The 144,179-nt window shown below is 42.0% G+C and overlaps 1 protein-coding gene across 1 annotated transcript; it reads left to right on the top strand.

Annotated features, from left to right (window-relative positions):
* Positions 1 to 22,758: 22,758 nt before the first annotated feature.
* Positions 22,759 to 61,082, top strand: LOC134442127 (tripartite motif-containing protein 29-like). The gene is made up of 11 exons (XM_063192421.1): positions 22,759 to 23,029; positions 36,679 to 36,798; positions 37,433 to 37,546; positions 42,750 to 42,863; positions 43,091 to 43,204; positions 43,634 to 43,747; positions 45,985 to 46,098; positions 46,326 to 46,439; positions 46,850 to 46,963; positions 60,610 to 60,871; positions 61,062 to 61,082. Exons 2-11 carry the CDS (start codon positions 36,737 to 36,739, stop codon positions 61,080 to 61,082), a joined length of 1,143 nt encoding a protein of 380 aa, XP_063048491.1. The 5' UTR covers positions 22,759 to 23,029; positions 36,679 to 36,736.
* The last annotated feature ends 83,097 nt before the right edge of the window (positions 61,083 to 144,179 follow it).

Here is a 144,179-nt window from a genome sequence, read left to right as displayed (position 1 = left end):
ACTTTCGGAGAACAATTAGTATGCTTGCCTACAGCCTCTGCTTGCTGGCAAGCATACTAAATTAACCCCTTTGGGCAGCGCCTATGTTATAACCTTACGGTCGCCAAAATTGTAATGGCTATGTCTTAATCTGTTACTTACAGCTCTCGGTAATGTTATAGCAATGTTGTTATGATGTAGTTGAGTATTTTCAGCAAATAGTGAATACAGTAGGGTCACCGGCGACCCCATCTGCAATAAGAGGCTACGTTGCTTGTCACACGAAAAATGATCAAGACTTTATTTCAATTTAAATGTGTCTCCTACATAAATACTGTGTAGCTCTCTACCCTTCTTGTGTAGGTTGTTGTCTGATGAAGCAGAGAGAGCCTGTGTGTATCTGACTTCAGTTCTGGATGAAAACCCCTTACTGCTGACAAAGCTGGACCTGGAATGGAAGATATCAGGAGACTCAGAAGTGAAGCAGCTCTGTGCTCTACTGTGGGATTCGCACTGCAGGATCAAGACACTCTGGTTAGTTTATTTTTCCTGTTGATTCATGAAGTAGGTAGTTACCAACAGGAAATAATGGTTGTGTTATGTTGGTGTCGGCCAAATGGCCATGTTTAAAACCATTAAGTAAGTAAAGGTTCGAAAATACCCAGTTCACAGAAGACAAGACAAGAGGCTAAAAATATATAATTTTATTTTACTAATAGTTAAAACTAAATTGTCCTCTAAAAGCAGACTTCTTGGAAGAGAGTTCTTTAAGGAAGCTGTGGTAGTCTTCATCCCTTAATGGCAGCTCCCACGGAAGAAAGCCAATGTCCCAAACCCAAATCCTGTTTGGGAGTCCGAGCTCAGGTGTTCCTTTGGCCAAGGGGGGTCTCCGGGTGCGTCCGTTGCTTTCACCGGCTCACCTCGGCAGCAAAGAACAAGTGTCATAATCATTAACAAGGTACAGGAGGATTCTTACGTCTGGTTCGTAGCGGTTGGCAGCGTGGTTCAGCTCCAGGTCACTCCAAATCCTCCAGTCCTGGTCACGGTCTACAGCCAGCGCTGTAGACGGGCTAGATGGGGGGGGGGGGGGGGGGGGGGGGGGGGGGTGGGTGGGTCAGGCAACACAGAAGACACGGTGAGAATGAGGAGTACACTTTCCTTTGGCGAAGGCCTGTGAGCATCGGCCAACGTTGTCCTGTTCATTCGTTTGGTTCGTTGCAGTTCGGTTCTGTTCAGTCCGTTCCGTCCGGTTTGGTTTGGTTCGTTCGTTCGTTCGTTCGTTCGTTCGTTCGTTCGCCAGGCGTTCCACCAGCACCCACCATCTCCTCTCCTGGCCTGCTGCTGCCTCTGGTCTGCTGCCAAGAGTCTCTGAATTTATACTCCTCCCCATAATCTTTCCAGCGCACCGATTGGCTAGACAATAATTGTTCAGGCAGCTGTCCATATCAAAGCAATTAAAAAGTCAATTAGGTGCACATGGTAAAACATAGCAAACAATTATGTGATCACAGCAAACCAAGTAAAACATGCACTATAAAATCATTGCACATCTAAAACACGCTATATTAAAAAGCAGAGCAAACAAATAAAAAGATAAAATCCCCAGATGTCTGACATTAGCATATACAGTATGTGACTTGGCATGGTAACTGGCCTTGGTGTACAGCAGTGTTTCCCAACCTTTTTTGTCTTGCGTACCCCTTACACCTTTTAGTTGTACCATGAATACCCCCTTTTTTATGTTCTACATTGCTTTCTCTGTCCTGATGTGACTGCTCCATACATTTGTTATAATAATAAAAAATTTCCAAGTACCCCCTGCAGTGTGCTCGCGTTCCCCTAGTGGTACACGTACCCCTGGTTGGGAAACACTGGTGTACAGCATGTATTTGGCATGGTAGCTGGCCTTGGTGTACAGCATGTGTTTGGCATGGTAGCTGGCCTTGGTGTACAGCATGTATTTGGCATGGTAGCTGGCCTTGGTGTACAGCATGTATTTGGCATGGTAGCTGGCCTTGGTGTACAGCATGTATTTGGCATGGTAGCTGGCCTTGGTGTACAGTAAGCACGCAGCCTATTTGTCATGGTAGCTATTTTTTTTTTTGCTGCTTAAAATGTCAAAGACACGAAAGAATAGCTAAATGGGATTTTCATCCTTGTTCTGTGATATTACTTTGGTTGTGATGTTATTTTTGCTGAAGATGCTACTAGCCTACTATCAAATATCTTTAGGCCCGTTTCCACCAAGCAGTACAGTACGGTGCAGTTCGATTCGCCATTGTGTGCGTTTCCATGATAAAACTTCCCAAACCGTACCAAATAAAGGGTACCAAACCGTACTGGAAAATGTTACCCTTCAGGAGGGGTACCAGTTTATGGTACGGTTAGACAATTATCTGCATTTGTCCCTAAATATAAACATTGCTCCCGCGATGAACTTCAAAATAGCAACGGACATAACTGACAGGCTGATATGGCCTGCATATCTGCCTTTCTTTTGATTAGCCTATTAATTTTAAAATGGAGAAAACAAATTCTGGACAAACGTCTGAAATTCAGGATAATGAGGGAAGAGTACAGCTCTCAACAGGGAAGAGGCAATCCAATGGAAGTTGGGTGGATTAAAAAAAAGAAATGTCCCTCCTGGAATTTTGATTTATTTTGCGATGAAATTGCTGCCCCAATTTCTAATAAGACACATACCATTAAAAACGAGACATTTGGGAGCTTTGAAAGTCTTTGAGTGGCTTACTAAATAGATGGGAATAACACATAGTCTACCAAGCTAGTGGCTAGCCAACCTGTCGTCAATAACAGAGCTAGGTATCCAGCCTTGTATTATATGCCTGCCCCAAATTCTAATACGATCCATGTAATTAAAAACGAGACATTTGGGAGCTTTGAAAGTCTTTAAGTAGCTTACTAAATAGATGGGAATGACACCTAGTCTACTGAGCTAGCGGCTAGCCAACCTGTCGTCAATTACACAGAGCTAGGTATCCAGCCGTGTATTAGATTAGTTATGGGTATACAGCTAGCTAGCTAACACCGAACATGCCATGTTGACAACAATCATAAACATAACCATTTAACAAGCCCCAAATTGCTCAACATTTCGCTGGTTGATCAAGGAGGGCCACGTGGTTGAAAACGAGGCATTTTTGAACTGTGTAAGTGAAAACACGATTTATTAGGAAACATGTTTGTGGCTGTGGTGATCACACGCATTCACTGCTACGACGGCTTGGAGTTGCCGCTTCACCTACAAAGGGGCGTGTCGCGTGTACGTTCTGAAAGACAGCTGTGACGTTACACAGAAGTGTGTGGGGATTGGTTGTTCCACCATCCTGTTGCGTGCCGTTGAGTGCCAAGGCATTTTGATAGACAACCGTTTATCCCGCCCACACTCTCTCCGAGCTCACCCAGACCCCTGTACAGCTTTTTGCTGTACGGGTCTGGCTCTCCAGGCTAGCACTTTTCACCAATTACTTTAACTGTTGCACAACTAAACTACATTCAGCGTCTTTTTCATGGCTTTTCAAGTCTATGATGGTGAAATTAAAGCATGGTAGCCTAGATCCACCTTCTTTTGGTCTCGTCTCAGAAAGCGGGGAAGTAAGCAACAGACTGGTTGCCTAGCAACTCACACGCAACTTCCACAGCAGCTGGAGCAGCGCAGAAAAAGGGATTCGCCTGTGAATCTACCAGAGGTTACGCCAAGTTTGGTGTAATAAGCAGTCATGTGTGTAACACTAATATGAAAACAAAAAAACCCTCCATTGCTGTCGCAACAACCAAACTTAACAACTGCTCGCTGTCTGTTCGATGTGCCAGCCGAGCGCTGGCTGTCACGCGCCTCTTGCTGATTAGGTAGGCTTATATTCCCTTTTGCGGTGGAGACACAACTGTACCGAACCGCACCATAAGCATTCCGTACCAAACAGGCAGATACTGAACCGTACTGTACCGTACTGATTGGTGGAAACGTAGATTTCGTGACCTAGGCCAGTGATGAATGTTAATCCAGTTCTTCACAACGTAGGCTATTTAGGGATGTGCTCATTTCTCTTACACGAGATGGATTTTTTTGCAACAAGAGCCCTTAACAACTCTGACCCCACAGTGGATAGGGGAGACATGTTTTCAACCACATACCTGGCGATTATTTTGTTGAGCTGACTTGTGTCTTGAGAAATCAGGTTGGGCTTGCCTGTCTCCCTCTTCGCTACAGCTGTGAAACTAGCTGCACGGGGGTGCACAATGCGTGGGGTGGTGCTTAGTGAAATTAGAGTCGCTCGTTACAGACATAACTTGTTTCCACTTTCCAGGGCACGGTATACTTTGGATATAATCATTATTGCATTTGACTGCAACTAGCGTGAAATGATTCCGGTATTTACCGTTAGAACATGCAACCTCGCGGCTTTACTACCGTCGTATCTTCTGTAGGCTACTTTATGCGCTCCCTGCTCTGTGTGTAGAATGACTTGTATTTACGTGCGTGGGAGCAAGATAGCCGACACTCCGCCCACAACACTTTTTTAGCAAGTCATGTTCAGCTATTTTGTTCTCATACATGCAAAGGCTGAATGTGAGCATATTTAAAGCCGGCATGGTAATGATTTTTGCGGTGTTGCCATTTGCTCCTTGATTTTGTCAGCAGCCAGTGCACACTGGCGCTGCAATTCATAAAATTGTAGTGTGAAATGTTACCTCCCGAGTAACGGCAACGGTGCTACAGTTAATTAAGTAATTATTCCGTTACTCAAAATGAGGCTCCGTTAGTAACGCCGTTATACTCTAACGCCGTTACTCCCAGCACTGCCCCCTATCCCCGGCTCCTGTGTTCTTAGCTTAGGGTCAGGGTTTGGATTATGCAATAATGACATGTTAGGGTTAGGGATGGGGTTTGGACTATGCACATTAACCGTCTACTCTGGTGACGAGGTGAGATGACAGCTGCCAATCACCACACGGGAAGATGAAACTGGTGTTCTATTCATGACGGTATCACTAATATACAGATGGATGAGAGCCCAATATGATATACTGTAGGTGGATGAGAGCCTGTATTGGTACAGATGGATGAGAGCCTATAGGTGGATGAGAGCCTGTATTGGTACAGATGGATGAGAGTTTATATTGGTACAGATGGATGAGAGTTTATATTGGTACAGATGGATGAGAGTTTATATTGGTACAGATGGATGAGAGTCTATATTGGCTGGTTATTACAGATGGATGAGAGTCTATATTGGCTGGTTATTACAGATGGATGAGAGTCTATATTGGCTGGTTATTACAGATGGATGAGAGTCTGTATTGGCTGGTTATTATAAATGGATGAGAGTCTATATTGGCTGGTTATTACAGATGGATGAGAGTCTATATTGGCTGGTTATTACAGATGGATGAGAGTCTATATTGGCTGGTTATTACAGATGGATGAGAGTCTATATTGGCTGGCTATTACAGATGGATGAGAGTCTATATTGGCTGGTTATTACTGATAGATGAGAGTTTATATTGACTGGTTATTGTGGATCACTGCAGTGTGTCCAGCTGCATTATTACAATCATTCATCTCATTACTACATAGTAACGGATACAGAAAGTGAAGTGTGTGGGAGGGGGGGTGGTGGTGGAGCCATGAGGTAAACATAGAGGACAGGTGAGACTACTTTATGTTGACACGTGTGTGTGTGTGTGTGTGTGTGTGTGTGTGTGTGTGTGTGTGTGTGTGTGTGTGCCCCCTTGTCTGCTTGTCTGCTTGGTGTATGACAGGGGGGTCATACACTGGACACGTTTGACAGTGCTTGTGTAAGCTAATGAGGATTCTGCTGTGTGTGTGTGTGAGAGTGTGGTGGAGCCATGAGGTAAATATTGTGGACAGGTGAGGTCTGTGAAAACAGCGACTACTTAATGGTGTGTGTGCGTGCGTGTGTGTGTGTGTGTGTGTGTGTGTGTGTCAGAGTGATGACTGAGAGAGAGCCATCACTGAAATATGTGAAACATCCACAAACAAAGGAGTGTGTGTGTGTGTGTGTGTGTGTGTGTGTGTGTGTGTGTGTGTGTGTGTGTGTGTGTGTGTGTGTGTGTGTGTGTGTGTGTGTGTGTGTGTGTGTGTGTGTGTGTGTGTGTGTGTGTGTGTGAGATGCACGGCCGTAAAGTATACCCCCGCAGCCCCCGCGGTGCAGAGAACAGCGTGCGTCTTTTCCCTCAAACGCAGCTCTGTCATAACATCGTAGCCTAGCCCTAATGAGACCACACGCTGGTTTTTATGGGGTGGAGACTCAAGAACAAGTCAGCAACACATTTTGCAGTATTCAGAAAAAGAGAAACTACCAACCGGTGCGTTGCTGCACAGCTGATTCGGCGACGTCTTCTGCCTCGTAATATCCTCACGTTTCTTCATAAACGTGCGATTCAAAGGTTACTCAAAATAATTCTAACCTACTGAATCTTTATCTCTTATACTTTCCCAAGAGTCCCAAACCCTACACTCCTTTCACCTTTTTCCTTGATACTGGAAAGTTGTCTGTGTTTGCAACACGGCCGGTGTGGAGAGTCTGTTCTCTCGCGTCACGTTGCAGATCAGTAAAAAGCGTCTTGAAATTACTACATTCATTACAAATCGCAAACTTACAGCTGTCACGCAAACTTAGAGCTGTTGGAGAGGCATTCAAATGTGTGAACTCAGGTTTGCTACACGGTGAATGTATTTGATGAGTGAGAAAGTAACTTCACTAATAGCCTAGCCTACTATGTATTGATTGATTGATTTAGCCTATGTACAGTGGTGCTCATATGTTTACATACCCCAGCAGAATAAACGCTTTCTCTGCGATTTCTCACAAAATATGAAGGATTACACAAAACCTTTTTTTTCACTCATGGCTAGTGACTGGCTTAAGATATTTATTAGCAATATTCTGTGTTTACTCTTTCAAAAGCATGATCACAACCCAAACTACCCAAATGACCCTGTTCAAAAGTTTACATACCCTAGTTTCTGATGCTGAATATGGCCCTGTTTAACATCAGGGACCGCTCTAAATTATTTGTGGTAGTTGTGGATAAGGCTCTTAATGTTCTCAGATGACAAAACAGCACATTCTTCCTGGCAGAATGGTTGTTTCCTATAATATCTTTGGGTGTCTTGCTGGAACCTCACATTTGAGGTTTCCCCTGAGTGGCTCAATGATGTTGAGATCAGGAGAGTGAGATGGTCGCTCAAAAACCTTCATTTTATTCTTTCTGAAGCTAATGACGGGTTGATTTGGCTTTCTGTGTCGAAATATTGTCATGTTGGCACCATTGAAATTTCAATTCAGAAATGCAATATGAGGAGTTTGGTTGGAATCAAGCCAATGGGCAAGGGAATCATTGCATTGCAATGATCATTGCAAGGGAAATTGTTCAGGAGGCATAGGACAACCAAAAAATAACTTCAGGTGAAATATAGGACAACATGAATTTTTTTTTTAAAACTGTACAGGAAAGAGGCACTTGAGGAAAGATGGGCTGTTGGGGGTTGCCAGGAGAAAGCCATTACTACAAAAATGCAAACATGTTATTTTGCATATGATACACCACATAGCACAGTGAGAAGCATCAAAATGCCTGTGACAAAGTCATTTGGAAAAATGAGATCAATATGGAACTTTTTTAGGCCACTATTAACAGTACCATTTTGAGAACAGTCAATGGAGCCTATGATGAAAGTTACACCATACCCTTCTGTGAAACATGGTCATGGACCACTGATTTCATGGGGACATTTGAGTTACAAATACATTATACTTTTGATCCATACTCGCAGAATGATGAATACATTGCCCTGTGAAAAATACTGGAGGAAACTTGACACACATCAGCCTTGAAACTGCACATGGTCCATTGTTTGGACATGCCAACATGACAATATTTCAACACAGAAAGCCAAATCAACCCGTCACTAGCTTCAGAAAGAATAAAATGAAGTTTTTGAGCGACCGTCTCACTCTCCTGATCTCAACATCATTGAGCCATTCAGTGGAAAGACACCCAAAGATATTACAGGAAACAACCATTCTGCCAGGAAGAATGTGCTGTTTTGTCATCTGAGAACATTAAGAGCCTTATCCACAACTACCACAAACAATTTAGAGCGGTCCCTGATGTTAAACAGGGCCATATTCAGCATTAGAAACTAGAGTATGTAAACTTTTGAACAGGGTCATTTGGGTAGTTTGGGTTGTGATCATGCTTTAGAAAGAGTAAACACAGAATATTGCTAATAAATATCTTAAGCTAGTCACTAGCAATAAGTGAAAAAAAAGGTTTTGTGTAATCCTTCATATTTTGTGAGAAATCGCGAAGAAAGCGTTTATTCTGCTGGGGTATGTAAACATATGAGCACAACTGTATTTATGATTGCAGTGTTGGTTTTTATATTCTTGAATAGGCCTGTGTGTGTGTGTGTGTGTGTGTATAGCCTAGACATAGCCTATATATATTTATATAGTATAATATCTATACATAGACCTTTATATACATATATACCTATAATATATAATATATTATTAGGCCTACATTATATTATGATAATAAAATAATATACAGTATACTATACATGGGTAATATGTAGCCTAGTGGGCACCAGGACACTCTGCCCTGAAAGAAATGGACCCGGGTGGGGGGGGGGGGGGGGGCACTCTAGTGTCTTGCAGGGGGGGCCCAAGTGTTTGTGTGACGCCACTGGTGAGATGTGAGGATGTGTGTGTATGTATGTGTGTGTGAGAGAGAAAGGTGAGGATGTGTCTGTGTGTGTGTGAGAGAGAGAGAGGTGAGAATTTGTGTGTGTGTGTGTGTGTGTGTGTGTGTGTGTGTGTGTGTGTGTGTGTGTGTGTGTGTGTGTGTGTGTGTGTGTGTGTGTGTGTGTGTGTGTGTGTGTGTGTGTGTGTGATGAGCAGTTACTCTTCTGCATTACTCAGTCCTCACCCCCCCCTCTCTGCCCCCCCCCCATCTCTCTCTCTCTCAATCTCTCTTTCCTCCCCCCATCTCTCTATCTCTCTACCCCCCCTCCCCCCATCTCTCTCTCTCTCTCTCTCTCTTCTCTCTCTCTCTCTCTCTCTCTCTCTCTCTCTCTCTCTCTCTCTCTCTCTCTCTCTCTCTCTCTCTCTCTCTCTCTCTCCAGGCTTGGTGACTGCAGTATAACAGCAGAGGGCTGTGCTGCGCTGGTTTCAGCTCTATCATCAAACCCATCACACCTGACAGTGCTGCATCTGAGTAATAATGAACTACTAGGAGACTCTGGTGTGCAGCAGATCTCTACTCTACTCAGGAATCCAGACTGTAAACTACAGACACTGTGGTAAGTAAAGAGACAAAGAGTGTGTGATGCAGTGTGTGTGTGTGTGTGTGTGTGTGTGTGTGTGTGTGTGTGTGTGTGTGTGTGTGTGTGTGTGTGTGTGTGTGTGTGTGTGTGTGTAATTCAGACTGTAAATTACTCTCTCTCTCTCTCTCTCTCTCTCTCTCTCTCTCTCTCTCTCTCTCTCTCTCTCTCTCTCTCTCTCTCTCTCTCTCTCCAGGCTTGGTGACTGCAGTATAACAGCAGAGGGCTGTGCTGCGCTGGTCTCAGCTCTATCATCAAACCCTTCATCACACCTGGCAGAGCTGAACCTGCAGTATAATAATCTAGGAGCCTCTGGTGTGAAGCAGATCAAAGCTCTACTCAGTAGACCAGGCTGTAAACTAAAGATAAGATACTGAACAGAAACAGTTTGGCCTTTAGCTGCAGAATGTGACAGGAGTGGATGTGGAGATGGTGGAGGTGTGTACTGCACCCTGTGTGTGTGTGTGTGTGTGTGTGTGTGTGTGTGTGTGTGTGTGTGTGTGTGTGTGTGCGTGCGTGCGTGCGTGCGTGCGTGCGTGCGTGCGTGCGTGCGTGCGTGCGTGCGTGCGTGCGTGCGTGCGTGCGTGCGTGCGTGCGTGCGTGCGTGCGTGCGTGCGTGCGTGCGTGCTTTAACATCCCATATCAAGACTCAGCCCTCTGAACAGCCCTTTACAGCCAAATATACTTTATTTGACTTTAGTTATATCCCTATTGTATATGTCTCCTTTATACTGTATTCATTGTATTGTATCCAGTAATACGTATCAGAGAATTTATAATTACATGATAACAAATCCGATTTTAATATGTTTAACATCTGTGTGAATATGCATTATGCAATGATTTTTAGTGTGGCCGTGTATCCAGATTGTAAGATGACTTTGCATATCAAGACTCAGCCCTCTGAACAGCCCTTTACACTCAAATGCTACTTTATTTTATTGCTCTTATATCCTTATTGTGTATGTCTCCTTTATACTGTATTCATTGTAATGTATGTGTAGAGCATTTATAATTACATTACAACAAATAAGATTTTAATATGTGTAACATCTGTGTGAATGTCTATTATGAGAAGAGTTTTAGTGGTCGTGTATCCAGATTGAAGATGACTTTGCTGTAAGCACAGACTGTGCTGTGTTTAAATATGGAGTGTAAATATCATTAAAACATTATTAAACACAACATGCTTGTTGATATATGTGGTATTCCGTTATTGACATTACAATAGTGCAAACAGAGCCTACAGCCCCCCGGGGGTGTTAGGGAGTTACAAAGACAGCTGAGGGGGGCACTCAGTTGTCAATAGGGGGCATTAGTCTATTATATATTCTTTAAACTTTTAATGCTAATATTTTACCCATCAGACATACTGTATGAAGAAGGTGGGAGTACAGACATGCATTCCTGTGTTGTAATACTCAACATGAGTTTTTGTGAGATCCCACACACCTCTAAGGCTTCTTTTTGCAGCAGGTGCTATATGTGGTATTCCGTTAATGACATTACATACAGATTCTCGGGTGTAAAGAATACAGGCGGGGGGTGGGGGGGGGGGGGGGGGATCCCACACACCTCTAAGGCTTCTTTTGCAGCAGGTGCAGCTTTTCAGGGAACTTCAGTCATCACTTTTTAAAAACAAGAGCGCGACACTGCTTCTACACGGTTGACCACTTTTATTTTTCTTGGTGCTGAGGTTTCGGCACTTAGGCCTTCATCAGAGTGGGTGGGAATACAGACACGCACATCTTACAACAACTACTTTATTGTAATACTCAAAATGAGAACTCGTATTACTATAGAGGATATAAGGACTTTTATATTGAATTGTTCTGTTGAATTGAAATTCTCTAGTAAGTTCTGCCCAATGTGATGTGGGCATTTCTGGGGCCCCTGAGACTTTTGTCACCCTAGGTGACTGCCTTGTCTGCCTGTATGCATAGCACCGGCCCTGCATTGTATGATGACAGAATAGTAGATCATGAGCCTTAGGAAGTCCCATATTGTACACCAGGCATCTGTGACATCTCTATATGTCTACTTTACTAGGTAACACTTTACAATAAAGGTACATGAATAATACGATATTAACTTTGCCAACTAACTTGACATCATCTTCAAGCTTCATGCAACACTAAAAACCATCCCATATATTGGGAATAGTGCAATTCATTGTTATTAAATAATCCTGCACACACAAACTCCATTTGAATCTTAAGTCTTCTTAAGGTCCTCCAATGTATCAACTCTCTCATCTTTCTCACCTCTCTCTCTCTATCTCTCTCTCTATGTGTGTGCATGGGGTGATAAAATATTGTCACAAGGTAGGCAATGCTGCTTGATCTCTGATCAGTCATTACAGTCCATCTCCAGCAGGGGGCCTTCTCTCACCACACAAGTCATATGAGAGATATGGTGCTTGGGAATGTGCAATTTTTTGTAAAGTGAATGCATGAAAGCGTGTGTTTGTGTGTGAGAGGAAGAATTATCTCACTTGGAGGTTAGCGCTATAGTAAACAACATCACAGTCCACAAAGTATGGCTTTTATTTACAGGCCTGCACAGAAAGCATAAATAGGCCTATGTGAGAGCAACATACTAAACTACAGACACTTTCACTGGCACTTCAAAATTCCCCAACTCCCTAAAAGTCAGAGATGGAATATCACTGTAGCGGCTTTCCATTCATCGGTCATGATGCTGATTGGAGGAACATTTGCTTTCCACACATCGGTCATGATGTTGATTGGAGGAACATTAGCCCCCCTACAGCTGTCATGATGCTGATTGGAGGAACATTAGTCCCCCTACAGCTGTCATGATGCTGATTGGAGGAACATTAGCTCCCCTACAGCTGTCATGATGCTGATTGGAGGAACATTAGCTCCCCTACAGCTGTCATGATGCTGATTGGAGGAACATTAGCTCCCCTACAGCTGTCATGATGCTGATTGGAGGAACATTTGCTTCCCTGCGAGCACTAGGCTGCAATCTCATAGCAAACGCTTCCTCTGTTGTACAGTGAGTCCAATATGTATTTGATCCCTTGCTGATTTTGTTGGTTTGCCTACTAACAAAGACATGATCAGTCAATAAATGTTATGATAATATGTATTCTAATATGGAGAGACAGAATATCAAAAAGAAAATCCAGAAATTAACTGAAGAGAATATATATTAATTTATTTCCATTTCATCGAGCAAAATAAGTATTTGATCCCCTGCCAACTGATTACAGTTCCGGGCCCACAGACCAGATGGCCACTTCCGATCAACTTGTCATCTGAATTAAAGACACCTGTACATACTATCATGCATAAAAGACACGTTGAATCAGCAGAATCAGTCCATAGTATGAGTGAATCAGTCACACTCCAACCTCACCAGCATGGGAAAGACCAAAGAGTGGTCAAATGATATCAGGGACACGATTTTAGACCTGAACAAAGATTAAATGGGCTGCAAAGCCACAAGAAAGAGACTGAGTATTAATGACCCAGCTGTTGATGCATTTCTGCCAAAATGTGAGGAATACAAAATTACTATACATCAGCCTGTCTGGTGTTCTATAGAAGATTTGACCTTTTGTAGGGATTTGATAATCATGAGAACAGAAAGAAATCACCCTAGAGCTGTACGGGATGAACTGGGCAATGATATCAAAGCTACTGGGACCAAAATCACTGAGAAAACTACTGGTAGCACTTAATGCCACAGAGGTTTAAAATACTGTACTGCACACATGGTACCTCTACTTCAGAAGGAACCTGTGCAGTCCCACTTGAGGTTTGCCAAGGGACATCAGACTGGTTTAGGATATGATAAGGAGGTGCTGTAGTCAGATGAAACCAAAATCAAGCTGTTTGGCATTATCACAATTCAATGTGTTTTGAGAAAGAGCACTGCTGTCTATGATCCCAAGAACACCCTCCTCACCATCATGCATGAAAGTGGTATCATTATGGTTTGAGGGTGTTTGTCTGGCCAAGGCACAGGACAACTTCACATCGTCAACGAATGGATGGAGGGAGACATGTAATGTGCAATCCTGAGTGCAAACGTCCTTCCCTCCACCACTACACTGAAGGGTGGGCCATTTTTGGATCTCCCAACATGACAATAATACACAACATACAGTCAAAGAAACGAAGGAGTGGCTCAATAAGAAGCATATTAAAGTCGTGAAGTGGCATAGACAGTCTCCAAATATTAACCCTATAGTAATTCTATGGAGAGAACTGAACCTCCCATTTACCAAGCTACAGCCACAAACTATTAATGTTTTAGAGATAATGTGCAAAGAAAAATGGGCAAAAATATGTTCTACTATATGCACAAACATTGTCATCAACTAAAAGAAGCATCTGACCTCAGTGCTAGACAACTAGGACTTTGCCACAAAGCTCTTTCTCTTCTTTTGCTAGAGGGGTCAAATACTTATTTGCCTAAATTAAATACAAATAAATTAAAATATATTATTTTAAGTTATTCTCTGGAATTTCTTTTTGATATTCTGTCTCTCCATGTTTGAATACATATTATCATAAATGTATAGACTGATCATGTCTTTATTAGTGGGCAAACCGGCAAAATCAGCAAGGGATCAAATACATATTGGACTCACTGTACATGTTGGCCTTGTGTGTATGTATGCTGCTGTTATGTCATTATTTGTTATTTCTCTTTTATTAAAACATTTACATACAACGATATAATTAAATTTTTCCTTCTTCACTTAATTACATGTATTTTCAAACTGTGCTGCGACTGTGGATTTCATTTTTTCCTCATTGTTTTAACTTTTGGTCAGCTGATTAAAAGTCTACTTCAGTTAAATTGTTGATTTCAATAAATTTCAGTAAGAGAACCTCCTGTGAACTCTCCTGTTTTGCATTGTCAAGCCACCTGCAATGATGGATCCTCTCTTCCGTTGAGCCATTGTGTGACTAACAGTACACCACACACACACACACACACACACACACACACACACACACACACACACACACACACACACACACACACACACACACACACACACACACACACACACACACACACACACACACATGCTGCATGAATATATGATAGGCCTTCCTCCAACAGCAGAATATAATACATGTGCATGCCAGGCCTTCCTCCAACAGCAGAATATAATACATGTACATGCCAGGCCTTCCTCCAACAGCAGAATATAATACAGGAACATGCCAGGCCTTCCTCCAACAGCAGAATATAATACATGTGCATGCCAGAATATAGTAAATACATACTGCTCAGAAAAATACAGTATATCACGAAAGTGAATACACCCCTCACAGTTTTGCAGATTTTTGAGTATATCTTTTCATAGGAAAGCATTGCAGAAATTTCACTTTGACACAATGATTAGTGACCTTTTAACAACATATTTAACCACTTAAATTTCTTGTTCACTCAGAAAAGAACAAAATACAGCCATTAATGTTTGAACATGTACTCACAAAAGTGAGTACACCCCAGATTAAAATCCGGTAGAGAAGGGGCTGTGCTGGCTCGAATTGTCTCGAAATGAAACGAAATGAAAAGGGATGAAAAGGGAGGTCATCAGTGTGCGTTTCAACCTTTCTTTGCATTGAACTTTTACATTTTGAGTCTGCATCTGGCTTAAATAGATTGGTGTGAGATTTGAATGCAATCCTATGGAGAATATCATGATCTGCTTCAGTAGTCACAGTGCATGATGACATGCATGTTTCTTTTAGGTGTAATTCAGATTGCCAATGTTGACAGCATTCATGCATCCCCAAACCATATCAATCCCACTACCATGCTTGGCTATTGAGAGGATACACCTTTTTTGTAAAACTCACTTGTTTACCAACACACATGCTTGACACCATCTAAAGCAAATTTGTTTGTCTTGGTCTCAAGAGAGATGAAGATTTAGATGGTGTCAAGCATGTGTGTTGGTAAACAAGTGAGTTTTACAAAAAAGGTGTATCCTCTCAATAGCCAAGCATGGTAGTGGGATTTATATGGTTTGGGGATGCATGAATGCTGTCAACATTGGCAATCTGAAATACACCTAAAAGAAACATGCATGTCATCATGCACTGTGACTACTGAAGCAGATCATGATATTCTCCATAGGATTGCATTCAAATCTCACACCAATCTATTTAAGCCAGATGCAGACTCAAAATGTAAAAGTTCAATGCAAAGAAAGGTTGAAACGCACACTGATGACCTCCCTTTTCATTTCGTTTCATTTCGAGACGATTCGAGCCAGCACAGCCCCTTCTCTACCGGATTTTAATCTGGGGTGTACTCACTTTTGTGAGTACATGTTCAAACATTAATGGCTGTATTTTGTTTTTTTCTGAGTGAACAAGAACTTTAAGCGGTTAAATATGTTGTTAAAAGGTCACTAATCATTGTGTCAAAGTGAAATTTCTGTAATAATTTCCTATGAAAAGATATACTCAAAAATCTGCAAAACTGTGAGGGGTGTATTCACTTTCGTGATATACTGTAGATGGTAGCAGCTGACGGTGGACAGCTCTTTACTGCATAAGGAGAAAAGCTGGAGGTCACAAGGAAACACTTCCCCTGTCATGTGTAACGGAGGCTAACTAGCAGAGTTGGCCTGCAACGTTAGTAAACCTCCCTCCCGAAGTCTCATACAGTGTCAAAGCTGTTAGGCTACGCCGGGAATGGCCCGGTATCATACTGTGCCTCCCATTTCCGAACCGAGTTGACGAGGTCGCAGGTTCGCGCCCCGAGGGGGACGAACAGCTGCAGGAAGACCTCCGTCACACATGACAGGCCTTGAACAGAATATAATTGGCTTTCCAACCACTCCAACATGATCTCCAAAAATTCCGTGCTCCTGGACACGGATGTTAAGGACACGAAATCCGTGTCCAAGAGCACGGATTTTGCCAAAATTCCGTGCTCCTGGACACGGAATTGTTTTCCGTGCTCCTAGAGACAGAATTGTTTTCTGTGATGGACACACAGACGTGCTCTCTCTATACTCCCACAGCGCTATGTTTCCACGGTCTTTGACCTCAGTCAAATATTTTTTCTCCAAAAAACATTTCTTACTGACAGGTTAGGGTTAGGGATTGTTTTGGTCTGGGCACAGCTAGTATTCTTTCATTCATTATATGAATTTAATAGCCTATCAACCAACTGGAAAAGGTATTTCTCAAAAATATGTCTTTAATGACAGGTTAAGGTTAGGGAATGTTTTGGTCAGGGTACAACTTAAATTGCTATAGCATTATTTTGCTTAGGATTAGCATTTGGTATGTATTTTCTAATGATAGAATTAACACAGTGCTGTGGGAATATAGAAAGCAGTTCCGTGTGCCCATCACGGAAAACAATTCCGTGTCCAGGAGCACGGAATTTTGGCAAAATCCGTGCTCCTGGACACGGATTTTGTGTCCTTAACATCCGTGTCTAGGAGCACGGAATTTTTGGAGATCAGGCTGAACCACTCCAACACCAACACACACAGGCGAAGACACTACCCCTATAATAAATTAGCTGTTACCTGAATAACAATGACCAAGGCATAATGTATTACTAAAGGCCCTGTGTGCTGTCATAGTGGTGTAGTACTATGGTAGTAATGTATTACTGAAGGCCCTGTGTACTGTCATAGTGGTGTAGTACAATGGTAGTAATGTATTACTAAAGGCCCTGTGCACTGTCATAGTGGTGTAGTACTATGGTAGTAAAGGTCTTGTGTACTGTCATAGTGGTGTAGTACTGGTAGTAATGTATTACTAAAGGCCTGGTGTGCTGTCATAGTGGTGTAGTACTATGGTAGTAATGTATTACTAAAGGCCCTGTGTACTGTCATAGTGGTGTAGTACTATGGTAGTAATGTATTACTAAATGTCTGGTGTGCTGTCATAGTGGTGTAGTACTATGGTAGTCTTTTGCGAAAGTAGCCTAGTTTCTAGATTTATCATGCAGCCGAGGCAGAACCCATATCCGCGCATATTCTTGTGATGAGAAGGTATGGAGCACACTACACAATAAAGTGGTGTAGGCTACTGTAGTGCTATGTGCGGACTATGATAACATTGATTGTCATCATAACTGACATAATTTTGTAAGCTGGTAAACGTTGGTTAAAAAAAGTGTTGCAATGAAAGACCATTAAAATCGTCCACTATTAGGTTGTGGATATCCGTGAAATATGCTAAACATAGGTAGCGGTGGCTAAGATTTTGTGAGGTGGTGCCTCGTTGCGACGCACAATACTTTCACTTTCGCCAGTGTTAAGGGGCTCTCTGTTGACCACTTCATGCAAGGTGAGTCAGTGAGAATCACAAAAGAGGTGACAAGAAAACGGAAAAGGGAGTCAAAATACAGATGGAATACAATGCGTAATCAACCTAGGCCTACTGTGGAAACCATGCCATTTCTTTGCAAACGTATCAGAAAAAATCAGAGCAGCCTACAAATGATGAGGACATAGTGCTAAATAGGGGTTGTTACTACTACGCTACCATCAGGACAGTCAAAATTATATACAGTTGAGGACGATATTACTAGCCCCCCTCCTGAAATTAGACATATCTCTTCATTGATCATTGAGAATGATCATTATTAATAAATGTATGTTATTCTGGAAACGAATACACCATGGAGATAGTATCCAATAAGTTAAATTTGGACTTTTCCATTTTCACAATGAGTTTAAACAAAAAAGTGTAAAAATGGCAAGGACAAAATTATTAGCCCCCTTATCATTAATAGTCAATACAGTGCCATTTATGAACAAAAATTGACACCAGGCACTTTGATTAGTTGTTAACTATGTTGGCACATGTCCTACCAGGGATTTTGGCCCATTTTTTTTCATTGCAAATACTTAAGCTGGTCCAAATTGCATGGATGTTGAGGATGGGCATTCATTTTCAGCACTCTTCAAATACTATCTAAAGGATTGAGGTCTGAACCACTCCATGACCATGGTTTTAGTATCCTTGAAGAACATTTTAACTATTTTGGATGCAAGTTTTGGGTTATTATCTTATTGAAAGATCCAGTGAAGATCTTAGCTCCCTCTATGAGCATATTTTTGCAAGGTCACTTTCCACATTCTATCATAATTTTCAGTTTTTATGGTGCCGTACACCCAAACAAGGTTTCCTGTGGCTGAGGCTGCCACAGAATGATGCATCCACCACCATGTTTAATTGTGGAAACCATCTTATAACGATTCAAGGCCTATCCCTTTCTTCACCGGACAGAAGCAGAATCCATGCATCAAAGCAGGTGCAATTGAATATCATCAGATGAAAGCAGAGACGTTCAAAACTCATTTTTGACTTTCAAATGTTCACAGGCAAAGCTCAATAACACTCTGATATGCACTGCCTTTAGTAAAGGGGTTCTTCTGTGATGATGGCCCCAAACCCCAATATGATGATAAGCCCCAACAACTGTCTTTCTTGGGGGGAAAATAACCTCCAGGTGAGGCCAGGTCAATAACAATCATCTAGGCAGGTGTCCAATGCTTCTTTGGTCTAATGAGGCTAAGCAGTTTCCACAGTTTCACATAGTGGTGGGGCATCAAGTTTAGTGTGTTATTCAGCCTCAGACACAGGGAGTCTGGGTCTGAATCTGGATTGCTGGGTCTTCCAACAACATTGTAACCCAAAGCATACATTTAGATTAGTTCAGAGGTTCTTCAAGGACACTAAAATCATGATATTGGAATCACCCGCTCATAATCCAGTCCTCAATCCCACTGAGAGTCTGTGGTTAATGTCTATGTTCAGCATCCATGCGATTTGGACCAGCTAGAACACTTTGCAGTGAAGAAATGGGGCAAAATCCCTAGTGGGGCATGTGCCAACCTAGGTAGCAACTTATCAGAGCCTGTTGTCAGTTTTGGTTCATAAATGGCGCCATATTGACTATTAATGATCAGGGGGCTAATAATTTGGTCCTTGTCATTTTTGCCCTTTTTTGTTTAAACTCATCATAACAATAGAAAAATCAATATTCAACTCATTGAACATTTTCTCCATCAGTGTATTTGTTTCCAGAATAACAGAAACGGTTAATAATGTTCATTCTTACTGAGAAATCAAGAGAAATGTCCAATTTCAGGAGGGGGGCTAATAATATCGTCCTCAACTGTATCTGCCTGGCAGCGTTTAGAAGCTGTGACTCAAGGGAATGAAACATGTTTCTGCCTTGGAATAGCGAACAGCAGGCAAATCTCGGCTGAAAATTATATTACGGCGAGTCACCATTACATTGACAGTCGAGGTTCGCCCATATGCAGGGGATGTTATCCATATTTTGGTGATGTTGTAATTGTGATGCGAGAATGTGGGCTCTCCAACTTCTCACTTAGCCTACTGATTTTAATGATTGGAAACTGTGTGGAGGTTGGACGCATGGCCGTAGTTACATTTGAGGTTACCGAGGTCCGGACCTCGCTCATTTCGTCCGAGATTTTTTTTTTTTTAACGCCAAATATGCCCAAATTAATCAAACACACAAAACTCAAAACCTCTGTGAAACGTGCTTTGAAAATAGTGATTAGTGGTCTATGAGTTCTATTTTGCCTTTGTGTTCTGTTTGTGCAAGTGATTCATTAATAGAGAGATAGCAGCCTACACAGTAACGCACCATCAGGAACGTGGCCATTAAGCCTGCCCACGCTGCGCTTGGGCGCTGAGACGTCTCCTATAAAGCCAAGCATTTTAAAACAGTGGCCCAATAGGTGGATGTCTTTCACAACTTTGTGAAACCGTTTTAACTGAGTCATTATTTGAAAGAACCAGCCATTGGGTTCTACTTGTAAATCGGAAGGTCTGTAATAAGCGACAGAAAAGGACATAAAAGGAAGTCACCAGAGCGTCTTCAGATGTGGATATTTACCTGCTTATTTGGTCAAGTGACAAGATTAACGTTTCGAGTTGTCACGACTTCTTCAGAGTCAATCACAGTAAAATGTCCTCATCTGAAGATGTTCTGGTGTCCTCTGTTTGCACTACTAGGCTTATATTTTTTCCCATGCAATGAACAAGCGCGCCTTGCGCGCGAGTGGTGCGAGTCGTGGAAGAGAACGCAATTCAGACATCAAACAAGCTTGCTTGAGACACAGGTCGCCAACATGGATGCACAGTTTTAAAACAGTAGCATAGGCATATGCATAAGGAGTTATGAGTAGGCTATCGTCTTTGACAACGTTGGCATTTGATAACTAAGTCACCATCTGTCATAAGCCGTCATTTGGTTTTAGATAGGCTAGTGGAAAAAAGACAGACTGACGCCATCAGCTGCATAAAATAACCAATAAACATTCAAACTTAAGCTCAGCTAAAAGCAGGCTGTCAGATCAAAATAATTTGATTGTAAATTGGAGGGGTTATTATTGCCTGTGTTGATAGACTTTCGTCTTTCGCTTTTGCGTGTACAGAAATACTACTAAAAAATAATAATAATAACAAGCGTGCAGGCGATGCGAGGAAAAGAATGTTCAGCTGACAAGACGTTAGTTTTACATAGGCATATAACAGGCAGCAGGCTCCACAACAACCACGCCACAGTCCTAACTTGTTGCCTATGTCAACTTCAAGAAATCATTTGGTAAGTGAAAATAGGCTACTGTTTTTTTGTTTTTGCTGTACTACCGTTAAAATAGTATCCAAATGAAGAAACATATTCGTGTAGCTCGTGGGACTGTCTACCGACTTCAACGGATATTTTGACTCATTTGGCCACTTTGTCATTAGCCTATGCCCATAGCCTACTTTAAGATGGTAGATTAATAATCATATTGACTTTATTGTATTAGGTCAGTGTTTCTCAACTTTTTTTATGCGAGGCACCCCTTGAATTCATTAAAAAAATGAAGGCACCCCAAACTAACAAGCCGTAACAGGGCATCGCATCCTATAGTAGACTAACACATTTGGAGACATCACACAACCTAGGCTAGCCTACGTTTGAAGTTGCAGCTTTCTGCGACCTAATATTGTGCGTAAATGGCAGATGAAAGATTCCAGACTAAGTATTCATTTTTAAATTCAGACAAATATGTATTATAGCCTGACATCATTTATTTATCAGCCACGTTTCCGTGGCACCCCAGGGTGCAGCACCCTGGTTGAGAAACACTGGATTAGGCTATGGGTTTAAATTGGAGGGACCTTTAGATATGAATGTGTTTAAAGTTTCATGTTAATTTTGATATACCCATTCCACAGAAAACGAGTCACAGAGAGCAGGGCAAACATGTCCAAGAGATTAAAACAAAACACCATGGATGCATATAAATATATGTATTATACATAAACATGTAGGCCTATAAAAATGTACTTTTTTAAAAAATATATTTTTAAAAATTAAAAAAATTCCGCGCATTTTGGACCTCGTTTAACCCAGCTTGCTGGCTACGGCCATGGTTGGACGTTACTTTGCTATCGTTATTGGAACATACTGGCTCGGAATGAGCAGGAGTGACTTTGGTGCCCGCGCGGTTTCTACTGACCATTTACAGGGAGCGCGCACCTTGTAGCGAGATTCCCATCATCGGCATGACTTTGGCCAGGGGATGTTTTAATTGTTATTTTTATGTGTGTGATGTTATGTTTATGCTTGTGAAGGAGATGTCAGATTTTAAAAAACTCACGATGAATATTTATCTGTTGGGCTACCGATTGGAACTGTGATTTGCGGAGCGCACACTCTGTCCCGATTCCGAACAATATTCAGGGATTTTTCCAAGTAACCGATGATGAACGTTTGCATTTCGGCATGTAGCAGGCAGAAGTGATCGAATGGTTTTCTGTCTACTAGCCCCTTCGTTTAAAAAAGTCAGAGACATGGCCTAGTGCGCACATGCCGTGTGGTTAGAGTTTGCTGTCACTTTACCACCATGCTATTATTGCGTTGTCTTGCTACGGCAGGTGCGTAGTGTAGCCAATGCATTCGAGCCTTTGCACAAATGAGAAGCACAACAGGCTACGGATAAAAGAAAGGGTTGGAATCGAATTCCCTAACTGTCCTTATAAACAATGGTGATGACATCAGAACTTGTTTTAAATGCAGGCCAGTAAAACGTTTTTTTAATGTTAGCTACAGGGGTTTTAGTTTCAATCAGACAAAAACCAGGACATTTCTATAATTTCATGAAATATCCCGGGACGCCCAGGACAGGTCGCAAAATCAGGACATGTCCCGGGAAATACGGACGTTTGGTCACCCTAGGCAAGACGTCATCATTTGTTGGTTGTAGTTCATAACATAGGCTACTTTCCAATATGCAGACTCTCGACCTCCACTTGTGCTTGTGGCCTCGCGTTTTGCTAACGCCCCGCCTCCATGGAGGAAACAAGTGGCCAAAGTTTCCCCGCTGTCCGCCTATAGCCACAACAAGTTTTGGGAGACTGTTCCTCATTCACCATTCCGATTGCAAATGGGAAATGACATTAGAATTGAATTTTTATAATACATTGAATTGAATTCAACTTCTGTCGTCATTGACGTCACCACGAGGCCATAAGGTGGCAAGGGAGCAAGTGAGGACGGGAGCTGGGAAGCATTCCAGAACTGTTCGAAATCGAAAGTATGAACAACAGCCTTTGCTGAAACACTGCAGTGCCGTTTGAGAAGAAGTTTGAGAAAAGAAGTTTGAGGAACAGTTAAGTAAGTATTTTTGCGATACGGGCATTTGAATCGGATGTATAGTCGAACTAAATGAACTAACCTACCTCCTTACAAGGCGAATGTGTTGAGCATTTATAGAATGTCTGATAAGCGATGTTACGTAAGGGATAGGCCTAGACTACAAGGCGCGCGGATAACGGGAAAAATATTTGTGGCCACGACGCCTTTCTCCTACAGAAAGTTGTAACATTGTCCCACCAGCCTTTATGGTTTTGGGCAGGTCTATTTTACCTAGTCATGGCATATATGTGTTTCTTTCAGAACAGATGCGATTTTGCTTAGGCCTAATTGGAGCGGAATTATTCTGTTGTCACGTCTTTTTTCCCGCACGCCTTGATCTTTCCAAGATTCCGTTCTGAGACGTTACCACACCCAATGCCGAATGCGCCTAGGCAAAACTTTACCATACACTACCGATAGACTCCAAAGTTGTCGTGCCACTATTTATTTCTGTGCACCTATTTTTTTCTTGTAGGCTACTTTCACAACTCGATGGAGTTGGTGCACTAAATGCTACAAAAAGCATAACACATTGTAAAGAAGAACGATGACAGTCACAGTAGGCTATATCCTACATCAGTCTTCCCTTATATCATGCCCAAACAGGAGGCAGCGTATGGACAGGAAGGCTTTAGCTTATTTTTTGTTTATTTTATTTTACTTTAGTAATTCAATTATTTATTTTGTTTTGGTAGGTGCTGCAGCCCTTCTAGCACGCTATCGCGCCCCCCCAGGGGTCCCCGGGCCCACTTTGAAAACGACTAGCCTAGAGCAGCTAGCGGCTACTCCTGAGGTGCCTAATGAGGAAAGCGCATAAGTGAAGAATGAGCTTATTAAGATCCATTTACATTTAGCACTCCCTAAATTTACACTTTTACTTTATTTAAAAAGTTTCACTTGCGTGCTCTTGCGCGCATGGGAGTGTTGAGTGTCGGGGTGTAGTAACCTTAATCTGGCCGTCAGACTGTCATTTCAAAAGTAAAAAATGTACCCTACTGTATATGTCCAACAATATCATATTAGCCTACGTCGGCCTAAATCCAAGTGTATTAGAGCTACAACGAATCAAAAATCAACGTGATTTTTTTCATAGAGAAGTCACATGGACTGGCAATTAGGATAATTAAGCGGGCTTGCAGAGCAAGGCCCGATTATAGTAATCTCTAAGTCCTGTTTAGTTATTATTAAGCAGGCTTGCAGAGCAAGGCCCGATTCTAGTAATCTGTAAGTCCTGTTCAGTTATTATTATTATATTACAACTTAAAATACCATGTATGTCATTTAGTATGTCCTCAAAACGCAGAGCTACAATACTTTCAAGATGGCTGAATCCAAGATGGCTGAATTGTTTGGCCCATAACTTCTGACTGGGTGAATGGATTTTTTCCAACATTTCTTTTAGCTTTGTTTTCTCAATAGTACTTTGTTTCATCTCTGCCCCAAAAGGCAAGCCCGCTTCCAGCATTTTCTGTGAGAATGCAACAGAGACGTGCGGTCATGGTAGGCAGGGTAGGCAGTGCCTACCCTGGGATAAATGTCTTAAAAATAAAAACTAACACGTGTTTAAAAAAAAAATTCTTCAGAGTTCACATACACAACAATAACATTGATTCAGCATAAATTATGAGCTGTTTAAAGTACAGTATACAGAGGACAACGATCAAAAACCTAAGTAATCGCACGAAGCAAAGCGCTCAGGCTTGGGCAGGTTGCCGTGGCAACGCGCAGTCCCGGCTGGTAGCAGAGACAGGCTGAAAGCAGAGCTTTCGAATGCCAGCCAGGCAGCCCGGTAAGGCTCGCTTTTCCTCTGCCTAGCCTGCCTTCAATGCTGTCAATGTAGTTGTCACATAGCTTGTCAATGGGACTAAAAGCAGAGCCTTTAGTTGGTGGCGGGAGTATGTGAGCCAATCACAGCGCCCAAAATGAAAAAATGTTACAATTCAGGTAGTAGCATAGCCTTTCTCTGGTAGTAGCCAATTTCTGCCCTACAGGCAGCTATGATAGCAACAACTAGCAAGGCAAGGCTTGTTCAAATCTCTAGCCGTATCGGAAAGAAAACATGGCAGTCTTTGGCTTTTTGTCTTTATTATTTAAAAAAATGCCGAGAAGTAGCAAGAAAGACGGTTCAAGTGACAGACAGCTGAGCCGTTTGCAATCGCTGCATTGTGGAAATATTCAACATCAGATGGGTAGCAGCTTCAAGTAGTTTGCACTGGGACAAAATGTCTTCATCATGTCAACCACCCAGTGTTTCCCACAGAAATTTTGGAAACTATGGGGGCAGCCGGGGTTTATTTTGTTTGGGGGGGGGGGGGGGGGGGGGGGGGGGGGGTTTCTCACACGGGCCTTTTTTTGTGTGTGGGGGCGGGGTGTATTCTTGCAGCGTAAATGCAAAACGGCAAAACAATGACTACAGTATGACATTGGCGCATGGAGAAACTGTAGGCCTGGGCCTGTATTTCAGCCATTTATATTTTGAGAAATAAGGCTACATAAGATTTTACCCATGACTTGTATAATAGTAGTACATTGTCATTGTCAAAAAATGCAGTACAGTGAATAATTTCTGTTTACAACACAGTTTCATTCGTCCCTCATGCAGGGGTCTGGGAAACAATAATAAAACAAAATAGGAGCAGAGATAAGAATTTAAGAGCACTGTGAAATTGTTAACGCATAGACAAAAAGGGTCTTAGAGGGTAGGCTATGCCTTTTCCCCCACACATATCTGTAGGCGTACACATTCTACATGAGGGGTGCTGGTCACAGGGCCAGTTTTTTCCAAATTCCTCCCATTAAAAGGGCTGAACAACATATTACACCTTTATGTCTATATTCACATTCATTACACATTAATTTCTATATGCAGCCCGATGTCTCCTCTGTTAGTAAACTCATCCCAACTGTCCCTTCTCTGAAGGTTTTTTATATTGCTCCCAAACCCAAGTAAACTACAACAACTTGACTAGGCTTTTGATCCCTGTCTTTCAAGCACTTGTGGTTCTCTCTATAGCAGGGGTGCCCAACCTTTTTTTTTTTTGAAGTTGATGGTCTGCCGTGATCTACCAAGTAAAATTCAAGGATGTCAGTATGAAAATTTAAGACCACCATTTATTAATCACCATTATTATGAACAAAATGTTTTCAGTAGGCTACTATGGCCGTATCTTTTCAGTGTGTTTTTAAAGTGTGTTGAATAGCCTATCTTTACAAAGCAATGCAGCACTGATAGTATGCAGAGATAATTTCAGTCATACACAAGTCATAAACAACTGAAACAATTTCAAAATTATAAACATTTGGTATATAAAAGGCACATAGGCCCTATTTCTAAAATATGATGAAGCATTATCATGCCTTCAGTGGTATAGGCTACAAATTAAAAAGGGCTCAGAAATCCACCATTTGTTATGGGTAAATAGTAGGCTACTATGAGAGAGAGAGAGAGAGAGAGAGAGAGAGAGAGAGAGAGAGAGAGAGAGAGGAGAGAGAGAGGAGAGAGAGAGAGAGAGAGAGAGAGAGAGAGAGAGAGAGAGAGTAATGAGAGAACTCGTTGGATTAGTTAACACCCCTGTTAAGTGTGACTTCGAAGGTTTTTTTTTCAGCTCTCTGGGACAGTAGCACAGCAAAGGCTTTCTATTGTGAGTTTGGCCAATCGTTTTGTCCACAACTGAAGCAAGAAACAGCACAAATTGAAGTGAATTCCATACATGTCAACAACTAACATTTCCCTTACACGCGGCACGCGATGTAAACGCAGTTAGCGATAATGCATGCGACTAGCGATTTGGACGAAGATCCTCGCATATCGGCGTGTCATAACGCATCGTTGCGCACATGTTCTGTTACTCACCCGATGTTACACGTGTGCACACATGAATCAACTGTAATACCCTTAGGCCTACGGTCACTTCCTAATGCTTTCCCCTCATTCTGTGTTACCGTGGGACTACTTATCTAACCAATACAGAGTCTATAGGATGTATTTACTCCAGGAGGAAAATGCGAAGGAAATTCAAAATCGTAATTCAAATCGTTTTTAACAAAAACGGATATCGTTAAAAAAAAAAAAAAAGTAAAAAAAAAAAATAATAAAAAAAAATATATATTTTGTTTTACATTTTCGTAAACTATGGCGGCCAAATTTAAACTATGGCGGGCCGCCATAGTTTCCTCAATGTATGGGAAACACTGCCACCCCTGGCTTTTAATGGAACTAGCTTGCATGAAAAACACATCCTACTTGTGATTCTGCTTTAAGGTAAGATTCATCTAATTATTATGCTGTGGGTAGCCTTTTAACATGAACATGCTCAAGTTTTTTCGTGGTGCCATTTGTTGTCACTTGTTTGTCAGGGTGTTGACATTGAAGATTGGTTGTGCGGTGGTGGACATGAATAAACCGTGTGTGTGTTAATGGACGCGAGATTTTTTTTTGAGCGTACGACATGACTCCATTTCCCTAATTTATTATGATGATGACTACGCAATGCGTGAGTTGCCTGTTAGCAAGTGCAGCTGCGTTCTTTTGAAGTGCGCGGCGGTGTGCGAGTCGAGATCAACGTGGAACAGGACGATTGACTGGGGATGGTTTCTCGGAGTGCTTCCGCACTCACAAATTGACTTAATTTGAAACACCTTGCACAACCGTAGCTGAAGTGTTTGAGAATACTATCACGCTCAAGAATGAGTCTCAGAAGTGGTTTCGTTGGTTTACTCGATACTGTCTGAATGCACGGGTCATGTTTGCAAGCAACCCGCCCCCTTGCCTACTTTCCTTCTTGTCTGTGAGTGTTTGATTATCAGCACAAAACGCGGCAGTGAAGCAGGAGCTGTTACCTAGGTTGGTTTATTGCTAAATGTAAATCGTTTCCCCCTCACATGCTATGGTGTGATTCACAGTTGGTGAACTAGACATTTTATCTTCAAAAGTAGGCTACACTGTGCCACCCTCCATCCATGTGAAACACCCTGGCATTTGCAACAGAATAAACAGAAGAGCAACAAAATCAACTGCTAAATCCAAATGCTAAAGCGTTTCCCCCAAATGCTGTAGCTTGCCAAATTATTATTGTAAAATGTAGGCCTACAGGTCATTAAAGGTGTACAAAGTATGGGTCCTGGAGCTAATTTGGCAATTTGGCAAAAAAAAATAAGTGTAGCTGGCCTTTTCAAGAAATTGAAATTATGTTTTCACTTATTGTTTCAGATTTAGGTCTACTGACAATGTCCAAATGTCTAAATAGTGTAGCCTATTTACTTATTTAGTTATTAGCTGTGGTGGTTAAGCACTGATGGCATCTTATAGCCTACTTTATATTTACAGTATTTAGAGAAACATACTAATTTGTTGCACATTAAAGACCATATCAGCATGTTTATGTGAATAGGCCTATTTGCCTATTCAAGCCATACCTTGTGGCATAAGGCCCCCCTCTCTCTCTCTCTCTCTCACACACACACACACACACACACACACACACACACACACACACACACACACACACACACACACACACACACACACACACACACGTTACATTTCAGATCTGCATGAAAGGGGACTATTTGTTCAAAGTTTTTAGTCTTTTGTAAAAGTTTTTAGCTGATAGTGACTCTCCAGATTTGGTTAAAATGCAGGAAATTGCATCTAAGAAATACATTTTTTTCTGGGGGAGGACCGAACCCACCGTTAATATATATATATATATATTCTATATTTACTGCCTACCCTACCATACCCTTCACTGCACGTCACTGGAATGCAATCTAGTTAAGATTGCCAATGCTATATTTGAAATAGGCCTATAGTCCTATCGTGTTCCAAACCCAACTGTAAATCAAAACACGTATTCTTGCAGTTGGCACGGCAGCTTGTTAGGCACGGGTAATTTCCTAAACGCTGTTTGGATGGGGACAGAAGAGACACTAGGCAATGAAGGCACATCGGCCATAATTCGTTGACTCATCTCATCGGTCACATTTTTCATAAACAAATGTACTGTACTAGGCCTATTTATTTATTTATTTATTTGTTGGATCCCCATTAGTTGTGTGTAGAGTTGGGGTGCTTTTCTTCAATAAAATCAGTTCATCATCGTAGGCTAAATAGACCCGGCTGAGTTTAACATTTCTATATCTTTGTAATAATACAATTTTCTTACTCTGCACTCCATGAATTCCTCAATTGACTCATTTTTTGTCCCTTAGATGACTTAATTTCTTTTTATGCATCATAACCTTTTGCGTAAAAACACTTTTTTTGTTATTACCCCTTTTTAACATTGGTCTAAATTAGAGGTGCTCCGATTGCTCGGCTGCCGATCATGACCGGCCGATAATGGCCAAAAATAGCCTGATCGGTGATCGGAAAAACATGCCGATCAAAAAACCGATCGAGAGATATTAAATTCCTCACGCAACCATTTGCCTTTAGACCTGGCGCTGCATGTAGGCGCTGGCTCTGCACAGCTGCAACTGCACCAAAAGAAGGCATCTTTGCTTGTCTATAACTTTTCGCCATTCCCCCCTTCATTTCCACCATTCATAACCATATCTGCATCAACAATGATCTGATTTTCCGATCCATGCGCCGTTTACCTGACAATGTAATTTGCGATTGAGTACTCGCCAGTGAGCCATGTTACGTTATAACCTGTGTAGTTGCCTTGGTCAGCACGCGACAACTTCACGTTGTCAGCACAAACATGTCAATTATTGTTTTCAAAGTTGTAATTGGCAGTCAGTCGATTAGTTTGATAGTCGCTGAAACACCAAACGGCGACAGATGTGGTTAAAACTTGAGAGAGAGATTCAGAACGTAGTGGTGGAGCACTGCAACTGTGGACGGTGACAGAGAGGGGAGGGGCTCTCCTCACGAGGCTGCTCATTTAAAGCGACAGGTTGTTTTTTTCTCGTATGTGGAAGACTATTTGATGTAATGTTTCAGTTTCAATTCAATCTTAAATAGTTTAGTTATTCTATGCAATAACTTATACATTGATTAATACTGTAGACTGTATTACCAACACTAGTCTGAAAGATAATAATAATAATAATAATAATAATAATAATAATAATAATAATAATAATAATAATAATAATAGCCTAATAATAGACATGTGTAAATTAAGATTGATTGGTTTATGGGCAGAAATGGTATTCAATAAGGATAATTAATAGGCTATTAAAAAAATAGGAAATCATTTTTGTGATCGGCAATGATCGGTAATCGGCAGATAAAGATTTTTGGTGATCGGTATCGGTGATCGGACCCAAAAAATGGTGATCGGAGCACCTCTAGTCTAAATAGACCCGCATTCATTTCCTATGTAATTTTATCACAAGCTTAATGTCTCTTAGCCATATTGAAAAAGGATTTTGATTCTTTTACTAAAAAAATCAACTTTTTATCATTTATGGAGTATTAACTCCCAACATCAATTGTTCTTTTAAATACTTCATGGTTATTCTTTGAAATAGAAGTCATTTTATATAACTATATGATATTTAGACACATGGGTCTAAACAGACCCGCATTCATTTCCTATGTAATTTCATCACAAGGTTAATGCCTCTTAGCTATATTGAAAAAGGACTTTGATTCTTTTACTAAAAATTGAACTTTTTATAATGTATGGAGTATTAACTCCCAACATTAATACTTAATCTAATCTAAATACTTTATGGTTATTCTTTGAAATGTTATACAATTATATGATATTTACACACATGGGTCAAAAATGGCCCACATTCAATTTTTATATATACAAGCGGATTCCAAAAAAGTTGGGACACTTTGTATTTTGTGAATAAAATCAAAATGCTGGCATTTTCAAAACATCTAATATGTTAATAAGGTAGAGCATTATGTACAGACAACATATCAGTTGTTAAAGTCGAGCAGAATTATTGTTTTGAGGTAATTATGTGATCATTTAAAATTTGACCCATGCAACACATTTCAAAAAAGTTGGGACAGGGCCAAAACATGTTGTAATAGTTGGATAATTCTAAAAATTACACAAGGAAGAATATTTTAAAAGGAACTATATTGACTGCCAACATGAATGCACAAATAAAATACCATCACTTAGAGGCTGTGGCACTCAGCAGCGAAGATTTTGAGGGACTAATTACTTATCTATTACACAGAAAGATTGAATTATCAAAATTGCAGGTATATAAGGCCTATTTCCGTAATATAGAGTTCTGTGTAATCATTGCACGAGTTATGAGATCATGACATACTCGTGGTAAATAAGCAATCTATGACACTCCAACAATGACAGCTCTCGAAAAAATGACCATAAACACAACACTTGATTAATGCACATGATGCAGACATTAAACCGTGTTGTGTGCGGAAAGGCTCATTCTATGGACCTAGTAGACATGTGAAACTGTCCTCTGATTACAGAATGGAAAATATTGAATCCTTTTTGAAAATTATGGAGTCATGCACCCTCCAGGTTATATAGAAAATGAATACTTCAACTTGATTTAGTGGTCAATCTGAAAGACAGCATATATGATGGTAAAGGGGTGCAGAGGTGACTTGGTTAGGGTCTTCTTACTCATGTAGGGCATTTAAATGAATGTTGAATGATACATACAGACTTTAAACAGCAAACATAGCTACCAAGGCATTATATTTTGGAGCACCGCCTTTAGATATTGCCCCATAATGGCGGCAAATGTCAATCTCTACTATGTTCCAACAGTGTGGTTCCATCATAGGAGTAAACAGGTCACAAAATTGTTTTCTTGCAGTCAGGATATGCCACATAATAAGCATAACAAAAAGGTAAACAAGTTGAAGAACACACCTATCAGTTGAGCTGCTGAAATCATGTCTCGCATATCAAAATATCTAATTTTTGAATAAAATTATGCCAACAGTGAAAGTATTTCACTGTTCAGTCTCATCCCTTGTGTTGTGTTTAGTCGTATCCAATATAAAAAGCATTTTATTGGCCCTGTCCCAACTTTTTTGGGATTTGTTGCAAGGGTGAAATTTTAAATGATCACATAATTACCTCAAAACAATAATTCTGCTCGACTTTAACAACTGATATGTTGTCTGTACATAATGCTCTACCTTATTAACATATTAGATGTTTTGAAAATGCCAGCATTTTGATTTTATTCACATAATACAAAGTGTCCCAACTTTTTTGGAATCCGCTTTGTAGTTCAATGATCAGTTCTTTGCAGAGTTTTTGTAACAAAAATGTATTTAATCATTGAATATTACAATTATTTCATTTCTCATTGATAATTTTAAGTATAAAAGTATAAAACCATACAATGACTCTAAATGACAAAGCGAACCTGTGAATAATGAACAATACCGTACATCCGTAAGAAAAGTGCACTATGTAATATTAATAATATTATATATATATATATATATATTATTATTTAATATATAATAATAATATAATATAATATAATAATAATAATATGAATGATCACTTACATGTTATTTTGGAGATGTAAAGTTCTGATTATTCACAAACAACAGGTCAGCAGTGGTCAACAGTGGTCAAAAACGGTCCGCAGTTTATTTGTTCCTGACTGGAATCCTTTGCAAATATATTTTAGTTCCTAATGTGAGATATATATATACGATACAAAAAAGAACACCTATTTTATGCATTCAAAACAGCCTAAATCACATCATTTAATCCATTAGCTATTAAAATACATGAATTGTGGAAGTTATACTGTAATAGTGAAAGACTTAGACTTGCATTAGAAATGAATGCGGGTCATTTTTGACTCATGTCTAGAAATAAGTGTTTTAATTCCAAATTCATGTTTATTTGTAAAATAAAAACATAAGAACATTTAACCCTCCTGTTATCCTCAGATTTAGGTTACATCCGTGATCCTTGGGGTCATTTTGACCCCAGCCACTTTAATGTCCACAAAATGAGTTGAAGCAAAAACTTTTGCACCGGTTTATGCCTTAGATATTTACTGTTGCTCTGTTGGGAACAGATAAGTCCTACCACCCCCACACACAGCACACGCTCACCAACAAAACGAATCCACGACTAGGCGAAAATGTGCAACAATTGCTCAAAAGTTGCCTTCAATTAGTTTTGGCCCTCGTCCACATCATACATATTGTTAGTTATTAGAACCCTAAATAAAGCAAAATGTTCTGTTCTAAATAACTTACGTTCATGTATTTGACAGAATCTAGACAGATTTGAACATGTATTAGCAAAATATAAAATAAATATTATGTTTAACACACTTAAAATAATTTGGGGTCAAATTGACCCCAAAGGAACACAGATGTAACCAAAATGTGTAAGCACTTAGGTGAAACATTTTTGTGGAAATTGAACTTTTTTCACATTGACCCCATATATTAAGGAAAAGTCATCAAAGATGAAGCAAAAGAATTATGTACTTAATGTATTTTTCAGACTTTAAACATTGAATGGGGTCAAATAGACCCCAAGGATAACAGGAGGGTTAAAAAATACTTTTTTGAATTAAGGACCACCTATAAAATTACTTTTAGAAGTATTATAGGGTAAAATATATTGGTTTTAGAAGTTGTGAGAGAGATTACAAGATTAATGCTCAGAAATACATTGGAAATGAATGCAGGTCTTTTTAGACCCATGTTATGCGTTAGTGTGAGTCCAATGGCTTATGCATTAAAGGGTTAAAAATTATAACTGAAGATCATACAAAAACCAATACAATAACATATTACAGTAGGCTTTAAGCAAAAGACATTCAAATTACACAATCAAATACAACCTGCTAATGAATATCAATGTATCAACATTAACATCTACCCTCTTAAAAATAACTCTTTCCTAAAAATATCTTGACTTGATTTTTAAAACTGGCTTTAGAACTTAATTGTGTGATAAAAGTTGGCATACTGTTCCATGCAGTGATAATATTAATTCCCCAATTCATGTTTTTTTGGAGCTGGAAGGCCGAAATATATAAAAATTAAAAAAAAATCAATGACTAGAATTGTTCAAGATGTGGAAAATGCTACTACAATCCATAAAATTAAAAAATAAACATCATTGATGGAATTATGGAAATAAATCACCTTTTCCCCTGAAATTCTAATTATATGGCCAGGATCTGTATGCAGCATTGTTTTTCACAATAGCAAAATCTCTCCAAATACTGTATGCAGCAGGATGGGTTCCTGTTATTATTGTGATGCCTTTATCTTTGAACTGGAGTAATAGCGCAAAAACAAACAAACAGAAAACAAAAATGCACCACGACTTTAAAACTGGTTCCAGCGCCTTTGGGCCCTCAAATGCACTAAAGAAAAACTCACAGTACCGTGAAGCTCATGTCATGCAGGCTACTGTCTAAAACCAAAAGTAAGAGGCTTCCATTGTCAGTGGAAGCAATGAAGTGAGCAGAGGGCATTTACATAGCAGTCCACATGTGAATTTGACATAGCTCTAATTCGTAAGTGTGATACCATTTACAAAGATGTTACTTGATTAGAATAATGACGCTGACCTTTATTTTATTTATATGCACAGTTTACAAGCATGGCCCTTAATAGGTTCATTGAAAAGGACAGTGGTTGACATAAAATATTATGGTCTGTAAATCTGAGTACACTAAATGAATCAAACAAGAGGGTCTTCTAGAAGTGGCGTAGCCCCATAATGCATGCAGTACCACCAGTGGCATGCTGTAATAGTCATTGATTGGTTAATTACCATAGTATTACTCTACTATGATATAACCGAGGGCCTTTAGTAATGCACTATGACTCAGTCATTGCCGTTCTGGTAACAGCAAATTTATAACGCTGTGTTTTGAAAGGTTAAGTTACATTTTACCTCTTGTTCAAAGAGGGAGGGAGGAGAGGAGAGGCTTGCTCAACGTTTTGTTTTTCAGATTGTCCTACTAATTGCTAGAATACTTCAAGATTCAATATCTGTTTATTACGTCTTATTATAGGTTTGAAGCATATAAAGAGTAAATTTTGTTGTGTTTTGTGTCCTCAGAAAGATTAAAAAAGCAAAAGGAAAAAGGATAGATGGGGATGGGGATGGGTTGGGTGTAAAAAGTGCAAAGGCCTTTTTGTCTTCAGCATAAGTTCAGTGTAAGAAACTACTTTGGAGTCTGGTAGTGTGAGATTTCAGGCTTCTATACCGTTTCCCAGATGGTAATATAGAAAACAGTTCATAGTTGGGATGACTAGGATCAGTCAAGATTTGTTTTGCCTTCCTGATGCTCCTTCCCTCGAATAGCTCCAGTATGGAAGGTAAGTCACTGCCGCATATGTTCTGAGCTGTACGCACAACCCTCTGAAGAGCTCTCCTGTTTGATTGAGAGCATTTCCCATACCATGCAATAATGGTCCCCGTCAGAATGCTCTCAATGGTGCCTGTGTAAAAAGACCTCAGGATCTTGGATCTCATACCAAACTTTATCAATCGTCTGAGGTTGTACAGACATTGCTGGCCTTTTTTTACGATGCGCTGTGTGTGACTGTCCCAGGTGAGGTCTTCTGAGATGGTAACGCCAAGGAACTTAAAGTCTCTCACCCTCTCCACTGTCTCATTGTTGATGTTAATGGTTTCAAACTTCTTTCCTCCTGAAGTCAACTATTAATTCCTTTGTGTTGGACACATTCAGACACAAGTTGTTTCCTTTACAACACTCCATTTCTTTTTGGTACTTTTTACAAAATGTGTTTTTGTGAAGAATTCAACTGTTATGAATCAGAAGCAGAACTTTGAAACACATAATGTCTACCACCACAGGATGTTAAGCACAAATATGTTGTGTAACACGTACTCGTATTTGTGGAAAACCACGGGAATGTGTGACTTATGTTCTTAGTGCAGATAGGCTTATTCAATTTATTCTGATCTATTGAATCTTCACTTTAAAGAAACAAACAAACAAAACCCAAATTCTATAATGTATCAACTACATCATGAAAACATTGCCATGGCCCATGACCATTGCCGATGGTCACAAATTAGAGTAGGACATTAGAACTTTGATTACAACATGGTGCAACCAGTGCACCTATAGTGAATTTACGTTTGCATACTACATTATATGTAGTTCATGTCTATTGAAAAGGTGATGAAGTGAATTGTAGTTTTTCTATGGCTATAAGGGTATCTTTCATATTTGTATTGGGGCAGTCTTATGAAAAAGTGAAAGGCCATTGGGAAACTCCAACTCCCATTGTCATTGTGACACAGCACTCCACAGCACACAAGTGAACACTGCACACTGCACACAATGAAATTGCATTGATGCCTCACCCGTGCAAGGGGGCAGCCCTCAGTGGCGCCCCATGGGGAGCAGTGCGGTGGGACCGTACCATGCTCAGGGTACCTCAGTCATGGAGGAGGATGGGGGAGAGCACTGGTTGATTACTCCCCCCACCAACCAACTTATGTAGGCGTTATGTCCCCTTCCACCCTCCATGGCTAAAGTGCCCTTGATTAAGACACCTAACCCTACATTCCTGTGACTGTAACTAATACCCTGCGATGTCTGTACGTCACTTTGGACAAAAGTGGCTGCTAAGTATAATGTAATGTAACAGTGGGCAACCAAAATATGTATACAATGTTGTGTGTCCTGACCAGGTAATGAGGTGAAGTGCTGACATCTGGTGGAGGAAAGGGTCAGTACGGGCTCCTCAGGATGAGTTCCCCTGGTAACCAGGAGTCCCAGCTTGGACAGGAACTGGCAGCTCACTCTCATAGGTAACTTGGACTCAAGACAATCTCAACGTCAGGAAGGAAGAACATGTTCAAGCATTTTATATTACAATTTTAGATTTAGGCTCAATATTCATCTATTGCTCTGTATCAAACCAAAGAGTCACCCATATTCAGGCCCATGAGATAAGGTTTAAAACATATGAGCAAACATTATCTGTGTTTGTTCGTGGCATGGAGAATAGACCAGGCTGTCCATGAGGAGTGACAGGTCAAAGAATGAGCCACCTGATGTCAAAGAATCAAAGCTTCCTTTTCTGACATGAAACAGTTTTGTGAAGCGGAGTCACCCAAAATTCCTTTTGACTATCATGTTGCTCTGAGCAGCAACTACTGTAAACATTTGCTTGAGCAAAGACAGACACTGCAGGTGTGGATTTAATGTTTATCTTTGAACATTTACAATTAAGTTGTGGATTAGAAATTTAGATTAAGGGCTTCTAGCACGATTTCATATTTAGTTTAAAATTTCTTTAACCTCCCAGGACCATCATTGCAGAATTGTTGCAATTATCATCTACAGCTGTGTAGTAGTACAACTGACTGAATGAAACCAGTTTCCAAAATCCTACTTTCTGAATGTTGTTTTTTAAAAATACTTTTCTCTCTTATTTGTTAGTGGCATAGAGAAGAGACCAGGGTCTCCTACAGGGAGCTGTGTGTCCATGAGGAGTGACAAGTCAAAGGATGAGCCACTCAGGTTCAAAGGGGCGGAACCTCCACCTGACCAAAGGTATGATGAGCCACACCTCCTTTTTGCTGAAAACTATATCTATAGTGTACAGCTGTCACGTTGATGCCTTCAGAACTTTGCAGAAAACCAATGGCTGAAGACAATCCACACACCCTCCCCTTATCAAATAGTCTTTAAAGGGCAATTCCGGCCAGTTTGGATTCATATCCCATCTTGGGTGGACCCAGGGAAAAGGATGAAAGGCGAAACCGCGAGAAATTTTCATGCGTGCTGCGCAAAGTTGTTCAATTGCGCTGTTTTCGGTTAAACCCTGGCCCGTCGGGCAGGTATTTGACCTGTTTTAAAGCTCCTAGCGTGAATTAAAACCCTTTGAACGATTTGGCCGTGGTGTGTGGGTCCATACAAGTCGATCTAGTGGTTCACAGTTCCATTAGGTAGCACAGGTACGATACAACAGGAGTTTTCAAAAGTGGCGCACCTACCTCTCTCAGCTTCCGCCTTCCAACTACGTCCGCAAAATGGTTTGCCAAAGTGATACTTCATAGTAATCCATTTTATTTTTGTCCACCAAAGACGAGCCACAAGAAACATATTCACACGTTCCCATGCCCTGTGTTGTTATTGTCTTGTGTAACGGAGGCTAACTAGCACAGAGTTGGCGTGGAACGTTGGTAAAACCTCCCTCCGATAGCCTCATACAGTCTCGTGCCGTTGGGCCGAGAGACTAGTCTCTTGGCCCAGCGGTATCGTACTGTGTCTCCCATTGCCGAACCGTTGTAGTTGACGAGGTCGCACGTTCGATCCCCGAGGGGGGTGAACAGGTGCAAGATGACCTCCGTAACAGTGGTGCCGTATGACCCGGGATGGGAGTGAGGTTTAAGGGGGAGAGTGTAACGGAGGCTAACTAGCACAGAGTTGGCGTGGAACGTTGGTAAAACCTCCCTCCGATAGCCTCATACAGTCTCGTGCCGTTGGGCCGAGAGACTAGTCTCTTGGCCCAGCGGTATCGTACTGTGTCTCCCATTGCCGAACCGTTGTAGTTGACGAGGTCGCACGTTCGATCCCCGAGGGGGGTGAACAGGTGCAAGATGACCTCCGTGACACTTGCAGATTCACTTCTCTTTCACTGAACGCAGTTTAGTGACGTCACGGTGTCACATGACTCCTGGAAGGAACGCAATTCGCTGATCCAGTTATTATACAGACGCGAGAGAGAGAGGCGCTGTCGTAATATACTGTTTGATATTTTGAGATGGATCCTCCGTTGGGGTGGTTAAATTGAAGAGTTTGGTGGCCATGGTTATCTTTTTGGAACCAGAATATTTGTTACAGATAAAGAATTATTCCTTCCAGGAGTCATGTGACACCGTGACGTGGAGAGGAGTGGAAAGGACACCACTTATTTTGAAAGGTGATTTCAAACCTTTCTTTTGGATGTCTATTGTAACCAGTGCTGGGAAAGTTACTTTGAAAAGTAACTAATTACAAGTACCAGATACTTCTCCAGAAAGTAATTGCGTTAGTAACTGTGTTACTTCACTATAAAAGTAACTAGTTACCAGGAAAAGTATTTTTTGTGTTACTTTTTTGTGCTTAAAATGTCAAAGAAACGAACAGTTAAATGGGGTTTTCATCCTTGTTCTGTGATGTTATTTTGGCTGTGATGTTATTTTGTCTCAAGATGCTATCAAATATCTTCATGACCTTGGCCTATTATCAATGGTGAATGTTAATCCAGTTCACAACGTAGGGATGTGCTCATTTCTCTTCCACGAGATGGATTTTTTAACAACTTCGACCCCACAGTGGATGGGGCAACGTGTTTTCAACCACATACCTGGCGATTATTTTGTTGCGCTCACTCGTGTCCAGGGCTGTAGTGGTCAAATTAGAGGTGGGTAAACTATGATTTTTTTGATCAGACAGACCGTGACGCGACGCGACGCGTTTTTTTTTTTTTAGGGGGGGGGGGGGGGTGTCATCGGTGTATCTGTGTATCTACAGGTATGAAAATGGGTATGAGGCCAGGCATGATAGTAGGCCTATAAAGTATCGGTATCAATGCATCCAAAATGGTAATTTTGCCACTAGAACTTTTTGGCATGCACATTCATTTGTCTACTATAAATGACATTTAAAATCTCTTCAGTTAGGCCTATTAGGCCTATCACATAATGTGTGTGATCATATGATGCAGAGTGTGCCTTTGTTACAATCCTAGATAGTAGGCCTAACACCTATAGCCTATTGGAGTAGATCAACAGCATAACAATGCAGCTCAATTTTATAGGCGTATTCCAATTTCTGCATTAGGTTTTTAAAAATAGATTCACCATCATGTAGGCCCATCTCAGCCATTTCCCACAAAGATGAATGGCATTAGGCTATATAACATTGGAAACTAATTATAAAAAACACAACATTTGTGGTTTTCAACTGAATTGATAAGGAAGTGCTATTAGGCTACATTTTAGGCTGATATGTTTATAAGACAGCTCACAATTATCCCTCCACTGTCATCCATTAGGCCTACTTAGCTAGGCTACTTGTAGTGGCATGCTCAGAGATTAGCAATAGGCACTGCAGCCATTAAGAGAGGAACTGGAGTTTTACCTACCATTAATAAGCTAACCCATACAGTGTTATCAATAACTGCAAAGGCAATAGACAGAAGAAGAAGCTGATGAAGAAGAAGCTTAATTTCTTAACTCAGGAATGAGTCCTTCTAGCTCTGAGAACTTGCTTTTGCAAATAACTTAGAATGTCAGATCATGAAAGAATCTTGTGACAAGGTGTCACAAAACGTGTACCTCCCTAAATGATGGATTTGGTGGTGTTACTAGGCTTACTCCTGTGTTAGGTTACTTTCATACCTGGCTTCATACGCGGGATTTTTTTGCTTTTAACTCCACCGCGCGAACGTGCATTTGCGTTTCTATCGGCATTGCCGTTCGTAGAACCAGCGGACAGATGCGCTTTCGCTTGTAAACATGGGGCGCACTGGCTTGTCCCCTACTTCTTTCGGACACACGGTGCGAAGTGGCTAGATTTGATGAGAAGGGCGTGACTAATTTGCGAACGGTAGAGAGAAACCTGCAGTGGAGTCAAATGGAACGGAATGAACATTATAATGCAGATTAATTAGGTCTATACTGTATGTCAGGCAGTCCAACAAAATCCCGGACATTTCTGAAATTCCCCCCGCACATTTTTTTAGGTCTCAAAAGTAGGGAAAAAGAGGACATCTGGTCACCCTATCCATGATGATTAACTATGATTAACTATGCAGGCAGGCAACTACACAACGTGTAGGCCTATGTTTACATATTCCCTGGATTCTGATCGGTGTCGCTGCCGCAGCCGAAAGGCACTGATTGGAAGGTCACATACCCGAATACAGAGCAGATGAAAATGATTCCTACTAAAGCGTTAAGTAGGCCTATGTTCAACAATATTTTTTAAATGACACCAAATTTATTTTGGATTATTCCAACGGCAGATCACAAGGCGCAGGGAACTTTGACGTGCGTAATTGCCATTAAGAGCTGCGTAAACGCTATTTAGAGGTGGGTTAACGCTATTTAGAGGTGGGTAAACGCTATTTCCTAATTTCCAGAGGTGCGTAAACGGCGTTTACGTGCGTTTACCCTCCACTACAGCCCTGCTCGTGTCCTGAGAAATCAGGTTAGGCTTGCCTCCCTCTCCCTCTTCGATACAACTGAAACTAGCTGCACGGCTTGGAAGTGTGCCACCATGCGATGTTGAGAGGTGCTTATTGAAATTACAGTCGCGCCTTACAGACATAACTTTGTTTCCAAGGCACAGTATACGTTGGATATGAATATTCTTGCCTTTGACTGCAACTAGCGTGAAATGATTCTGGTATTTGCCATTGGAGCATGCAATCTCGCGGCTTTACTGCCGTTGTCTCTTCTATTCTTTATCCATGTGCTTCCTGTGAACTCGGTGTGTAGAATGACTTGTGTTTACGCACGTGGGAGCATAGCTGACACTCTGCCCCTTTAACAATTTTTTAGCAAATCACGTATTTTATTCTCATGCATGCAAAGGGTGAATGTGAGCATATTAAAAGCCAGCTTGGTACAGCTTTGTCTTTGCCATTTGCTCCTAGATTTTGTCTGCAGCCAGTGCACATTGGCGCCTCAATTCATAAAATTGCAGTGCATCACGTTACCTCCCGAGTAACGGCAACGGCGTTACAGTTATGGATAAAGTAATTAAGTAATTATTCCGTTACTCAAAATGAGGCTCCATTTGTAACGCCGTTATACTCTAACGCCGTTACTCCCAGCACTGATTGTAACCCCAGGAATATTGTCAGTATAGTTTGAGATGCAAGAGGGTGGATATTTGTTCAATTGGCGTGGAATTACCTATTTAGCGCTTTTATCATGATTTCATATGTAGTTTGTGACGTCATGAGAGGCTGACCATCTCTAAGCGGGACATTTCAAATCAGTGCAAGGACACAAGTTTAAAATAAAGGAAGTATTTTAATGTTATGCCAGGAGTTTAAACAGAAAAGGTATCTGAAGTTCAACTTAAATGTTCAAAAGAGGATTCATCTTGCAATATCAAACTCAAACAATGTCTCTGGCTCTTCAATAACAAACGTAGGAGCAGGCTTTTCTTTCAGTCCAACATCTTCTCAAAGCACAAACATAAACTTCTTACTTTCAGTCCAGTCAAACATCCATATGCAATCCAGTAGCAGGAAACGTAATCCACAGTCAATAATCCATTGAACATTTCCATAGGCCAAAGTCACTAGACGGAATCCACAGGTAAGTATCCAGTGAGCTCCACACGGCAGAGCCCACTCGGGTCAGAGTGCAAGAGGCAGAGTGCATGTGTCTCCCCAAGCTCCACATTCCACTGAGAGTTTCTAGCTCACCAAAGCCACCTAGCTCATTAGGCCCTTATCAGCCTCAGGTGTGGGGCTGTGCTGTGTTGGAGCTGCAGTTCACAATTCCACCACCAGATGGAGCCAGAGTTGCTCATAGCTGGAGCCATTTCCGTGGAACATAGCGCCCTTCAAGGATGCAGCCTCTCGGGACGTCACAAGTTCAAAACTTCTTCAACCTTCTAAGACCATCATTGCTGCATTGTTGCAAAATTCTTTTACAACTGTGTAGTAGAGCAACGGACTGAATGTAACCTGATCTCAACATGTTACATTCTGAATATTGGTTTCTAAAACACTTTTCTCTCTGATGGTTAGTGGCAAAGAGAAGAGACCAGGGTCTCCTACAGGGAGCTGTGTGTCCATGAGGAGTGACAAGTCAATGGATGAGCCACTCAGGTTCAAAGGGGCGGGACATCCACCTGGCCTCAGGTACCTTCAGACAGATTTGTTCAATTGGCGTGGAATGACCTATGTAACACTTTTGTTAAGGTTTCATATGTAGTTCAAACTTCTTCAAGCTTGTAGGATGATCATTGCTGCATTGTTGCAATATTCTTTGACAACTGTGTAGTAGTTTAACTGATTGAATGTAACGTGATCTCAACATGCTACATTCTGAATCTTGGTTCTAAAACAATTTACTCTCTGATCGTTAGTGCAATAGAAAAGAGATCAGGGTCTCCTACAGGGAGCTATGTGTCCATGAGGAGTGACCAATCAAAGGATGAGCCCCTCAGCTTCAAAGGGGCGGAACCTGCATCTGACCAAAGGTATGTTGAGCCCCACCTCATTGACTGATGTTCAGTGCTGTTGAATTTGACATGATAGATCGCTTCTCTGGGATGGTTATGTAAATGTACATGTTAAATGTAAAGCCAAACCGACATATTTAATAAAAATCTATATATTAAATAGAAACATTTGGATGACACTAAATACTATCTTTAACTCATGGGAGTGATCAACATTTTATTACAGTATTTTGCTGTCCTCTGCATAGGCCATCGGAAGACTTATTTGAGCTTCATATAAGTTGTTGCAATTGTGTTCCTACTGAGATTACTAGACACATTTTCATAAAAAGTCAATCATCACAGAAGTCCCATCACACACAAGGTGTTGTGTGAAAATGACATTGAATGTGAGTGCTACTCTCTGAATCTTGGTTTCTAAAAATACTTTTCTCTCTTATTTGTTAGTGGCATAGAGAAGAGACCAGGGTCTCCTACAGGGAGCTGTGTGTCCATAAGGAGTGACAAGTCAAAGGATGAGCCACTCAGGTTCAAAGGGGCGGGACATTCACCTGGCCTCAGGTACCCAGAATATCCCTTTCCTCACCAGTGAATTTGCTTTGCCCCATCAATTCACAGGCTTTCCATAGAAAAAATAATGACTTCACTTATTTCTGATGTGTTTCAAATGGTTATAGCAATGTAGGATACTTGCTGATTTGCTATGTCATATCATGGTTAGGAAATAAAATCTACAGTAAGAGTAGAGTATTGAGTATAGAGTATTGCACACTTCTCTTGATGTTCTCATGACTATTGTAGAATGTTATGTTGCAATTCCCCGGGCTTGAGTTTTTGTGTCACCTGTACAAAGCACCATGCTTATCTTTGGGTATTGATCGACTTTTTTTTAGAAGACAAAAAGGCAATTGATATGTTACCACCAAGTGATGCATATGGATTGCATCTTGCATAAGCAAATCAGCAGGCAAATGTATGGCTGCAGCCTGACAAAGTACATAACAAAGACACTGAGGAGACAGGTGGTTGGAAAGTTGTAGACCAACACTTCATGGCTGTGTGGCAAAGGAAACCTCCAGTTCCACATAGTAGCTTAGGACTGATAAGATGTGGTTGTAGAACCAAGTGGGCAATACATGCCTACAGTTGCCTGAGGAATGGACAGCCCTGTATACCTGCATGTGATTAAAATGTAGAATGTTTAAACGCTGTAGGGATAGAACATGATCTGGATGACACAACCTTTTTGTAATAACAGCAACAATAGCTCCTTTAAATACATAAATATCCAGTATGTACTGACATCACATTTGGATTTGAATTATTGTTTTAATTGTTATTGAAGTAAAGAAACAATATGATGAATTACATTCTTGTTATTGACAATTTGTAATAATCACTTTCATTCATACCCTAATAATAAAGACTATACAACTTCTAAATATTCAGTCCCCCAAAGTATTGGAACAGAAAGGAAAATTTCCTTGTTTTTGCTGTTCACTGAAGACTTGGGTTTAAAGGGGCTCTAAGTATGATAATTAAATAATAAAAAGGGTAATTAAAAACTGTCCAGAGTCATCTGATACTTATTTGAGTCATTAGTAGGTGAAGTGTGACTCTCGCGACCACTTCCACCGTCCACTGTCAGAAAAGCCCAAATGCAACTTTGACAGAGCTGTCTGCTTCGGAAGAAACCTCATCAAAACAGTGTTTTATTTTCTTTACGATTATTTTTTTCCAATACTTTCACTCACCTATAATGATATAAATAATACGAAATATCTCCTCCAGGTACTAATTATTCATTACATCATTCAAACAACTTGTATTTTATGAAAGCACATCACAAAAAAAATAAATAAATAATATATATATATATATATATATATATTACCCCGGTTGACCTTTTGACCATGAAATTTGACAGGTTCCATGCTGGCAACAATGGACCATGAAACCTTAGTAAATGCTGATAACTTCCAGCATGATTGTCAACTTTTGAAAAAGATTTCCATGAATATGAACCCCCCCCCCCCCCCCAAAAAGGCAAACCAGAAAATGCATTGTTTTTGACATTCAAATTTGACCTTAAAGGTCAAGTTCTATGTTGGCAATCAGCTGATTCTGAAACCTTAGTCCATGCTGATAACATATACCATGGTTGCTTACATTTGAAAAAGAATTCCATGAATATACAGTTCCAAAATACACTAACCAGAAAATACATTGTTTTTGACCTTTTGACCTTTAAATTTGACCCTAAAGGTCAAGTTCCGTGTTGGCAACAAGTTGATTCTGAATCCTTTGTCCATGCTGATGACTTCTGGCATGGTTGCCCACGTTTAATAGATTTTTAACAATTGTTAACTAAATAACACTGTTATTTGACCGTGGTTGACCTTTTGACCTTCATATTTGACCTTAAAGGTCAAGTTCCGTGTTGGCAACCAGGTGATTCTGAAACCTTAGCCCATGCTGATAACTTCTGGCATGGTTGCCAACTTTTGACAGAAAATGCCATCAAACATATATTTTATGGTCTTGGCAGACTGACTATATAGTTTGAGATGCAAGAGGGTGGATATTTGTTCAATTGGCATGGAATTATCTATTTAGCGCTTTTATCATGATTTCATATGTAGTTCAAAACTTCTTCAACCTTCTAAGACCATCATTGCTGCATTGTTGCAAAATTCTTTTACAACTGTGTAGTAGAGCAACGGACTGAATGTAACCTGATCTCAACATGTTACATTCTGAATCTTGGTTTCTAAAACACTTTTCTCTCTGATGGGTAGTGGCAAAGAGAAGAGACCAGGGTCTCCTACAGGGAGCTGTGTGTCCATGAGGAGTGACAAGTCAATGGATGAGCCACTCAGGTTCAAAGGGGCGGGACATCCACCTGGCCTCAGGTACCTTCAGACAGATTTGTTCAATTGGCGTGGAATGACCTATGTAACACTTTTGTTAAGGTTTCATATGTAGTTCAAAGTTCTTCAAGCTTGTAGGATGATCATTGCTGCATTGTTGCAATATTCTTTGACAACTGTGTAGTAGTTTAACTGATTGAATGTAACGTGATCTCAACATGCTACATTCTGAATCTTGGTTCTAAAACACTTTACTCTCTGATCGTTAGTGCAATAGAGAAGAGATCAGGGTCTCCTACAGGGAGCTGTGTGTCCATGAGGAGTGACCAATCAAAGGATGAGCCCCTCAGGTTCAAAGGGGCGGAACCTGCATCTGACCAAAGGTATGTTGAGCCCCACCTCATTGGCTGATGTTCAGTGCTGTTGAATTTGACATGATAGATCACTTCTCTGGGATGGTTATGTAAATTTACATGTTAAATGTAAAGCCAGACCTACATATTTAAGCAAAGTCTATATATTAAATAGAAACATTTGGATGACACTAAATACTATCTTTAACTAATAGGAGTGATCAACATTTTATTACAGTATTTTGCCGTCCTCTGCAGAGACCATCGGAAGACTTATTTGAGCTTCATATAAGTTGTTGCAGTTGTGTTCATACTGAGATTACTAGACACACTTTCATAAAAAGTCAATCATCACAGAAGTCCCATCACACACAAGGTGTGAATGTGAGTGCTACTCTCTGAATCTTGGTTTCTAAAACTCTTTTTTCTCTGATCGTTAGTGGCATAGAGAAGAAACCAGGGTCTCCCACAGGGAGCTGTGTGTCCATGAGGAGTAACCAGTCAATGGATGAGCCGCTCAGGTTCAAAGGGGCGGGACCTGCATCTGACCAAAGGTATGTTGAGCCCCAGCTTCTTGGCTGATGTATGTATGTTCGGACTGTATGTTCGTACTGAGATTAAATGAAACACTTTCATAAAAAGTAAATAATCACGGAAGCTCCATCATTGTGTCTATCATGGAAAAAAGTAGGAAAAAAGTCAGGGAAAAAAGTCAGGAAAAAGTAATAAAATATATTTACAAATTGGCACAAGGTGTTTGGGTTTTCTGAAAATGACATTGAAAAAGATTTTCCAGATTTCAGAGGCCTGCTGTTCAGAAAGCCTTTTACATTGTACAGTTGTCGCGCTGATGCCTTCAGAACTTAAGACAATCTACACTACACACTCTCTAAAGACAATCCACACCCTCCCCATATCAAATAGTTTCTATTTCGTTCCTCCTGACCACCAGAGGCGGTGCCTTCAGCACATGAATATTCATCTTACGGATCAAGCAGGTCGAGAATTAATATCAACAAAGTAACACGTGACCTGGGTGACACCCGGTGACCTCGTGTCAGAGGTTAAATCACCGTGATCCCAGGAAGTGACTTCTTTCATCTTCTCGAGTGTGGGTTTCTAGTTTGTTGTTTGAAATTTTGGGATTGACCTGACGCTTTGTTCGTTTCGCACCCATAGGGTTGGGGCTGTGGGTTTTCCACCCCCCTTGAAACGGCGTTGGTCGCTTTTTCCTTTGAGTGTGTATTTCACATTTACAATGTTTTCGACTGAGTGTTATCCGCTCGGTGGAGGAGGGCTGGCTAGGCTATCTAGCCTGCCTAGCCCCTGGCTCGAGGCACTGTTCTCGCCGATTGGAGGCTAATAACTTGGCCTCCACTGGCCTTTCCCGTGGAAGGTAGGCCGTTTTCTGTTCATGTATTGACTACTACCGCGTTATCTTCAGTGGTGTTTCCCGCAACTGGATTTGACGAGCGGTCTCGTGGCGTGATGCGCTTTTGAGTTTGGATTAGGTATTAACCACTGCCTGCCTAGTGTTGGCCATTGTTTAGGTAATTGGACTGTCATTTACTGTTTCGATTTATTTTCGCGGTGTTTCTCGCCGCTGAATGTTACTATTACTGGGTGATTGTTGTGGCACTCGACGCGAGCTCGGTTACTTGAGTTTGCGTGCCTGTATTTGCGTCACAGCTTCATTGTTTGTACAGTGTAGCCTGTTTGTACAGTTGCTCCACGGGCCAGTGTGGTTCGCTTTGCCCTTGCACCGTTAGCATCACGCTGCTCCGGGGATTCAATCTACAATACAATCTCTCTCTACTCTCTCTGGCTGCACTCTGCTCACCCCGGTTGTTATTCCTGCCCGGTTGTGTTATTTCTTCACTGTTTGATTATTGTCTGTTTTCACCTGGGGTGTCTTCGCCCCAGAAGTGTATATTTGCCTTGCATTTCTATCGCTGTGCTACTCCTGTCTGCCCATGATATTGGCTGTGCTTATGGTATGTCCTCTATTGTGAGTTGCTGGGTGTACAGCGCCTTCCGACTGCATCGCAATGTAATGTTAATGTCCAATGTTATTTGCTTATCAGCTTGGTGTTGCCGCCTGGCTGCTGGCTCCTGTTGGCTACACTTGGGGCGTCCTCACCCCTTGTGTTTTATATTTGCAGTTTTTGCTGGACATTGTAGTGTCATCTCCTACCTGCTGCCTACTTTTTACAGTTGCGAGACGATTCGTCGAATGAAATCTTGAGAGGGGATCATTAGTATAAACCTTGGGACCATTCGTATAAGGCATGGGGCGTTTCGTAGAGTACCTGAGGACGTTTCGTAGAAGACCTAAGGATGTTCCGTTCAATACATGCAGACCTTTCATGCAACTGGGCAGACGTTTAGTTCAGTCTGCCTATTTTATTATTATTTTTACATTTTATTAAACGTGTGTGCCTACCACCACAATGCAATGGCCACAAACAAAAATTGAACCATGTAGAAAGTGCATGCACCTCTATTTTGTATTATTTAAATTTATCAGGGTGCCTTTATTATTATTATAATTATTATCATTAGTAGTAGTAGTAGTTGTATAGCCTATTTTATTCATTGTGTGTGCAAACCACGTGTGCCAACCACTGTCTCCTCCGGAGTGAGAGCGCAGCGTTACCCTGTGTGCACTACATGCTTAGCCTATAAAATGGCGTTAATTTCAATGGTGGGTGGGACTGTCAGGGAGCAACAAGTCGAGAGAGCAAGAGAGAGGAAACCATGAATTGTGTGCACCACGAAGATCACCATATCTAAATCGCTAAAGCCAGACATGTGCGCTGTTCCAAATTGAGACCAAGTGCAAGTCTGCAAACAAGGGTTTGCAAAAGCATGACTAAAAATAAGAAAAGATATTCGTTGTGTTGATCTGAGTTATTTCCAATGTGTTGGTCACTGTTTTTTAATTCATTTTTGGAAAGGTATAAGGCTAAACTGATGGCAGTATTATTGCTGCCTGGCGCCCATGTCATAGTCTAACTTAAGACAGTCGGTTGCACCGCTAGAATATGGAAATGTTTTAAAATGTACAACAGTAATTTAAACATTCAATTTAAATGACATATCTTTATAAATTTGTGTTGTTATTAAGATTTTTCAACGTCATTTGAGAGTCTGAGATTTCGCTTGGCCCACAAACCGCGCCCAAACATAACTGTCGCATGTGAGGCGCAATAGCTTAGGAGGAAACCAATGGTTTTAAATTTTCAACAACAGAGATTGTCTAATCAGTAGATGTGTTCACAAACTGTTTAAAGATCCCTGTCGTGAGAGCATCACGAAGGAAACATACAATCGAGAGACTGGCTGCTGTGTTGTGTCGCGCGCATTACCAAATCAGGTGCAGTTGTACCAGAGAGAGTAAAGAATCTCTGGTTATACGGTTAAAATGTTTAGAGTTGAATAAAAATGACAAACATGCCCGATGATGCTACCAACCACATTCCCATTGCAATATTTGTAAGCGCGGATATTCCCAAATTAACCTCGTTCCCAACCGTGGCTCTCTGAGCATAGCTGACCTTTTAAAAAAAATTAAACGTCGACTGTAATGCACCTTCTGCAGACAGCTGCTGGCACTGAGCAGAAAGCTATATAGCAAAATATTGGTTGTATTGTATTGTTGTCATTACAGCATTTAATTGTGTAGGCCTACATTTTTTCTGTGCGTTGCGGGACCTCTGTCCAACTCATGATCGTTGTGATGCCATGTGTATTTAGCGTTCAGTTACCTTGTGATTTAGAAATATTAAGCATTTTACTTCATGTTAGGTATGGTGTTATTGCGGTGATGTTTTGCGCCAAACATACCCTTTTGAATTGTGACCAAAAAGTTCAATCTTGGTGAGGTAAATTTTGCTAAAAATACTTCTGTAATCTCCCAAATGCATGTGGGAAGATGTGTTATGGTCAGGTGAAACCGAGGTTGAACATTTTGGACATAATTCCAAAAGGTATTTTTGGCACAAAACATCACCGCAATAACACCATACCTAACGTAAAGTATGGTGGTGGCAGCATTGTTCTTTTGTGCTGTTTTTCTTTAGCTGTAACTGGGGCCTTCATTAGGGAGGAGGGAATTATGAACATTTCCACAGGGGCCGTGGTAGTGGCACAAAATCTTCGGGCCCCCTGGTAGAAAGGTGAATATGCATAGGAACTAATCTTTCAGAACGACAATTTCTCTAAGCACACGCCTTAATCTACAAAAGAATGGCTTCACCAGAATAATATTGAGGTTTTGGAATGGCCCAGACAAGCCAAAGGTGCTGCAACTAAGTATTAATTTAAGGGTGTGTATATTTATGCAACCATGTTAATTGAAGTTTTTTATTTTCTATTGTTTCCATTTAAAGCGTTATGCTTGTTTCTCAATTGCATTGTACAGGTTAATAGTTTAGATTGAAGGTGGAAAAAGCTGTGAATTTATTTGTCTTTCTGACATTTTTTTACATCACAAAAACCTGACATTTGAGGAGGGGTGTGTAGACTTTTTGAAGGCACTGTATAGCCTACCTGTTTCCCCCCGAATAAGACATCGCTGTGTGCACCCTGCTTTTATTGCTGTGCTGTGCAGAAGGCTATAAGTGGCAGACTTGCTGGAATTGACGCACAACCTTTTTTTTCTCCCTGGCCGTGACCGCTGTTCTGTTCCATGCCGTCGGTCACAAATGTGATTTGGTGCGTTGCATATTTCATCAAGAGGCCAACGTTTCCCAAACATAGCCTACATGTTTCCCAAACGTTCTGTTAATCTTTAGACCTGGAACTGTTTAAGCAACTTCTGGATTCGCAGGTAAGGGTTAACATTCGGCGAGAAGGTCGCTACCGTGGAATAGCAGCACGACAGAGAGAATCTTTAGACCCCGACGCGGAGCGGAGGGGTCTTGTTCTCTCTGAAGTGCTGCTATTCCAAAGCGACCGACTCGCCGAAAGTTAACCCGCTTATTATATGGATATACTTAAATGATTCACACATGGCGGGGACATTTCTTTAGGCCTATTTAATGTTAAGTCTATTATAGTTTTTAATGTCAAAAGATTGTTGCTGCGCAAAAACAAAACAGTGCCGTTGTGGAACACCGCTAGGCAACAGGTAGTCAGGACAACAGTGTCTATCACAGCAGCTGATTAGAGTCTTGTTGAAAAGTCGCTTTAGCAGTGAAAAGTCTTGTTGCATTGACAGCGGTCTGTTATAGACCAACCCGTCCGTTATCGAAAAATAACAGACGTGCGAACGTTGGGGAGCCCCGTTGAAATGAATGGAGCATTCGACCGATGACGTCACACCATATAATAAGCTCATGTAGGCCTAATGGTTTTTGCAATCATGTTACACGTGTTAATTGTTGACATAACTTTAGCTACCTCTTCTGCGGTAGATTTGATAGGGCCTAAATGCACAATGTGCAAAGTCTCATTATGAAAGCCAGGGCTCTCTTTAGATCACTTCCAAAGTCACACGCAACTTTCAACATCATAAATAGGCTATTGACTGCTTACCTGGCTGGAGGGGAGAACGACATGTGGGGCTGCCCGCCACACTGCAGCGCGCTTCCGAATCTGTCAGTTCAAGCGCGCTCACGTTGACAAAGGGAGAGATGTGTGCCGTTGGAGGGGGCATGAGGCATTTTGGGGCATTATTATCACGCGATTTTAATTGACAATTATGTCTAAATGATGATGGGAACATCGAATACAGCGCTAACCCTACATAAATACACATTCTGAAATAGCCCAGTCAAAGCCCTGACAAACAAGGCCGACAGGCGGACAACAGATGCGTCCCTCTATGCCAGTTCCAACTATGCCATTTTTCCCCCCAAACGCCCCCCTGGCCTCCTCCTAGCCTGTCAACGCCCCCCGAGGATGTACTTTTTGTTTATTGGTCATCATGGACACTCCAAATATTGTGGCAGGCAGCAAGGCAGCAAAATGGCGAGACATGGCTTTATTTTTTGCAGTTTAGGGTATAATAAGCTTATCATCATTCTTGGATTTGGAAAAGAACCATATATGATTTGAAATTTCACATAGCCTAGATGAGGGTTTCCCAAACTGGGGTGCGGCCTACTACAAGGGGGTGCGCAAGCTGAATAAAACAATGGCTGATGTGTGTGCTTTTATACAGAATTCATAAACATTACATAGTTTTTAATTGTTTTGTAAATTGTATGCTGGAAGGATCCATCTGAAGTGTAATGTATAACTCCAAGACTTGTCATGCTACAAGTTCCATTGTAATGATGGCAGAAAAAATGTCAGGTCTATTGGAATGAGGATTGCCCAAAATGTGCGGCTGTGCGACATTCACTTAGGGGGTGCGCGAGCCACATTGAAATGTAAAAGGGGGTACGCAGGGGGAAGTTTGGGAACTGCTGGATGAAGTAGGCTACATTACAAATTACCAGACATGTATTAGGCCTAACAACCTTTAGTATCACGCCATTTCAGCATTATGTGCATGTGGGAAAGAATCTAAACATCGACAAATAATAAATAAATAAAACCGTTTGGGTGAATCATGCGCTTATGGGTTGACCCTTTAGGTGAATTATAAACTTTTTTTCAATACCAGCTTCACCGTCAAGGCACAAAGCAGTGAACTTCCGTGCCAGAGTTTATAAAATGCACACGACGGCAAAGCAATTACGAAAGACGCGTTCTCTCCTGTACTCTCTCTGAGCGCAACGAAAAGCACCATTGCCCTTCCAAATGGCAGTTGGTTTGATTTTTTAAACTCACTGCAGCATTATTTTTAAAAACACGCATTTTGTGCATTGTGAAACTCAATTACCCAGAATGCTGCACGTGAGCTCTCTGTCTCTACCCGGGTGATTCTGGAAAACAAACATGGCGGCAACTCGCTTTACTACCTTAATAATGTGTTAATCCGACGTTAGATTTCTTAACTGATGAAAATCGAAGGCAGAAATCAACATTGTAGTGTCTAAATATGAGGTCGATTGGTCTATTTGTGGCGTACATCACGATCGACTGAGTTGTTGGCCTCACGTTTGTCAGTTAGCCTGTGGCTAGGCTACTTTTCGCCAACGTTAGCATCCGGTTTAGTATATGCTTGCACGCATTCGCTCCGTAGTCTGCCGCCTTGTGGCCACAGGAAGGAACAATTTAAAGAAAGCGTTTCAGACGGACAACAATTGAATGAAAGCGTTTCAGACGGACGGAAATTTAATGAAAGCGTTTCAGACGGACGGACGGATGGACGGACAGACAGACCCTGTTATAGAGATGCTGGACGCATCTAAAAAACAATTGAGATTATATGGCATGAAGTCAAGAAAGCTATGCACTTCAGACATCCCACAAACCTTGGTGACGAGAGGCAGTTCTCTAAAGAAGAGGGAGACAAGATACAAAACAGATTGTTTTGTTAATCTGATCTGCAGCTACAGGACAAGTCTGGTTGATGATATTGCAACTAACTGAGGGTTAAAACCTACTTAATGCAAGGGTGTACTTACTTATGCCCTGCTCTCCTGTGAATGTTATGGCCTTATGATCAATACAAATATGATAACATGTAAATGTTTGGGTGGAATTAATTAAAGCAGACTCTCATTGTTCCTTCTTGAGATTTCCGGGAAGATCAGACCATGTTTTATGATCAATTTTGACAGAAATGTAAGAAATTTCAAAGGGTGTACAAACTTTTTCCTGGGACTGTATGTAAGTAATGTAGAAATGGCTTGATGGAGTTTTATGAACATTGTTACACTCTTCATATTTATTGCAATTTTTTAAAGTCTTAATTTAATGAGAAATTACCATTTAAGTATTTTTTTCCCATTAGATGTGAGATTTTTAGAAACCTTCGAGGAAAAACAGGGATATCTTTCTTTTAAATGTTCAAAATTGTCCGAATTTATACTAACTTTTCTGGGACGATAATTTGTTCTTCCCTAATGCAATATTCAGTGTTTATCAAACATATTGTTTAGCTCAAACAAATATTTGAGCGTTTAAAACATGTCACACCGTAGGACATTCATGTCACGCTAAAGGACAGAAATGCAAAACTGAGCCAGAAACAAATATATCAACATGATTATTTTGTCTTTTGATCATAATATAATGTTGTAGTCAATATGGACCAACACTTTACACTTATAAGTCTTTGAATCGTCGATTATCAGCCTATCGTAACTCTTAATGACAGCCATGCGGTCATTGAATGTAACCTGCAGAGCTCATAAGACTCATACTGAAGGGTGACCTTGGCATGACCATCACACTTTTGTAGGTATGCTATGACTGTCACACCATTGAACCTGTAGTGCGTAGTGGCCAGTGCCTGTTTGGTATCTCAAGCTGGACAGCACATTTATGCTGTATATTGAGCTCTCCACAGCATACTTTATTCATCTATACTCCTCTAAATACTCTCTCACCGATCTTTCCTTCACTGTTACCGTTATATTTTATGGTTTCAAAGCACCATTAATGTCATTCTATATCATTTGACAGTATCTAAAATCAACAGCAAATATTCATCAACAATGCATCAAAATATAAATTCCAAAGGCCAATAAAGGAATAAGTAATTTGAATACACAATATTTATCTAGTCAAACAACAAAACAAAAAAATATGTACTACCAGTTGTTTTCAAACCTTTTTCTCAAATATCTAGTCCATTGGTGTGACCTGTTTGTCCTTTGGTGTGATACTCCAAAGTGTCACACCATAGGACTTTTACCATCACACCATAGGACTTTTACCATCACACCATAGGACTTTTGAGCTTTTGAGTTAATTTAAAGCCATGTCGTTGCCAACTGAAATACAATTTCACCTTTAGTAAGATGCTCATACATCTACATAAGAAAAAAATATGAAAAATATACACTATTGTCAAAATGTATTTTATGGCTGTCACACCAAAGGACTACAAAACTAATACATCTTGTGGTAGCAAAACATAATTGATTGACTGAAGAACTCTGAGAGAAAAAATTAAAATCCACCCTTGCCATTGGCTTCTTAAGGGTCTAAAGTCACAATGTATGTACCGCTGGAGCTTCAACAATAGATAATTATCCACAGAATTAACCAAAAATATGATGTCACACCACAGGACATTATTTTCTGCGACAAAGTTTCATAAGTCCATACGGTCTCAGGAAAACAGGAAAAAAATTAAGCATTGCCACTTGCTAAAATAGACACCTTGAAAAACATGCCAGGGTTGTTTAGACAAATGACTGAGCTTTGATTATTTATTTAAAAATGTTTTGATATGGAGAACCAGGCTTGCCTCAGTCACACCATAGGACAAATGTGACATTTGACTCAAAATTAAGTATACTTATTTAAGCTCTGGATTTATTACACATTACTTTTTCACAACAACGACATTAGTTTAATCATTTAAAGCATTGACAATTTTGAAAGCATGAATTTACTGAATTTTAAGAGCCTGCGACAGCAAAATTTACACGTCACGTCATCTACCCACATGCAGTTGAGTTGAGAGGGAGAAGAGGACAGTGGTGGAGGATGAAGGGAGTGGGGAAGGAGAGGAGAGGAGGGGAGGGGAGGGGAGAGGAGAGATGAGGAGAGGAGAGAGGAGAGGCGAGAGGAGAGGAGAGGAAAGGAGAGGAGAGGATAGGGGAAGAGAGGAGGAAAGGAGGGGAGAGGAGAGGGGTGGCGAGGAGAGGAGAGGAGAGGAGAGGAGAGGAGAGGAGGGGAGGGGAGGGGAGATAAGAGATGAGGAGAGGAGAGAGGAGTGAGAGAGGGGGAGAGGAGAGGAGAGGAGAGGAGAGGAGAGGAGAGAGGAGGAGGGGAGAGGAGAGGAGAGGAGAGGAGAGGAGAGGAGAGATGAGGAGAAGAGAGGAGGAGAGGAGAGGGGGAGAGGAGAGGAGAGGAGGAAAAGAGATGAGAGGAGAGGAGAGGAGAGGAGAAAAGAGATGAGTGGAGAAGAGGAGAGGGGAGAGGAGAGGAGAGGAGAGGAGAAAAGAGATGAGAGGAGAAGAGGAGAAGGGAGAGGAGAGGAGAAAAGAGATGAGGAGAGGAGAGGAGAGGGGAGGAGAGAGAGAGGAGAGGAGGACGAGGAAGGGAGAGGGTGTGTGTGTGTGTGTGCGTGTGCGTGTGCGTGCGTGCGTGCGTGCGTGCGTGCGTGCGTGTGTGTGTGTAGGGAGACTCCATGTCTTTTACAACAGGAGCAGTGACAGGAGTCAAGTAGATGAGCTGGTAGTAGCTAACAGCGGACAACACTTTACTCATGACAAAAGCACTACAGTCACCCATACAGAGAATATTCATGACAGGCCTTCTATTCCTCCAACAGGATATACCTGGTGGACAGCTCTTTACTCATGACAAAAGCACTGTCACCCATAAAGAAAAAGTTCATGTCAGTCCTTCCTACAACAGGATACAGTATATTTAAAATATTTAACATATTTAACCGCTTAACTTTCTTGTTCACTCAGAAAAAAACAAAATACAGCCATTAATGTTTGAACATGTACTCACAAAAGTGAGTACACCCCAGATTAAAATCCGGCAGAGATGGGGCGGTGTTGTCTCGAAATGAAAAGGGATTAAAAGGGAGGTCATCGGTGTGCGTTTCAACTTTTCTTTGCATTGAACTTTTACATTTTGAGTGTGCACCTGGCTTAAATCGACTGGTGTGAGATTTGAATGCAGTCCTATGGAGAATATCATGATCTGCTTTGGTAGTCACAGTGCATGTTGACATGCATGTTTCTTTTAGGTGTATTTCAGATTGCCAATGTTGACAGCATTCATGCATCCTCAAACCATGCAGTCCCACTACCATGTTTGGTTATTGAGAGGATAAACTTTTTTGTAAAACTCACTTGTTTACCACCACACTTGCTTGACAACATCTAAAGTTAAATTTGTTTATCTTGGTCTCTTCAGATCACACAACATGGTTCCAGTGATCCATATACTTGGACTGTTCATGTCTCTTGAGACCTAGATAAACAAAATTGCTTTAATAATAATAATTGTATTTGTATAGCACTGTGTCATACAAGGCATGTAACTCAAAGTGCTTAACAAATGGGAAAAAACATCATTGTTAGAGATGGATTTAAAGGGAGAGGTATAGAGGAGAGGCAGAAATAGCAGGAAAGGCAGAGGAAGAAGAGATAGACAGAGATTGTAGAGTCATAAGGTCAACGTAGGTTAGGACCAGGATTCCTAGATGCGTAAGGTCCATAGTGGCTGGGCCTATCATAAGTCATAGCAGAAATGTTCTAAGCTATGAGATAGCCGTCTCTCATTGGCTCCCATTATAGCCCCGTTGGCGCACGCAGCCAAGTAAAAGATGAATGGGAGCCTATTGGGCTAAATGGCTCGGCAGGGATTTGTGACGATTCTGTTCTCTGGTTTGTAAAGATGTGTGCACATTCTGTACCTTATCATGGAAGTTGTATTAGAAGTGAAGTTAAAGGTTCCTGACATGGCTTTGTTCTCCCAAAGACGTGTTAGTTTTGTCCTGCAACACGCTAGCATTCGGCTAATACCTGCTGGCTGAGGAATCTCTGCGACTATTCACGACCAGAGCTGACGAGAGACGTACTCTGACTGATCCTCCTAGCAGAGACATCTACGGTCACACACCTCACACACCACCGTCCAACATGTTAATTGAAGGTGCCCAAATTCTTAAGGATGAGCGCAGTCATTTCCTTTACCCCATGTACACATGCCGCTTTTCCACCACCTTAAATGCAATAAATAACAGGTGTCCGCAACAATCCTAACATAACTTTAAACACATCGACATCTGAAGTCAGACTTAAAACTACAAAACAAATGGCGTAGTGCCGTAAAGTCAATTGTCACGTGTTATGTCATTGCTATAGTTGAAATAAGGGTCATTTTCACGAATGTAACACTTGACAAGATGCAAACGTGTCGGCAAATGCTTTCACTTACTCATATCTATCGAACGCGACTTCATTGTTTCCAGGGAAAAAATCACACGGGCAGATAGTTCTAAGAGAAGCGTACAGCCCCATTGGCACCCATTCATTATTTACTTGGCTGCGATAACATAGCTGCAGTGCCACTCCTGGCCACACCAGCTAGTTGTCGTTCTTGTACAAGATTCCATTTTCTTTGGTCATAGATAGTCACACAGAGATTGGGCGCTCAGGTGCGGCCCCTGGTGGCATCAGGGGTGAGGAAAAACTCCCTTTCGCTTGAATCATAGTTTGTAGTGGAAAAAAAAAACAAAAAAACTCAGTGAGGTCTGAGAAAAAAAACCCTATAGTCAGGAAGAAACCTCAGGCAGAGACCAGCGGCCACCTAGGGGAGCCCCCTGCCAGGGCTGGTTGTGAGCAGTAAGGGCGCTGCAATACAAATTTTACATCCATGCTAGCAGTTAACATTGAGTCCTATGAGACCAGCTGGCGGCTAACTGGTCTCATAGGAGTCCATGTTAACTGCTAGCTTGGAGGTAAAATTTGTACTGCCGTACTCAGAGAACGGTTGAAAGTACAGGAGAAGGGTAAAGCCCTACTATTTAACTCAAGGGAAGGTGTAAAATAAGCGTATCCCTTTAAGGGCAGATTACTACTTAAAGGTAAACTGTGTGAGATCTTTAGTTGTTTATTAATTCATGCTACCCATTCACTAATGTTACCTTTTTCATGAACAAATAACACCATCATCAAATTCCAAGTATTCATTATGACTAGAAAAATTGCACTTTTCATACATGAAAAGAGGGATCTTCTCCATGGTCTGCTCCATTTTGAATTTCCAGAAATAGCCATTTTTATCTGCAAAAATGACTGTACTTGGGCCATACTAGAAAATATTAGTTTATTACTTAGTAAACTTTCATGAAAAGATTAAATTAGGTAGGTAGCCCAGTTTCAATGATCAGTATAGTTGCAGTACCCTTTTTGACCATTTCCTGCACAGTGTACCTTTAAGGGCAGATTATAGTTCAGCAACGGCACCGGTTGGTTCTGGACGCTTACCACTGTTGATGTTTTAGATCTGCGCACAAGGTCTCATGTCGTTAGCCACATTTGGCTACATACCGTAGCTACAACGGCTACAGTACAGTGGTCAGACTGCAGGCATTGTGCCGCAAGTGCATAACTGATGTATTGTTTGTTTGTTACTTACTAATTCAGTCATTGTAGCTTCATTATTTATTTACACACACACTAGAAAGAAAGTCTTCGTATTTCACAGAATATTGACAGTTTTGCTCTCGTAAACTACCTGAGAACTGTGCTGCTACGAGAACAAGGAAGTAACGGGACGACCAATCACAGTGCCTTTTCTCTGCAACCTTCGCAACCGTCTGATGCATAGTCAGGATTTTTTTGAGGCGTGCGACGACGGTTGCAGAGCCTCTCCGCGGGGGGCGTGGTCGCGCACAGACGGTTGCACAGGCTCTGCAACCGTCAGCGCCAATAAGTATAAATTGGCCTTTAGGCTACAGTACAACCCACATTCATGTAACTGTTTATTATTTATGGAAGGAGCCACCAGAGGGAAATAGGGGAGAGTCATGTAATGTTTTACTGTTGAAGGGTCATCCAACATTACCTGGTCTACTGCATTTATTTACCTGTACTTGCTGTTATGAGTGCAAGTGAAAGCCAACGTCTGTGATATGTTAGCAAACATGCTACGTAGTTGAATGCACTGTGAGAAGGTAAACTCCCCTTCTTGCTGTTTTGGTGTTTTTATTTTATTTAATTTTTGTAAGGACTATGTAATTTGTGCCTTTTATGTACATACAATGGCAGTGGCACGGAGCCTCCTGAAAGTTTGAGTATTACCAGCGAGCTCACAAACATTGGATTTCTTCACTGATGTCCCAAGTTCCTTGTCATGTAGAATCACCACCATGCTGGCAGCTCTTTGCAGTGAGAAGCATCACCTTGCTCACATGCACTTTTATAGTTGTATTGATGCATTTGAAACGGCAATTGTGATATTAATTATGAGGGAGGGTTCAGGGTAAGGTTATGCATTTTTTTCCACAACTAAAATGGGGGGGGGGGGGTCGTTACAGACTGCAAGGGAGGTCATGCAAACTCTGCTTTTGCACCCCAACCTTCCTACGTTAAACTAGAATATCTTTACCAGCTAGCACACAGTGACCTAACCCAGAATGCTCACATTGTCTTCTCTCCTGCAGTGTGTCCTCTGGACCGGTGCAGTGTGATGTCTGCTCTGGGTATGCAGTGAAGCGCTGTCTGACCTGCGATGACAACTACTGTGAGGTCCATGTGAAGGAACACCTCAGAGAACTGGACAACCACGAGCTACAGGATCTCCATCACCACAGCCTCTGCCCACAGCATCACAAAGAGCTGGAGTTCTACTGCAGAACCGATCAATCAGCAATCTGCTCACACTGCTTACTTGACAGTCACAGACAACATGATGTCATCCCACAGGTGAACAGGATCCACATGCAAAGACTATGGAATTATTCAACATGGTGTGTGTGTGTTCATGTTCATGTTCGTGTGTGTGTGTGTGTGTCAAGTTGTCGGTTTAGTTTTGATTTGCTGGTTGGTTTTTCAGTTTTTGCTTGTTTTCAAGCTTTTTGGTTTGGCTGACCCCTGTGCTGTTTTCCCCAACTAGAAAAGGATGACATCTGGTTGAGGTGTAAGGTGCAGGATTCCACTCAGAGGGATTTGACAAGACAACAGTTTTCCTTTTCGATTTCCTCTTTTTTTTCTTTTTATTAAAGTTCAGTGATTATTCTCCAGTTGAGAGAAACAGATTTGGTTCAAGGAAACAATCAGGGCTTGTAGGTCTGCCTTTCCCCTAGGTAAAAAACCTAGAGGGAGACGTACAGACAGATAACAGAAAATAGAAAACAGAAATTAGTCAAGGGTATTAAATGTGCAAAATGTGCATGTGCAAATGCAAGCAATGTGCAAATATGCTGGTAATAAATAATTTATCAAAATAAATAAGTTATCAAAAATAGACTTTGCAACATTATTACACTAAAACCCAGACTATCAGCTTTACTGATTTTTAAGACAGCAATAAATAAGATTATCCCAAAATAAACACATTGAATTTTTACTGAAAAGTGATCCCACTATAAACTGCCAAATGCACGCAAGTCTCGGAGCCAAGCCGTTTCCGAATCAAACACCAAAGTCAGACATTACTTGTGCCCAGTCTAGCTTACGATCACAAAGATTTGCAACAGTGGAAGTGAAAGAATCACTACATATTTACATCAACAATCAAGCTGAGAAACAAGCCTGGAGCACAACATTATGGCTTGCTACAAACGCTACCAAGAAAGTAATAAAACAGCGCTTACCGGCTTCCCCTCAACTTTCAGATGTCTTTTGCACAGTGGTTCGCAAGTTTTGAGCTAGCAAACCAACCTGCGTGTGCCTCTCAGGCTGTGCCTTTTCAGACTGAAACTTCCCCAGTTGATTGCGCACCTGTGCTCAAGTTTTGCCGCCGAAACCAAATTAGTTGAACCGCGGACAGCTGACGCTGATCAGCCGCCTCAGCTTCAACTAATTAGGCTGCCTTGCGATCCTCAATCAGCCAATCGGCGATTATTATGCGCCAACACCCTTTTTTTCCCTGTCGTTTTTTCCCAATGTTTTTTACCAGTGAAATTAAGAATTAAAATTTAAAACAAACCGCCGCAGACCTAGTCTGACGCGACACCTCCCACTCAAGCTTACTGTACTTGTACAGGAAGGTTGCACAAAACACCCAAACCACATATACACTAGGGCCCCCGCTCTTCTGCAGGTAACACCACAAACCACCTTACATATTTACAGTACCACACAACTGAGTCTCAGTCCAGTAGTCGCTGTGCAGGGCTCTGCTTGCCATACAGCAGAAGACGACCCCCCCAGACCTTCGTGGAGACTCATGACGTCTTCTTGGACCAGGTAAGGTCCGAACAGGTAATTGGACAAGAACTGGAGTGGTGCTGCAGGTCTTTCTCCTTCTACTGGCAAGTCAGCCAGCACTTGTTGGCAGGGTTGAGCTCTGGCCTTCTTGCAGTGGATGCGCTGGTTGAGGATTTGCTCTGCCAGCCTCCTGGCTTGCACGGCCCAAGCTTTTGGCTGCATTCTGGGTAGGGTCCCAGCAACTCCTTCACGACCTTGCTGGTGACTTTCGTGTGCCAGCAGAGTGCCCAATCGGGTGTTGAAGGAGGTTGGTAGAACGGCCTGGCAGTCTTCCTGGTGCTGGATCCTGCCAACGCACAGCAACAACCCACCACCTTCATTTGTGTATGTGGCCAGTTGGTCTATTGTGGTGCTGCAAAAAGTGGTTCCATCTTTTGCCACTTGGCAGAGTTTTTGGAAGGAGTCGTCTCTTTTGACCACTGTGACTGTCCTGGTCATTGGGATTGCCTCCCACTTTGGTTTTTCCCGGGCTTTAGAACAACAGGACTTTGCAGGAGAGTTTAGTGGCCAAGTTAGGCTGCTGGATTTCTGGGTTGCCACCAGGTTTGTGGCTGGAGCATTAAGAGGAGGCCTGTATGAGTTGGCAGGGCTTGAGGTTGGTTCCAGCTTGTCGTCTCCCTTTGCTCGGTTCGGAGCGGGCAGCTGTCTGAGGAGCCCTTGCCTGGTGAGTGAATTTTGCGCCTGGGCCTTGACCTCATAGTTTGAGGGGTTGACTCCCAGTTGTACTTTTTCTCTTTTTGAAGTATTTTACTCCCAGCTGTCTTTTCATTTTCTTTCTCTTTTTGGAGGGGTTTACTCCCAGCCGTCTTTTCATTTTCTTTCTCTTTTTGGAGTTTTCAGCCACCATCCAGTGGGGTTTGCCTTGCTCTGGATGGCATACTGGACCCAGGGCTTTGTTCTTCTCAGAGAGGGGATTTGGAACGGCAATCACTGAGGGTTCTTTTTCTTGGGAGTCACCTGGCTTTGACCTCCCACTTTGGCCCGAGTAGGCCCATGACTTTGTTTGCAGTCTTCCAGCTTCAACGATGATCTCATCGTTTGCTACAATTTTCTTGAGCTGGCTCAGGCCATTGCCAACTTTTTTGGTGCCCCCAAGCACAGCAGAGACACCTTGCCGGAATCTGATGATGGCTGGTGTTGTCACGGAGTGAGGATTTGGGGCAGTTGAGTGACGAGACTTCCACACAGGCCCATTCCAGCTTGCCAAATCTTTTGTTGGTTTTACAGCAACCCTCCGCTTCACTTGGACATGCATTTTGTTGGCCGCCTTCCATTTTGGCTCCTTTGCCAACTGCTTCCTTGTCCACCGGAGTGTTGCTTCACCAGCGTTCATGTCGTTCGGCAGCATCGCTGTATCTTTGGCATGCAAATGTGGGCTCTCACTTTGCAGGTCCGCAGTGGTAAGTGTGTGTCCATTCTTCCTATGCTCCGGTAGCTGCTCTTCAGAGATTGACATCTCCCGTCCTCCAGGTTGCCCGTTTCCCCCTCTGCTGTCCCCCTTCCACCGCTTCACGGAGTCCTGAGTGGTGACGGACGTTGTGGCTTTGGTGGGTTGAAGTGGATGCTCTGGGTTGCAGCAGGCCTTCTGCAGCAGGCCAGCTTTCTTAGAGGTCGACTCTAGAAGTGAGCCCTCCACCCTCCGGATCCGTTGCTCGAATTCTGGTCGCTCCTCTTCTGGGACCCACTGAGCCCATTGCCGCATGGTCTCTTTTGCCATCTTCACCAGCCTGTCAAGGTTGCTGAGCATCATCTCATAGACCTCCAGCTTCAGGTCAGGCTTTCTTCCCGCCAGTCGCTTGCAGTCCTTTTCGGCTGCCTCTACCACAAGTGTGAGCTCAGAGCAGCCAAAGCTTTGCCACAGCACCTTTTGCACCACATCCTCCACCACCTCCAGTGTCTGCTCACAGTCATTAGTCGTTTTCTTCACCTCAGCTTCAATGTCTGTTCTTGCAGTGTCTTCGAGCGCTTCCTCTTCAGTGAGGATCCCCACCTCCCTATTTGCCTCCATCACCTTTTCAGCCTCAATCTTGACCTTGCTGAAGGCTTCCATCAATTCTTCTGCCGACATTTTTTTTGCAGGACTTCAAAAGTGACTTTGCATGTCGGGTGAACCTCAGTTTGGCAGTTGTCCTCTCTCTTTTCAACTGTTGGAGAAATTTTGGATCCGCCATTTTGGGCTTTAGGATTGACTGGCCTGGATTTTCAGCGACAGGCGGGCTGGGCGTGGACTCAGCGGCAGGCGGGCTGGGCGTGGACTCAGCGGCAGGCGGGCTGGGCGTGGACTCAGCGGCAGGCGGGCTGGGCGTGGACTCAGCGGCAGGCGGGCTGGGCGTGGACTCAGCGGCAGGCGGGCTGGGCGTGGACTCAGCGGCAGGCGGGCTGGGCGTGGACTCAGCGGCAGGCGGGCTGGGCGTGGACTCAGCGGCAGGCGGGCTGGGCGTGGACTCAGCGGCAGGCGGGCTGGGCGTGGACTCAGCGGCAGGCGGGCTGGGCGTGGACTCAGCGGCAGGCGGGCTGGGCGTGGACTCAGCGGCAGGCGGGCTGGGCGTGGACTCAGCGGCAGGCGGGCTGGGCGTGGACTCAGCGGCAGGCGAGCTGGGCGTGGACTCAGCGGCAGGCGAGCTGGGCGTGGACTCAGCGGCAGGCGAGCTGGGCGTGGACTCAGCGGCAGGCGAGCTGGGCGTGGACTCAGCGGCAGGCGGGCTGGGCGTGGACTCAGCGGCAGGCGAGCTGGGCGTGGACTCAGCGGCAGGCGGGCTGGGCGTGGACTCAGCGGCAGGCGGGCTGGGCTTGCTTTGACGCGGCGCTTCAGGTTGGCTGGATTTCCAACCAGCTGGTCGCCGGTTTTTTACTGTCAAGTTGTCGGTTTAGTTTTGATTTGTTGGTTGGTTTTTCAGTTTTTGCTTGTTTCAAGCTTTTTGGTTTGGCTGACCCCTGTGCTGTTTTCCCCAACTAGAAAAGGATGACATCTGGTTGAGGTGTAAGGTGCAGGATTGCACTCAGAGGGATTTGACAAGACAACAGTTTTTCCTTTTCGATTTCCTCTTTATTAAAGTTCAGTGATTTTTCTCCAGTAGAGAGAAACAGATTTGGTTCAAGGAAACAATCAGGGCTTGTAGGTCTGCCTTTCCCCTAGGTAAAAAACCTAGAGGGAGACGTACAGACAGATAACAGAAAATGGAAACAGAAATTAGTCACGGGTAATAAATGTGCAAAATGTTTGTGCAAATGTAAGCAAATGTGCAAATATGCTGTTAATAAATAATTTATCAAAAATAAATAATTTACCAAAAATTGACATTGCAACATTACTACTCTACAAACCCAGACTATAACCCAGACTATCAGCTTTACTGATTTTTAAGACAGCAATAAATAAGATTATCCCAAAATAAACACATTGAATTTTTACTCAAAAGTGACCCCACTATAAACTGCCAAATGCACGCAAGTCTCGGAGCCAAGCCGTTTCCGAATCAAACACCAAAGTCAGACATTACTTGTGCCCAGTCTAGCTTACGATCACAAAGATTTGCAACAGTGGAAGTGAAAGAATCACTACATATTTACATCAACAATCAAGCTGAGAAACAAGCCTGGAGCACAACATTATGGCTTGCTACAAACGCTACCAAGAAAGTAATAAAACAGCGCTTACCGGCTTCCCCTCAACTTTCAGATGTGTTTTGCACAGTGGTTCGCAAGTTTTGAGCTAGCAAACCAACCTGCGTGTGCCTCTCAGGCTGTGCCTTTTCAGACTGAAACTTCCCCAGTTGATTGCGCACCTGTGCTCAAGTTTTGCCGCCGAAACCAAATTAGTTGAACCGCGGACAGCTGACGCTGATCAGCCGCCTCAGCTTCAACTAATTAGGCTGCCTTGCGATCCTCAATCAGCCAATCGGCGATTATTATGCGCCAACACCCTTTTTTTCCCTGTCGTTTTTTCCCAATGTTTTTTAATAGTGAAATTAAGAATTAAAGTTTAAAACAAACCGCCGCAGACCTAGTCTGACGCGACAGTGTGTGTGTGTGTGTGTGTGTGTGTTTGTGTGTGTGTGTGTGTCTGTGTTGCTGTGTGGGTGTTTGGCCTAGACAAGACAGATTGCAGAAGCTGAGCACTTTGAGATTTAAAAAACAAACAAACTGCAAACTTGTGTATACACACAGTTTTACAGTAAAAAGATATCAACCATTGTGATTTTTTAACATGGCAGCCATTTTTAACATATCTCCAGAAATAGCAGTTCTTTATTTATTGTCTTCTCGACCATTTCCACTGTCTGCGGGTAGGAATCCCCATTTCCAAAAGCTGGCATTCAGACATCGATTTCAATAAGCATCAAAGAGTATATTTTAATGAGTAGAGTGGATTCTCAGGTAGACACTTCAGGCAGCTCCGGCGAGATCCATCTGAGAAACAGTTGAAAACTACGCAAACTGGCTAGGAGCTTCTTTAACACCTTATCTGCATGCACCACATCTCTGTGAGAGAAACAGGGCCCACTGATTAGGACAGTGTTATAAACCTTGTTAATGTTGCTGTATGCATGATTTTTTTTGTGTTAATACAGACTCCTGTAAAGATATCTTCACAGTCCTCTACAAAAGAAGGTACATCATGTTTTATAATCTGTAAATGTGTGTTTCAAATGCTTATTGGTGTGAAGCATGTTCTAAACTTTGACCCTTCTGCGTCGTTCTGTAGATGTTCCTCCTCCTGGGTCGATCCAGTTTGTATCAGTGCAGCCAGACTCAGTGTCATTACGCTGGTCACCTCCAGAGGGCACTCCTGGTCACGACACCTTCATGGTCACCTGGACAGGAGGTCAAAAGCATCACAGCTTTCCGGTGATGGGTATGAGTTTAGAAATCAAAGATCTGACTGCAGGAGAGAAGTACCACTTCACTGTGGCCACCCTCAGCCAAGATGGCAGCCAGAGCACACCTGTGGAGGGGGCTGTTTACACAGGTGAGACATGGGGGCCATTATACTGTCCCCTGTCTACCTTCAAATTAAAACTTGTTTTAAAGGAATAGTCCACCTCATTGCCTAGTTTAACAGTATAGCTAATTTAAGTCAAATGTACTTACGTATAAACTACTTTAAAGGGACACTGTGTGAGATTTTTAGTTGTTTATTTCCAGAATTCATGCTGCCCATTCACTAATGTTACCTTTTTCATGAATACTTACCACCACCATCAAATTCTAAGTATTCATTATGACTGGAAAAAGTGCACTTTTCATACATGAAAAGGGGGATCTTCTCCATGGTCCGCCATTTTGAATTTCCAGAAATAGCCATTTTTAGCTGCAAAAATGACTGTACTTGGGTCATACTAGAACATTTTAGTTCATTACTTAGTAAACTTTCATGAAAAGATCAAATTTGGCAATAGGCAGCCCAGTTTCAATGAGCAGCATAGTTGCAGTACCTTTTTTGACCATTTCCTGCACAGTGTCCCTTTAAAATGAATGTGAAATTCACCAGAGTGTAAAACAGCTATTTAATCCTGTCCTGTGATCACGTGTTGCTTGATGCTAATGCTGCTATTTACTTCCAGTAATTATGCTAATAATTCTGATACCAATAAATCTAATCTAAATCTAAGTAATGAAAACACTGAGAAGATAATTATGTGCAAATTCATGAATAATGCTTGGAAATACTGAAAATATGGGGAAAACAAAAAAGGGTCGACTGTTCCTTTAAAATGTGAATGCTCATACATGTTGCTATGGTTCGCTGACTACATGTTCTTCTCCTACAGACGTCCCATCTCCATGCAATCTCGAGGTAGAATACCTTCCACCACCGACTGTGACATGGGACAAACCAGCTGGAGTGGACCAGGTGACTTACCTGCTGGAGATCATCAGAGACCAAGAAGTCATACGCACCATTCAGACAAGCTCCTGCAATTACACCATCACTGCCCTAGAATTATATAAAATTGACACCATCAATATCACCACTGTGCTCAGCAATGGCCGCCGGAGTCGACGAGCCTCCAAAAACTTCCGTAAAGACTTACGTGAACTTTGTTTGATTCTTGTTTTAATTTTATTTATTTTCCTAGACCTGTTGTCATCTACATGGGCAGTCATGGGTGAGCGGTTATGGCGTCAGACTTGCCTCCCAGAGGTTGCCGGTTCGACTCCCGACCCGCCAGGTTGGTGGGTTGAGTAATCAACCAGTGCTCTCCCCCATTCTCCTCCATGACTGAGGTACCCTGAGCATGGTACTGTCCCACCGCACTGCTCTCCATGGGGCGCCACTGAGGGCTGCCCCCTTGCATGGGTGAGGCATAAATGCAATTTCGTTGTGTGCAGTGTGCAGTGTTCACTTGTGTGCTGTGGAGTGCTGTGTCACAATGACAGAAGTTGGAGGGAGTTGGAATTTCCCAATGGGCTTTAAATACTGTCGCCTATACACATAATGATTATCATAAAGACTTCACATATAAATTACCATAGATATTAGCAATATGTGAACCTGCTGACTAAATGGTGCAAAGGCAACTACCTCCAGCTGAACGTCAGCGAGAGCAAGGAGGTTGTTGTCAACTTTCAGAGACACCAGACTCAACTGCCACCACTGCCCATTGACGGTGATGCTTTGGAGAGAGTGGGCAGCACTTATTGTAGTGAGCTGGATGGCACAGTAAACACAGTAGAGGCTCTTTTCAAACGATGTCTCAGGGCAGGGTATTTAATCATTGGCTCTGGTTTATTATATGAAGCAGTGATCTGGATTGAACAACATAAAGTTGAAGGCTACAACACATGTCCCATATCTATATTTTGCCTTGGTCCCCCAAATGAATAGAATTGGCATGTGTTACGGACAGATTTTGGACTGTAATTGACAGGCTTGGAGGGTGACGTGCGTAGACTGGGTCACGTGGTGATCATTTTTTTATTTCTCCGGGGCACTTGTGAATGGGGAGCTAAGTTGTAGTATTAAGGGCAGGTGGCTAGGGAGTGCCAAACTTTTGCTGACCGCAGTTCGCGCTTTAGGTGCTGTTTCCATGTAGCTGGATATTTTTATATGTGGATATTTTTTTCTCCTGGTTGCATTGGTTTTGCATTGGTTTTGGCCTTCCGTTTCCACGTAGCAGATATTTAAAATCCAGGTATAAAAAGCAGGAGAAAAAGATTTCCTGCTCAGGGAGCTGAAACACATTTGTTACAATGGGATTTATATTTACACCTCAAAAAGAGAAAAAAATACCCTGCTAAAAAGATATCCTGCTACGTGGAAACAGCGCCTTAGAACCGCTCTTTGACAACGCTACTTGGTGCACTTTAATCTTACTTTGCACAGCGCTTCAGCACACTCTCTGCTCATTTGCACAACTGTGATCACTACTTGGGATGTATGGATTTTATCGATGTCATGAACGGAACTCTGTGAACCATTTAACCTCAAAGAGATAAGTAAATGAAGTAACCAAACGAAACGAGGATCATCTTCAAGCCCCTTTGTACAAATGTGCATCTTGGCAAGGAATTCTTAGTAGTAGGCCTACAGCTGTGTGAGTGTTCTGAGTGTTCGTGTTAAAATGACTTATTCTACAGTATTATTTATTTATCTTTTTGTCCTCTTGAATTTTCAAAAACCTGTTGGGCCTACATTATCCGTGGTAGGAGATGGTAGGTGAAACCTTTCTGACCAAATCATGGGGATTGTCATGTTGATTTGTGTGATAGTTCACAAGCAGTTGAACAATGTATACTTTTTGCCCATTATGGTGCATCCAGCTAGTCGAGTGGACTGAGAGGCGCGGCCTTGCAGGGAAATCTGTTCATTTCTCCTCAACTTCAAAGGAGTACTTGGCAGTCCGCACTCACACACACATCATGTAGGACGTAGAAGAGGACAGTACTGTAAGAGAACACTATTCATCTATCTAGTAGGGCTTGCTTTCATTGTTGAAGTGTAGAGATGATTTAAACTGCGATCTGATCTGTGTCATGGCTGAATGCTGTCACATGCTATCAGCTTGCTAACCCATCCTATCTGCGCTCTTGTGTTTATCTTATTGTGGTAGGCTTGGCATCCTATATCCTACTATTCTATATACTATCCTGTTATAGGCCTACTATTCTGTATCCTGTTATACTGTAGGCCTACTATTCTATCCTGTTATACTGTAGGCCTACTATTCTATATCCTGTTATAGGTCTACTATCATGTATCCTATCCTGTTATACTGTAGGTCTACTATTCTATATCCAATCCTGTTATAGGCCTACTATTCTATATCCAATCCTGTTATAGGCCTACTATCCTATATCCTGTTATAGGCCTACTATTCTATATCCTGTTATAGGCCTACTATTCTATATCCTGTTATAGGTCTACTATCCTATATCCTGTTATAGGCCTACTATTCTATATCCTGTTATAGGCCTACTATTCTATATCCTGTCCTGTTACAGGCCTACTATTCTATATGCTGTTACAGGCCTACTATTCTATATCCTATCCTGTTATAGGCCTACTATTCTATATCCTGTTACAGGCCTACTATTCTATATCCTGTTATAGGCCTACTATTCTATATCCTATCCTGTTATAGGCCTACTATTCTATATCCTGTTATAGGCCTACTATTCTATATCCTGTTATAGGCCTACTATTCTATATCCTGTTACAGGCCTACTATTCTATATCCTGTTATAGGCCTACTATTCTATATCCTGTTATAGGCCTACTATTCTATATCCTGTTACAGGCCTACTATTCTATATCCTGTTATAGGCCTACTATTCTATATCCTATCCTGTTATAGGTCTACTATTCTGTTATAGGCCTACTATTCTATATCCTATCCTGTTATAGGCCTACTATTCTATATCCAATCCTGTTATAGGCCTACTATTCTATATCCTGTTATAGGCCTACTATTCTATATCCAATCCTGTTATAGGCCTACTATTCTATATCCAATCCTGTTATAGGCCTACTATTCTATATCCTGTTATAGGCCTACTATTCTATATCCTGTTATAGGCCTACTATTCTATATCCTGTTATAGGCCTACTATTCTATATCCTGTTATAGGTCTACTATCCTATATCATATCTTGTTATATTTCTACTATTCCATATCCTATCCTGTCTGTAATTTTGTGTTTGTTATTGTTATAATTAAAGGCTAATGATCCTAAATCCTAGTTTTAATACCATGCTTATGTTAGTAATATTTGAAGACTTACTATCCTGCAGCTTCATATTTCATTTCATTGCATTGCTGCTTCTTACAAGCAGGCGCGGTTCTTGCATAGAGGCGTTGCTAGGCAACCGCCTTAGGCCCCGCCTTAGCCCCCCAAATTTAGGGGCCCCCTCTGACTGGGAGCGGAACATTTCACATAGTAATTGGGGCCCCTTTGGACAGTAATTCACAAATAAATGGTAATTTTCATAAATAATGAATTTTGTATGTTTAAATTGGAAATAAGAGCCACACAATACATTACAAACAAATACAGATCAGGTGCACACCCCTCTCTTTCGTGTTAAAATGGAATATTCCATCCATGCATGCCATGTGCGCGAGACGAGTTCCAAAACATTCGCTACGTTCCCACACAACATGCCTGCGCATATCTGCACAGCTCAAATGCGCACAATGCGTAATTCGGAACGCACTGTGAGTGCGCATTGCTGCCCATATATGCGCAGCGGGTCCCTCCGCGAACGCGCTGAAGAGGGAAGCGACTCAAGCGAGGTGACTGACATTTCTAGGTGGTGAACAGACATGCGAGTTTTGTGCTTTCCTGAATATGGATAACACTGTGCGTAAATGTTTTAAAACTCCAACATCGGTAACTTTGGATAACCCACGACATGACATGTTAGAAGCCTGGACTATCTCCGTGGATCGGACAGCGACAAGGAAACGGTGCCCTACACTGTAGCACTAGCAGGTCAACTACTGTGGCTATCCCCACTGATGGATCTGTGAATGGCCGCGGCACTGATAACCCCAAGTTTTGTTGAATGAATACCTCGTGAGATATTTTGTTTCAAAAAGGCGTTACTTTTCCTCTAGATGTGAACTGGAATTGGCTCGAGTAAGTTATTCCATTGAAAATGACGCAGCCTTTAAGCGCTTGCAGACGGTGCATCGGTTACTGTATCGTCAGACAACCTTCTCAATCTCTCTGAAATGATTTCAGAAACATGCTGTCGACATTTGGAAAGGCTTAAACAAGCATGCAGCTTTCAAGGAACATTCTGTAACTTGATGCGATGTGGCGAGATTTAGAACATCGCAGAATTAGCTGACATGTCAGCCATAGCTCCAGTAGATATGCTGGAGTTTTTAATAATGAACTGCGTTACGTGGCGATATTGCTGGCTAGTTCTGGATGCTAACGGGAGGTGATGTGGAAGTTCAGCCTGGAGAAACGCCGACGTGATTGACAAAAGACAGCGCACTCTACTCATAGTAAGTCACATTGATTGTGTGTGTGTGTGCGCGCGCGCTTGTGTATGTGATTGCAATTGGAACTATTGCTACTACTATGCCTCAGTTGGTTGGTTTGGAATTCACCCGCCGTGGTGTTTTGTTTTGTAGCCAATTCAGTTTGAGATGCTTGCTGCTCGCCGTCCAATGCGTCATGTGGATTCCCTGATTGTCGCTCCCAACGCAGGACGCTCCCCGGTCGGCTCACTCCCACTAGCCAGACTATCGATCCCACCGCCATATAACGGAGCTAGTTATCTTTTTGATGTTAGTTTTTTGTTTCTAACCCTAACCCTAACCCTAAATTGCTTGTATGTGACAGTGTATGATAATACGTGAAATATAATCGGGTGGGAGGACTACACGTCCGGGAGTGATAGAAACACCTGGGACTACACGTCCGGGAGCGATCTCAGTTGGGAGTGTCCATCTACCTCCCGTCATGTGCACACGCAGTTGGTGGTGTGGCGGTGGTGGCATTTGGGCGAAATGATACACTGCAATCTTACTGTCTATTTTTATTTGTGTCGTTGAACTTTGATCTGTGTTTGCCTGGTCTGGGTAGAGAGAGAGAGAGAGAGAGAGAGAGAGAGAGAGAGAGAGAGAGAGAGAGAGAGAAGCCTTTGATGCCCATGTGTAATTGATTGATGTGCATGTGAAGATTGCAATGTTGAATATGTCAACATTGAATGCTGTCTAAATGTCTAAAGCAAAACTTGGCCCAAGCACATTATGTTCAGGAGGTCTTCTGACTGTTGTAGAGAGCTTAGTTTTTGAATTGTGTATCTGTGATACAGAAGATGCTGTGAGCTAAGCATCTCTAAGCAAGCCTATTAGGCTATTATTATTATTTTTTAAGGGGGGGTACACACTTGGGTGGGCCGGTGGGCCGGTGGGCCGATGGGCCCCCTTGCTAACTTCGCCTTAGGCCCCCAAATGGCTAAGTCCGCCACTGCATACAATCACTTTCAATTGGCTGTTTGTGTAAAGGGTTTTCCTGCTACTTTAAATGCAATCTGCTGCTACTCTGGATATTAATGTTGTTGTAATATTTGAAGACATACTTTCCTCTGTCCTATCTGTGTTCCAGTGTCTTATTGTTATTATTGAAAACACGATATCCTGTGTGTGATTGCTTCACATGTTCAGTCTAATTATATTGGTTGAAGCTGTCCGACTATATTACACATTAAAAGGCCTCATATCCTATAAGCTGTCTGTGTTGCTGTGTGTTATTGTCATTATTAAAAACACTATATCCTGTGTGTGATTGCTTCACATATTCAGTTATATTGGCTGAAGCTGTCCGACTATATTACACATTAAAAGGCCTCATATCCAATAAGCTATCTGTCTTGCCATGTGTTATTGTTATTATTAAAAACACTATATCCTGTTTGTGATTGCTTCACATATTCAGTTATATTGGCTGAAGCAGTCAGACTATATTACACATTAAAAGGCCTCATATCCAATAAGCTATCTGTCTTGCCATGTGTTATTGTTATTATTAAAAACACTATATCCTGTTTGTGATTGCTTCACATATTCAGTTGTATTGGCTGAAGCTGTCCGACTATATTACTCATTAAAAGGCCTCATATCCAATAAGCTATCTGTCTTGCCATGTGTTATTGTCATTATTAAAAACACTATATCCTGTGTGTGATTCAGTCTAATTAAATTGGTTGAAGCTGTCCGACTATATAACACATTAAAAGGCCTCATATCCTATAAGCTGTCTGTGTTGCTGTGTGTTATTGTTATTATTGAAAACACGATATCCTGTGTGTGATTGCTTCACATGTTCAGTCTAATTATATTGGTTGAAGCTGTCCGACTATATTACACATTAAAAGGCCTCATATCCAATAAGCTGTCTGTGTTGCCGTGTGTTATTGTTTTCATTCATATTATGGTACGTCCTCTATGTCAGGTGTGGGGAACCTTTCTCATTCGAAGGGCCACCTCAAATTCATCCGAGGGCCGTAAAACTCCTCAGAGCGCCGTACTATGAACACAAACCAGGATTTTCCCCTTCACTTTAGGCCTATATTTAAGGAAGCCACCTTTTAAACAAACACCACCTTCTTTAGATTCCCTGAATATAACTTAATTGTATTGCAAATGCATTTTCGAAGATTCCTTTACAAAATATGTCATATTTCATGTGAAGCTGAATAACATTAAAATTATATCGGGGGTCGGATAAAACGGCCTCAAGGGCCGCAAATGGCCCTCGAGACATAGGTTCCCCACCCCTGCTCTATGTGATTGCTTAACAGATTGTATGCCTACAGTATATTGGTTGTTACATATGAAGCTGTCACAGTTTACAAATTAAAAGGCTTCCTATTCTAAACAGCACATCTCTGCTCCAGTATGTATGCTATTGTTTACCAAATATAGTCTTATTTCCCCAGATGCAGTCGAGCATATGGTAGAGTTTATTACACATTAAAAGCCTCCCTATCATTCCTATCAACACTTATCTCTGTTCCAGTATTTATGTTATTGTTTACCCAATATAGTCTTATTTCCCCAGATGCAGTCGAGCATATGGTAGAGTTTATTACACATTAAAAGCCTTCATATCCTACATATCTATATCGTCTTTGCCCCGGTATACAGTATGTCTATGTGTTAGTTTTCCAGATAAAGTGAAGGTTGTCTCTCCTCTACTGTGAACTCTGCAGCAGGAGGCAGGACTGTGAGTGAGTGTGTGTTTGTGTGTGAACCCCTTCCTCTGACGGCCATTGGTGGCGCCACTCTCAGATTGATCATTAATTGACAATAAAGCCAACTTGACTTGACTTGACTTGACTTGACTTGACTTGACTTGACTCATTAGGGAGCATGGACAACTACAGACCTATTGCCTTAGCCAGCATCCTTTCTAAGGTATTGGAGAAGCTGCTGTTAGATAGACTAAGTGAATTCATCTACACCACAGAAAATCAATTTGGTTTTAAGCCTATGCATAGCACTGATTTATGTATATATGCCTTAAAAGAAACAGTTGAATCCTACAGAACACATGGATCTACAATATTTCTGGGGTTTGTTGATGCTTCCAAAGCATTTGATAGAGTGAATCACCATAAGCTCTTCACTAAACTCATGCTTAAGGGTGTACCTGGATGTATCATACGCATTCTGGTTTACTGGTATGCTAAACAACATATGCAGGTGAAATGGGGGAACAGCCTCTCTGCCCCTTTCAGTGTAGGCAATGGTGTAAGACAAGGGGGACTTTTATCTCCAGCCCTGTTTAACCTATACATGGATAACCTCTCCAAACAACTGGGGATGTGTAAGACAGGTTGTTTAATAGGGAACAATGTTTTAAACCATTTGATGTATGCTGATGATCTAGCCATCATGTCCCCCAGCACTGTTGGGTTCCAGCAGCTCTTGAATGTGTGCTCTGAGTATGGGGTTGAGTTTGATGTGCAGTATAATGCAAAAAAGAGTGTTGTGTTGATATGTAGAGCCAAGGAGGACCATAAAGTGCCCTTCCCAATGTTTTACCTGTCAGGACAACCTATATGTGTATCAAGCAGCACAAAATATCTTGGGCACATCATCACTGATAAGCTAGAGGATGATGCTGACATGTATAGGCAGAGACGAATGTTGTATGTCCAAGCAAACATGTTGATAAGAAAATTTCACCACTGTTCTGATGATGTGAAAATAAGCTTGTTTCGTGCCTACTGTAGCCCTATGTATGCAGCCTCATTATGGGTCACCTACAAAAAAGAAACATTGCGCAAACTCCACGTGGCATATAATGACTGTCTGAGGATATTGCTGAAAAAGCCTAGGAGTTGCAGTGCTAGTAAATTATTTTGTGACTCTGGACTTTGTACTTTACCTGGTCTCTTGAGGAACCTAATGTTTAAGTTCATGTGCCGTCTGGATAAGTCTAAAAACCGTATTATAATGATTCTAACAAGCTCCAGATGCAGCTCTATCCGATATCAATCATATATGTGGAAGCATTGGTATGGCTGCCTTTTAAGACTGTCATGACAGATACGTTTGTATAAGCTTAGGCATTATTGCTTGTTGTTGTTTTTTTTTTTCCTTCCTTTTCTTTTCCTGCCTATTTTATATGTTATTGTTTTATATGTATAATATGATGTGTGTCTGCCTATTGGGCCTAGAGCCTGTAATAAAGTTCATATTAGGACACTCACAGGCGCCTGGCATAGTCTAGACACATTTTTCATATTTGTGAATGTTAGAAGCATTTTTTAGTAAAAGTTGGGAACCTATGTACTTAACATAATTTAAGTGTGCTGAATTCAACTAGACTGGTTCCCAAGCTGGATTTTGAGGTTTTGACAGTTAAATTTGAAAAACAAAATGGCTGCCAAAATACGCTATTTTTGACAGAGCATTTTTACCAAGTATTGCTGTACTTGGAAATAAATGCTCTTTTCTAACATTTTGTGTCCCATTAATGTTTGTTGATGAATGTATCTACTATAGAGGATTTTAAAAAGTATAAAATAGCTTCTAGAATGCTAATAATGCTAATATTGTAGGCTAGGTGTTAGCCTAAACGTTTTAAATATTTAGCTTTTCTAATAAGATATTTGTAGCCTATGTGTGTTTATATGGTTAAGAAAATTGATTTAAGTATTTTAGAAATGCTTTGCATAATGTGAAGTATTTAGTGTTTCCAAAAAATCACTGAAAGTTGCTATTGGCTCTCTGAAAACTGTCCAGAAATCGCTAGATGACACCATGATATTACATATAACGTAAATTTTGAAAAATGTTCAGACATATTTTACATATTCTATCAGATACTATTGCATACATTCCAGATAGTCTATACATGCTACTCAGCCTGGTTGTTAGTGGCCAGACATCTCTTGAAGATGATGGAATTGGTGGCAAGGAAAAACTTCCTCAAAGAAGAGTTCTGAATGAGGCTTAAGTCCTTGTTTATTGTGTCAGTGATGGCAAAAAATGGACTCCGAAACATGTCAGTCTTCATCAAGCTATTGGGTAAAAGACCTAATATGACTATTCAATCAGGCAGGTCATTGTCTGAGTTACGACCAGGTCCTCCAAGTCCAGATCCTCCTTAGCTGAGAGCACTCTAAAACACAGAACCAAGAGAGTGGTGCCATTATTCCAACAAACATTGTGGCAGATAAATTCATCCACTACACATGATAACATTGATATCCTGGATGAAACACTTGATGGGAAGAATACTTCCCATGCAGCACAAATGGCAGCATGGCAGAGAGGCCAACCAATTGATGATTCTGTGTAAGATATAGAGGTGTCCACTAGACATACATTAAACGTGCCAAATGCCCTGATGGAGCTACATCCTCTCTGGATTACTCAAAGGACATTCAAGCCAACTTTTTCAGCACCCATTGCTTAAACATGCTTTGGAAAATCTGGAGAGGAGCATAAGTATGCTAGACAAGCAAAGGCTACGGATCTAGCTTTCTTCTTGCACTGTCAAAACTTAGACATGAAGACTTCTTGGTCAGTGTTCAATCAGTCACTGTCATCAAAGGAACAACAGACTGCTGCGGGGTTTGAATACAAATGCATTGTCATATCTTAACATTTTGGACAGGAACAGTTGACCAAGCATTGTACTGCAGACTTACAGAGTTTAAGTGGGCAATTTCAGAATAGAATAAGAGATGAATACCTCGCCTAGGAGGACTTAACTTGTCAATCAACTTCCTTAAGGCCATAGGAGAACATATGAATGGATCTGGACTGACCAATGTATGGATGGTGGATTGCTTGGATAAGGCCCTGTTGAACCTGTTCTGGCAGGAAAGGCATCCAACAAAGCCATGGCACACAAGTTTACTCTGCAATCCCTTTAGGGTCTTCTCATGCCAAGTCTTCTCTACCTGTCTTGCTAGGATGGCTAATGGTGATGATCCTCAGACAATTAGTGAACTGATTTCATTCCAGTATCAGGAAAAGGACAGAAATCTTCTGCATGATATTGCTGTGAGTCAATATGATGATGTGAACTGGTGGTAGTATATGGATATGGTTACTGTTCTGCTGCAATACACAAGAGAACAACGTGAAGCTACCTGGGATCTGAATTTTCACTCTTTCAGCCTAATGTTGCCCTACTTTAAGCGGTATGGCCATCTTAATTATGCACAATGGTGCCCAGTGTATCTACTTGATGAGTCAGCTTCCAGAACCATTTTGTCTGATCTGTTCCAAAAAGGCCACTTTGTGGTCAAGAGATTGGCTCACAAGTTTAGCCAGATTCTGATCTACTCACGGCAGATTAGAAACAATACGGAGTAAAAGTTCTTTACAAACATTTGTGCGTACCCGGTTCCTTGGACTCACGTCTCCTGACTGAGGTCACGAGTACCCTGAAGGACACGAGTTACAAGAGCTTGACTAGTTCTAGCCTGCTCTGTCCCTTTGTTCTCTTGACTACGGTCGACTGCTGGCAAAGAATTTCAGTGGAGTCAGACTCTGACTCCCCCCTGGCAAAGTGCTTCGATCTCCCGCCTAAGGTGGACGACTCTTTATCCCAACTCCCTGCCACCACAGAGAATCTCATACAGTACTGACCACCACCCTAGTGGCTGATGTGGCTTCCCAAGCTCGAGCAGCTGTCTTGGATCCCCTTGGGCATCACCGCAGGCCACTGCGCTTGGCACGAAAGCGCACCCTGTCACCAGGCATGGCGCGCTCCAAAAGTCCTGCATAATGCACCACGAGCGCCTTCGCCTGACGCCTCCCTTTTTCCCCTCCTGCAAGGAAGCGAGATTTCTCAGGGTTTGTCCCCCCTTAGCCCACGGCGCTCAGGGGCCTCAGCTGAGAGCCTAGGGGCTTCAGCCCCTCCTGCTACTTTCCCCTCTCCTGCAGGTTCGAGTCTGGCAACGGACCAGGAGGAGGACATACCCCAGCCCAGGGGCCACCTGCCCCTATGGGTCTGGCAAGGGAACATTTGAACCTAACCACTTTTCTGGATAACGTTATCAGGACAATTTAAGGGGCCAGGGCCCAATCTACTTTGACACTGTATAACCTGAAGTGGTCTGTCTTCCAACGCTAGTGTGACCAACGCGAAAGTGTTCAGTACCGATGGTGTTGTCCTTCCTGCAAGACTTATTGGGGGGAGACAAGGCTTTACCATTTAAGTCTACTTTGCAGCGATTTCATCGTGCCATGTAGGATTCGGTTCCAACACTCTGAGTGCCCATCCACTAGATACTTACGCCCCGTGCTACATCAGACGATACCCTCCTGGGATATCTCTCTAGTACTGGAGGCTATGTGTGGGGCCCCTTTCGAGCCCCTCCAAGAGGGGCCTCTCCAAACTGCTTTTGCACACCACCTTTCAGATCCGTGGAAGAGAGGTGACAACACAACTTGTGCCCTGTGCACGCTTTACGCGTCTACATGAACAGGACTCACTCTTTTAGGAACACTGAGCAGCTGTTTGTGTGCCTCATCAAGCCCTCTACAGGGCTCACAGTTTTGAAATAGAGGTCTCCAAATGGTTGGTTCAAACCATTGCCCTGGCATATGTTGCCAACCCCCGGCTCAGATTAGGGTTCACTTTACCAGTGCAGGTCTCTACATCTTGTCCTCTCTTCAAGGGTGCAGCAGTTTCAGAGGTGTACAGAGCGGTTGGTTGGGCCAACCCCGCCACCTTTGTCCGGTTCTACCGGCTAGATGTGACCACGTTGCCACAGGAACATAGGGTTCTGGGCAGGACCACTGATTGTCTGTAGGGTGATAGGAACGCTATCCTTACAGGATGCTCTTGGAGTTCTGCCTAGTTTGGACCAGCAATAGGGAGTGATTGTAACTCTCCCATAGATATGCGAACGATTTGACTGAAAGAGAGCATTAGGACATGAATATGTCCCCGTTCTCTGAAGGAGATGAGTGAGCCATCTCTCAAGACAACCTTATTGCCGACAGCCGAAGAGATGTTTGGCATCAAAGTGGCTTATTTGCGCGCAACCATTCGGTTTTGACAAAGTGGACATCCTGCCCACACAGTTGATTGGACCTTTGGCGTGATTGCAAAGGTCTTCAGCTAATCGTACAGCTGAGAGTGTGCTCCCATAGAGATGGCTCACTCATCTCCTTCAAAGAACAGGGGACATATTCATGTCCCAATATTTAGTCTTTTAGATAATACTATCTTCTTTGCCTCTCTTTTTCTTTCCAAATCTTATTGAATGACAATTTTGTATGATAATGTGCTTCATGGAGGCTATTGCTATTGAATGCCAGTTTACGAGAATATCTTATTATTAGAACGGCATAATTATAGTATTTTTATCTTTTTGCCATGACAATTTGCCTTTGTGTAAGTGTAGGAATACATGATAAATGCAAATATGTGAGCATTGCACATTTATTTCCATGGAGAAGTGGTACTTTCTACGTATTCTGCCCAAAATCAAGAATTTCGGCGGCCATTTTGTTTTTTGCCCATTTCATGGTCAAAAACTCAAAATTCAGCTTGGGAACCAGGCTAGCTGAATTCAGGGTACTCTAATTGTCTTAGAAAACTAGGTTCCCAACTTTTACTAAAAAATGCTTCTAACACCCTTATAAAGGGCCTTTTTCTGGAAATGCTTCTAGTCTAGCAGACAGCGCATGGAGAGGAAATTCTTGGAGTTTTTGATCGCATATCGTTTACTACCTTTATTCTATATACTACAGCGCTGTCAGTTAGTATTGGCACCCCTTCATTTTATTTACAAGATGTGCAATATATCCAGAAATAAATGGAAATATAAACAACTTTTATCAACATGATCTTTAAATTGAAGGTCCAAAGATATTTAGAATAGCAAAGTATTTTTTTCCAAAAACATGAAAAAGGGCATGTCCATGAATATTGGCACCCCTCCTTAACGGGTTGGTTTCAACCCATTAGACAGCAATAGCAGCCTCCAAAGGTTTTGGCATTCGTCTACAAGCTTCTTGCACTTCTCTGGTGGCATTTGGATGTGTGCATTTGGATGCTTTGGGTTTTTGTCTTGCTGGAGTGAACATGACCTTCACCTCAAACCAAGTGTTTATTTCCCTCTCCGTGGGTGCTTACTCTGGAATGCGCGTCTGAACACCTTCACACTCTACCTATACATGGCCATGAAAGTTTGGTTGGAAAATGACCTTTACAGTGTGTGTGTGTGTGTGTGTGTGTGTAATGGAGGTTGTCTCTCCTCTCATTTTGATTTGATTTCATTTATTTAAACTAATCATAAGGCATGGAGCAAGGGAAATATCACACTCTGCACCTTTAAGGGTTATGTAGACCAACATTAATTGGTTAAATATACATACTGTACCTTTGAGTTGTGTGATTGGTTACCATGAACTGGTAAAATAATGGAGGTAGTATAAGAACTGGAGAGAGTGAATAATTCCTGTCTCCAGTCATTTCAATGGGACATGCTAGGCTAGTGAATTCAGCCAAAATTGACTGTTTTTACAGCTTCCAAAATTCACTCAGCCAATTACGCGCCACGTTACTGACTGACTTATGGTAGACCAGAAAGCTATATGGAAGATGGGCATTGGATGCATGGAGGTGCCCAACCACAGACCTGTAAAGGTCTGTGCACCCAACACTAAACTTGCATACCCACCAATCATCATTGAGCGAAGTGAATGTTGGAAATGCGAAAATGGCGAATTGCTAATCAGCAAAGCTAACCAGCCAAATCCTGCCCCCCTGGGTAAAATGGACATACTGCACCTTTAAGGGTTATGTAGACCAACATTAATTGGTTAAATATACATAGCCTAGTGCATGTCTAATGTGTGGAACTGCTTGTGTTGACCAACATGAATTTAGAGTACACACCACCAATGACATAACATGAGCAGAAGACATACACCGCATTATAAATAAAATCCAGGCAATGGCTATACTTAGGCCTGTTGAGGAAAGTCAGGTTTCACCACCTACAGTAAAATCATTCTGTTCCTCAGCAGTGGAGACCATCTTGACATCATCACCAGTCCGTGTATATTTTGGTATTTGGATTTTACCTTTTATGAATGGAAATCAAAAAACAAAAAACGACTGGTTTATTTGACTTTCGTTTTCAAACCCAAAACCAACAATTGAATTACGCAGCATTTTAATTTCATTTTCATTTTTTAATTACAGTTTTAAAAATGAAATTCAAAGTCAACACAAACGGAAAAACGGACCAAAAACAAGCATTAGGCTCATACAACTTACATTTTGTCAATCGATGTAGACAAAGCACGTGAGCAAGAACTTGTCACGATGTGGGTGTTAAATACAGCGCATTTACAGTTGGCCACAAATATGCACGAGACGATGAGATTGCACCAGTTTGATCTTCTAACACATCACGTGTGAGGTGTGGGGGACAGGTGGAGAGGAGGAGCTGAAGTGGGGACCTGCGCAAACTTGTGAAGGGTGTGAGGCAAGACTCATACACAAGTGACTGAGTTGTTGACCAACCAGTTGATGGGAGCGTGAACTCGGAGGCGGTCTGCAGACGAGCATCGACGGGGACAAGCAACTGCAGAGGTTGCAAGATGCGACTGCAGTCGGATTCATCTCGCGATAGTTTGACACCATGTGACATGTCACCTCGTCGACGCAACATGACCAAAATTGTAAAGTTTGACCAGAAATCTAACCGTCATGCAGCATTTTCATCCAGAGTGCATTGCTGTCTACATGCGCATGCATGCGTTGATGAGAAATCGAATGACCTTGGTGTAGAACAAAGGAAAAGGTAGATAGTAATACCAAACAAAGTTGAAATCAGGCAGGCAGATTTCAGGTGGCAAAGGCAGCGAATCAAAAACAAGGGGCAGAGACATAGCACATGGCAAAATGGCTCAATGAAAACAAAAACAAACATGGTCACACGTCAACACCAAAGAAGAATAACAAGGCCATAATGGCCATTAGATGTCACAAATGTCCCAAAATCACAACAATGTCCCCAAAATCACAACAGTGTAAACTTGGGCTAGGCCTGTATGCTGTAGGCCTAGAACACATGTTACAAAGCCTTCTCTATACTATGTATTGCATATGATATAGACACTATTTGTGGTTCCTTGTAATGTTTCTGGACAAGATGGCACCTGAGTGGCTGTCGTTTCAATGGCGCTGTAAACTGGGCTGTTATGGCTCTTATCAGATCACATGCCATACTGTATAAAGTGCAGTGTATGCATCGACATGAATAAAAAATAAAATAAAATACTGAGTCAAAATGTGAAATGAGGGAGTAGGTGTAGGATCTCAGATGGCAACCTGCCCTCCGGCCAACACTGCAGGCCGCATGTTTATGTCACGTGAAGTGTGTGCTTGAATTAACAAGTGTGTGTATGACTGTGTGTTTTTTATTTGCCCACGACTGTGTATGACTATATGTGTGTGTGACTCCCTCTGAGTGGACAAATAGGCAGACAGACAAACATTGCAATACCAGACCAAACCGCCCTCCTTATGGAGCGGACAGACTGCTCCTTTAAGGAGTCTGATGTCATTCAGGTTCTTATCTCTGGCCCAGTTCAAAGTCCACTGCGGAACACTGAGGTTGCAGGTGAGTTTCTCGACATGTCTTACAGTATAAGTGAATAAAAGTTACTATTGTAGGCGCGGCATAAAAGTAAGACTATATGTACCTATTTGTCAGTAGACTGTTGGTTTATTAACATGATCGGTGTAACAGTTGCACGTCTAGCAGGATCCTACACAGCGCTCTTAACATAATGCCATGAATTTGGGTGTTGACGTAAACCTGAGTTACTCTAGTATAATGTAGCAGTCTATATGTATTATCAGTATTGTCTATTCCATTGGTGGTCCGAGGGCCACATGAGGCTCAGACATGGCCCACATGTGGCAATAATATTACATATACTTTGTACTGTATATTGCAGTTTTGGTACTGCTGTAAAACACAGGCTTCTCTTGTGAATCTTTTTCTTGTCTTGTGCATTAACCCTCTGGAGTCTAAGCCCTCTCAGAGGCTTTAAGGTAGTTTGCTTCTAGGTGACTTTTTTCAAATATTTCAACTAACTGTAAACATCTATGCAAAAGTGGCACATATGGTTGTATTCTGAAAAGCCTAACACAAAAGAATATGACAGTAAAGTGAATGTAATACAAACAAATTTTATTTAAGTTGAGTGTAAACACAACTGAACACAAAAAAACAGTTTTAGAGGTCTTCAAACAGTGCAAGAAAACACACTCTAAATATATCTAGCCAAGACTTTTGAAGATCGAACCTTGTAAACAAAAGTGTTTGCTACATAAAAGTAAAAAGAGCATTTAGAAATGCTTTGTTGCTTCCTTATTAACCCAGTTTCTCTGTAAGTTGAATACTAATTAGATGGACCTCTAACACCTCTGATGGCCCCAGCCCCATGTCACTTTCCATTTGATATTTGTCAGTAGTATATATTTAAAAACTAGAAGACATGTTGTCACTTATATGTTTGAATGACACAAACACTCAGAGTTACAGATGTGTTTTTGTGGAAGTGTCAAATCCATTCACTAGTGACCAGGTACACCTCAGGGTGTTAAACCTTCAATGTTGTTAAGTTTACAATTATAAGAAAGGGTTTTAAAAGTGTTCATTGGCCTACTGATCTTCCCTTACCATGAGATGATGATGGCTGAAAGTGTGCAGCCCAACTTAGGTTCTTGCTTATCAAATGGAGCCCAAATTAAATTCTAATGGGATAGGCTAGCCCTGGCATACAGTATATTTGCAGTCTGGTGAAACGTTTCTGGTTGAATGTTCATGAATTAGAGAGCTGTTTATGGTTGTTGTTTTAATCTGGTCATGAGTGCTGAGATTCCGCATCTTTGGCCTTTGGACCCCAAGCTGTAAACTGCTGATTGCTATGGCTCGTGTCGTCGAATGATACAGAAGGGCATGTAGAGCAATTGGACCACAGGCTGTAAACTGGCAGCCGTGGTCTAACAGTTAAAGAGATGGGCTTTATATCAGAGGTTTGTAGGTTTGAATCTCACCCTTGCACACTCTACTATGGCTAAGGTGCCATTGACAAAGGCACCTAACCCCACACTGCTCCAGGGACTGTAACCAATACCCTGTAACTTGCTTTGGATAAGTGTTAACCAAGTGTAATGTAAAAGAAAACCCTGTAGATTGGCTACTGCCTGATGGTACAGAAGGGAATATAGAGTGTTTATGTACTGAGGAAGTGAAATATGAAAAAAGGGTTTATACGGCATTATAAATGAGCTGTTACCAGAATGGCAATGACCAAGTCGTACTGTATTACTAAAGGCCCAGTCACTGTCATATTAGTGTAATACTGTAGTAGTTAACTTTCAATATCTATTAGAGTGTGCCACAGGATTTACGGCGTGCATTAAGGGGCTACATGGCTACAGCAAAGAAAATGGACGGAGTACTACTTTTTCATCATTTATTGTGTCAAGTTTAAACTTTTCAAACATTAAATCTGTAACGCTTTCAGACATACAGGCTGAGGCTGGAAGATAAAGACTAATTCAATGGCTTGGACTCAGAAAGTACAAGGAATTCATTCACGTTCAGACAAGCAATCGTCCAGTGCTCCATCCATGAAAAGTGATGACTCAAAAGGCCTCCCACCTGACATGGCTGAAAGGAGAAGGTAGGATGTGCAATCATCATTACCCATACTGTGTGTGTGTGTATGTGTGTGTGTGTGTGTGTGTGTGTGTTTATACCTCAACCAGGAGATTTATCAGTTTTTGGTGAATCTGATAACATAATATATTTTGCATATCGAGGTGTGTGAGTTGGGAGCTTAAAGCAGAGTAATACAGGTAGGCTACATATATAAAATAAATAAATGTCTTTCAATCTCTCAGAAGTCCAGTTGCTTACAGCCTAGTTGAATGACTTAAGTCGAGCACACTGCAATCACTGCGAGCATACACTGCCCCATTTTACCACTATTTGTCTGTGTAAAATTGAAAGAAAAATGTCTGCACACTTAAATCCCCTTTGTGTTCTTTTTAATGATAGGCCAAGCTTTCGGAGATTGGCCTATCATTAAAAAGAACACAAAGGGGATTTAAGTGTGCAGACATTTTTCTTTCAATTTTACACCGTTTCTGTTTATGTTTGGCACCTTTTAATGGAGATTGCGGTGGGATCCGGTTAAACACAGGCCACTATTTGTCTGTCCCATAACTTTTTGGGAATCGGGCAGATTTTTTTTTTTTAGCTCAATTTGAGGTCAATTGTGAGTCTCAGATCGTGTGGTCGCAAAAGAAAAACAAAACTGTGTGACATCCTGGGCGCCCCTTGTGAGTGAATCGCAGTTGAAGCAGTGCTATGACTCGAGTTGACACTACATTTCACTCTACCCAGTGCTTAATTTGTCAAGCGGGAGGTCCCGGAGCGCAGAGGATGGGTGGCTCCCCCCCGAGGGGGGTCTGTGATGTCTTTCCCTGAGGTTCCATCCAAGGTTCTGGAGCTCTCGTCTGAGGTTCCGGAGCTAGCTCCCCCTCAAATTAAGCACTGACTCTACCCATGTACGCAAAGGAACAAATTGCCAGGGCAGCACGATTCGCCTCAACCTCAGATGCCCGTTTCCTTCCCGTGTTCTTGTCATCTGCAGTTCTGGGAAAACAAATCTGTTGTGTCATACTGTGTGAGCACTCAGTTCGCATCTGATCTGACCCTTGGGTCGTATAGTGTGAGGAGCTGAATCGTGAGATGTGAACTTTTAAACTCTGCCATTCACTCGTACAGTGTGAGCAGGCGCTGAATATCTGCAACTGAAAATATTGCAGCATGTGCCTGACTTAAGAAGTTGTTTGTATGTCTGACAGTCCATTCCGCACTTGTGTTAGTTTTCTCTGACGTTTGGTGTCCTCTGTTGAATCCATCAGCTGCAGGTCTGTGGACTCAGGTTACGCTCCATCTGTGTCCTCCTCGAGGTATGTTACGTCTTTAAAAAATTGTTACTTCACTGAAAACCCAGCACCTTAACACCATAAACACAACCCACAACCGCAGAATCAAGCTCCCAGAACACATTCAGTTTCTTACTGCTTAGTTGAATAACTAAAACGCTGTGTCTGTGTCTCTGTCTTCCATATTGCCATTATGTTATTTTCCTCTGACATTTCATCTGTTGAATCCATCAGCTGCAGGTCTGTGGACTCAGGTTACGCTCCATCTGTGTCCTCCTCGAGGTATGTTACGTCTTCAACAAATATGTATGTATGTTTGTATGTATATATGAATATTAGTAGCACATTAACACCATTAAAGGACCACTTCAGTCAATTTCAATATGCTGTTGTACTGCTCACGCTACCCTTGACTTGTCAGTACCCGGTGATGCCACATTTTTTGGCTCAGCCCTTTCCGGGATATGAGCTATTCTAATGGGGGACGCTTTTTGTTTACATGTTTTACATAGGTCTACTCCAAATATTGTCCCAAAAGGTACCGCTGTTTGCTAGGTGTTGCTGATGTTGCATAAACTTTTGGATGTTTTTGGGAATAAATACAAATGTTAAAAATTTAAATGTAAACAAACAGCTGCCCTCATTACAATTACCAGGATCTCGGAAAAGGCTGAAGAAGAAAAAAAAAACTCAGGGAATGACCAGTCCTGGGTAGTGTGAGCATTACAACTGCATGTTGAAATTGACTGAAATTACCTTTAACACCACCCACAATTGCGTTCAGGATTTTTTTTACATAAATCTGTACGCCATTTCAGTCAGCAGTATTGTGCACTTATCCTGACAGTGTCCAGTTAGCCGAGGTCTCCAGTTTCCTTGCCGGTACTTTCTCTCTCTTCCTATCATGCTGACAGCTACATGTTCATGTCATTATCTACTGTCGGCTTTGTTTCCCAGCTGTCACCAGTGCTGGGAGTAATGGTGTTAGAGTATAACAGCTTAACTAACTGAGCCAGTAACGGAATAATTACTTAATCCATAACTGTAATGCTGTTACCGTTACTCTGGAGGTAACGTGACGCACTACAATTTTATTAATTGCAGCGCCAGTGTGCGCTGGCTGCTGACGAGGAGCAAATGGCGACGCAGCATGAATCTGTACCAAACCGGCTTTTAATATGCTCACATTCACCCTTTGCATGCATGCTCCCACGCGTGTGTAAACACAACTCATTCTACAGAGTTCACAGGGAGCGCAGAGATAAAGAATAGAAGAGACAACGGCAGTAAAGCCGCAAGGTTGCATGTTCCAACGGTAAATACCGGAATCATTTCACGCTAGTTGCCGTCAAAGGCAATAATGTTTATATCCAAATTATGCTGTGCCTAGGAAACAAAGTTATGTCCGTAACGAGCGACTCTAATTTCACTAAGCAGTAACACCTCTCAATATCGCATGGTGACACACCTCCAAGCCCCGCACAGCTAGTTTCATCTGTAGTGAAGAGGGAAACGGAGGCAAGCCAAACCTGATTTCTCAGGACATGAGTGAGTTCAACAAAATAATCCCCAGGTATGTGGTTGAAAACATGTTGCCCCTCTTGTTGCAAAAAAAAAAAAAAACAAATCCATCTCGTGGAAGAGAAATGAGCACTTCCCTAAAAACGTGGTCAACTGGATTAACATTCACCATCGATAATAGGTCATGAAGATAGTAGTATCTTCAGCAAAAATGATATCACAACCAAAATAACATCACAGAACAAGGATGAAAACCCCATTTAACTGTTCTTTCGTTTCTTTGACATTTTAAGCAAAAAAAATAAAAATCAAAAAGTAACGCAAAAAAATATTTTCCTGGTAACTAGTCTTACTTTTATAGAGAAGTAACGCAGTTACTAACGCAATTACTTTTTGGAGAAGTAACTGGTACTTGTAATTAGTTACTTTTTCAAAGTTCATTAGTTTCTTTTTTATCGCCAGTGACGTCTTGTCTTGCATCGTGAGGCTTAGATAACGAGATGAACCCAACTGTTTTCAGTCACTCGACAGTATGTACGCGTATGTGCTTAGACCAACACTAGCAAGCTATCTGAGAAGCTAAATTGACAAGTTCATCAGCTTCTACAAGATATGGTACCAGCAGCAGCATTCCAACTCTCTGTATTATTTCACACTTGAAAGTACCTTTGGTCGGACACCCGGCCTCCCGTGGCTCCATTTTCCAGTTCTACTTATCTGCCCTTATCTGATGAAAATAAATCACCCTGTTGAACACATTGTTTTTGTGACCTCAGTAAACTTTCTGGACTACTTTCTACCAAAACTGGTCAAAACCTCGGCTAACAGGACACTCTTGTGTGGGTGCGCGGAACTGCTGAAGGGGAAGCCATACAGATGTAAAAAAAATCCTGAACAATCCCTTCAAACTGCAGAATCAGTGGTGTGTCAGGACAAGTTTCCTCCCGGCCAAAAGTGACATACCAGGGGACCATTCCTTCATTGGCGCTGAATTCAGCGGCGCTTACGTGCAAAAGCCAAGTTTCAACTAACGGCAGCTTAAACTTGAGGCAGACGCCGTTCCACCACTGAAGATCAGCTGCGCCTTGGCTAGTTTCACTTCAGCCGTGCTCATGAGAGCTGGCGTTGCGCTCGTGCACGTTGTACTGGGGAAGTCCATATCAACGATTGTCGAAAATGCGATCATGTTGTAGACTCGGGCATGCCTTGTCAAATCAAGTCATTTTCGGAGGTGAGATGCGAGCATGTGTAGGTGAGCGGTAACGCAACCGCACTCTGGTTGAGGGGCCCACGTTCAATCTCCACCATGCGCAATGACAGATCATAACGCAATCATCAAAGGGAGAGCCTCGTCCGAACCTCGAATGCCATCATTTCAATGCGTAAAGAAGAAATGCTTGCATCATAGGCCTAAGGTGTTTTAATTGTGTCTTTCAGGTGAATCAGTTTTTGGATAAAATTAAGCTATGTAGCCTAAAATGTTATGTAGCCTAAATGCTGAATCATTGCAATGCAAACTCAAAGCGTCGGCGTCTGCAAGGTGGTTGTGAAAACGTGTTTTTATTGCCTATGCTGTAAAATGTAGGAATAAAGGTCTACATTTAACTGTAGGCCTATTGCTTGATAGCGAATGAAGCCAGCCACAAGGTGACATCAAAGGAGAGAATAGGCCGAAGTTATGAAGATTTCATTTCTACAACATGTCGCCATGCAAGACTTGACCCGGCACGACCACATATTGCACCTACCCACTGGGCAATTCACATCTTCGTCTCCATGAAAACAATTGTTCAATATGATGTTATCATTTTCAACACTATGAAAGTTTAAAAAAATGAGCTGATTATCAGAAATCCCCCCGAAATTAAAGAGAATGGTACTATTGTAGTTTTACTGGCATTATCACATCATAGACGATTAAAATAGAGTGACTGGTTCGCTTTGATCTCGTAAAATGATGGCGGGAATTAAGCGGAACGTGCCCCTTGTGACACTGTTTCCTACAGGTTCATTTTTTTTGCAACACTGATTCATTTAGCCTGGTGTTAAACCTGGGAGCTACCAGGTTAGAGTTGGAGCATAAATTAGCGTGGCAACTCAGCTGAGTTTCAGGTTAGAAAGACTGATGGAACGGAACTGTGTCTAAACATAGCGCAGTTTACCGACTTGAACTCGGATTTGGGGTTATCGCCGTTGATGGAATGGTCCCCTGGTTCATATTGTCTTCTGTCCTGCAGTGTGTCCTCTGGATCAGTGCAGTGTGATGTCTGCAATGACCCTGCAATGAAGCGCTGTCTGACCTGCATGGCCTCCTACTGTGAGGTGCATGTGAAGGACCACTACACATCACCAGACCTGGAGAGCCATGAGCTACAGGATCTCCATCACCACAGACTCTGCCCACAGCATCACAAAGAGCGGGAGTTCTACTGCAGAACCGACCAATCAGCAATCTGCTCACACTGCTTACTTCACGATCACAAAGGACATGATGTCATTGAACAGGTAAATAAGATCTGACAACCACACACAGACCCTGGTAGGCTCCGGATGCATTATAGGCTATAGCTGTGATAGCACTAAAGCAGCAGCAACAACAATAATGATCTGCAAATATAGCTGCAAGCAGCTATTCAGGGCCAAGCACCAAACCCGCCCAAGTCGTCGCGGTGACAGAAAGAGCTCACCAGGCAGACGGTCAGAGGCACGCACATTAAGTTTTCACAATCAAAAAAGTACTTCCAAAATTGATGCTTGACCCCCTTTTGCTAACTGCAGCCCCCAATATTCCTTATTCCATATTCCTTGGACAGGGTGGGTGCTGATCATGTGTACCAGGTTTGGTTGAAGTGAAGAACAAGGGCTTGCGGTTGAAGTGCTGCAAAGATATGAGCTCGCTTCCCGTTTCCCAACTTTTGATTGGCTGTCAGGGCCAAACCATAAGAGACGCAATAAACCCTTCAAGGGTTGGATGCAGCTTTGCCCAGAGAATTCCAAAGGTACCATGAGTTTTGGTGATGGGCAGTAGCTTCGCTACTTGTAGCGAAGCTACTAGTTTAACTACATTCTCCAGTAGCTTGGTCGTAGCGTCACTACTTTATGTATCGAGTAACTTCTCTGTAGTTAAGCTATTTTTTGTCTCAAGTAGCGACGTAGCTTTCACAAAAGCTACATTTTGTCCCGCAATGTTGCTCGAAGAAAAAATGTTGACTCTCTCTCCTGAGATCTAGGCAGTCACACAGGGGTTCCAAGACCCACCTGCATGAAATGAAGTCAGAGGTGCGATACACTTGTAACTTCGTTCCATGCTACTTTTTAACACCTTACCTTAGCAGCAAACCGACTGTTTTTTCCATGTTACGTTCAATATTATGAAAGTTAACCGCGAGTAGCGGCAGTTCTCAATAGCGATGCGATGCGCACATCGTATGTGCACAGCTCATGTAAGGTAGGCCTATGTATGAAGTAAACATGTTAGTGAAGGGGGGGTGCGCGCACACCAGGGAAGCCCCCACACTGTCCCTCAGAGACATATCCATGTCCCCCCTTGGACTTATTGCACCCTAGGCCTACAATGATATTTAAAACATATTGAATGTATAATACATCAATAAAGTATAATGAGATCAATGAAGTTTTGTTTAATGAAGGTAGGCCTATCTGTTATTTTAAATCAAGCTGACATTATGGCGGGATAATGTAGCTTCTGGTGTAGTGAACTACATTTCCACACATTTTTGTAGCTTAGCTCACTACATTTCTGATGGTGGTAGCTTTAGTGTAGTGAAGCTTAATTTATGGTTGAGTAGCTGATAGCTTAGCTCACTACATTTTACAAGTAGCTTGCCCAACACTGGTTTTAAAATTGGGCATGAGGTTCAAAATTTACAGGCAGAAATGCAGCTAAAATGTTGACCTGTTGGTGGCACAGCCACTGGCGCTAGAGAGTTTGAGCTGGGAACCCGCAATTTCTTATGGTAAATCATGGGATAGAGAAACACATGTGTGAAAATGTTCGAAAGATTCTGGCAATGGGTGTCCAAGATATGACCTCACTTCCTGTTTGGCGACTTTTAGGCCGTTTTTGATTGGCTGTGAAGGCCAAACGAAAACATTAGGCATAGCGCAAAATTGAGTCGATAATTTTGTTCAGCTTGGTCCAAAGATCATGAGGACTGACTTATGAATTGATCCTGGTGGAAAACGACATCATTGATTCATCAAGACCCAAAGCTTCCAGGGATACCAGGTTTTTGAAAATTGGACATATGGTTCAAAAGTTGCAAGCAGGAATGTACCTGCAACTTTGGCCTGCTGGTGGCCAGGGATTAAAGTTCTCCGGATTATACCGGATTTCCGGCTTGCAGCGATTGACCGTGGGTTCTTTTTTTTTTTTTTAAATACTCGGAAATAAATTGACGGTAAATAAATAAATAAAAAGACAACCGAAATCCCTCCTGCGTTTGTCAGCCAATGGTAGCAAAGGAGCGCACTAAAACTAGCATTGTTAACCAGTGCTTAATTTGTAAATCACAAGGTACCGGAACGCAAAACACATATGACATCACAGCGACGATGAGTTGAACAGAGGTCCCGGAACACACAGAAAAACTATTATTACGCAAACGAATAAAAACGGAAAAAAATTAGATGCAATTCCCTGCATTTTAACGACATTGAGTCCCATGTCAGCTCATATCCATACGTTTGTTTCTTAATACAAGGGACGGTTGGCAATCCAATTGCTATTTTAAACAACAGCCATAGCCTATTAAATGCTGTAATGACAACAACCAATATTTTTTGTTTGATCGCTAACTTTATGCTTAGTAGTTTCGTGCAGTGCATGGAAATTATGCTTTCCCCATGAGGTGAAAAGAAACCGAAGCGGTCTTCTACTAGGCTAGTCTACCTATTGAAAGGACAGTGCATGGCTGTCCAATTCTTATCCTTTCCCGTATTCACACAACGTTGGCATAGGCCTATTAAACGTTAAATCCACGCTTTGTTGACGAGTTTGATGCATATAATTTGGCTAATCCGCATGTGCTGTTGCGATATGCCACTTCACTGTTTCAAGGGCTCGCGCACTGATGGTAAGCGAGCTGCGATTTTCAGGGCTCGCGCACTGATGGTAAGCGAGCGGCGATTTTCCCGGTAGACTTGGCTTTTCACACTGTCTGCTCGCGCTGCGGTCCGGTTGAAAATCCCTCCGACCAATGTTTTATTTGGAGCGTGTAGGCCCTATTTGAATGAAATATCACATTGTCTTTGCTGTTTTCGTGCTCAAATTGACTTGTAAGCAACTGTCGAGTCTTGGGAGAGAAGGAAACGCGCGCACACACATGCTGAGGCCAGCCGAGGAAGATCTCATCCTCTCACCCAGGCTGTCTTTTTCGCTAGGCTACATGACTGATCAATGCACCAAACGCAGCCCAGGTGCCACTAGAAATTAGTATATCCAAAACCTTGTGTGACGACCAAAATTTGATGAAAACTTTTAAACAATGTTTGGCACAGCCAGGCTTTCCATCTCATCCGCGCATATGAACAAACAACGAGAGAGGGGCAACTTCACGTAGCCTACATTTAGTCAGATAGTAGGGATGGAAAAGTAGCCTAGTAGATCTATAGTTATGATTCTTAAATGTATGGGACAAGCAGGCTACCAATTGTGCTTCCCCCACCAAAATAGCCACGCAAAAGCTGGACTTCTCCTACTGCAATAAAGTGGGGAGGTCGCGACTTTCGTCTTGAATGTTGCTAAATTTTAACTTGGCCTCCTCCATGCTTGCAGACAAGTCCCCAAAAGCACTTCAGAATCCTCTCCCTTTCACTCAAACAAACACACTCTCATACACTAGTTTTGTGAGATGGCTTTGTTTTCCATTGGAAATCCAATATGTCGAATAATTAACTTACATGCCCGTGCGTCGTGACGACAAAATATGTCGATAGTTTTTTTTCAGTCGGTGCGCGTTGCCTTCAGCTCTACCATATTGTAACGGTGCAGCCGACTGTAGGCTATTTTTAAGTTTTAAAGGTTATGAGTTGGGCGTCAGGCAGCAATAAGACTGCCTTTGGTTTAGCCTTGTTACCTTTCCAAATATGAATAAAAAAACACTGACCAACACATAAGAAATAACTTAGATCAACACAACGAACATCTTTTCTCATTTTTTTTAAGTAGTGCACTTTTGCAAACCCTTGGTTGCAGACTTGCGCGCTCGGTCTCAATTTGGAACAGCGCACATCAGTGTCTGGCTTTAGCATTCCGAAATGGTGGTCTTCTCTGCGCGCACACTTCAACATACTTGGAGTAGCATCCAACTGCAGTTTGCAGAAGTGGGCAGGTCTGGATTTCTGAGATCCCGCCCCTCCCATTTTGGATCTCGCCCCTCCTATTTTTCCTATTATAGTAGTCTGTACAGTCCCACACCATCCCGACGTCACCCTATTTGAGAATTTGCGCCAAATGTCTTCTCCGGCGAATGCATAGTCTCTAGGCCTACACTATTCTATGCACACAGCTTGTATCGTGTCTCGTCTTTTGGAGTGCTAAATAAATGTATTTACTAAAACAGGGCTATTCAATTAGTTTTTCAAGTGGGCCACATTTTGAAACCAAGAGGCGGAGGTGGGCCGCACATGTCAGCGGCGCCGCCGGTCACTAGGCCTAGGTGGTAAAATAACTTTTTCTAGATTTTTAAAAGCTAGCTTTAATCCTTACATTGAGCATCAAGCAGAGCAGAGATTCCCAAAAAAATAATAATTTGTTGTCCATGCAATATCAAAACTGCAGTGCTACAGCACTTAGGCTACTGCAATAATCTGCAGGGGTGACTAGGCCTATCATACACTCCCTGGAAAAAGAGGTATCTCAATGGGATCTTCCTGTTTAAATAAAGGTAATAAGTTTACAAAATACTCTGTGCAATACAATTAGCACAATTCTGTATTGTAATATTTTGGACACAATATATTGCAGTATTGCACAGTTCAATGACTAATGTTATCTGACCTCACAAACTATAAAACGGATATCTGTGTGAATAAGGAAAACTAATTGTTTCTGTAAATCACCACCAGAGAATACAGAACAGGGGATGTTTGCGGTTGTATAAACGGCAAGCGATCTTGAAATCATTCATAGTGACCATATCCTGAATTGGAACGGACGTTACGGGCATGAGTGGCCCTATTTCTGTAGCCATAGAACACTAGTAGCCTACTGCCAGACACACGTTGTTGAAGGAGCATTGAAGTGAGTTGAGAAGTCAAAGAAGCTGCGTTCTGATGCGCCTCTAATATTCCCCCCCTCTCTTTAAGCGTTGATCCACTTCTTTGTTCCAAACTACCGCGCTGGCTGGTAGTGCGATCAAAATGCACGTGACATAAATATTTAATGTTTCATTTTCATTTTCGTCGGGTCTGCGTGGCTACAAAACAACAGACACGTCTAGTTTACTCCTTGTATTGAAGGCAGTTTGACAATCCTGTCGCTGCAACTACCGTTGCGGGATACGGATAGCGCAGACCTAGAATGGAACAAAAATAAAAACTAACTGCTTTGACTAATAGCGTTGAGGCTCAAAAGAGAGCATAACTCGCCCGTTGCAGCTTCACTTTAAAACCAGTCAATGCTGCAATTGTCATCCACACCTTCCAATGCAGCTAATAAAATAGCCTACTTAAACGTCTTCTCCCTCTCTCCACGTGCCCCATGGTCTCATCTGCACTCCCTGCCTACTTGACGGTCACACACCTCTTTCTTTCAGGTGGATACGGACATTTAGGCTACGTGCACAGTTCAAATGCACAGACGTATTGTGCAATGTTCATCAGCACTGACGTGTCGTTTTGTCAGACTTAGTAGATTTCATATATTTTAAGAACATAACCTCGCCTCCGTGTTGCATGAACTGTGTTGTCAAACGTCATATCTCCGTTATTTGCTCCATATATCGTTGCTCATTTTTTCAGTCGGCAACTCTTCCACAAGAAGCACAGACCTATAGTGCTACCTCAGTCTCATTCCTGCAGGTGGGAGATTGTTTTTCAACTTATTTCAGACACATCTCAAACGCAGGCACCTTGCACAATGCAGCATTGGCACGCGAGCGTGTGCCGCGCATTGCGCGTTGCGCAACGGCACCTCTTCCAACGACGCAGCTATTGAAAATGGGCTATTTGTTGTAGGCATAGTCCACAAACTGGCATATTGAGACTGCAAAACTATTAGAGACTAGACTAACTGTTGGAAAGGGAGACAAACTAACTAGTTTCCGCGAGGGTTTAAAATGTTAATTTGTTCTGGAGACTCCCCAATGGCGTTTCACTATTGCGGCTGGCCGCCGGATCTGGGCCACGTCCGGGCCGCATCTGGGCCGTGTCCGGGCCGCATCTGGCCCGCGGGCCGCCAATTGAATAGCCCTGTAATAAACACTGGACATAGAATCATTCATCAATCATAATAGGATATTCGATGGCGGTAGGCCCAAGTGTAGCACACCAGCATACATTGATGACTCTTATAGCTGCTTTGGACAATAATAATGCCTATGTAGGCTAATTGCGGTGTGAAGTGGTTTGTATTATGTCTCGTCGTTGGTTAAGTAAATATAGGCTATTTACTAAACACTGGACATAGAATCATTCGTCAATCATAATAGCGCACCATATTTGAGAAATGGACCCAAATTATCTGGCGAATGCAGTAGGCTTATTCTATGCACACAGCTTGTTATCGTGTCTCGTCGTTTGAAGTGTTAAGTAAATATATTTAGACCTACTAAACACTGGACATAGAATCATCCATCAATAGCGAATGCGTTACCCTGTATTCTAGGGAGATTGTATCGTGTCTCGTCGTTTGGAGTGTTAAGTAAATAGGCCTACATTTACTAAACACTGGGCATAGAATCATTCATCAATAATAGTGAATGCGTAGTTGGCTACACTGTATTCTATGCACACAGCTTGTATCATGCCTCGTCGTTTGGAGTGCTAATTAAATATATTTAGCCTACTAAATATATTTAATTTTCATTTTCCACGTTCCAATTGCATGAGTGTTTATTTCCATTTACATAGAATAATTTGTCCTTGACCTTACTTTCTCTTTCATAGTAAAGGAGAAGATTGAAACGGTCTCTGCAACTGCTTTAGGTTCCATTGATTTAATGATAATAAGCGCTGTTAGACGGTTAAAAACAAAAGGTTAATGCTAAATGTGTCAGGGTGTCAGTTTGGAAGCGGGGCAGATGCACGAAGGATAGGCCTACCAAAGGCAATGGCCTGCGCAGAGTCCAGTCACCAATCCTAAAGAGATTGTGGCGACAGCATCCAGGCTTTGGGACTTTGAAGAATGTGCTCATGTTTTTCAATGATGGGTAGGCCTATTTTTAATTTCGAGCGGATCACACATGGAGTAGTCTAATTCGCCACTGCACAGGCGTTTTACTGCCTACTTTAGTTTTCTTGTAGTAGCCTACCCATCTTTCGAATTTTAGAAACTGGCACCAAATATCTGGTCTTCAAACTAAGATACTAAGAAGAGACACTTAATATTAATTCAAATTAGACCCATGCGTTAACAAATACTACATGTATCTTATATTAGCTAATAATAATAGCTTATATTAATTTCCCTCTCAAACTAAGATACTAAGAAGAGACACTTATTAATTCAAATTAGACCCATGCGTTAACAAATACTACATGTATCTTATATTAGCTAATAATAATAATAATAGTTTATATTAATTTCCCTCGGGATTAATAAATTATAGCCTACTAAACAGGGTCGCGTGCTGTTCACTCAAAGCTCGATTTTATTTGTGAAAACTCTGCGTCTTTGCTCTGCTCGGTGCAGTGAGAGCTATTTTTCTTCCTGTGTAGAAGCTTAGCGCTGAATGACAAGGGGGAGACACTCAATGTGCTCACGGGGGAGGAGGGAGATGTGCTCATGGGGGAGGAGGGAGATGTGATCCAGACCTGCCCCCCGCCCTTCCCACTGCAGTTGAACATACTTGACACTTCATGGTTCCTTCTCGCTTGCTCACTCGGCTTGTGGTTGTTGTGATCCTGACAGTCTCAACCCCAATTTAGGCCTATAGGCTGCTCAGTGAGATGGGCGAAATGTAGCGAACATGGGATAATGCTGCGCTCTCACTACTGAGGAGGCAGAGATAGTCCGTTACAATATAGTAGCCTCTATATATATTTTTTTATTCATTCAAGAGAGGTTCCGGATCAGCCATAATAAGTCCCGGAACACAGGGGGGTCAAAATTACGAGGTGGGGGATCCTGTTCTTCTTCTTCTTCTTTTTGAGTTTTTAATGGCGGTTGGCAGCTTAGCGAAAAAGCAGCATTACCGCCACTTGCTGGACTGGGGTGTGGATGCAAGAGAGCCTATTCTGAGCCTAAGCTGGGAAAGAAAGGGGAAAGGGAGAAAAGAAAAGAAAATGAAAATAATAGTAGTAATAATAGTAATAATAATAACAAAACAAACAAAAACAAAAACTCAAAAGAAATTATGAGGGTAGCACTAAATTCTGTGGATAAGCCCTGTATCCCTCAGAAACCTAAACACATGGTTAAAACAGATGTGACCAGAGCCTAACTTTAAAATCTCCTTTAGGTTTAGTCTTAGCTTAGCCCTTCTGAGCTGCTCTATTAGAGTCTCCCTTTCTGTCTGATAGCATGGACAGTGACAGATCACATGCTCCAGTGTTTCTGGACTATCACAGAACTGGCATTTACCATCTGCGTGCTTCTTCATAATTGCAAGGGTACTGTTAAGCTTAGTGTGTCCAAATCGCATTCTTGACAGTGCATCTTCCTCTCCCTTACTCCTGTTCGATGATCTGCATCTTTCTAGCTTGTCTTGGATGTCATGTAGATGTCTTCCTGTTACCTCACTGTCCCATAGGGATTGCCATTGCTCTCTCACTTTATGCTTTATAATGCTTTTAATTTCAGCCTTGCTGTAGTCTATTTGCAGGTCTACTTCGCTGTTGCTAGCTGCCTCCTTGGCAACTTCATCGGCTTGTTCATTACCTGCTACACCTATATGAGCAGGTACCCACACAAACGAGAGGTTGGTACCCGCTTTTGTAGCACGTTTGAGACTTGTGCTATATTCCACACTATATCTTGTCTGGATTTTGACTGCCATGTTTTAATACTGATCAGCGCTGGGATCCTGTTCCGGCATGATCCGGCTCAAATTAAGCACTGTTGTTAACCAATCAGAAGAAGAAGGGGGCAGGTCTTAGGAAAGCGTGCTACTTCAGTAGGCTATCTTGCTCGAGTCGGACCACCACAGCCGGGCGGTCTACTAGCAGTCGCCGACTCGCCGCTCTCGTGCTGCGGTCACAGAGCAGTGTCAACAACTCACTCTACATGGCAAGGCACCTTGCACCGTTTACGGCTCTATGAGCAGAAATATGTGTAAAGATAACTACCGGTAAACTGCATGCTATGGATTGGTGATGCCGTTGTCGTCAAAAACATAAATGAAACTGGCCCTAAAGAATCGATAAGCACTACAGTGTTGATGGAGCTTCTCTGCTCAGTGCTATTAGCTGTCAACAACACACAAGGTTCTGTTTTTTCGACAGATGTTTGATCCCTCTGTGTCTTTTCATAATTTCTGAACCCAACTTAGAACTTAACACAGAGCTGTCACAGCATCTCCCGGAGTGTGGAGCGGGCGAGCCGACCCTTTATCTGTGTCTCATCTCCTAAATGTCAACCACTGCCTGTGCATTATGCTACCGGTAGTTTCATTCAAAAGAATGGCTAGATACCGTGATTCATGAATCAATCACCAGATTACTTTCTGGGGTTGTTGGAAGAGGTTGTAGGAAGATGTGCTTCAATCTACAACTACTTGTGAGAACACCAACAGTGTTGCCAGATTTTCTACGACAAATAAGCGGCTGACGCCCAAAAGAAGCGACTGAGGGGCGTTGTGAAAACAAGCCCAAAAGAAGCGACAGAAAGGGTGGGTTGTCAGTCGCGTGCCTGGTCAGGGAAGACCTTGCTCTTTACGGGGATCTGCGTGGCTGCTAAAATCCCCACAAGTGACCACAGAAAGTGGGAGTTAACAATATTGTAGCAGGGTCACTTGTAAGGATGAGTGAGAAAAAACGAGTTGCCATTGAGAAACACATTCAAATCACCACCAGAGCAGGAGAAAACAGCAAGCCCAACCCTGAAAAGAACAAGCCCAAAAAACCGCAACCCGCGACTTTACAAAATTAAAAGCGACTGCTCAAAAAAAGAAGCCCAAAGTCGCGTATAATAAGCGGACTTGGCAACACTGAACAACAACAGTAAGAGAATACTTTGTTATTCGTTAGAATTTAACAAAAAAAGCTTAGTTTCACTTCAGCATGTTGCAGATGCCGCACTCATGCTGAGTTTTGTTATCGCGCTAACTACCGAACTTTTATGCTAATGTTTTAGCTAAGACGAGTCGGGTTACTACACCACCTAAATATTAACTGATATTCTGTGTTCAACTTAAAAGTGACTCAAATAGCGCCTAGCAAGATGGCAGTCTGCATGCAGACAGCTGCAAGTTTCATCCCACTAGCTGTAGTATAATACTATGGAACGCTAAATGAGCCACGCTTAATTAAATAAATATGCCAACAAATAATTAATTAAATGTGTCATTAATTTATTTAAAGTAGAAAAGTATTTAAAGTACTCCTTTTACCATTTAAGTAATTATTGAATTATATTCATTTAATTATTTCATGGTCCGTGTGTTTCAGCACATTATGAAATAATTGTATCTGTCAAACTCACCCATCAAAGTCTGTGGGCGTATCCTAAAATCTGATTGGTTGCACTGCCTATCAAGTCAAAACAGATCGAGCGTAGAGCTGATCATAGGAAAGATTTTGTCGGACGTTCGTGTGTTGGTATTAACAGAGTGGGTTTATAAGGCTATGGTATTAACGTGAATCACCCAGATCGGTGGAGGTAAAAGGGGCCCCGCCAGCATTCATTCACCGCGATCAACATTTCAACTGGTAAGTCCATTTTTATAAAAATGTGTAAATTTACACATGCTTAATGTTTTGACCTAGGTTAAGCAAGTTCAATTTGAACGGAATGGCTAACCTTAGCAAGCAGCTGTCTACCAGCTAGCTTACGTGTGCTCAGATAGTGGTTGTGCTACTGTTGAGATATAATGGGCTATGGCAGATAGTATATTCATCTGTTTTTTGTTTTTTCACTAAAAGCCCATGATGTGATATGCTGTTGAGCAAGGATGAGACGTGTGCATTTGACGTGCAAGTGGATAGTGCAATGAGTGCCCCAGCCCAGTCATCCTTGTGCATCCTATGTGCATGCATGTAAATTAACCTAGAGTAGAACTATTTGCTTCGTCGAAACAATCTGACTTCACTGTAGCGATGTGTGTGAACATACTAGGGCCTATAGCTTGGGTAACATTAGGTAACATTGTACTACACATACTTTGTAACGTGTACAGTACGTCTATTCCAGGCAACTGATTACTGCCCGTCTCTCTTTCGCTAGCTGCTGCTGCTTCCATTGGTTTTCTTGACCAAAAGCTTTTTTTTCTTTTTACAGTGAAGATGGGACTGGGACGGATGAACTGATGTCAAAGCCGCGCACCTACCAAAGAAGTGACTGCACGAGAATGCACCACAGAGACCACGGCAGAATGCTGACAGGAACAGCAACAAAACCAACTTCAGATGCATCATGTTACTTTCACGTTTCTGACATACTATGGCCACAAAGTAGTAAAGTACTATTACATGTGACATGGGGTCGGCCCTATGCTCCCACATCCCATTAGTCCCATATAGCTTCCACAAAGGTTATCTTGTATTGTATTGTTATTGTGTACTGACGTGGGTTTAAGCATGATTCCACCCTGGTTGTGGTTTAGTTAAGTCCATCTCTACTATTATGAGTAGAGCATGGTTAGAGGTCATTACATTGTGGTTTAGAGGTAGGTATGGCTGGTGTTAACTGACTGTGAGGCACGATTTCAATGAGGTTAGGGAAAGGTTTTTGGGTGGAACAGTACCATTGGCCTGCGGGACAATTCATTCTATCCCCCCCTCCACCCCTTTTGTTTTTGTTTTCAGTGTTTGTGATGTGGGACGGGCTGTGGGAACATAGACACACTCCCTTTGGTAGACACTGTTACTCAAAATTGTTACACATAATAACTTGACCCTTCCCTCTCATTCCAGTCTCGCATCAAAAACATCACCAAATCTGCCTTTTTCTATCTCAAGAACATCTCCAGACTCCGGCCCTCACTCTCCGACTCTGTGACCGAAACACTTATCCATCCTTGAAAGGCGCTATATAAAACCAAGTTATTATTATTATTATTATTATTATTATTATTATTATTATTATTATTATAATATAACAATAGATGTCTCAATTGTTTAACAGTTGACCAATAATGATTATCTAACCCTTACAGTGACAGTTAAGTTAAGTTTATCGAAGTGAAAATACTGTAGGCCCCTAGGCCCTACAGGGGTAGATTATTATCACCAGTTGGAGCATACCAGCTATATTGTATTGATGGTATTCATTGAACATACTAGGGCTGCAACTAACGAAAATTTTAATAGTCGACTAATCCAGTGTTTCTCAGCCTTTGTTTAGGCGAGGCACCCTTCCAATTCATGAAAAATTTCAAGGCACCCCAAACCAACAAGCCGTAACATGGCATCGCATCCGATACCACACAAGCTTAGAAAAGTAACACATTTGGTCACACTACCTACGTTTGAAGTTGCAGCTTACTGGGGTGACATAAATTTACTTTATTGTGCGTAAATGGCAGATGAAAGATTCCACTGACTAGCATTAACTTATCAATTTAGACAAATATATCTTATATTACATAATTTATTTATCAGCCACTTTTCCGCAGCACCCCTGTTGAGAAACACTGGACTGATCGATATATCTAGTCACGATTAGTCGCGAAAAAAAAGAGACTTACTCCAACCTTTGACAAACCTTCCTGGCCTCTTGCGCAGGGATGAAAAAGTTCTTTCAGCTCACCTTGATCTTTAAATCTGGATAGTAGCTTATTTACTCCAAGATACAACGTCCAATTCATACGTGCTGGACAATTTTAGGATTCAATAAAGTAATAAAGCTGATATAGTACCCATTTGTCAAGAGTAAGAGCATGTCAGAAGATTGAACAAAGGTCTCGACTCTAGCCTTCTTTGTGGAAAACTAAGTCTATAGCAGCCTGTAGATGGAGTAAACACGTACAGCATCACAACTTCTTCACTGTAACAAATATTTGGATAGTCCGTGCCTCTTTCACTGCTTGTAAATATTGTAATTATTGATGGCTAGTCTTCCTCTTGTTATTTATGCCTCCAATAGATACTTTGACTAGAAAGTTAACTTGGCTCAGTTCATGCTGAAAAGAAGATACAATTATTGACAAATACGAACATTTATTAAATCTGTTCAATTGTGTTTCTGCAGGGAAAGAGCAAGAACAAAATACAGGAAATTAATCTGAAGTGCACAAAATGTGTATCAATGTGAAGAGGTTAGAATAACGTATTAGTTGCTTAAAGATGGCTTACAAGTCTACATCAATTGCAAGATTTAAAGGATTTATAGGTTGCATGCATAGAAATACTAAAACATGCAGTGAAATTAGAGTTGTGTGCCTATACTGGGCGTAGCAAGGTTTCTCGCAGGGAAGCTGTCCGCAGCAGCCTCCTCTGGTCTTGGTGGACACGTCGTGGAAGTCATCCCTATCTGCAACCTTGGTTGACCACCTCAGTGCTATGATGTGTTTGGCCTCGGCTTGGATGGCAGGTTGACTGCAGTTAAACATGGGAAGAAAGATGAACCAAGTTGTGCAGAATTATATAAACAAGACTGAACTGGAATATACATACATTTAGGAAAATCATGTACTAATGGTGTAATTGAACCTTGGGGCCCACCTCTGACCCAATAAACAACACAAAACCCACAAACCAATATTATTTAAAGGCACACTTGGAATACTGTCCACATTGCGTCCAGTTTGAGAATGAGTGTAATCACTCTACTTTCCTTCTGGCCTCCAGCGCTTTAACCCATTGTAGCCTGGAGACACATATACGCTGCATTCAGGTTCTTGAGATTTGAGGGTTTTTTCAATTAAAAATGTGGGTATGTTAGAGCTGAATGAACACATTGTAATGGATAACGTGTGTGGTGAGTTGTATAGTAAGTGAGTGCGTCTGAGAGTGCATGACTGATTGTATAGTTAGGTTTTTTTTTTTTGCAATGATACAAGCATCTCATGTTCTGTCTTCGTGTATAATAAAAGTGTAGTACTAGACTACAATGATGATACAGGCCTTGTTTATCTGCGGTTTTCTTGACAGATTTCATTGGACTGGCTCTCTGATCCAGGTGTTGTGGGCAGTCAGGCTTTGATGATTATCTGCATAAATAATACACATAAAGTCAGATGATCCATGATCAGTGCAAGCTTGCCATCTCAGCTAAATTGATACTGTGCCATTTGTGGAAATAAGCTCATATTACGCCTCCCCTTGAGTTAAATGATCAAGGTTTACCTTCCTCCTGTACTTTCAATCGTTTTCAGAGTATGGCTGTGCAAATACTACCTCCATGCTCCATGCTAGTGATAAACATTGAATCCTATGAGACCAGCTGGCGGCTAGAGAAAGGTAAAACTCAATCATTTAACTCACAGGGAGGTGTAATATGAGCTTATTTCCAAAAATAGCACAGTAGTAGTAGTAATAGTAGCCTTATGTCCCAGTATTGGCAATTGTTTTGCAGTGGGTGGTACACTTCTCACACCCACACACACAAAACATTTAACAGATAAAAAAGGTGGAGGGGTTAAGATATAATAGTAATCTAAAAGAAAGCTCTACAGAATAAATCTTAAAATCGCTAAACAGTATCACTTCAACACTTGATTAGTCAAATAAGGTTTGATTGTACCACATTAAGATGGTACAAGTGGGTTACATATTTTACCATTTCCATACATGGATGCAATATACGCAATATACTGTATAATACCACAACGCAGATGATGTCCAGAATGATCCCGGTTGGGCGAAGGTCCAACTCGGTCATGGCACCAATGTGACAGACATGGTCTTGTGTAGGGCTACTGTATGGACATCAGTAGTTCTAGGCCGGTTTGGTCACAGTATCCCCTTTTTATTTCTGAAAATACAGTGTGATACAGATGTGGGAATTACAGCAGATCTTACAACAGATTACTTCTATTCATCTTCCACAATGTTCTGAATAAAACCAGCGTGTGTGTGTGTGAGTGAGAGAGTGAAGAATGCTATAGCACTTTATAGTATACACATGACAGACATAAACACATGAAGTACATAAAACAATAATTGAGGCTATTCTACATGAGGTTACATTGTGGAATATTGTGACATTGATAACAATAGGCCTACTGCCCTATAAAGGCAAAATGCAACATTTTTAAAACGTGCTTAACATACCAAATCAGTTTAACTTATTTAACTGCATTACGTGACAATACAGGATTCCAGTGAGGTGCGGTCAACTTTATGGCTGGTGAGGCAAATATATAATACTACAGCTACAGTATAAGTACATTTTAGTAAATTTACCAAATAGGCCTACCGATAAGTTTCGTATGTCATAGCTTTCTTAACATAAGGCAGGCCTACAAAATAAAACATGCTGCATTTCCGTAGAGAAAATGCTATTAGATCTCTCCCTCTCTCTCTCTCTCTCACACACACACACACACACACACACACACACACACACACACACACACACACACGATTCAAACAGTGGTCTCACATAAACCACACAGCAGTAATGTGGACAAACAGCAGCATCACGGCTGAGAGAGCTGGAGAGCAGAGCAGAGGAGAGGAGAGTAGTGGAGAGGAGAGAAGAGGAGAGGAGAGGAGGAGAGGGGAGAGGAGAGGAGAGGAGAGGAGAGAGGAGGAGAGGAGAAGAGAGGAGAGGAGAGGAGAAGAGAGGGGAGGAGAGGAGAGGAGAGGAGAAGAGAGGGGAGGAGAGGAGAGGAGAAGAGAGAAGAGGATAGGAGAGGAGAAGAGAGAAGAGGAGGAGAAGAGAGAAGAGGAGAGGAGAAGAGGGAAGAGGAGAGGAGATGGGAAAAGAGAGGAGAGGAGAGGAGAGGAGATGGGAAAAGAGAGGAGAGGAGAGGAGAGGAGAGGAGAGGAGAGGAGAGGAGAGGAGGAGGGGAGAGTAGTGAAGATACGCTCCTTCACAGCCCACTGCTCTCACACACACAGGATTCAAACAGTGGTCTCACATAAACCACATCACGGCGGATGCTCAATGGAAGACACACACACACACACACACACACAGGATTCAAAACATGGTGTCATATAGACCGCTGAGCACCACGGCGAACAAACTGGTGTGATAGCGTTTGTGATAAGCACCGGATTCTCGTGCAAATGTAGGCCTACATCTACTTGTACGAGGCTATGGCAAACGATGTGGGACAAAGGTGTGGCAGGAAGCGAATGTCAACATTTAAACATAGATTACTACACAAGCTTCGATATGGTCACCAAATATTTTGGGACTGTCCTTTATGTTATGCCTACACTTTGGAATTAGATCAGAGTCTTGTAGTTACACGGGTATATTTGATTTACCTCAACGGCACCCTGTAGCCTACTCAACTTTACAAACAGTTACAGGGCACATGAGAATCCTGTTCAGATCACAAAAGCTACCACCACACCAGAGAGAATCACGGCGGATTCTCTCCCTCCCCACGGGTCTCACAAACACAGGCTTCACACACATAGGAAACACTGATCTTACCTTTATCTCGTACATCAGGTCCATGCGCCGCTCTTTTCCACTTTGGCGTTGCGCATGCTAACGTTGCTTTAGCCTGTGCTGTCCATCCAAAGCCACATCTATTCGAGACGCCCCAAACGTCCAAAGCAATTTGGCATTGAATATGAATATGAGTAGCCGCGAGGATTTGTGTTTCGTGAGGCTCCTTAGTCCTTAGTAAATTGTTAAGTCGTACAATTCCATGCGAATGGTCTTCCACACATTCTCGCCGGTTGCAAACAGGACACAGGGGAAACAAAAATAGTTTCTGTTGTAGAACTCACTTTGAAATGATCGGGTAGTTATAACCTTCTGACCACCTGCAGTAGCAAACCCTTCAGCTCTGTCGGTCCTCCATTCTTTATCACATATTTTCCTCTTGGAAATCCAACTTTGAGAATGCTCTTAGTTTCGTTATGAAATCCACTTGTAGCAGACAGTGAACAAGCTAGCCAACAACACCGACTGGCTGTGAACTTCAGATTCGCTATGACGTAACTGGCCAGCAATACTCTCAATGCCAGAAGGAGTCTGCGGCCAGGCTACTCCTCGCCTCACCATTGTATATTTCAGTGGGCGTTATGCCAAAGCGTTCAGAGTAAAGAAATGATAATCACACGTAGAAAATAGTAGAACATTATCAGGAATTGAGGGCACACCATACATACTTCTATTAAGTGTATAAAAACGTTTAATACAATATTACTAGGTTGCATTCACAGAACGAGCAAAATGGCGCATGCGCTGAAGCTTGTTAAGGAGGGATTGCGCAATCCGGGGTGAGGCCAGTTCAGAGTTGCCCCAAATTCACCGTATTCGGAGCAATTTGACATGAAATGGGCAAATATTATGATTTTGGCCACGGAAATGATTGAAAATGAGTGAAACTGTTTAAATACTGCTCAAATGGTAGTTATGGTGCAGATGCTCGAAAACAATAGCTGTTATTCTTATTATTATTCACATTTACTGCAGCTCATCATTCTCAGATCTGGCTGGTGAGGCCGTGCCTCCCCTGCCGTATTGGAGTGCACGTGCCTGCAGGATTCATACTCAAGAGAGCGAAAATAGTCTTGGACCGCTCATGAACATAACTGGACAGATCTAGTCCCAGAATGTTCTGAAGTTGAACTAGTAAGCCAAGCACTGGGAGGTACTCTACCTTTAATGTACTCTTGATATTCATACCATTTGCCAGTGACCAAGCTTGAATTCGCAAACTAATCACTTCATACTTGCTTATTTTCTATGGTGTGATAAGTAACTGGTAATTTGTTGTGTAGTCTGATGCCTGCTAATGCTATTTTTCTAGCACTAGCACCCTCCTAGAAGAGTATTGCTGGTTGGCGTCTCGACCCCATTCAAAAACTGGAGCGTCCGCCAACATTGTTATTGAACAACGTTGGTAATGTTTCTTAGCATACCATCTACGTTTTGCCAACAAATGACTCGTTGTCTGCGGTCACTGACTGTGCTACTTATGACAAATGCAACTAGCATTACCACGGTGAAAATGAGACCACGTAGCCGGCTAGTTCCAACGTTTTGTCAGGTTACACAACGGCAAATGCCATTCAAAATTGTCTACATTACCTGTGAGAAAGTGTGTCAAACAACTAACACGATGATGAAGGAGATTTGGTTCCCGGAGCCCTTATAGTGGATAGGCCGCGAGGAAGCCAAGAAGAACTTGGAGGCAGCTGTCAGTGTCATCCTCAACGAGGAAGCCAAGAAGAACTTGGAGGCAGCTGTCATCCTCAACCATTGAGAGTAAATGTCAATGTCCTCAACGTATCTCGACAACATGCATCCACTCCTTTTAAAACTTCATGGCCAAGAAGCTAATTTCACGAATACATTTTCCTAAAGATAAAACTCTAAGCCTTTCACTTGAAATGTTGACAGTGCTACAGTCCCAATCACTCACAACCCTTTTTTCCATCATATTTCGAATAGAAGCAGCTTTCCTCCTTGATCCATTCATGTCATGTAGGAGGTGTTACGCTTCAGACCAAAGCAGTCGATAACACCAGATTGGCACTAGTCCCGCCCGTTTACGTCAGTGGTTCCGCCCACTGACTTTGATGGGTGAGATTGACAGATTAATTTAATTAATGATGTGCTGAAACACACGTAACATGAAATAATTAAATAAATTAATTAAATAATTAATTGAATTGCGAAAGAAATATTTAACATTACATTATATAAATTGACATTTAATTCATAAATTATATATTTAATGCCAATTTTAATTATTTAATTCTACTTTAAATTAATTAGTGACACATTGAATTAATTATTTTTTGGTGTATTTATTTAATTAAGCGTGGCTCATTTGGCGTTCCATATACTATAGGTTTGGTAGTTGGGTGTTTAATTCCTGTCATTAAAACGTTTTTAATTTATTCACATCTCAAGGTGCCACTTTCATTATGATTTTGAGATCGCTGAACAATAGGTCACATTATGGCTAGTTGATTGTTTTTAACAATCTGTTAATGGGCTTTAGTTTTCAGTGGAATTCTAGTCATTGATTGAAGGCTAACAATAACACTGCTCTCTGGTGATGGACAGAACAACTTGCTTGATGATGACGCAAGGCAGTCTTTTTTTTCTGAGAATAGCCCCATAGGAGAGTAGCCAAAATATTTACAGGGCACTGGCACCACAAATTCGAACCTAGAGCTATCTCTATCCAAGGCTCTATTCAGACTGACTGTACAGCTGAGAAACCTAGAACCCATCTATCTACAGACACAGACAACATCTAGTCCATAGTAGCCACCAAAATGACATTAATGAATTTGGTTGATTTGCATTTGTAATTCGTTAAAACTAAAGGTATTTTGCATTATTATTCAGCCATGTCCAGGCATTTGCATTTTCTTTTCTTTTAAGGCAGGATTAAACACTTAGGCCTAAGTAACCAAAGATTATGCTTTTACCTCTGTTATGTATCTAACATGTCATGGTATTTCAATCTTTGTTGGTCATATTCTGCTACACATACTTTTCTCATGCTTTTGTGATGAAATAGCCCATGTAACTATAATATTATGCATAATAAGTATGTAATTATGTAATAATGATTAGCGCTATTGACACCCTTTTGGTCTCCTTGGTAGGCCCTATTCGAGTTGCAAAAGTCATTCAAGTCATTCATCATTTTGACATGGCACCCACATCAGAATAAGATAAATAAGATAAACAGAAGTATAAATACTAAGCTTAAAAAGCAATGAAATTCTCGTTTCACCGTGTATCGTATAGGGTCGCACCAAAAAGTTCAGGCTCAGGATTTTTTTTTACTTTAATTCCTGTGGTGGCGCTAGACCGTTGGGGCTGGTGACCTATAAATCGCTGTGGGTAATGCTGACGTGGTCTAGAACCTGTGTGCTGATTTTCCTACGTACAGTTCTATGGGCTGCCATATACTGTACTTACTAAGAAGAAAGTTAAATAATAGAGGTTCTTAACTCGAATCTTTGAGGCGTCCGGATTGATTGGATCATTCCAAGGAGGGTATCCGGATTAGACGGATCACTCGGATCACTTATTTAAAATAAATACAAATAAATAATAATGTATTTTTTAAAACGTTTCTGCCGTTAAGTAGCTATGTGCCTCGCTTTTGTTTGTTTTTTTGCTTTGATCAACAAAACTCACTTTATGAATCGTCACAGTTCCTAAACTCATGCTGCGATCCGACCCACCTGGGTCTCCTCACTAAACATGCAACCACGACTCGAACAGCCTTTGGCAGCAGTGAAACGGCATGTTCCTGATTTTGCAATAAATAATGTGTGTGTTTGTATTTAAGAAGACTAAAAGTCAAATATTTGGGAGCAGAAGTCTAGTTGAGCAGGGACAGTCAGGAGGCGAGCAGCAGATGACCACTCGCTTCCGCTGCCGAGTTGCCTTGCGACTCGCACACTCGTGGCAAAAACGAAACTTAAGCGTTGATCCGATCCGTAGGGGATTCGCTGCTACCAACAACTCAGTCAGGATTCGTCTCACCGAGTCGCCGAGGGCGCCGCTGCGGAGTGACAGCAGTGGCTTTAAAGACTGTACGCTGTAACGCAGTGAGTGATAGTAGAGTCACGTCTGTAGACTTTAATTTCCCTGAGAGTAGCCTACAGACAGAGATGTAAAAGCGTTGGCAGAGCACTGTTAACATTTAGAAATGTAGACCTCAACAGAGTCAGAAGCACACACATAGGGAGTGGGGATCCGCGACTCAATTGGCCACAACAGGCAGGACGGATCAAACAGGCTCAATGAATGACGAGGCGGGAGTTGGTTCAGTTTTACTCAGTGAGTGTTCGTGACTGAACAGCATACTAGGGAGATTAGAGAATGGCTGTTGTAGTCAACTAAAGAGGATATATTCCGGTTTCACAATTTCTCGCGCTGTAACTGCCATTTTGTTGACATACTGTATTAATGAAATGCCGTCTCACCCGCCTTTGGCGGATCAATGCGCGACAGCCATCCGGTCTGTCCGGATGAGGTCTTGATCCGGCTCTCCACCCGGATCCTCCGGGTTTTATATCAGCTCTATTAAATAATAATAACAAAACCTACTAACACTATAGGGGCCTTCTCCTGCTTCGCTGCTTGGCCCCTGATAATAAGATAAGATAAGATAAACTTTTATTGTCTGTTTGTACAGAAATTTGTCTTGCCTGGCACTTATCCACAATCCACATGTAAATGCACATTAAAGACACACAAAACACAACATGGCCTATACAGTCTAGTTGTCTAGGTCCATAAGCTGTTAGGGCAGCACAGTCCAATACAAGTTTAAAAAGTTACTAAGTTAAGTTACTAAAAACAAGTTTCTAAAAATTACTAGAAAAAAGAGTTAATAAGTTACTAATTTAGTTACTAAAATTAATTTACTAAAAAAAAAAAGTCTACTGTTGTCCCCTTTTATTAAGCAACGCTATAGAATGAGGGAGAAAAGAGTGTTTGTATTTAATTTTCCAGAAGGAAGGAGCTCATACTCCTGGTGTAGCACATGCAAAGGAAAAATAATAATTTCTTTATGAAAATGGGGAAGCATGCTAGTGCCACGAATCCGTGGCCACAAATCCGTGGCAGTATTGCCAGATTTGTTTGATCAAATCGCGTCCAAAAGGTTATCAAAAACCGTAAATTCCGCCAACACCAAATGGCCAATTTTCCCCAGTTTTACCTTGCCCAATCTGGCAACACTGATTCGTGGTGAAAGGATGCTCTTGACAAAGAGGTTGACTGTCTGTAACAAGTTGCTATATACTCACACGCAGTGAAAGAAGACTTTTGGTTGATAAATATTCAGAATTACTGGTGCTCCTATAAAAAAAATCTCATAAAAATACTTATTTTCATAATCGTTTTTTTTTTTTGTAAGTACAGATTCCTGAAAAAACAGCATCAGAGAGCTTTATGACAAAAGGTACAGTATGTTTTTATATTTCGTTTTTATTTTCTGCAGTGCAGCGTGCATGGTATAAACTCTTGTCTTGTCTGCTGTGCCCTCAGGTTCTGCAGGTGTTCCTCCTCCTGGGCCGATCCAGTTTGTGTCAGTGCAGCCAGACTCAGTGTCATTACGCTGGTCACCTCCAGAGGGCGCTCCTGGTAACTACACCTTCAAGGTCACCTGGACAGGACCTCAGAAGCATCGCAACCTTGAGGTGTCAGATGTGGCTTTGGAGGTGACAGAGCTGATTCCAGGAGAGAAGTACCACTTCACTGTGGCCACCCTCAGCCAAGATGGCCGCCAGAGCGTACCTGTGGAGGGGGCTGTTTACACAGGTGAGACATGAGGGTTTTATATTACTCATCGCAAACATAACACTCTGTTGTTGTGCAAGGCCAGAGAGATTAGAACACAGGGAGAAGGCTCAGTCTCATTGGTTCCCATTGTAGCCAGTTAGCTTTGCATGCATACTGCAGTAACGAGCGTAGGCCAGTCCTTCATGTGGGAAAATGTATGGAATGGAAAGGGGAACCCATGCTAAATACATTGCTACTGCCATTTCCAGTCACAAATATTATCAACAAAACATTTCTGGTAAGCACTATGACTGTTGTTTAACAATAGGCTGTATTGACAAATCGTTCAGGTCTGTAATTTTACAGCAGGTTAGAAGATTTCAACCTGTACTCGCTAGCATCGCACTAATGTTTATGGGTTTGGCCCCATAAAAATTGAGCTTTGTGACCCAGTATATAATAATCTAGTGGTGCAAAATAATCGAAACGCTACTCAAATGGGGTCTTATTATTTCTAGCTTCGAACTTAATATTAATATTTCAGGACAAAAAAAATATAAAAAATCACAAAAATTATAATGGTAGAAAACTCTCCCGTAAAAAACTGTCCCGTGGTTTGGGTTAGCCAGTTGTGGCTAGTAGGAAGTTCCGTGAGTGAACAGCCCCTGGCAAGGCAGGTAAAATGTTTACGGGGGGCAACCGCCATTCCGACATACCGCCATTCCGACAGTATTTGATTGTCATTCCGAGCCATTTCGAGTCATTTGAACATTGTTGCAAGTACGTAAAGGTGCGTGAACAACGTTCTAACTCAATTGACATTTGCAACAATGTTGCTACATGAGCGAAAGTGGAGAGAGTGACAGTGCAGTTACAGGATTAGTGTATAATTTAGTGTCTAATTTTGTCACAGTCCAAATACCCTTACAGGTGGGGTCTGAAAACAGTTCCTACCAGCTGGAAAAAATGTTTTTTGCAATAAAACGTCAATGTCGGAATGGCGGTATATCTGAATGGCGGTATGTAACCGACTCTAACATCTGATTTTTAGAGGTGCTCAGCACCTAGAGCTGAGAGCTAGGCACCTAGTGCTGACATGAACGGCAGGCGTTCCATGTCTATTTTAGATTTGAGATTTTGTAAAATGACCTTCAATTGTTAATAACAGCTAAGCCAATGAAGTACTATGAAGTAATCCAATGAAGTTTTATTTTGCAGCTGGGGAAATAGCCCCAAAGAAAACAAAGGCTTGGGCAATCAGATTGTTTGGCAAAAAGTGAAAACGATGATAGTTTAGATTTGCATCCCTTTTGGTGAGAATCAATGGACAGTATATCTAGTTCTACAGTAGAAGGGCAGAACCTACGTTAGGGTGCATCAGTTGAACATTTTTTATCACACAGCTGAGACAATATGCAGCAAAATGTCCATTTCTATTCAGGGCTGGACTGGGCGATAAATAGAGCCCGGGCACTTTTGGATTTAAGGGGGCCCCCCACATTATTATTAGTGCCGGAGAACTGACTCACCGGTGGGCCCCGCACCCTCATGGGCCCCTATTTTCAGTTATGTAAAAAATAAAAAAAATGGGGGCCCACGAGGGTGCGGGGCTCACCGGGAATGCCCGCCATGCCAGATGGCCAGTCCCGCCCCGGTTTCTATCCAAGATTTTGACTATCACCATTATTTTCTATTTTCATGGGGCTGGTGGCCCCGGTAGACTTCATCCAAATTTCAAAATATTTTACACAGAGTGATTTTACTGTGCATAGAACATTTTTATCATAGAAGACAATATGTTTTTATTGGGTAGCTTTATGCAGCAAAATGTCCATTTCTATTCCAAGATTCTGACTATCACCATTATTTTGTATTTTCATGGGGCTGGTGGCCCCGGTAGACTTCATCCAAATTTCAAAATATTTTACACAGTGTGTTTCTACTGGGTGTAGAACATTTTTACTATAGGGCCAAGGCAATATCTTTTCATAGGGGGCATCTGATGCACCTTAACCTACGTCACACTCAGACAGTGAGTTATAAAGTTTGACAAAGAGGTGAATTAAATCGTATATATCCTTTCCAAGTTTATTGATTGCATTATGTTCTGTGGGGCATTTGAACTAAGTAAGGTAACTGGCACTAAGGGGACATGGTGAGAATGAATTGTTGTGTTTAGCTTGTGGCTTTGGCTAGGGTTTGTAGATTTCACTGTTACCAGATGTCAAACCGACCATTGACAAACATTACGTTACACACATTCAAATACACTCAAATCACCTGCTGAGCTTAAAGAAACATCACCCTGAAAGGAACAAAGACATGTGATACACATCTCACCCTCGATTTTGTCAGTGCACAGCGCACACAGGTTTTTGTGCATAGTGTCATGGAAGTGACTGCTGAGCATGGCATTAGCTCGCCAAAATATGAGTTGGCTACTGATTACAATGCACAGCGTCTGGTGCTTGTATTTCCATGTCCTTCACCCCAAAGGACAACAATCACACATACAACACTTTGGTTGGCATGAAAAGGTTGACGTCCCATCAACATTACTTACAGAATTAGGAGACTGTTGACCAAACTCTTCTACTGAACTGAATGCCACATTTCCTCCGTGTCATTGTCAACATGGCCGCCATTTAGTGCGTTCAGTCAAAGAGGTTGGATATATATAGTAGGGTCATAAATGGAGGTTCCGTGACCATCCTCTGGCAACAATGTTTTGATGATTGATTTGACCTCTATGGACCCTTTAGAAAAGATTTAGCCCCCATGTCCCTCGCAGAAATCCCGAGATTTTTTGCTAGAGAGCCAAATTCAAAATGGCGTCCGGCGGCATCTCTAAAAAATAACTTTTGATCTGGATGACCTACAATCATGTATGAAGGTACTTTTTCATACAAGTCAACCATGAGGATTCCAAATCTGACATCATTTTGGTTATAAAACTTTGTTTTGACAGCGAAATTCAAGATGGCCGCCATCTAGAACCATTATTTTCGACCTTTTTAGGCCGTCACCGCCCAAAATGATCATATTTGGACTGAGAACCTCCCAATTTGTGTGACTCCATTTATCATGTAAAGATATTGAGAGAATAGCTGATCTACAAGCCCACAATTCCTCACATTGTTGGGCGTAGTGGGCTTGTAGATGGGCTATTTTAACAATGTGTCTTTTTTAGTATGCTATTATTTGACAATATGGTCGATATTTTAGCATTGTTAGATGATTACTTTGGATGCAGTGATGGTCTTTTACTTTGAGAGTCTTTACATGACCCCACCCCCCCCAAAACAGGGGGTCTTGTTTCACATTTTCCAAGCATTCTTGCACAGAGAAGCCCGTTGAGGAACTCGAGGCAAGAGCTGCTGAAATGAAAGAAGTGCGCTCACAGCAGTGATCAACTTGGTTGAAGACAGTCAGTTTGTGAAGCTCCCCGAGCTGCAAGAACACTGTCTTGTTGAGAAATGTGTGGTCTTATTCAACCTCAATGGCACATAACGGAAGAAGCAGAAGATCAAGCTCATCTCAAAGATCGCCCTCCACCCTGTTTTGATTTAAGAATCCTATCTTGCTCTAATTCAGTGGTTCTCAAACTTTTCCCATCATTTTCCCCCTCAGAGGTTCTGGATGCCTCCGTGCCCCCTCCCCCATTTTGTGGGGTAAAAATCACTTCTGGCTGGCGCTATCATAGTTACAGTTGAGGACGATATTATTAGCCCCCCTCCTGAATTTAGACATTTCTCTAGATTTCTGAGTGAGAATGACCATTATTTACCATTTCTGTTATTCTGAAAACAAATACACTGATGGGGATAATTTCCAATGAGTTGAATTTGGATTTTTCTATTGTTACAATGAGTTTAAGCCAAAAAGGGCAAAAATTACAAGGACAAAATTATTAGCCCCCTGATCATTAATAGTCAATATGGCGCCATTTATGAACCAAAACTGACAACAGGCTCTGATAAGTTGCTACCTAGGTTGGCACATGCCCCACTAGGGATTTTGACCCATTTCTTCACTGCAAAGTATCCTAGCTGGTCCAAATCGCATGGATGCTGAGCATAGACATTAACCACAGACTCTCAGTGGGATTGAGGACTGGACTATGAGCGGGTGATTCCAATATCATGGTTTTAGTGTCCTTGAAGAACCTCTGAACTAATCTAAATGTATGCTTTGGGTTACAATGTTGTTGGAAGACCCAGCAATCCAGATTCAGACCCAGATTCCCTGTGTCTGAGGCTGAATAACAGACTAAACTTGATGCCCTTCCACTATGTGTAACTGTGGAAACTGCTTAGCCTCATTAGACCAAAGAAGCATTGGACACCTGCCTAGATGATTGTTATTGACCTGGCCTCACCTGGAGGTCCCCCCCCCCCCCCAAGAAAGACAGTTGTTAGGGCTTGTCATCATATTGGGCTTTGGGGCCATCATCACAGAAGAACCCCTTTACTAAAGGCAGTGCATATCACAGTGTTACTGAGCTTTGCCTGTGAACTTTTGAAAGTCAAAAATGAGTTTTGAACGTCTCTGCTTTCATCTGATGATATTCAATTGCACCTGCTTTGATGCATGAATTCTGCTTCTGTCAGGTGAAGAAAGGAATAGGCCTTGAATCGTTATAAGATGGTTTCCACAATTAAACATGGTGGTGGATGCATCATTCTGTGGCAGCCTCAGGCACAGGAAACCTTGTTTAGGTGTACGGCACCATAAAAACTGAAAATTATGATAGAATGTGGAAAGTGACCTTGCAAAAATATGCTCATAGAGGGAGTTAAGATCTTCACTGGATCTTTCAATAAGACAATAACCCAAAACTTGCATCCAAAATAGTTCAAATGTTCTTCAAGGATACTAAAACCATGGTCATGGAGTGGTTCAGACCTCAATCCTTTAGATAATATTTGAAGAGTGCTGAAAATGAATGTCCATCCTCAACATCCATGCAATTTGGACCAGCTTAACTATTTGCAATGAAAAAAATGGGCCAAAATCCCTGGTAGGACATGTGCCACATAGTTGTCAACTAATCAAAGTGCCTGGTGTCAGTTTTTGTTCATAAATGGCAATGTATTGACTATTAATGATAAGGGGGCTAATAATTTTGTCCTTGCCATTTTTACACTTTTTTGTTTAAACTCATTGTGAAAATGGAAAAGTCCAAATGTAACTTATTGGATACTATCTCCATGGTGTATTCGTTTCCAGAATAACATGCATTTATTAATAATGATCATTCTCAATGATCAATGAAGAGATATGTCTAATTTCAGGAGGGGGGCTAATAATATCGTCCTCAACTGTATGTCTGACCTGAGGTAAATTAGTAAATAAATGGTTTCCAAGCAAAAGCAGTACTTGCACAAACTGATTTTGCGATTGCTGCGCAGAATTAAAGGAAAGGTGAGATAAAGCAAAGAGGGACTGCAGTCGAATGCAGTGCAGATGTGTGTTCATTTCCTATTCTATTCAAATCAATGACAATTAATAATATAATGTTGGTGAGGGGGGCTTTAAACATATTGGCTTATTGGCCATATAGGAAATCTTTTTTTTTTTTGGGGGGGGGGGGGGGGCAGATGTCACACGCCTCCCCCCTGTGATGTTTCCCCCCCCCCCACCAGGAAGGCGTGCGCCCCACTTTGAGAAACTCCACTCTAATTGACATAGGCATGATCTGGAGGATGGGAACTCCATCAGCAGAAGATTGGCAGACACAGGACGGCACCCTATACAAGTAGGTTGGGCTATGTCCAAAAGCTGTCATCCCTCATCCTTGCCTTCTCATGCTCCCAGTATCATTGGTGCCAATGATCCCTACGATACACCATACTAAACAAAAGAACACGAACGAGACCTGCCCATACATGGTAATGCGCATGTACCAAACATACACATGAAATTGACAAGTTACCATCTGCCAAGTCTTTCAAAATGTTATTGTGTAGTGTCAAAAACAAGAAAAAGACTATACCATTGAGCAGTCTGAAGCTCTTCACTGTTTATGATGGTCAGTGACAGTCAGGTTGTAGTGGCCCTGTTGTTATTGATGCAGCTGATACCGATGTCTTGGCAGATGGGAACTTGTCAATTTCATGTGTATGTATGTGCACCATGTATGTAGCCTGATAAACCAGCCTAAATGTATTGGATGCCTTAATTTAGTCTGGCTCTGATGAATGGAAAAAACGGAACATTGTTGATGAGCACAACCCGTTGTCTTTCAAACCATGTCTGTGCTAATAGGCCAATGCTCTGACCAATCAGCGCAACTGACTGTGACGTAGTAAGCGCGACAGACAGCTGTGGTGGAGAGGGGACTGTAAACAAGGGAAGTAGTGAAGCTGTGAGCAGGACCGTGGATAACTTTAACGTTTTGAGATGGAGTCGGACTTAAGTTGTCGCTTTTGCCAAAAAGACATGCGAGTTGCCGGTGTACTACAACACTATACAAAACTGTTCCAAAGTTCAACTTCAGCTTTGTCGGTTTCAGCGAACGTCTCGCATGCATCGAGGAAGCCCACGGTGTGAAACATACTTGAAAGAGATCTTCCTGTATTTATAGGCCGTCAGGTCACCTCAATTTTCGTTCATTCTCGCTCCACAGCATCCGAACACGATGCCCATAAGATGATGAACTGACCAAAGCTATTGTAGCGAGTCTGGGGGGTTACTTAAGTTGTGTACGCATCGGTTCTATGATTCTGTTCTATGGTTTGGTGGGTGCGAGGCACTGTTGGGGTTCGAATAAGGGGAGCGGGGAGTTATCTCTGTTTACTGTGAGAGATCTACGTAGCAGCTGTGCTACAGTTGGGTTACTGGTAAGCAGTGTAGCCCTACTTGTTCATTATTTTTATGTGGCGTGGCTATGGCCAACTGTCTCCATTAAACGGACACTTCTGTCTACATCATGTGTGTTCCCTGGCTACCAAACGCTACACTATGTTTCACTTCAGAGAGGTTCGGATCGTGAAAACATCCAAGGGTATAGACGTTTACAGAAGGAATATTTTCCTTAGCTGAATGAGGAGACACGATACACCATGTGACCGCGCTAAACCAATCACGTTGCCGATTTGGACAGCTATCAGTCCTCTTGCGTTCCACAAATTGTACTAAAGTAAGGTTTTTAAAATATATATCTCTCTAAGGAAGACAGATTGATTCTTAACAGTTAAGAATGACCGTGATTAATTTCTATCTTGAAGAACAATAATGCATGAGGGTGCCAAAGGCAAAGACATGAGCCCAAATAGAAATAGGCCTACAATATCAATAATATCCAAGATCAATAATGATCGTTCATATAGGCTATACAAAGTGGTCCAACTGTTAAACTGTGCTTCAAAAGGCAATGCAAGTTACCTTTCATGATATATACATTAAAATAATAATAATAATAATGGAAACAATTCCAATTTTCAGTGATATTCATGCATTTAAAGTGGGATAAATGGATCCTAACATTATCAAACACAAGCAGGTAATTGGAGTGCTTCTGGGTCTTCACCTTTTTTCCTTGGTGCTCATCAGTGTAGGGGCTGTCAAACTTGGTCCAGGAAGACAGATGCTGAGGGAGGCATTGTAGCCAAATAAAGTAAAAAAAAATTCATGAGTCATGAATACCGGCAAAGGGGGGCTTGATATTGTAGTTTCTTAACATGGTGGGCAGTGTGGCATAATGATTAGTGAGGTGGTCTTAAGATCAGACTAGGGTTGCTGACTCAAATCTCTGACCACTGCATACACCTCCATCCATGCCTAAAGTGCCCTTGAGCAAGGCATATATCCCAACATTGCTTTAAGGAAGGTAAACTATACTCTTTAAATTACTGTAAGCATTACTGTAGCATCACACTGCCATAAGACTTCTGCCTTCCTACTACAAAATAATACAGGTGGCAAGATGAATGGTCACACACATGTATGAAATTTGCCTTAATTTCGACAAATAATAAATTGCCTTGCAAACACCTGTAGCTTGAAACAGACAACAACCCCACTTGACTGAACCAGGCCAATATGTATTCCTCAATTTGTCTCATTACTTGGAAAATAATATATTATAAAGTACATGTGTGTTGGGCACACCCTTGTATGTGTATTTGTGTGAAGTTAAGATATGACTTACTGTTGATTCTCTGCTCTGGCAGGATCCCTCAAAACCTGGTATTCCGTGGGTAGCAACTTTTGGGTAACTGCACCTCGAGATCCACACAGTCAATGTCCTTGATATGAAGGTCCTGTGTAGGTCCTTTACTTCAGGAGCTTGCACAAAAGGAAAAAAAAGAATGTAGCTGGCAGACAAACAGTAGCCTATATTTTCGCTGGTGAACTGGTACAGTTGCATATTGTTAAGATCAAGCAAACAGACATGATCCTCATTAACATTCACACTACCTATTACAATCAGTGTGTTAACTTGTGACAACAGATTGTAGGCCTAATAGACTGCTGGATATTGTTAACACAGACCCCCCTCAATAACTCAGATGGGGTGGGGAACAGTCCTTAACTCAAACACAACATTTGGCTATGGTAAAGTACAACCAAGACATCTTTCCACAGATGATAGAACTAGCTTACCTGTCTGTGTGTCTTTGATGAAACCTTTTTGTCTGTCAGATGTGTTCTCCTAGCTTGCCAAAACAATACCTGAAGGCCTTCCCTTTGTCACGTTTCCCCCTGTGGAAAATCAGTACGTTATTCTTCAATCACAAAGCAATTAAGTCCATATAAACTAGCTTCTTAGTGTTATTTCCACATCAACGGAACAATTAATTCAACATAATTGAGCAAGTGCGTTGTGAGAGATCATCGTGGGGCTCGATTGACTGGGAATGGTTTCTCGGAATGCTCACCGCACTGAAGTGTTTGAGAATACAATCACGCACAAGAATGAGTCTCAGAAGTGTTTTCGTTGGTTTACTCGGTGTATTAACTGTCTGAATACACGGTATCAGTGTGATTCTAGTGTAGATCACTCCACCGGTATGGCACCATTAGCTCCATAACATCGATGTTATTTTAGTGCGACGCCATGCTGGTCTCGTCGAAGTGCAGTGTAATCGCTACTAATTTCCAAAGTGTAAAATTTAACTTAAGACGCAGCATGTGTATCCTCTAGCCGCCGTACACAGCCGTTTATCTGTCATTCCCAGTCAATCAGCCCCACGTTCATCTCACACAACGTCCATGTAAACTTCAATCTTACGACCACAGACTTATTTAGATAGTCAACATTAAAGACTGTAAACTGAGATTAAAAAGGGAGACGTCCGGGGCGACAGTCCATCTGTTAAAATGGCAACAGGGTGAAGCGTTTACCAAATCATTACCGTCATCTTTTAGGAATATACTTTACACACACCCTGACGTTGTTAAGAGCATGCCACTTACCATTATATGAGGTGAACCTCGTCCACTCCGAGGACCTTGTCTTGGAAGACAACACGTAGCGTTCAGCAAAAGCCATGCCTCCTGACTGCTCCGAAGACCAACTGGCACTGACGACATATTTTTATGTTTGCTGGGTTATCGACGCCCAGTTGCATGGCAGTGAGTCCAACATTGCTCGCCTCCTTCGCCTGGTCTACCATTAGGGCTAACAAGGGCGAGACGACTACCGGTACCACCATCGGGTTTTCAAAGAGCCCCATCATTTCGGCTACCAGTGGAGTTAACTGGTAGATAAGACTTTTGCCATAGCCTGTCGGTAACACGGCGAAAACGTCCTTCTTAAAAATGAATGAACGTAGAGCCTCCTCTTGCTCACGTTTTAACGAAAACCCCAAGTCTGATGCCAATGCAGAATCAAACGAGCGCTGTTCCATTGCCGCCACCATGTTTCTTGTGCTTTCTCCACTGCCCAGCGTCTCACTGCTATGTCGTCACTCCCTCAAAACCCCGCCCCAGAACCCTCTGCCCCGCCCGCGTTGATTCAAAACACATCTCTGCGTTGTGATTGGTTTAGTTACCATCTTGCCAGATTCAGGGCAAGATTCAAAATGAATAGTTGTTCGATACCAGACCCACCCGCAGCTGAAAAATTTTCAGCGTCCAGCAGGTGGCGCTGGTTTACCAGGCTACCATGTATGCGCAGGTCTCGTTCGTCTTCTTTTGTTAAGTATGGTGTATCATAGGGATCATTGGCACCGATGATACTGGGAGCATGAGAAGGCAAGGATGATGGATGACAGCTTTTGGGCATAGCCCAACCTACTTGTATAGGGTGCCGTCCTGTGTCTGCCAATCTTCTGCTGATGGAGTTCCCATCCTCCAGATCATGCCTATGTCAATTAGAGCAAGATAGGATTCTTAAATCAAAACAGGGTGGAGGGAGATCTTCGAGATGAGCTTGCTCTTCTGCGTCTTCCTGTATGTGCCATTGGGGTTGAATAAGACCACACATTCCTCAACAACACAGTGTTCTTGCAGCTCGGGGAGCTTCACAATCTGACTGTCTTCAACCAAGTTGATCACTGCTGTGAGCGCACTTCTTCCTTTTCAGCAGCTCTTGCCTCGAGTTCCTCAACGGGCTTCTCTGTGCAAGAATGCTTGGAAAATGTGAAGCGTGAAGGGTTTTTCTACTAGATAAGTGGTTCTCAACCTCTGGGTCAATACCCTCAGTTTTGGGGGGTGGGGTCATGTTGTAAGGACTCAAAGTAAAAGACCATCACTGCATCCAAAGTAATCATCAAACAATGCTAAAATATCGGCCAAATTGTCAAATAATAGCCTACTAAAAAAAGACACATTGTTAAAATAGCCCATCTACAAGTCCACTACGCCTCCCAATGTGAGGAATTCGGGCCTTGTAGAGGTGCAGCTATTCTCTCAATATCTTTATATGAGAAATACAGTCACACAAATTGGGAGGTTCCCAGTCCAAATATGATAATTGTGAGCGGTGACGGCCTAAAAAGGTCGAAAATAACGGTTCTAGATGGCGGCCATCTTGAATTCGCCGTCAAAACGAAGTTTTATAACCAAAATGATGTCAGATTTGGAATCCTCATGGTTGACTTATATGAAAAAGTGCCTTCATACATGATTCTAGGTCATTCAGATCAAAAGTTATTTTTTAGAGATGCCGCCGGACGCCATTTTGAATTTGGCTCTGTAGCAAAAAATCCCGGGATTTTTGCGAGGGACATGGGGGCTAAATCTTTTCTAAAGGGTCCATAGAGGTCAAATCAATCATCAAAACATTGTTGCCAGAGGATGGTCACGGAACCTCCATTTATGACCCTACTAATAAAAAGGGGAATCAAAACACGCCCACTCAATGCAAAAGTGTGTGCTCAAAATTCCGTCTCCTAAGGGGTCGTTGGCCCGATTCGAAACAGGGAAGGCAGCTGTCCTTCCATTGAGCTAACTGGACATCGAGTCATGAAGTGTGGATCAAAACGAAAAAAATGCTTTATTTCCTCTCTCTGCAGTTGACTGCATTTGTGGGCGTAACGAGGATATTTCGAGGATAGAAGTAACGCACAGTGTTACGTACGGCGCCTCCTCGCATAATGCCATTTTCGCTATTAAAACAAAGCAGTGTGATGACAAACATCACACCTATTATGTGGCTCATTTGAAAGTGGAGGTTGTCGTCTTCAAAATAAGACCAACTAGAATTGCGGTGGTTAATGTATGGGTTGATTGATTAAATCAAATAGGTAACAGTATTCCGAACACATCTGACCAAATAAGTAACAGTACTCCGTACAACTTCATTACATTAAAACGGTGCACTACCAATGGTTTTCATGACCGATCTAATGTGTATGTGTTTGTGAAGTGCTAAACTAATTGTTATTCGTTCCATGAAGAGTTTAAGTGAATATAACACGGTAAAAATAACATAGCAACCGCGTATGGAAGTGCCTTTCTTGGCTGCAATGTAGCTTGTTGCAACAAGGTTGCAACAAGCTACTTCCGGCTAGCATGCATGTTGCTTTCAAAGTTATCTTTACCGTGTTGTAGTCATTCAAACTCTGTTTTGAAGGGATAGTTTGACAACAAACACACCAACATTATAATTGCATGAAAACCATTGCTAATGCAGCATTTTAAGGTAAATCAGATGTACGGAATACTGTTACTTATTTGTTCAGGCCGATGGAAGCTAGCAGCTCATGGCTAACCGGCACTTGGCACAAATAATCAATCCATACATTAACCACAATGCTCCACTGTAAGTCGATGTGGTCTTATTTTGAAGACGACAACCTCCTCTTTCACATGAGCCATTCAATATGTGTGATGGTTGCCATCACACCGAATGGCATTGTTTTGATTGCGGAAACGCCATTCTGCGAGGTGGCGCTGTACGGAACACTGTGCGTTACTTCTACATCAGATGCTGACTTCGCTGCCTTGATACCCAACATGCTGTGCGCCACCTCCCTCTCAACCGGAAACCTGAAAAACAAACATGGCTACTACCCAAGCTACTACCTTATCATACTCTTTATTCTGACACTTATGTATGTAGATATTGAAAATCGCTAGATCTATTTATAGCCTATTTTACGATTCCGCCGTCTGACGATCATTCACCGTTCAAATAGCATGCGTAAGCTATGCGCTAACGTGATGAACGTAACTCCCGCCATAGAATCGCCGTAACATCAAATGCGCAAGGCGGCGCACTCGTTAGTGCCGTTCGTAACGGCTGCCTCATCAGCTAACTTCGCCTATCTGATCAGTGACCTGTTTATGTAGGAGGAGAGTCATCGAGTCACTGCCTCCCGTTTCGAATTCAGCCGTTGTCCCTCCTTCTTCTTCTCTTTTCGTGGTGTTTGCACAAGACGTGCGCTACCGCCATCTACAGCGTTAAAGGGACTCCATTTATTCTCTACCTCAAGACTCTGAAGGTCTCCTAATCGAAGGTCTCCTAAAGGGGGCTTCACCCGATGTAAAGTGGATACCGGAAAGTAACTAGTCTGCTTTATCTCCCTCTCATATACGATTCTCTGGTGCAGTGTCCATCATTCAAGCACTACATTTTTCCGCCATTGTTAGGGGATCATCCTGGCACTTTCAGTGCACTGGCTCAACTGAAATTTTCATTGTGAGCGCCCTAGCCACTGAAAAACAGTGCCCGAAGTGCACAAGTGCAGCATTTGAGACACGGCCTTGGACTCCCACGACGTGCACATGGGCACATCTGGAAACTGATTTGCTTATTTCATCAACATTCTCAGTAGTGATAGTGCTGCACTTTTCTTTTACAACTGGCTCAAAAGCCCATAAGGTGGATTCGACAAATCTCTCCACTTCATCCTTCGTTGATTTGAAGGCTTATGATTTTTTTTTCCCAGCAGTTAGGCTAAACTAACAACAGCACCAGAGTAAAGAGTATTCCAGAGTAACGGAACCAACCCAGTGATGTCGTCACTGACGTAAAAGCAGCATGGTGTCGTATTGATAAGGGTCAGCATAACTAATGTATCCGAAATGTCTTTTTTTAATGGTCAGCGGTTACATTGCTTTTATTTTCCTCTCAAAAGAAAGCACAACTATACTTAAGCTTAAATAAAACACTTTAAATACAACTGTTTCATGTCTACTTAAATGTAATAATATTACTGGCTAATAACATCAATATATTCAATGTGAATTAACAGAGGAGGATCCGTTAAGTGTCAATCTGTGGCAGGCCAATCTCAGACAGATGTTCAAATACAGAGGAGCTTTACTCTAGTGACATCATGGTCACTTGGAGAATTATGGGAAATTACTTTGTTGTACGCATTATGAAGGAGTGCATTAAAACGTGGTCATAGTTGTCCCTACAACTGTTTCTCATCATGCCAAAATGTTTCCTTTATATGCCAAGATATCCTATATGTTCTCCTCCTGCAGAGGTCCCCCCTCCTCAGAATATCCAGGTGGACGCACAGAAATGCACAGCCAGTGTGACATGGACCAAACCAGCTGGAGTGGAGGTGACTTACCTGCTGCAGATCATCAGTGTTGGAGAAAAGGGGGACATACGCACCGTCCAGAGTAACTCCTGCGATTACACCATCACTGGCCTGCAAACTCGAGCAGATTACACCATCAACATTACCTCTGTTCTCAACAACGGCCGTCAGAGTCAACCAGCCTCCAAAACCTTCAGTACAGCAGGCATGTGAGACCTGTTTTGCAGTGGTGGCGGCTGTGGTGTTGGTGGTGGTGGTGTGGTGGCTGTGGTGTTGGTGTGGTGGTGGTGGCTTATGCTGTAGATCACACTCACAGGTGTACTAGGTGGCGATGGGGAAGTCGAGTTGGGCGAATAGTGAAAAGAGGAAAAAGTTGATGTGTAGTATTAGAGAAAAGATTAGGGCACATTATGCAGTGTTGTTTTTTTGGCACTTGACCCTTAATTCGGTCTGGACAGTCAAGGATGAAGACAGGAATCAGTGGGAGAGAGATATGGGGTAGGATTGGAGTATGACCCAGGCCAGACTCGAACCTGGGTCCACATGGGCATGCAAGCCCAGATGTGAGGGGGTTTAGCATGCTACGCCACTGTTTGTCAGATACTGTATTGTGTTACGTGCGTGTCCACCACAGCCCCTACTTTTCTCACCAGTCAGACACTGGAGGATCTCAAACTCCTCAGGAAGTACAGCCTGCTCTGTAAATAATTAGCCATCAGAAAAAGACTTTTAAGTAGAGTAACTTTATTGATACCAAAATAAATTAAGTGTTCACTCCACTGTGTTGTTTGGACACTTGGGTTGGCTACTTACTTACTTACTAGGCTGTTTTATTAAAGGGGCATTCCACCGGTGGAGACATGAATATGTTACTGAAAGTGGGTCATATTTATAGTAGAATAGTAACATACATTTCTAATTTGGTGCCTTCTTGGCCAAGAAAAGGCAGAAAATGACTGTTTAGTGCTTGTGGATTTGTGACAACAATCCCCATAATCCACTGCAATGCTCAAGTTCCACAGGCCACACCCAGTTATTTGGGACTCTATGCATCATCCCTCCCTCAGCTTGCAGGCAGTGTTGCCAGATTGGGCTGTTTCCCGCCCAATTGGGCTGCTTAGGATGGTCATGTGCGGGTAAAAATGGCATTTAGCAGAAAAACCCGCCCAATTTTAGCCATAGAAATCAATAGAATTGGGCGGGATTTTGAGCTTCTAGGCTGGTTTTGAGCATTTTTTGGGCTGGAAATCATCAGCCTCATCTGGCAACCCTGCTTGCAGGTGCATCACAGTGGGACAGACATCACTGGAAAGGAGAAGCTGGAGCACACTGCAGCTTAGTTTTCAAGACTTTGTTTTGTGCACACACGCGACCAACGTTTCTGTGTTGCTACACCTTCTTCAGAGTCAAATGATAGCAAGAGAGAGACACACATTTCAAGACTTGACATTCACAGGTGATCCTACTTGGTTTGGCTAAATTGGTCTGATCTCATTGCAGGTAATTGACCCCACCCCCCAACACCAGGACAAGATTGTAGACAATTAGACAGCTTGCCAACTTCCCAAAACAAAATAAAAAAGTGAAAAAACAATACACAAAGAACATTGTCAATAAAACCACAGCTACAATTATTACAAGACCACAGCCGCGATGCTGGAACAATTTGTTACAGAGAGCAAGACATATTGTGTTCCTCATTTATGCCCTGAGGCTCCACTGAATTTAGAGTATGAATCCAAAATGCCTTTCTACGAAGCCTCTCTGTCTAATTGTCTGCAATCTTGTCCTGGTGTTGGGGGTGGGGTCAATTACCTGCAATGAGATGAGACCAATTTAGCCAAACCAAGTGGGATCACCTGTGAATGTCAAGTCTTGAAATGTGTGTCTCTCTCTTGCTATCATTTGACTCTGAAGAAGGTGTAGCAACACCGAAACGTTGGTCGGGTGTGTGCACAAAATAAAGTATTGAAAACTAAGCTGCAGTGTGCTCCAGCTTCTCCTTTCCAGCTATGCCAGTGACTTACTGGCAGTGTTGCCAGATGAGGCTGATGATTTCCAGCCCAAAGAATTCTCAAAACCCGCCTGGAAGCACTAAATCCCGCCCAATTCTATTGATGTTGATGGGAAAGATTGGGCGAGTTTTCCTGTAAAATGCCATTTTTACCCGCAGACGGCCATCCCAAGCAGCCCAATTGGGTGGGAAACAGTCCAATCTGGCAACACTGCTTACTGGAGCCTCAATGCCAGTGATTTCAAAAGCACTGGGACACTGATTTGTGATAGGTCTGTTAGAGCATTAGGTCCAACCGCCTATGGGCGGAGTGGAAAGGGTGGGGAAAAAGGCTTGTAGTCTCAACAGAAATCCACCTCTCTTACACTTCCTATGTCGATGATGCAAAATGACCATTTTTACATCATTGACACAGGAAGTGTTAAGAGATGAATGCGGGTTTCTCCTATCTCAGGGGGAATTGAGAGATTTTTGCAAGACCATTCAAAAGTATGACTGGGTGTCTAGCAATGGAAAGCCTAATGCAAAATGGGTGGAGTGTCCCCTTAATGAAGCGTCATGTTGTGTTTGCAGATGGACCCCTGAGGATCGTCTTGATTGGCAAAACTGGAGTGGGGAAGAGTGCCACAGGAAACACCATTCTGGGGAGAGGAGAATTTGAGTCCAGTGACTCACATTATACTGTCACTCAAACATGTCAACAAGCATCAACCACAAGCCCACGTGAAATACTGGTGGTTGATACTCCACCTTTAATTCGCAGCTATAGAGATACAGGTGAAACTGAAGTTAAAGACGAGATCCTTCAGTGGATTAAGTTGTCCGCCCCAGGCCCCCATGCCTTCCTGCTGGTCATACATGTGGGTCGCTTCTTTATCGAGGAGCAGAGAGCAGTCAGGGCCCTCCAGGAGCTATTTGGGGAGAGGGTTAAAGACCACATCATCATCCTCTTCACACATGGTGATCACCTTCACGCTGCTGGCAAGACGATAAGCAAGTTTGTGGAGGAACGGCGCCCTTACCAAAGCATCTGTAGTGGGAGATACCATGTGTTTAACAACCAGGCCCGTTTCTAGGATTTTGGGGGCCCTAGGCAAAGGGGTTGTCGGGGCCCTAGGCAAAGGGGTTGTCGGGGCCCTAGGGCTTTTTTTTTGGGGTTGGGTTGGGCTCCTGACGGGGCAGCCACGGCGCCAGAATTTCTGTTGCGGATGGGCCAGACCATTTTTGGATGGCACTTCAGTCATTGTCACATACTGTAGCCTACCAATACAACATCATGTCACATGGAAACATAATGAAACAAACCTTAGTCACCTTAGACAGTGTTGTGGCTATGCAGGGCAACACATGCATGAAGGGCAATGAATGCATTAAGAGCACGCATACACCAGCATTTTGTCGGTGAGGAAATGCAATCTAGGTATTATGATAACTAGTCCCTCCAGTTCATTTTATGAAACTTTATGAAGAAAGACCTGGGAAAATATAGCCCATTCCATTCAGTAGGCTCATCTCAAATGAAAGTAGGCCTATATGGCCCAGTCAGGGTTTTTTTTACCCTACCACGAAAATCATGATCTGCATTGCCAATCACAAATAAAGAATGGTCTAATCTTTCCAGCCACTTTGAGAATCTAACCGAGGGTGCTCCATTTGTGCAAAACGAAATATTGACTCGTAAAACAATAGGCGTAGCCTACAGTTCAGAAACTCAAGGCTGAGAAACGAATGAACAGGCACAGTGGGGTTGGGGGGATGTGATATTGGTAAGCCAGAATTCTGTAACCAAGCCAAGGGGGGTCTCCCCGACTATATAGCCTATTTTTTCGTATTGCATCCATCACGCACTTGCAAATACAAATCCAAATGTCTGTGTTATTAGTAGTACCGCAGCAAACACGAATAGGCAGCGACCAAGGATCACTGAACAACCTCCGCGGTTGACAACTGTGTTATAGGGACCAATATCCCGGTGTCCTTACCTTGCGTTGTCTTGACCGCAGAATGTATCCCAGAATGTATCCCAACCTCTAACTGTAATCCACGCGTTTCCACAATCATGGTCCCAAATTCCAATGTGTAACCCCACATATAGTAATAGCAAGAAATGGACTATTGTGCTACAATTTAGCTATCCCACTCATCGCACTTGTGACTCCTGTTATCCGATAGGCATTACATTGTTCATTCGTTTCTTCTTGCGTTTGTCCACATCCAAAACAGTTCCGTGTCGAAAAAAGGTGCGTTATTGAACAATCGACGTTTGCAGTGCTTACAGCACGTGGATGTTTTTGAAAACATATGTATACTGTAAATGAAGCATCTCGCTGTCTGTGCGATGTCAACTGGCCTGGGACAGTCTGGTGGTTTGGCAGCAGTACAGAGAGTAGCCTAATGTGTCGTCTTCAAGATTAACTTTTATTATAAAAGCAACTGTCTCCAAAAATGTAATGTAAACTGGCGTCTGCGTAACATCCAGTGAGAGAGATTGTGTCGCTCCATTTTCAGTTTGTATTGATGCTTGAACCAATTGGAAGGGGGGCCCCCTCCAGATGGGGGTACTTTGACTATATTGTCGATGCGCTCGCTGTTCGGCAATTGACATTTTCACGTTGTCGCTGATGCAAACCTATTGGAAGGGGGCCCCCTCGAGCAAGGGGGTATTAGGGAGGCGCTGTCGCTTCCCTCGCAGCAGAGCCCTTCATACAGGCGACGGTGCCATATTATGAAGCTATTTAAAATCGTCACTGCTGTTGGGTACATAACCTGTCGTCCTTGGGGGCCCCACCTACTCGGGGGCCCTAGGCAACTGCCTACATTGCGTACCTTAACGCAACGGGCCTGTTAACAACAAGAGCAGTGACAGGACTCAAGTAGATGAGCTGATTAGGAAAATAGATGAGATGGTGGCACTTAATGGAGGCGGTCACTTCTCTGTATGAAGAGAAAAGCTGGAACACAAGGAAATACTTTCCCTCTCATAACAGGCCTTCCTCCAGCAGAATAGCCTATACTTTCTTTTCCAGCCACCCCAATAAACCTTGTTTAATTATGTATGGAAATCCTGATTATTTTCATGAATAAAACTACAGTATATGCATCTTAATGTCTCAAAGCTCTTGTTTCACAAACACAATTCAATATCACACAAACACACACAGGAGAACTACAACACTAACACACACAGGCCAATCCCCTCTCTGACACACACACACTCACACACACGCACACACACACACACACACACACACACACACACACACACACACACACACACACACACACACACACACACACACACACACACCAGTGTTTGGGTGGCAATAAGATGTCCCTAGCACCAGTGTCCCTGGTAAGTACAGTTGAGGTTGTGTCCCTGTCTGCCCATATAGGTAGCTACTTTGGGGCGCTTTCATGTGCGCTATTCACTACTGAGTAAACAGTCACAGAATGCACCTGCTTTGTTGCTTCAGACATTATCCCACATCACTCACTCCATTACATCAACGTATCAAACATCAAACATGACAAACATTGTCTTCCTTTGGAGCAGTTCGTTGTAAAAGCAGGTCAAGGCAAATATTGGCAATGAGAAGCATAAAATGCTTTGAACTGGTTCAATGGATGAAAATGAAAACCAGAAACTTGAGTTATGTTGTTTGGAACAGATACTGTATGAAAAGACGAGCCTGTTGTTTATGATCTGAAACAGGGATTGAACTGCAAAATTTATATTTTTGGCTCTTCGGGTGGGACAATAGCCTCATGACTGAGATAGCAACCCCAGGGGGAACGGGGAGAGAAAATAAGGAGTAAGTAGCATTTATTTAAACAGGCCTTTTCCATCATGAACAAAATCAGCAATGAAGAAGGAATGTAATAAAGATGTTCATCAGCATCTTCAACTGGAGCAGGCATTTAATTCAAATACATGCACCTTTCCTACCATCCCGCACGTGAGAATAAGGTTACGGAGGTGAAAAAATAGTATCAAACCATCATGTACACAATCTTCAAAGACAGGATTTATAGAATGAAAGATCAAAATGAAAGATCAAATAATAAATGGTGTAAACCATCATGTACACAATCTTCAAAGACAGGATTTATGAAATGAAACATCAAAATGAATGATCAAATAATAAATGGTGTGTCAGGGTCCTCTCTGAGCCTTTGAGAAGCTTGCAGAGCCCCCTCTCTCCTGAGGCAGTAATTCCGTCATAACAAAACTAACCCTATAGCCTACCTGTGTGCTCTCTATTGACTGTATATCACGAAAGTGAGTACACCCCTGCAGTTTTGGCAGATTTGAGAGTATGTCTTTTCATGGGAAAGCATCAAAAAAGTCACTTTGACACAATGTTTAGTGACCTTTTAACAACATATTTAACCGCTTAATCTTGTTCACTCAAAATACAGCCATTAATGTTTGAACATGTACCCACAAAAGTGTGTACACCCCAGATTGAAAACCGGTAGAGAAGGGGCCGTGTTTTGGTTGAATCATCTCGAAATGAAAAGGGATTAAAAGGGAGGTCATCTGTGTGCGTTTCAACCTTTCTTTTCATTGAACTTTTACATTTTGAGTGTGCACCTGGCTTAAATAGATTGGTGTGAGATTTCAATGCAATCCTATGGAGAATATCATGATCTGCTTCAGTAGTCACAGTGCATGTTGACATGCATGTTTCTTTTAGGTGTATTTCAGATTGCAAATGTTGAAGGCATTCATGCATCCCCAAACCATGTCAGTCCCACTACCATGCTTGGCTGTAGAGAGGATTCACTTTTTTGTAAAACTCACTTGTTTACTACCACTAAACATGCTTGACACCATCTAAAGCAAATGTGCTTATCTTGGTCTCAAGAGAGATGAACAGACAAAGGATATGGTTCACTGGAACCATGTTGTGTGATCTGAAGAGACCAAGATAAACAAATTTACTTTAGATAGTGTCAAACATGTGTGGTGGTAAACAAGTGAGTTTTACAAAAAAGTGAATCCTCTCAATAGCCAAGCATGGTAGTGGATGGGTGGGGGGGTAGAGTGGGGCGGGGTGGCTGAGATGAGATTTCACTTTGTAATGGCCTTATTGAGGTAGATCATCCAAGCTGTCACTGACACTTTATATGTACATGGATTATCATTATTCACTTGATTGATATGAAAGTTGAATATTTCAATCATGCAAAGTTTCATGCTTTTGTCAGCTCCGTAACGGATTAATGCCCCTTTTCTCCAGTAACCGACTCCATTAGTCCAGATGGCAACATGGACGGCAATGTTGCCAGATATTTCCACTCTGGAACCCGTTCTCAAGAAATATCATTCTGGGGTACTCAAAACGTTGGTCAAATGGAATTGAGAGGCCTATGCGATAAACAAATACTGTATATGTGTGTGTGTTCACAAAGGGAGGAAAAGGGGAAATGTGTTTGTGTTCACAAAGGGAGGATTTCCCCTTTTCCTCCCTTTGTGAACACAAACGCAGTATATCTCTTGAGTTCGGTCCCATGGGGATATAGCATCAGAATCCCATTGTGTGTCAGAACTGGTTTGTCAGGTTCGTCAAAGCTGCTCCCTGTGGGCTGAGTGGGACTATCTGTACACATGATCAGGAAGGAGACAGTGGATGCAAATAGTAACTGACACTTTGGGGGAAGCGTTTGTCAGCAAGACACATGGCAGTCTTTTATTCTGATAATGTAGGCTACGTAATCAGCCGGCACCTTGGAACATGCCAAACTTAGCAGCACTTTACAGTATCAATTTCACAGTCTTCGCATAAAACATCATTTTGACTATGTTTCATGTGTGGGAGACCTTGAAGATGAGAGAAAACAAACAAACAAGAACAAACAAAGTACATATTCAAAGCATATTGAAAGCAACTGTGCTGTGTGTGTGTGTGTGTGTGTGTGCGTGTGTGTGTGTGTGTGTGTGTGTGTGTGTGTGTGTGTGTGTGTGTGTGTGTGTGTGTGTGTGTGTGTGTGTGTGTGTGTGTGTGTGTGTGTGTGTGTGTGTGCTTGTGTGGAATGCGTAAACAAACTAAGCCCATTTCCAAATCAAACAAGTCAAAACAAGTCAGATGGCAGTGCCATTACCTTGGACCAAGAGCAACCCCCCACCCACCCCCCCACACACACACACACGCACGCACGCACGCACGCACGCACGCACGCACGCACGCACGCACGTACATGCACGCACACACAACTGTACGTTGGCATATTCAAACCAACTAAACTCACCAAAGTTCACAAGAATTTTCCCTTTGTTTAGTCAGGGAAGTATTAAAGGCAGGCTCCCATAAGAAAACTCATACTCTTAATTATGTTGTACAAGAAATTCATATTTAATACATACAGTGCCCAGAATTAGTGATTGAATAGTAGAATAGTACAACAGGCTGTTTTTTTCTCACGTCATACTTTGATTCAAAACATATCAGTACAGTATTTAGTCTAGTATTTCCTTGATGAAGGTGTGAATGAGTGTATGAAAGTGTTTCTTTGCATATTACACGTCTAGGTGATGTAGTTCGCGAAGCTGATGGGTGTCGCTCAGACACTCTTGAGCCTTTCTTTTAAATGGCACCATAAGCCATGCCCATAGAAAACCCATAGAAAAGCAGTTACATAACATAAGATTTGGCAGACACTTTTATCCAAAGCCACTTCCAAACGAGGACATACATTACACTACACTTAGCGGATGCTTTTATTCAAAGTAACTTACAACTAATTACAGGTTATTGGTTACAGTCCCTGGAGCAGTGTGGGGTTAGGCGCCTTGCTTAAGGACACTTCAGGCATAATTAATTCCTAATTCTCCATCAGAATCTATTAACAATATTCTTGCCACTATCAATTCTCTAAATTGCTCTGATGAACTTATTGTCCTGGGTGATTGTAACAGAAACTGTCTTGATAGATCTTCAGTTAAGGATAAATATCTTCTGGAAAGCCTAAATCTCACTCAGTTACAGGAGCCCACCAGAGTGACTGGGAGCTCCAGTTCTCTTGGACTGAATCTTGGTCACTCACCCCAACAGAATAGCTGATTCTGGTATCTTAGCTGACTGCTTCAGTGACCACTCAGTTATCTTCTGTGTGTGGAAAATAAGATTACCACGACTGCCATCTAAAATAATTAAGGTAAGACGACATAAAAACTTTTCTGAAGATTATTTCATTCATGATTTGCTGAATATTAATTGGTCTAGGTTAGAACTTATTCCCTATGTTGAGGACGCCTGGATTTTTTTTCATTCAGAGGTTCTTAAAGTGATTGACAAACATGCACCATGGATATCAGTGAAGGTCAAGGGCAGACATTTACCATGGATTGATGGTGACCTGTTACATCTCTTTAGGGAGAGGGACAAGGCCTGGAAGCGTTACAAGTCAACAAAAGATATGGCTGATGGGGCTGAATATAAGAGGTTGCGTAATATTTGCAATGTGAAAACAAGGAATGCAAAATCGAATTACTATAAGACAGCATTGTCTAATGACTTCACTAATCCAAAAGAATTTTGGAAAAAACTTAATAGCTTGTTAAATAAATCTGTTCTGAGTTCTCCTCCATCACTATTGTGTAAATTATATAATTATTAGTGATCCTGCTTCTGTGGCTGATGTATTTAACCAGCACTTTTCCTCTGTAAGAAAATTATGTCCATCTAATTTAGTTCATTCTAATCCTGTAAATGCATCGGTAGCCAATACTTCTTTCACACTAACTACAATAACTCCTATGGAAGTACAGCAGGCTATTTCTGATACTAAATCTGGTGGTGCTGGTCCTGATGGTCTTGAAATGAAGTTTATTAAGATTGCCTCCCACATCCTGGCATTTCCACTATGTTATTTATTTAATTTATCCATATCTACGTCTGAAGTTCCAGCCATGTGGAACAATGCTAGAACCCAATAACTATAGACCAATTTCAATTATTAGTACTGTGGCAAAAATATTCGAAAAAGTTATTTTTAAATGATTATTTAAATATGTCAATGACTTTTCCGTTCTTTCTGATATGCAATCAGGTTTCAGACCTAACTACTCTACCACTACTGCCCTCACCAAGTTTGTCAATGATGTTGCATCATCTTTAGACAATAACATGCCTACTGGAGCAATATTTATAGATCTTACCAAGGCTTTTGATTTAGTCAATCACTATCTACTCCTTGATAAATTGCATAATATTGGTCTGTGTAAGCAGTCACTTTTTTGGCTTAATTCATATCTTCACTTTAGACGTCAGTCTGTGGCTTTCAATGGCTGTTTTTCTCAGTACACAGTTATGGAAAATGGTGTTCCGCAAGGTTCATGTTTAGGCCCTCTTTTGTTCTCTATATTCATTAATGACCTTCCAAATGTATGCTCCAACTGTAATATCTTGCTGTATGCTGATGATACAGTTATTTATTCTGCTAAACGTGATTTTAATTTGATTGAGTCCTCATTGCAATCAGACTTTGACGACATTCAAAAGTGGTTCAATGCAAATGGGCTAATACTTAATAAAACTAAGTCTTACAGTATGCTTTTTGACAATAGGTCAACCCGTTATAAGCAAGATCATACTCTGTCAATAAGGTTTGCAGACGATACACTTATGGAGAATGTGGAAGAATTTAAATATCTACTGCTTGACTCAAATCTCTCCTTCAAGTCACATATTGACTCTGTTGTCAAGAAAATTAATTTCAATCTAAGACTCTTATATCGCTCTATAAATTGTTTCACTCCACAGATCAGATTACGAATTGTAACACATCTTTAAATGTTGCTTTCAACAGCCTCAGTCGATTTGTATTGAGATGTCCATACCTTACCCACCATTGTCAAATGTATCAGCAACTGAATCTCCTATCACCAAAGACCAGAAGGCAACTGCACTGGCTTCAGTTTATCTATCCATCTTATTTACAAAACTATTTAAATCCATATAGGTCCACTCATGGACTTAGACATCTTGATCATTTGTTTTTTTCTGTGCCAAGCATATCTAAAGAAATAGGAAGGCATGCCTTCAAATTTCAAGCCCCTTCTGACTGAAATACATTACCCAGCTCATTGAGATCTATTTCATATTTTCCTCTCTTTAAATCATCCTTACTAAGTTTTCTGCATTCATGTGACCAGTGCACTTGCTTTCTTGGTCGTTGACTTAAAGCAACAACAACAAAAAAGTCTATACGCCTGCTTTAGTACCTGTGTTCAACTGTGGTTTTCTCCTGAGTCCTTTATTTGTCTTTTATTTATCATTTTTGTATAAATCTATTTGGGGTAGAGACGTTGGACTGCTTAGCCTGTAGTGATGAAGAGCTCTGATGTGGATGTGTGACTGTGTGTAATGTATGTTTTTGATGTTTATAGGGACCCCCTCGAAAAAGAGATGGAACATCTCAAGGGGATATCCTTTAATAAAATAATTTAATTGAATATGAGTGAGGTAGGGAGTGCAAGAGTACACAGACACAGACATAGACACACGCACACACGCACACACGCACACACACACACACACACACACACACACACACACACACACACACACACACACACACACACACTTGGGTGATGTAATGTGAAAACAAGCTAAGCCCATCTCTACATTTCCAAATCAAAGTTAGTCAAATGCCAGAGCCATTGACTCCTGGTACTGCATATTACCTTGGGCCAAGAGCAAACCGTCTGTGTGTGTGTTTGTGTGTGCATGCGTGTATGTGTGCGTGTGCGTGTGCGTGCGTGTCTGTGTGGGTGTGTGTGTGCGTGCATGTGTGCGCGTGTGTGTGTGTGTGTGTGTGCGTGTGTGTGTGCATGTGTGCGTGCGTGCGTGCGTATGTGTGTGTGTGTGCCTTAGAGTCTACCCCAGGTCTAGGCCGGCTCAGACATCAAAAATAGTCATGAAAGAGGAGAGTCTTTACTTGCTTCTTGACAGCTGTGAGAGATGATCCTAGTCTTGCTGCTTCTGGAAGCTTGGACCAACACTGACATGTGCGCGGCTAGCATGGCGTTAGCATTCACGGCTCTAGCCGTCATGGCGGCTGAGTGGTGACATTTTCCCCAGAGGAAGAGAGTCAGCCGTTCTGTCTTCCCAGAAGGCTCGGCTGAGCGAAGGCGGACCCCAAGCATCCTGGCTGAGATGCAAAGTGTTGGGCGAAGCGTGCTTCCAAAGCAGGCATGCAATCCCATCCTTGATCCATAGTGGCGGTGTGTCCAGCATAGCGAATTCCGGTGTCGCTGCGCGTGACAAATACGACTTAGCCACTTGTTCCTCCACCTCTCTGAGGAGGCCCGGCGAGCCATCCTCTGCCATGAAGTGACAATGACAGAGAACAGTCTTGACTGGGATCGCTTATGGCAGGCATACACAGTACAATATTTTCAATCATGGGTATTAAAGTGATACTGTCCCATTTTTGGAATTAAGTTCATATTAAACCTCACCTTTAGTTAAATAATTGAGTTTTATCTTTCCAGAGAACGGTTGAAAGTACATGAGAAAGGTATAACTCAATTATCTAATTCAAGATGAGGTGTAATATGAGCCTATTTCCAAAAATGGGGCAGTATTGCTTTAAGCTCCTGCTAACACTGCATGAGGGAATTTCACAATTTAAAAGTTCACATTTCACGACTCACGTCCTCACACAAGTTGGATGCGAGCAGAATGCTCACACTGTGCAACATGACAGGCTTGTTTTCAGAGACTGCAGATGACAAAAACGAGGAGGGGAAATGCACACTGGTGGAGACGAGGAGGCGCTCAAGAGTAAATCGCAATGCCCTTTCAATTTTTGCATGTGTAGTGTCAGGTCAATTAGTTGGAGCTCTCATTTGATGTATTCCTAGATGTGGTCATGTATTCTTGGATTATCTCTGAATTTTCCTGTATAGTTGTATATATTGTAAATATTGTACATGCTGAATGGGTTTATGTTGCACACGTCACTTTTTCCAAGTGATTGACACCAATGGGGATCACCTGGGTAGGGGTTGAACCACCTGTGGGATCGTGGGTATTTAATGTGTTTGCTATGTCTGGTGAAGGGCATGCTGCCCGAAACGTCACATTAAAATACTGTAAGAGCTACGGGAGCTTAGTGTCGCTGACTTTTCTTTCAGTTTCCAGTGATATGCATGCCATTTCTTTGTCAAACGGTTAGTTTTTAAGACGGCAGTAGGCCTACAAGATTGTTATAGACTGATAATGTACTTTTATAATTTTTTATATTTTTTATAATTTCTCATTCAACTTAGAGTATAGTACAGTAGTTTTTTTGTCACATACAAGGCTACCGCTTGTCACAATGTGTCACAAACGTCACAATGTGCAGAGAGTGTTAAAAGAAATACAAACATTAGATAAATACAGAATAGAACATGTCCATAGATGTCAAACTTCCATACAGATGTGTCGATCAAGGAGAGAGTTGGGCGTCGCTTTGAATTGTAAATGACACCCTTTGTGTTAGCCACACTTCCTGGCTCATTATGTATGTGAAAGTGGGAAGGTCCATTGGAAAAGCTCCTTACGTGCAGAAGTGGGTGATTGGTGCATACTGTGATAGTGGGTGGACTCATTGATTCATTGTGGAGGAATTGCTCTTAATATATGCTGAGCCACAAGTTCAGATACTTACAGATCCTGACTGTTGCAGACACTGAATCAGTCACAATAGCTGATATCACAGGTTGGTCCAGATTATTCAAAAATGTTTAAGTGAAGATATATTTAAATTAACTGTATTGACTTGTATTGTTCATTTAAGATGTACACTGTAAATAGGTAGGAAAGTCTGCATTCTTACAATAGGCCTATTGATTTTAAATTTCAGTTAATTTTCAGTTAAATGTTCATTTGTGGTGTATGTGTGATAGTATATTACCAAAACTAATTTAGACTATGTGCAATCACATGTTTTATCACAATATATATTTAACACTTTGCACTGTGTTTTAAATAGCTGAACTCTAAATATATTCCAGGTAGTTCTATATACTGGTTGGATACTCTGTTCATGCGCAAATTATTTCTTTATTGATTATGACATTTCTATGAGCAGCCGTGACATTATAGTTAGTGAGGGAAGTGGTCTTAAAATCAGAGGGTTGCAGGTTCAAATCCTTGCTTTGCTCTCCCTACTCCTCCATCCATGGCTTAAGACCCTTGAGCAAGGCACTTAACCTTACATTGCTTCAGGGACTGTAATCAATACCCTGTATCTTAATAACTAAGTTGCTTTGGATAAAAGCGTCAGCTAAGTGTAAGGTAATCTAATGTAATTTCTGAATGTAGATCCATTTGGCAGAATGACAGGGCTGACATCTACTGTACACCAATGACATCTACTTCATTCAATCAGCTCTACTTTATCAATGAGACCAGGGGTTGTTTATGGTCAGACAACATACTTGTACATCATTGTCATAGATTTAATGAGCATTACCCAACACAAATCGTGAATATATGTGCTCCTGTAAGGAAAAAGGGAGACAAGAACAATGTAGCAATTTCACTTCCTTCAACTACGTATCTAGCCTAGAAATCTAGACGCCCCTAGCGACCGCAAATTGAATTTGCTCCCGGGGGCAGTCTAGCGGACCCTGGTCGTTTTGCGAGGCTGAAAGTTATCCGATGACAGGGCCAATCAAATCGCGAGGGGGGCCGGGCTACCTAGTAAACAGGAAACTTTATTTTTCTCCGTCCGTGCTACGTACAGCACGAAAAAGCCTGGATGATGATACATGTCGTGGCTGACATGGATTGATGTAATAATACACCATGAACTTATCGGACACAAATATCACACCACATTACCATTTGATCATTCGATGTTTTAAACTAGCTCGGTAAGCTAATTTGAGCATTTTACAGAACCAGATAGTCACACGCTATTATCAGACCACTACTGTAGGTGTAGAATGAAATTGCTGCCCCAATTTCTAATAAGACACATGCCATTAAAAACGAGACACTTGGGAGCTTTGAAAGTCTTTCAGTAGCTTACTAAATAGATGGGAATGACACCTAGTCTACCAAGCTAGTGGCTAGCTAACCTGTCATCAATAACACAGCTAGGTATCCAGCCTTGTATTATATGCCTGCCCCAAAATCTAATAAGATCCATGTCATTAAAAACGAGACATTTGGGAGCTTTGAAAGTCTTTAAGTAGCTTACTAAATAGATGGGAATGACACCTAGTCTACCGAGCTAGCGGCTAGCCAACCTGTCGTCAATTACACAGAGCTAGGTATCCAGCCGTGTATTAGTTATGGGTATACAGCTAGCTAGCTAACACCGGGCCATGTGGTTGAAAATGAGGCATTTTTGAACTGTGTAAGTGAAAACACGATGTATTAGGAAACTTGTTTGTGGCTGTGGTGATCACACACATTCACTGCTACGACGGCTCGAAGTTGCCGCTTCACCTACAAAAGACAGAAGTGTGTGGGGATTGGTTGTTCCACCATCCTATTGCGTGCCGTTGAGTGCCAAGGCATTTTGATAGACAACCGTTATCCCGCCCACACTTTCTCCCAGCTCACCTAGACCCTTGTACAGCTTTTTGCGGTACGGGTCTGGCTCGCTAGGCTACTACGTATCTCCTCTACACTTTTTTGTAGGTCTGTCTTTCCCAGCCATGAATCCAAACGTATGGAAGACTGAAAACATGGAGACTGACCAGCAGAATTTGAACAGAGGTGAGATGGGACTTACTGGGTTTTTTTTTTTTTTTTTTAACCAGGCAGGTCTACCTGCTTGCGTGCTAAAACCACTGCAGATGGTCCAAAATGCGACAACACGTTTGGTATTCAATCAACCCAAAAGGACGTTACTCCTCTAGATCAAGCATAAGGCATTGACCCTTGCCTACAGAACCATTGCAGAAAACGGCCCCAGTTTATCTGAAGGACTTATTTAAGCCTTATGTCACTAGAAGAGAACTGAGCTCCTCCAGCACAATCTGTCTGGCTCTGCCACCTGCTCAAGGTACTCCCAGTCAAGACTGTCCCCTGTCGTTGTTCCCCAGTGGTGGAACAGCCTCCCAGAGGCAGCGAGACTAACGCCTAGGCTACCACTCCTGTCCACCTATTTATAAACGTACATATTAAATACAAAATATAAGTCCGGTTATGGAGTTGGGCAAGGTGGTTGCAAGACAGAGCTCTCCCGAACCATACATACAGTATAATAGTT

This window comes from Engraulis encrasicolus, unplaced genomic scaffold, assembly GCF_034702125.1.
Source record: "Engraulis encrasicolus isolate BLACKSEA-1 unplaced genomic scaffold, IST_EnEncr_1.0 scaffold_118_np1212, whole genome shotgun sequence".
Classification (NCBI taxonomy): Eukaryota; Metazoa; Chordata; class Actinopteri; order Clupeiformes; family Engraulidae; genus Engraulis; species Engraulis encrasicolus.
Note: the sequence above shows the minus strand (reverse complement) of the source record. Positions and strands in the feature narration are given on the sequence as shown.

What these genes read in the sequence shown, in the direction of transcription:
- LOC134442127 (XM_063192421.1), top strand. Translation starts at nt 36,737, where the DNA reads ATGAGTTCCCCTGGTAACCAGGAGTCCCAGCTTGGACAGGAACTGGCA. An exon ending in CTGGCAGCTCACTCTCATAG is followed by an intron (nt 36,799 to 37,432) that starts GTAACTTGGACT and finishes CTTATTTGTTAG; the next exon opens with TGGCATAGAGAAGAGACCAG. An exon ending in AACATGATGTCATCCCACAG is followed by an intron (nt 60,872 to 61,061) that starts GTGAACAGGATC and finishes TTCCCCAACTAG; the next exon opens with AAAAGGATGACATCTGGTTG.